Source organism: Epinephelus lanceolatus, chromosome 21 (genome assembly GCF_041903045.1).
Source record: "Epinephelus lanceolatus isolate andai-2023 chromosome 21, ASM4190304v1, whole genome shotgun sequence".
Lineage (NCBI taxonomy): Eukaryota > Metazoa > Chordata > Actinopteri > Perciformes > Serranidae > Epinephelus > Epinephelus lanceolatus.
In genome coordinates, this window is record NC_135754.1 from 4728953 (window position 1) to 4873131 (window position 144179).

At 40.0% G+C, this 144179-nt stretch overlaps 4 protein-coding genes across 6 annotated transcripts in view; 2 read left to right on the forward strand and 2 right to left on the reverse strand.

The window, feature by feature from the left end:
* The window catches only part of jmjd1cb (jumonji domain containing 1Cb), a 192800-nt gene extending 192285 nt beyond the window's left edge, over positions 1-515 (reverse strand). The window contains exon 1 of one of the 2 annotated variants that reach the window (XM_033611862.2): positions 124-515. In XM_033611862.2, the coding sequence (XP_033467753.2) occupies positions 124-279 (156 nt within the window). In that variant the 5' untranslated portion in view covers positions 280-515. The remainder of the gene's footprint in view (positions 1-123) is intronic. The other variant, XM_033611861.2, reaches the window with a different exon arrangement.
* A 9494-nt stretch (positions 516-10009) lies between these two features.
* reep3b (receptor accessory protein 3b) lies at positions 10010-74286 on the forward strand. Its single transcript, XM_033611477.2, has 8 exons — positions 10010-10355; positions 36493-36565; positions 47118-47194; positions 48938-49058; positions 49172-49285; positions 60754-60916; positions 69561-69694; positions 69865-74286. Exons 1-8 carry the CDS (start codon positions 10324-10326, stop codon positions 69934-69936), a joined length of 786 nt encoding a protein of 261 aa, XP_033467368.1. The 5' UTR covers positions 10010-10323; the 3' UTR covers positions 69937-74286.
* Positions 74287-78742: 4456 nt separating this feature from the next.
* On the reverse strand, positions 78743-96727 carry nrbf2b (nuclear receptor binding factor 2b). 2 transcript variants are annotated; one of them, XM_078163604.1, is made up of 4 exons: positions 96296-96455; positions 92663-92747; positions 91266-91306; positions 78743-89033 (listed from the first exon to the last, which is right to left on the reverse strand). In XM_078163604.1, exons 1-4 carry the CDS (start codon positions 96296-96298, stop codon positions 88320-88322), a joined length of 843 nt encoding a protein of 280 aa, XP_078019730.1. In that variant the 5' UTR covers positions 96299-96455; the 3' UTR covers positions 78743-88319. The 2 variants fall into 2 exon arrangements, with proteins under 2 accessions (XP_078019730.1, XP_033467221.1); XM_033611330.2 differs by lacking the exon at positions 96296-96455 and adding an exon at positions 96519-96727 and having other exon boundaries at positions 84744-89033.
* Positions 96728-97731: 1004 nt separating this feature from the next.
* On the forward strand, positions 97732-106056 carry LOC117247525 (NHL repeat-containing protein 3-like). Its single transcript, XM_033612107.2, has 3 exons — positions 97732-98273; positions 101027-101229; positions 101374-106056. The coding sequence occupies exons 1-3, from the start codon at positions 98015-98017 to the stop codon at positions 101968-101970; spliced, it is 1059 nt and encodes a 352-aa protein (XP_033467998.1). The 5' UTR covers positions 97732-98014; the 3' UTR covers positions 101971-106056.
* Positions 106057-144179: the final 38123 nt, after the last annotated feature.

The following is a 144179-nucleotide window of genomic DNA, read 5'->3' on the forward strand; positions in this document are numbered from 1 at the left end:
AATAATTTCCGCCTGGCAAGCCTACAACATTGCCTCGCTGGCTAGCCACCAACCACAGAGATTTTCCCATTTGCTTTGCATGTAACAGACCAAAGAGGAGGACAAAGTCAGCGTTTCCCTTACCGTCAGATCGGGATTGTCGCTGTCACGATGGTTAACGGCTCGTATGACCCCGGACCTCCAAGGCCACCGACCGATGTCGCCGATTTCAGGCGGCTCGTCCCCGCTGACACAGAGGAACCGCTTCCCGACCAGCTCCGGCCGAGCCTCGACTGCCATGGCTCTTTGCTGGTCAAAACCCCCCCTCGAAAAAACTTCCCAACAACGACGCCCTTACAGACCTGTCATTTACGACATTAAACCAGTTCTGAAGAGTCCAACGGTAGAAAGAAAATAAAAAAGGAAAAGTAGTTTGTTGCTAAACGCTGAAAAACTGACCCGGGGGATTTAAATGTGTAGCAGTCTCCACCCGCTCAAGCGTCAGTCTCTTTGCTCTCAGCATGAGAAAACAGTGGAACACTGAACCGCATCACCGCCGCCATCCATACTTGTGTTTCTCCGCTGGATCCCAAGGCATTCATGGCCGCAGCACGGTTGTGTCCCTCCGCTCAATTGAACCCCGTCGGTCCTATTTTCGCAAAACTACTTTGACTGCTCATACTAGTAGAACTGCCACGACTACTGTTAACAGCAAGTGTAAACAACTTGTGCTTCTATGGCCACTGTCATTAGTCTACTGCTACTGTTCGTTCTAGTGCTACAGCTGGTATTACTGCTGCTTTTATTAACAACAACAACAATAGCAGCAGTCATGCAGGCTGCAATCATAATCAAAGGCTAGGAAGAAATTTAAGACTTAAGTCATATTTATACATATATACATATATATGTATATACATACATATATATGACTTGTTGTTATTGTTGCTGTTGTTGTTTGTGTGTGTGTGTGTGTGTGTGTGTGTGTGTGTGTGTGTATTTAGATTATATGTAAATATAATTTAATACAACCCAAGTCCATTGGGGACAGTTCAAGTCTCTGTCCCCTACCAGATATGGAGCATGGACTGGAAGCTGGAGAGGTGCCAGCTCACCTCCTGCGCACTGCCCAGGTGCCCCTGAGCAAGGCACCGAACCCCCAACTGCTTGAGGTGCCTGTCCATGGGTGGCCCCTTTACTCAGACATCTCTCCATTTGATGCATGTTCAGGTCCTGTTTGTGCATGTGTGTATTTCGGGCCTATATGAATATATATGGCCTATATATGTATATGACAACAGAGTGAAAAAATTGAATTTCCCTTTGGGGACTTTGGGAATTAATAAAGTATATAGGATTAACATATATATATATATATATATATATATATATATATATATATACATACATATGTGTGTGTGTGTGTATGTCAGAAAAAGTGAATAACATTGATCATCTTGTTACAATGCAATGTTCTGCTAGGAAACCCTTGGTCCTACATCCATGTGCACTCCCCAGCGGCAGTTGCCACAGACAACAAAGTGTCATTAATAACAATGAACTGCAGCACATCCCGTATTGACCATAGCCCTACCTGTACCTGCAATTAGAACAGTAAAACAGAGAACATCCAAATATGAAAAATGTGTATCATGCATTCAATAATGGTCTGCAAAAATGTTGAGTTGCAATATTGGTAGCTAAAATTAGCAGACACATACATTAGTATGATCCCTTACAAATGACAGCAAATTTCTAAGACCAGAGCACAAGTGATGGAAAGTCATGTTTATCTTTTAATAGCCGGTAGAGATGACTCCTCAGTCCTGGTGCTTCCAGATTTGAGCACAGCTTTAGACAAGATTGATCACTCTTTTCCTGCACCACCCAGGTTGGTCTTAAGGGAACTACTCTACATCCGCTACATTAATTTCTCTTCAGTAGAACCTTCAACTGTTCTCTGTCTATTCCTCTCCTGCTCATTTTAATTGTGAGGTTCCTCAAAGGTTTAATCTTGGCCTACTGTTGTTTTCAGTAGACATGCTATTCTACTCAGCCTGCTAATTCAGAACCATGGCGTCTCCAACAACTGTAGTGCAGTAATACAGTTATATGCCTCTCCAATACAGTAACTTACGCAGTTAAGGTAATCTGTATGCCCCATATTAAATGTTGAATGTCACAAGACATTCTAAATTTAAAGGTCCAGTGTGAAGGATATAGGAAGATATATTGGCAGAAATGGAATATAATATAATAAGTATATTTTCTTTAGTGTATAACCACCTGTAAATAAGAATAGTTGTTCCTCTGTTACCTTACTGTTTATATCTACATGAAGCAGATTTTTGTCTACAAAGATTACCATATTGTACCATCATGTTTCTATAGAAGCCCAAAATGGACAAACCAAACACTGGCTCCGGATAGGGTCATTCACCTTTTCGCATCGGCCGCTGTGGTTATAAGCCCCTTTTTTTTTTATCATTTTAGAACCTGGCCCATTTGTTTTGGAGGTGAGGAGACCTTTGCAGATAATTCGGCTCCTGATAATCAACTTCAGAACGTCTGGATCTAAAGTTATCAGACAAAAAAGTGACAACACTAAACAGGCTCTGGTCAAGCAGCCCGTCTGCAATGTGCTAAACAGCATCAAAGAAACACTTTGCTATTATGGGTTAAATCATCTAGTCCATTTGTATTTGAGAGGAGGAGACCTCTGTGGAAAATTCTGCTGCCAGTAAAAACCTCCTGAACAATAAACTCGGAATTCCAATTGGGATAAGTTTCAGCTAGTTGCAATCTGCAATTCTCACCACTAGATGGCACCAAATCCCCCTAAATCTTACACACTGTTGATGAGAAATAAAATTTATTTATGAGAAATCTGAGGTCATATTGTTTGGTCTATCAAATTTGACTAGGATTGGTTCCCTGTCTAAAAATATTCAGCAGATCATCATAGTAATGTTTGATGCAGATCTCTGTTTTAAGTTTCAAGTGAACGGTGTTGTCGAGTCTTGCTTCTTTGCTCTTGAGAAAATCTCCAGAATCAGGTCATTCTTTTCTCCTACTGATTTACATATGGTCATACATGCATGTATGTTTTTTCCTGCCTGGACAACTGTAACGCACTTTATGCTAGTATCAGTCAGAGATCCCTTCACTAACTCCAACTGTTGCAGAATACTGCTGCCCGAACTTTAACAGGTACCAAGAAATATGAGCAGATGACTCCTGTGCTAGCCAACTTACACTGCCTGGTATGTTCTGTATAAATTTCAAAATTAAAATGCTTTGCTCCAAATTATATCAAGGATTTATTGACCCCCTTTCTTTTCCCTTAGATCTGTTGGTTATAAGGTAACTAGGCCTTTCAGACAGGCTACATTGTTACCATCTGTTAAATCCTTTCTTAAAACTTTCTTTTACAGGAAAGCATTTATGAATATTGTTGGGTTTTATTGTTTTATCATCCCACTCTTGCAATTTTATGCTTTATTTTATCCCCATGTGTTTTATGATCCCTGTGTTGTCTTTTTTTGTTTTTAGCTGATTTTTTTCATGTTAAGCACTTTGTAACCTTGTTGAAAGTGCTATATAAATAATAGTTTATTATTATATTATTATTCATCATTCCATTCATAATAATGCTATGCTAATAACCTATGCTTATAATATATGTATTTTTTTTACCTTTTAAATATCACTCAAGCAACATTTCATTCAGAATTTCAAATGCAGTTGACATTTTTGTCTCCTTCTTTCAGTGTGGACCTAACTTGTTTACTAGTTTGCATTGTCTTGCTCCTCTAGACAGAAAGAGAATTGGTGAAGGAGAGAATAAGGCAGAGGGAGAAGGAGAACAAGAGAGAGAAGGTTTGTGTGTGTGTTCTGTTCGCATGTGGCTCCACAGAGGATTGCACGCTCGTGTGCCTTTGCCTGTGTGTGCAGAGAGTAGGGATCTTAAGGACAGTATAGAGGTTTGTGTGTGAAGCATGGAGAAAGCAAACAGCCTGAGGCGACCTCAAGGATGGGATGCAGGAGGGGAAGGGAAAGAAAGAGAGAGATAGAATGATGGAGGAAGAGAAGCAGGGGAAGATGAGGACAGGAACAAAAAAGCGAAAGATGCTGAATAGACACAGTCACACTAGAGGCACAAGAGACAAAAGAGGAAAGCAGTAAGAAAAAGAAAAAAAAAGAGGTCTTTCCTCTTGAAGGTGTGTTACGACTGAACCCAACAGAGATTTTTGACCCATTTGGGTCCCATGTGCCAAGCATGTATGACAACTGCAATAGTCAGTGGGAAAATGCAAAAATGTGAATGGCCCTATCTAGACCCAAAGTTTGGTTTGTCCTCTCTGGGCTACTGTTGAAAAAACAAGGCGGACTCCAGGGAAGAGGACTTGCGTCATATGTAGATATCAACGTCTCATTCTATGGTAATAAAAACACAACAGTTTATAATTCTATTTTATTTAGGCATTTTTTTATCACAATAGGGAAGGTTGTACAAAAAAGGTACAAACTCAGCAGATGTGGAGCAGTTCCCCATAAAGGTCTAGTGTGTAGGATTTGGTGGCATCTAGCGGTGAGGTTGTGGATTGCAACCAACTGAAACCTCTCCCGTGTGCCAAGTGTGTAGAACTATGGTGGCTGACACAAAAAGCAAATGGCCCTATCTAGAGCCAGAGTTTGGCATGTCCATTCTGGGTTTCAGGTGATTATACACTAATGAAAACATAGTTATGAATATTACATTTTATTTCTGCACACTGTGTTTGCCTTGCAGAACATCTTGTTTTTCATTTTGGCACCAGTGTTAACAGATTAGAGCAGTCACACTGCCTGTGTGAGCAGCGTTGCTAATGCACGACTTGGCTGTTGCTCATCTACGGAACATGTACAGAATAGGAGTCTTGCCTATTTTTTCACATGATGCATGCAGTTTCAACGAAGATAAATGGTGAAAATGTCTAACGACAATCATATTGGCATCATATCACCTTTCAGTACAGTTTCAATGTCTATATCTGTCACAGACATGAAAAAATATAAATATTTATTTTTTACTTTTCCTGTTTCCATTTCAAAATAAAGGCCCCCTGACAATGTTTCTGTCAAAAGAATCCCTTCATTTGTTAAGAAAGGGCTTTTTATTGTAAAATATTTATAGGACGGTGTTGTTAACAATGTTGTGACTTGCACAGCTCCAGAAATGAGTGAAGTACTGGCTTTCATACAGTAGTTACAGCAGCAGGCATCTCTGCAGCAGCGCCGCAGCAGCAATGCTCTCTGTGTGAAATCCACTCAACATGCGAGCCGCAGCAGTCCAGCAAGGTAACAGATACGCAGTGCTCACACAGGCAGTGTGGCCCCAATATAACAGCAAATTGGCTCAAGGCAACACACAGACTGCAACCTTTATTAGCATTGTCATATTTATAAATAAAGAATCATTTTAAAGATGCTTTTACCACAAAATAAATAAATAAATCTACACACAAGTCTTTAATGTTATGGATATGTGTGTGCAAGAAGAGCTACTTGGGTTAGGTATATTCTTGCGGAAGGCTTTGAAGCAGCTGTTTAGCCTCCAGAGTGGATGAAGTGTTTGCTTAAGACATTGTGAAACCACCATTTAAATAACTGTGTTCAAGTAAGTTGATGGGACAAAAGGTCAAATAGAGGTTCTTGCCTGATTTTAATTGACATTCCCGCTATTCACAAGGTACCTAATCTGAATGTTACAGGACAGTGTGTGTGCAGGTATGCAGTGGGTTGGTGAAGGGTTTATGCAGGTATACCCATCTCTTTTTCTGGCTGTTTACAGTATACCCACCTATAAGCCAAAAAGCCATTGGAATATACAGCAGAATATGCCGACTTCCTCCTGGGTAACCTACCCATCTACCTAGAAATGCAGCCACCTCCTCACCTACCACTACACCACTGCAGGTATGTACTCTGTGTGGGGAAAAACTGGAAGGGAAACACTTAACAAAACACTACAATCCACTTACAAAGCAACGTCCTTATTGAGCAGCATAAAAAGGACATAAAATAAACAACTGGAGGAAGATGTAAGTTAGCAGATGCTATGTACTGTATATCTCTTATATATATAGCAATGGATATAATATTGTTGGAGGGGTTGTAAGTGTCAAATTTTCTATATAACTGAAAAGATGATGCACCGCAGGTTTGCATACTCAAGCATCAACAGTGTCATACATAACTTGTATGACACCTAATAACTTGTTTTTTACCCAAGACTGATTTTCAGCATATTTCTGCCCAATGTGATTTATTTTCAAATATATATCTTTTTGGATTTTGCAGCCGTTTGTGACATCAGACAGTACTGTGAGGTTAACAGAGGAGCCCCTGAGCACTTGGTGTGGAGGTGTTTTCTCTTCAGCTGTGATCCTGATGCTGATGCTGTCCCAGACAGGCAGTGTGACCAGAGAGGCTCCACTGGGAATCTCCCTCACACTGCTGCACACTGCAGCAGCCGCCTTCATGAATAACAAGTAGCTATGAAGCCAGCCCCCCTCCTCCACCATACACACATACTTGCACATATGTACACAAAACACGCAAAAATCTGCATGCAATCACAAACGTGCACATCTGCAAATACATAAAGGCGCAAGCTCATAACTGGACACACGCAGACTCACACATACATTTGTGTGCTCAGATATCAGTATCTACATACACAGATGGACATGCACACACAAAGAGACAGGCATGCTGAAGCTCACAGATGGGGATTGTGTCTGCCAAGTGCTATGTATGGAAAACTGTAATGAATATGATTACGACCTAAAGACTGGTGGGGCTCATGTAATGAGCAAGACAAAGGCGGTCCACCACATTTGTATTTCAGGTATCCAGTAGGTTGTCTTTTTCAGACACTTACCTTAAGTGCAAACATGAGAATAAATAAATAAAATCAGTTATTTCTCAACCTTGTTCCCTTGCAGTGTTTTGTTGTTGCTTCAGCACAGCTTCTCTAATGTAACAGTCTTAAAATATGACACATTTTGGCCTTAAAATTGTGTTTTGCTTGCAGAATAGAGGAATCTAGATAAATGCCAACAATACAGTGTGCATAAAAAAAACAAATATGCATCCCAGGTTAAGTACTGGTGTAAGTCTGTGTGACAAATACATCCTAAATAGTTAACAGTTAATATGCTTTAAAGGGACAGTTCACCCCAAAATGAAAAATACATAGTTTTCCTCTAACGAGTAGGACTGTTTATCAGTCTCGATTGTTTTGGTGTGACATGTCAAATGTTCAGGATATCTGCTGTAGAGATGTCTAAAAAAAAACTCAACAGCAATGTCTCTTTGCAGAAATCATTACCCGGTTACTCAAGATAATCCAAAAACCTTATTGTGGTGAGCTTATGTGAGCAGTTCTATGTAGGAACTATTTTCTTTCTCCTGAGGTACACCTACCAACCGTATCACCGCACTGAAGGCAACATGCATCTACTGCTCACTCACCTAGCACCACTGAGGTGGCTAACATTACAGCTCAGGAGGATGCCATTAATATTTACATCTTATGCTGTCACAAGCACGAGCCTCTGGTCCATGAGTAGGAACTTCCAGCTCTGTCAGAAGCCGTTTTTACACAGAGATGGTGCTATAGGGCCACAATAAAGTCCTTTCTTTATACCCTCTTTGCATTCTTACACAGAACCCAGCAATGACTGCTTCATTCCACTCAAGCGTGCAGTTATACACCCCATTCCACAATTGCGAAATTAAAGAGGCACGAGACATGTAACACTGTAGCTTCAGCCTCTAGTGTGACATGTAACATATGCGTTGGCTGCGCTTGCCTTTATAAACAATAACAATGTCGTAACATGGCAAAAACAATCATTTACTGTCTCTGTTATATGGCAGCTGACCTCGTTCTCTGCTCAGAGGGTTTTTTTCCCAAATTTGTGGACATTTTCAGCTGTTAGTCTTCTTTCTGTGTTAGCAGTTATGTGCTAACAGCTACTTTTAAATCTCCCATGGCAGCTTGCGTGCATAACACTTTGTCAGAGCATCACACCCATGCCACCAATCAGCCTGTCCCGCAGACCGCCTGAAAAAAGGATAAGTCGTCTTGGCTCTGTGAATATCTCCATTCCTGGCTCAGATGCAAGGTCACTCTGCTCCCAACCTCTGCTATTGTACCTTATATAAAGCATGGCAAGGAGGCATTATGGTGCTATATTCCTGCTCTGAACAGGCAGTGCAAAAGGGGCTGGAGAACACTGCACTGAGTTCAGACTGTTTATTTACACACAGCTATACTCACTAATATCTGAGCCTCCTACCTGCCTGTCAAACAGCATCAAACCATAAACCTTCTTAAGACAGCCTGGACTGAGTGGATTCCTGTGGGGAACAGATATAAAGATAGGATGGCGGCCGGTGGCTACTTGCTCTGCTGCCTTTCTGGCTCACAAGTGGAGCTAGCTCCTAACAGCCAACCGCTATTAAGAAACTCCATAAATCCATTGAACAGCTCCATCATCCACAGTCAGACACACATGGCTGATTATTTTCTGCTGAATGACAGCTAACAACTGCTCATTTGCTTATACTGCTGCAATGTGAGTGTTTTGCAGGCTAGCAAAACATCCTGGTACAGACTATTTACTGGAGTTTTCAGCCAGTCGGTGGTCCAATCTCATGCTGCTCAAACAGCATTAGAACATAATTGGAAGCATGGCTGTTCTCGGCTTTCATTTTCTAACACATTTCATAAAAGTTATCATTCTGCTCTCCTCTTGTCTCATTTTTAATGTCCGATAGTCCACCACCAACATTCCCATCCAGTCTCGTCTTGTCAGCGAAAATGACACATAGATTTCGTCATAGTTTTTATCATCAAGATCTATTTTTAGCTCATCAACGTGTCTTCATCTTGGAAAAAAGGTTGACAAATAATTTTCCTCATAGTTTTTGTTAACAAAATTAACACATTGTGTTAATTAAGACATTGCTATTGACCTTTTCAAATGTATTTTTTTTTTGAGTACTGCAAGGAAGTGCCATCTAATTCCATCTGCCTTAGAGAGAAGGCAGTTATCTCCAACACTTGGCAGCTCACACCAAAACAATCTAGATTGGTAAATGGCACTACAAGTGAGAGGAAAAATATGTATTTTGATTTGGGGTTGAACTGCCCCTTTTATATGCCATACCTTGCACAATGTACATTTGAAAAAACTTTGAGAATATTCATGAACCTGTGTTATTGTTCTAATTTCAATTTATTTAGTCTATTGATGAACAAAACTTTGTAGGATTCTTCATGATTCAAATGTGTTGGCCTATAACTTACAACTGTGATATGTTTTATTGTACCTCTTGTTCCTGAAATGATTCTATAACACAGCTTAATATAAAGGAGAAAATGTTTTTTTTCTTCTGCAAAGCAAGAAACACTGACTCTTTTTTGCTTCATTACATTTAATGATACATTTTTTGTAAACAGACACCTATAGATCAATGATAACTAATGTACAGTCATTGCCCTTCACGATATATTTTCCAACGAGAAAAGAGCGCTTGTTTCACACACTCGCTCTTCCTTTGGTCGATCCTAGAGGGCCTTATTGAAACTCTCTTTATATTGACGTTTCTAATATTGTGACCAGCAAGCTGTTGAGGCTGAGTCCACATACACTAAGTGCACTAAAACGTAAAATAAAGCCATCACACATCTCGACGCTGGGAAAATGCTCCCCAACAACAACGCTTGGAAAACCCATCGAACACCCTCATTGCTTCTCTCACCGGTTGGTTGGAATTCGCCACGAATCTCAGACTGACCAATCACAGCCCGGGTCGCTGAGTTTGAAATTCCACCGCTTCTGTCAAACGCAAAAGTCACATGGGCAAACGCGGCCAACCAATGAGAGTTGTTTTTTGTTGTAAACAGACTGAACTGACCAATAGCCTGTTCGGGAGGTTGTTCTTTTCCTGTTGACGTCAGGAGCTATCTGTAAGCACCGTTCTGGTGCCAGGAACTGGGGAGTAAAGTAGAGAGGAAAGGAGGAAACCTGGAGAGGATGAGAGATTGCTACTAAACATCAAGAATCATATTGGATAGATATTCTATCGCCTAGGTATGGCTGCAAAGACAGAGCAGTGAGAGTGGACGTTTTTCTGACATGTTGGTTGGCCGATGTACAGCGACATAACTAGCTGGTCCTGGATTCGCCTATCGAAGTTTTGGCTGAAGAAGTGTTACAGCGGTACGGCTAGCCTTTAACGTTATCACCGGGCTGTCTTCTACTTCTGACACAGCCCTACACAACAAACATGGTGTCCTGGATGATTTCGAGAACCGTTGTGTAAGTACCAAGACAACTGAAATACTCTAAGTGAACTAAAATGGTCATTTTTTCCTCTTGGAGAAAATTAGGGCTGCTGATTGGATCGAACTTTGTTAGCGTGCTTGGCTAACTTGTTACCGTCCTTGAGCTAACTTGTGACCTTACTCCTTTAATTTTCCAGATTAGTACGGAAACTTTGTCAACAATAAATGACATAATTTGGGTTAACAAGTAGTTACACACAACACACAGTATTTAGTCCTTGTACTACAAATGGCGGAATAGCTAACGTTAGCCTTGTGGCTGTTGATTTGCTATTGAGACAAAAGCTAATGCTAATCATGTTGTTTATGAATCATGGCCATGCACGCTGCTGGTGAGTCACCCGTAACAATATGTAACTTTTTAAGTATCGGTGAAGGTGGAACCTTTCGAGTTTAACTTGTTCATCCATTAAGGAGTGTCCGGTACAGCTGTCATCTTTAAGATATTATTAGCCGGCCCTGCCCAGTTTAACCTGGCGAACATAGCATAGTTATCACACAGAAGGACAGGCGAACTTAACCCCATTAAACAAATTTCTGTGGCTTTGCGTGGATTTGTTTGGCTACTGGAAAGCTAGTTATCTATTGTCATGCCATTTGGAACCTGTGTGGGAAAAGTAGAGACCAGAGGTTTGTATTTAATACACTGGAGATTAGTAGGGGGAATCATCAGAGCCCCCCGATACGATATTAGGGGCTGTTATTTACTTATCAGTAGAGTGGGTGGCTGCAGTGTACTACTTCTTCTTCCTCTTCTTACATTTTTAAAACTTATGATGTCTGAAAGTAAAACGTTAAAGACAAAATTCTGGAGTTGAAATAAGCCTTGGAATTTAACTCTTAACATTCATGCTGGTTAGTTTGTGGAAACGGTTTATTTTTGGCCAAAATTGAAATGAGACATGGAATAAAGTGATATACAGCAGATTAAACATAACTATTCTAAGCCCAGATCTGTTTATGCATTTTTTCTGACAGAAGCCTTCATCGCACATGATGGTCCAAGGGCTGTCGAAAATTTGAAAATCCAACAACAATTTCTGTTTTTACACTTTCTGGCCACAATAAATGGTGTAATTTTGGGCATGTACTCTTTAAAAAGCTGTGGTGAAATAAATACAAAATACAACCATTTAAATTTGTATGCCCATCCCGAACCTAAAATAAAAAACACAAGTTCCCTTCAGTGCTTAAAAAATATTTGACATGCCTCCCCCTTTTTGCACCACCCACCTCCCGTCTCATAAATAACAAACGGTCCCTTATCACAATTGTTAGTTTATGATGCAATATTATTGTGTTGTTATTATATTATATATGTTGTTGTTGAATTGTATTGTGCTAACATGTATCGTGATATATTGTGCTTTACTACCTTTACTGCAAATTCAGGAAAAACTTTGTCAGCATCTGTTTTTATCTATGATGAAGTTTTCAGTCTTTTCATCTAACTTCAATCACTTTTTACAGCAACATGTATTCAGTGAACTGAAAAAGCAATTTATTTTAGTATTCTGTTAGGCTACCAAAAAATAATTAGTATTTACAATATTAGTAATTTATTTAATTACAAAATCAATACTTGTCTACTATGTCTGTGTATAATATTTGTTATGCAAAATATCACAATACTGCGCTGTAGCGACCCCCCCACCCCCCCAACCCCCACTGCAGATGTGTTTGCTTTTAGGTAAAAGTGTCTTATTTTGACTGAACACCATGCTTTTCTCTCATTTCCTCTCTCTCTCATTCTTTCTCTGTCTTTCTCTGCCTGTACACATCCAGGAGCAGTAGTTGCATAACTTGGTATAATAGAGGAAAGGAATGTAGCGGAAAGGACAAAGGGAGTGGAGGAAAAATCCAAAAAGCCTCTCCTTTTTCTTCTAATACAGCTTTTAAACACAACCCGTCTGTTGTGGGATAATGAACACATTCTTCTGTAACAGACTGTTGTCACAGGTCATAATGCGATTCATCACTGTATAAGAATAGGAAGCAGATTTTAAGCTTTCATGCCTGTGTGACATGTCATAACATGTCCATAACCTTGTCTGCTCCCCTAGTTCTGTGTTGCATTTTGTATAACGCAGTGAAACAGCAGAATGTACCAGAGTCCATTAACTATTAACACTCCATTGCTGGTTTCCAATAAACAGTCCAGCATTTGGCCAGTAACATATGTTTGTTGATATGCCTCATTACTCTAGAGCATTATGTTTAAAGTGTAACAGGGACTATAAGGTGCAAGCTATAATTGGTAACTTTTATGAAAAAACAAAATGTCATGTTCATCCTCCTTCTTGTAGTGCTTCTAATGGAATTTGTTAGAAAGTTTGTGACCTGGCTGCCATGTTGAAAAGAGTTGAGCCAAAACAGAAGCACAGCCAGGGTCCGAAATTAACACTCAACAAGAGCCAAATGTGGGCAGATTTTCTGTCTGGCAAGAAAATATCTGAAAGCTATCTGCCACACTGGTGGGAAAATGTTTGTACCTGAATAGCCATGTAATATGCTGAATCTGTACTGCATTTTGGTGTCTTTTACGGGCGCACTGCTCTGCTGTGAGTGTTTGAGTTTGACACACAAACACACACAGATCTACAAATACAAACACAACAGACGTATTTTACGTGCATCTAAATGGCGCCAGGACGCTGAGTTTTGCCAGAGCCAGAGTTTTGCAGCACTGTGTACCCTATGAGACATCAGCTGATCACTTGTTGGGAAGATGGCAAAATCTTAATTGCCTCCTACGCTGTCAAAAGCAGTGCATTACAGCTCCACTCATTCCATTCTTACCTTTCACAATAAAAGCCCTAGACGTAAACACTACATCAGTGCTTACCTGAAGGAACTCAATCAAATAATGAAGCTGTGGTAATCAGTTGTTAGATAATAATTTTAGTTCAGATTTTGCTCCAGTGTCTTTGTTAATTTTGTAATAAACATAATACCTTATTTTCTCAATCAAATGTACTGAAACAATTGTATATATGATACAAAAAAATTGATTTTATTTTGGCCAGCAAAAAATGTGCTAAGCCAGTGGATTTTTTCATCTACCAGTCCCATTGGCTGGTGAGTCAAAAAGTCAACTTCAGATACTGTTTACAGCTAAACAGTACACTAACATATGTTTCTGAAAACATCTGAGGTGAGAAATAGACAATGCAGTAACAGAGTATTGATTCATATTTGATCAGGGCTGCCTAGATTGACAGTATGACAGCAGTCAATGAGCAGTTATGGACATACTGTAATTGGCAGCTATGCTAGAGACTCCTCGACTCTGATTGGTTGTTTTCGCACAGCTGTGGTAGATTTTAGCAAATGCCATTAGGAGGAAGAGCACATTTTTTCCAAACTGTCCGTCTCATGGACTACTTTGTGGATAAAGTGACTGTTTCAGAAAATATGACAAAAAGTAATTTTTTTTAATAAAAGTTACCAAATATAAAAAGCCAACATTCAGCCTTAACTTGAGGCTTTTTACACATCTGCGAAGAAAAGGGAATTCCCACACACTGTCCTGTTACCTTCAGTAAACTTAATTGGATAAACAATGTTTTGCTTGTCAGACCATCATCAAGTTTATTGCAAGTAACACCACAGTGTGCAGGAATTCCCTTTTCTTCGTCTATGGACACTTTCCTCCTATGCACTTCAAGTTTTTGAAGGTGTGCATGAGCCCCTATATTTTAGGCTTTTTAACATCCGCATTAAGCCTTCTATATGAGATTTTAGCAATCTTATAAGTTTAAAGCATGCTACACTGTGCGACATGGATCCATTAAACCTGGGTACGACTGGGTACGAGTTTGATGTATGCATACGGTACAATGACAGCACCTGCAGAATCACAGGCTACGACGTACAATGCAATAGCTTTACACAGTGTGTGCAAGGATGCTGCACAGGTTATAACTTCTCCAAATGTACGTCGTAGCCTGTCACTGTATGTCGTAGCCTGTGAAGCGCAAAATAGACTGTCACATTATTGGCCGTCGGCTGTGGCTCAGAGGTAGAGCGGTTCGTCCACCAATCAGTAGATCAGTGGTTCGATCCCCAGCTCCTCCAGTCTGCATGTTGAAGTATCTTTGAGCAAGATACTGAACCCCACATTGCTTGGTGCTTGGTGTGTGTGTGTGTGTGTGTGTGTGTGTGTGTGTGTGTGTGTATGAAAAAGGTGGCACCTTGTAGTGTGTTCATAGTGTAAAAAGCTCTTTGAGTGGTTGGATGACTAGAAAGGTGCTATGCAGGTCCATTTACCATTACCTAAAGTTTTGTGGGCACTTTGTACTGCGGTGTGTCTGTCTGTGTGTGTGTGTTTTCTAGCTGCTAGGTTGCTCACCTGGCAGCTGCAACTCTGCCACTATTTCCTTCTATGCTTCCTCCTTTTTTACGTGATCATAGTAAGAGCTGGAGGACACATGGCTTCTGCTGCCACAACCCTATGAGGTTTTCCTTTTTGCTGGAATCCCACACATTTTTTTACCGTGTTTTGCTTACATGGCAAGCTGCTATCCGTCTGTTTGGATTTCGAGCCAGTGCGTTACTTCATGCTGCATTTTTTATTGGTTGGTTTGTAGACGTACGTCATAACAGCAGTCACACAGTGAGATGGTCATCCCCAATTTTTGACACTGTCAGAATTTTATCCCAGGCTGTCTTTGATCGCACAGCCATCCTTGAACCTCTCACTGTGCAACATGGGACCACCGTTTGAGAACCACGACCAAAGATATCGCCACATTTCTTTCACGTTGGTCATCTTTTTTCTGGGACAGCCCAAAATCGCAGAGTATACCGAGCTTGAGATGAACAGTGCTGGTATTGTAGTCGTCTCTTTACATAGTTTTGCAGTTTTATGGGACCAAAATTAATTTGTATAAGTTGAGATACACTTAATGTCATCATATTTGTTGTCAAATCATTTGCAGTTATGACTGGTTGATGTTATGACACACAGACACCTGTAAAAAAGAGTTGTAACATACTGATGATGAGATTGTTCAGTGGTTTTGTTCATGCCCCTAACTGAACTTAAGTCAATCAAATAAAGAAATCTGAAGGGCAGCAATAGTATGCAGTGCTGAGTCTACTGTAAAAGCCTCTAGGCAAGCTAAAACTAATCTGGAAGTATTCTGACCTAGATTCTGTTCTCTGGACTTAGGTCTTGTATCTCTGATGGGTGTCCTTTGCCCATGTCAGGAGTGCTGATAATTTTCGTTAGTCTATTCTTGGGCAGTAGCTGCTGCTGCAGTGTAGGGGAAAAAGGGGGATGCTTTTAAGCCTGCACCTCGTACATTTTGCTGGAATTGTGCAACTATAAATTCTTCAGGATTAATCATTTAAAAATTGATCCTTCCTGTTTACGTTAACACATTTCTGCAGCTGACTAAAACAAACAATTTTTATTTCGTGAGTGAGAACCCAAACTTATTTTTGTGTCTTAATGTGTGCACTGTCTAAATATGAAAAGCAACCAGAAAACATGCTCAACAGACCCTTTCTACCTCTACACATCTCTTTCAAACAACCATTTAAATTGCCTGGTCATGCAACAGTTAAAAAATAGTCAGACGCTGAATTTCAACTCAGCACTCCATGACCAACTAATTTTAGGTCGGCTGCCTGCAAGGAATGGGTCCAGCAAATGTGTGTGTATATCTCCAAGTCTCTATTTCTCCAGCTCTGTCTCTTTGCAACCCAGTGGGCTGCTCTTTGTTACAGCCTTCCATTCAGAGTCGACATTTGAATGGGAGTTGAACAGCCATGAAAAACACTGATATTCTTCCCAACAACATGGACCTCTATGGTGATGATTAGTATCAGATAGCCCAGCAGCATCCGGCAACCCAATCGCCAGAAAAAATGTTGGCATTGTAAATGGCATTGTTCTGCAAACCATGGATGTGTTACATTTGCGCATTATTTTGTAGGGAATACTTTCAGATGTTATGTTTTAACAACACTGTGGCTAACGTGGTAAATGGACCTGCACTTCTATAGCGCCTTTTTAGTTTTCCAACCACTCAGAGTGCTTTAATATATATACACTACATGTCACATTCATCCATTCACGCCACTAGTGGCCGGGGCTACCATATAAGGTGCCACCTGCTACTAAGTTTGTAAGCACGCATACACCAGTAGAACAGCCACCAGGAACAATTTGGGGTTCAGTGCCTGGCCCAAGTATACCTTAACATGCAGACTGGAAACGCTGGGGATTGAACAGCCTCTGAGAAAAGCACTTAGTTATGGTTAGGAAAAGATCATGTTTTGGCTTAAAATACCTAGTTTTGGAGGCACAATCCTGGCTGGAAAAGCAGCAATGTCTCAGTAGAATGGAACAGCTTTTTGTGCCACTGTCCCAAAAGGGCACTCAGCGATGTCTCAGTAAAAATCAACTGCTTTTTGTGGCACTTTTCGCGCTTCATAAACAGCTACGGGTTGCTAAAAAACACTCAAGTTTGGGGGCTGAAAAGTTGCAGGAAAAACAGTGACAGGTCCCGGTTTTGCTGTTTGTTGGTCTTGAACAGTGGTCTGCAGCTTGGCAGGCATCTTGCCCAGGTCTCACGCCATCCTCCAACTCCCAATGACAAACTCAGCTAATATTGTACTTCACTTTAGAATTGTTGAAATGATACAAGACGTGCAAATGTAACACATTTGTGGTTTGCAGAAACATATAGTGCCAACATTTTCTTCTGTGACTGGGTGGTCATATTTTGAGAAATGTAGGAGCCCAATTAAAAAAAGCACAGGAAGTACACATGATTATGAGCTCCTCTACGATGTAGTGCAGTTTGTTGCAGGAGCCCTCTAACTCACGATGGTCACTCACTATAGTACTATTAGAACGGTGCATTTGTTGTCAGGCTGTGGTATTGGATTGCAGGTGTTTATGATACTTGAATAATCAATAATTGAAAAACACCTGTTGGCTCAAGAGTGGAAATGTTTTGACTTCCTGAACCACACAGGTTTCGTTGTCTACAGTTGAATGTTGTGTACAGTCTGCCAGCTGCATTCTGCTTGTAAGTCAGCACAGTGAAGGACAGGCCTTTCAGGATCAGTAGGATTCATGGTGTGCTTTCATTGCCTGTGGCACATGGAATTATTGCCATAGGCAATGCCTTATTTATATTCATCACTGTTGAGTAATATGCTAAGCCAAACAATATGCTTTTAGTGTGGGAAAAAAATGCTGCTTTTTTTTTTACAGGCCCCGAAAACACATTCTCAATCAGTTGCTCTCTGATTGATGGGCTCCTACATGAAAACACATTCTTCTGCCAAAGTCTTGGTTGGAGTTAGATTTGTGCGGTTGTTTGATTATGTTGTCAGCCGACTGGCGTTCAAATCTGACTGACAAAGCAGAGTTTTTAACTGAAGCTGAATTTTTGCTTGTTAAACTCTTTAATAAGTTATACCTGTTAAGTTTTTTTTACAACCTTTTCCTTTGTTTGTTGCTGATTTTGTCATGAATATTTAATACTTACTTAACCCTCTGTAAACTAATTTTACAGGAGCTTTAAGAAGTGTGTTCACGTCTTCATTTGATTTCTTTCAGCTATTGCATCTTAGAAGGTGTATAGATATGGGGAATCAAACGTGATTCAAGATTTTAAGAGTATGAAAATGTAAAATGTTAATATACAGTAATTCCAGTTAATTACAACACAAGTCTTAATTTTGTAGTTTTGGCTTGGTGTAATGCATTATGTCATTAAATTTGTCTAAGTCTGTCTGCCAGTGTAATGTTACTAATAGGCCCATATTTAATGTGAGCAGAACAGGGCATATCACAACAAAGCACAAATGGCCACAAGTACTTTGTAATGTTACTTATTAATTTGGGGAAAACACGCTCAGTATAATTTCATGTTTTTATCACAAATATGCATGTCAGTATTTGTTATGGATCATTCACCGACTGACATTGATATGACGTGTTTTAATTGTGCGACAGCAATTATGTAATTCATGGCACAGAGAAAATGACCTGAGTAGTGTCCATAAGTGTTTTTTCACATTGATTGCAGATGAGCTCACTATATAGTGAGGAGGGAGTAGTGAATGAGTGAATGATTTCAGGCACAGCCATAGTGTGCTAGTATGCGTATACTATGCTAGTGGCATCTGTCATGTGTCGTTGTATTTCTTTTAGTTACAAATTTTATTTTAAGACAGGCCATGATGATTTTCTTCTAAACCTAATCACAGTTTTTTGTTGCCTAAACCTAAGAAAGTAAACCTAAGAACAAAGTGATTTAGCTACATTCTATTTTGAAAAATACTGTATGCATTTGATAAGCAGAAACTGTACATTTCCTGTGTTTATTTTGAATAGATGCAATGCATGTAACAAGCATAAATTGACACACAGTCCTTGAATGTCCAAAACTGATGCAGGAGGATGCCTGGTGCATCATACATTGACATGAAAAGCCACTGACCATATGTGGGTATTTGACAAGGGAGTGAGAACGTGTTGGTTGTAATGCTTTCCAGCATGGGATGCTTGATAGACATGATGCTTTAACCTGTAGGCTGTCTGCTCCTGGATTTCAAATTGGACTAACATGGTGGTTCGTCATGAAAATATATGTCAAGAGTCTCATCTGATGTCTTCACATATCATTACTGCCAGTCATTCTCAGAAAGACTTTTTAAAAACCTGTTTTATATTTGCGATGTATGTCACTTGTGTGTCAGCTGATGGAGGCATACTGGTAGACAAACAGCTTTACCTGCAGTTGGCTTAGTTTTACAATTTCACTCCAGTTCCCTTTGTAGGCTCAACCGTTTTAACCACCTCTCCATCTAGAACCTCACCAAACTCTGCACTGTTTTCTCACCTTTTTTGCCCATTCCACACAAATGTCTCTGCATATCAACAGTGCAAACTGTTTGTCATTGTCCGTGTTTGTTTGGTACAAGAACAAGTTGCAGTTAACGTTCTCGCAGGATTTGCAGCATTGTCTGCCAACAGAACTTCAGTGGTTCAGTGTATTGTTTAGTGTATGTACTGAGTCTGAGGGTTGGGTCCCGTTCACATTTGAACTGGTACCAGTGCTGGCGATACCAGTACCAGCACCAGTATCTGGAATTCAGTACCACTTCCAAATAGTACCTTTAATCAGTACTTCATGCTCTCACGCTTGTTAAAAAAACAAAAAGTACCGAGTTTGTTACCCAACCCTTCTCAGTCATAAGATATTATATATATTCCTTCCTGAATGTCAATGGCTAAAAAATCATCATGTGTGGTTTATCTAGTCTTTGCAGGTTTCAGCTAGTCTTTATGTCTGTCTTAGTCTGTACTGCTTCAGCTTTGACCTACTCTAGTTACCAGTTTTTCTGTGCAATGGGGCATTCTCAGCAACATTCCAAGTTTGCTTATTCTTGATTTAACTTCCAAGTAAAGTGGTTTTAATAAACTGGTTAAACTGTTGGTCTCTTTGAGTGTATGTCTGTGTTTTCTGCTTCTGCTCAAGTTTGAACTTGCGTATGATGTGTTAAGTTAGCATTTTAATGTAGGAAGATTCAGAGAGCTGTGAGACCAGTCTAATGATATATGTCATTTATTTCCCCATGAGGAAATCCTCTGGGTATGTACAACCCTGGACTGTAACCAGTCTCATTTGCTGTAGCAGCAGTTCTCTCAACAATCCTCCCTCTGTGTTTTTAGGGGGAAAGTCATGTAATCAAATTCTTATTCCTGAAGCTCAAACCAGATGGTGGAAGCTCAAATCTTGGAGATCTCTGTTTTTTTCTCTCTCTCTCCTCTGTTCCTCCCCTCCCTTCTCCCTCTTGGTATGTCTCCTGTTTTTATTGCTCTTGTTCTCTCTTTCTTTCTTTCCCTTTGCTCTCTCTCTTATCGTCCTGTCCTCCCCCTCCCTCCATCTGGTTGTTGGTGGTGTATGGCGTCAGGAAACTAGGGAAATTGACCTGGAGCCCAGAGTCAAGGTCTATCTAAAAGCAACGGGGCTATTTTCTCAGCTGCATGCAGAGTGAGGGGGGAGAAGGTGTTGAAATGGGAAGAGGGAGAATGAGGAGGGGGAAAAGGGAAATAGAGAGATGGTAGTTTTGGTATGAAGAAGGGGCCCTGCTTTTCACTAAATTGTTTCAAGAACATTTCAGTGCATGTTCAACTTCTTTTGTGTGAGCTTGGTTGGACACACTTGATTCTAGTGTCTCTGCTGGTCCGTTAGTCCGTTAGTTACTTTCGACATCGTAAATGTACATTTAAGAGCTATATAGATATAAAGAAATGTCAGGTACAGTGATTGGAAGGCCAAGACAGTGAAAGGTGATACTTTTTTGGCACGAGATGAATCCGAGCAAGTAGGACCAGGAGATTTTTTTGCTTAATAAATTATAGAAACTGCTCTGCTATGGAGAGGTAATCAGGTGCATAGCTAGTACCATGTCAGATTAGTCGTTACTGATGTTCTAGTCGTACTCTGTGCCACCAGTGAAATTGAAACCATTGCTTACAGTCTGTGTCAGTAGTATGTCGTAAATTTGCAAATAAAAACTATGGGTCCGGCCACTCTGATGCCATTTGATGGAAAACTGTACCTCTTCTTCTTAAGGCAGATCTATAGTTCTGCGTAGACTCTACGCAGAGCCTTCGCCACAGCCTAGACATGTGAACTATGCTGTTGGGAGCATTTCTTCTTGTGTGGTGGTGTGTCTTTGTCTCTTTGCAGTTATACCTCCAAAATGATAGTTGGCGGTGGGGTTTCTGTGGAGTGCTCTAAAGTTGGATTAATTTAAAACGCATGTAAAACACAGATTAAACATGACTGATTTGCGACATTATCAAGCACAAGTACATAAATCATCTCCATTATAACACAGACACAGACAAAGCACTTGTCTTTTGCTGGACACATTTCCCCACAATACAACATGCTACTGTTATTAGTAGAGGTGGGCAATATGGCCCAAAAACAATATCACAATATTTCAGGGTATTTTTGGAATAATGGTATTCTTGAAGATATGACAAATACAGTATATTAGAAAAATATGTATTTTATTATTAATTTAAGAAAATAGAATTGCAAAAAAAAGTGATATAGTTTTACATGTTAACCTAACAGTTTGCCTTCATATATTCAGTAAAAACTGAACAAAAATGATCTCTCGTTTCTTTAGTTTGTAAACAACAACAACAACAGTAACTCAGAGATTCAGATCTTTATACAATATTAATAGTTCAACAAAATATAATTACCACAAATTACACCTTTAAATAGTTCCCAAATACAAAAAAAATTACCCTGGGATCTATATACAGTACAGGCCAAAAGTTTGGACACACCTTCTCATTCAATGCGTTTTCTTTATTTTCATGACTATTTACATTGTAGATTCTCACTGAAGGCATCAAAACTATGAATGAACACATGTGGAGTTATGTACTTAACAAAAAAAGGTGAAATAACTGAAAACATGTTTTATATTCTAGTTTCTTCAAAATAGCCACCCTTTGCTCTGATTACTGCTTTGCACACTCTTGGCATTCTCTCGATGAGCTTCAAGAGGTAGTCACCTGAAATGGTTTTCCAACAGTCTTGAAGGAGTTCCCAGAGGTGTTAAGCACTTGTTGGCCCCTTTGCCTTCACTCTGCGGTCCAGCTCACCCCAAACCATCTCGATTGGGTTCAGGTCCGGTGACTGTGGAGGCCAGGTCATCTGCTGCAGCACTCCATCACTCTCCTTCTTGGTCAAATAGCCCTTACACAGCCTGGAGGTGTGTTTGGGGTCATTGTCCTGTTGAAAAATAAATGATCGTCCAACTAAACGCAAACCGGATGGGATGGCATGTCGCTGCAGGATGCTGTGGTAGCCATGCTGGTTCAGTGTGCCTTCAATTTTGAATAAATCCCCAACAGTGTCACCAGCAAAACACCCCCACACTATCACACCTCCTCCTCCATGCTTCACAGTGGGAACCAGGCATGTGGAATCCATCCGTTCACCTTTTCTGCGTCTCACAAAGACACGGCGGTTGGAACCAAAGATCTCAAATTTGGACTCATCAGACCAAAGCACAGATTTCCACTGGTCTAAAGACCATTCCTTGTGTTTCTTGGCCCAAACAAATCTCTTCTGCTTGTTGCCTCTCCTTAGCAGTGGTTTCCTAGCAGCTATTTGACCATGAAGGCCTGATTGGCGCAGTCTCCTCTTAACAGTTGTTCTAGAGATGGGTCTGCTGCTAGAACTCTGTGTGGCATTCATCTGGTCTCTGATCTGAGCTGCTGTTAACTTGCCATTTCTGAGGCTGGTGACTCGGATGAACTTATCCTCAGAAGCAGAGGTGACTCTTGGTCTTCCTTTCCTGGGTCGGTCCTCATGTGTGCCAGTTTCGTTGTAGCGCTTGATGGTTTTTGCGACTCCACTTGGGGACACATTTAAAGTTTTTGCAATTTTCCGGACTGACTGACCTTCATTTCTTAAAGTAATGATGGCCACTCGTTTTTCTTTAGTTAGCTGATCGGTTCTTGCCATAATATGAATTTTAACAGTTGTCCAATAGGGATGTCGGCTGTGTATTAACCTGACTTCTGCACAACACAACTGATGGTCCCAACCCCATTGATAAAGCAAGAAATTCCACTAATTAACCCTGATAAGGCACACCTGTGAAGTGGAAACCATTTCAGGTGACTACCTCTTGAAGCTCATCAAGAGAATGCCAAGAGTGTGCAAAGCAGTAATCAGAGCAAAGGGTGGCTATTTTGAAGAAACTAGAATATAAAACATGTTTTCAGTTATTTCACCTTTTTTTGTTAAGTACATAACTCCATATGTGTTCATTCATAGTTTTGATGCCTTCAGTGAGAATCTACAATGTAAATAGTCATGAAAATAAAGAAAACGCATTGAATGAGAAGGTGTGTCCAAACTTTTGGCCTGTACTATATGTATATATAAATCAATAGGTGATTTCCTTCTCCTTCAGCAAAATCCTAAATTACTTAGTTGTTTTTTTTCCCACCTGGACCTTTATGCTCTGCCATTTCTCCTATAATCATAATGCTGTAACCTGTGATAGTCAGTTGCCTTCTGTTTCTACCATAACTGTTGCGCATTCACAGATTCAGTGTTGATTCGGCGCAGACGTGTAAATCCTGCTTTAAGGCCCAGACACACCAAACCGACACTAAAGAGCTAGTGCTGACGAGTACCAACTGTTGCCTCATGTTGTTTGTGTTGTTAGCCAGTTAGCATATAAACAACACAATTTAATGTTGAAAGAATAAGTGATATTTATTGTGTACTAGCAAACAGTAACACAGACACTTACAAACCGTTTCTTTTAAAGAGCTCCATGGCTTAAAAAAAAATCTTGCCTTATATAACAAGTTTGTTTCCATCTCACTCCCTTTTGACTTTAGTTGATTGTTTACTTTCCTCACTTCTGTTTCTCTTTTTGTGCCCTGAGCTGAACTGACAATCAGAGGGATTTCTGTCGCAACAGGCTTCGGCAGCAAAGACGTCGATTAAACGTGCTGAATGGTCGAAAAGCTGCAGACAATGGTCAACTGGTGTTAATGGTGTGGGGGACAAAACGCAAAAATTAGGGTGACAGACACTCACTGACAGCTGGACAGCGACCGACAGCCAACAGTTGGCCATGCGTGAGGGCCCTCATACTTCGGGTTTCTATCATTTATTTTATTTTACACTAACATCAGGGCTTAGAATTTTTCAATATAATCTGTCTTTTTGACCCATTTCGTCATGTATTAATGGATTAGATGAAATCCACTGAAGTTATGGAGAGCAAATAATTGTGTATTGAAATGAAATTGTTTATTGTCTATTGAAATGAGAGTAGCATATGAATTTCCAATGATTCCTACTGATGTCTACTCCCTCAACTCCCATCCACTCTTGAGGCGTGGTTTTCCTGTCCTTGATTGCCTTGCTGTCCCAGAGGAACCCCCCAGAACCCAGCCCCATTTTCCTGCATAACAAACTATCCTACAAACAGCACAGTGTTCAGTGTATGGAAGGCTACACTTGTGAGTGGACTGAAATGACAGCAGTAATTAGTAGATTTTCAACACATCGGGTGAAAGTGAAACTAAACGATGCTGCTTGGTCTGAAATGAATGTCTGTACTATATCCAACTTAAAACAAACTTCAGTGTGGTGAGGCAACTGCGGCTTGTTTGACAGCATTGTCTCGGATTGGACTGGAGAGTGGAACAAGAGATTGGAGCATGCACAGTCAGCACACTTGCTATGCCTACAGTTTGCTCAGTCACAAAAAAACAGCTGCACATGGACATCAGCATAGGGGTCTGTGTGAACCCTAATGGACATGGGTGGATGACAAGATTAAAGTCACACGAACCAAAGTGGACCCTTGCAGACATGTGGACATGACATGGAATCTGTGAATTGGCCTTTATGCTCATGTGTTACTTTCAGTAACTGTTCTGATGTGAGCTTGTTAATATTGTTAATGATAAGCTTGTGTATTACTGTCTATACTCCCTCCACACCATGGGGCTAGCCGAGTGTGCAGGAGTTCTATGACTAGACTTTCACTGCAGTTGGAGCAAATAAGGAGCAACTGAGACACAAATAAATACCTGCTGCTATCACAGCATCAGCAGTCGCCTGTCATCAACATGACTGAGATCTGCTTGCCAACCACATGACCTTCAAATTAAAGTGTTGGAGAGGAAAGACTTGTATGTAGTTGTACATCTCTGACAGACCCTCAGGCTTCTGTTCTGTGTGCTCGGCCATTGGGGGGTCTGGGTTGTTGTGTAACCAGTTTCTCCACTACAAACACACCCACATACCAGTGTATCAGAAGGGAAGAGATTCATTGAACTTGCTTTTATTTGGACCGATGGTTCAGCACCATTGTTCTCTACATTTATGCAGATAAAGCACAGTGAGTTGACACTGAGATGTAGACATGCAGAGAGAGCATGCAAGCTTTGGCAGCCTGGCTGTTACTATAGCAACAGCGGGAAAATAAACTGCTGTGGTTTTTGGCGGCTCGCCTGCTGCTGAAGGGACTCTGGTCAGTGTGTCTGTATAGAGGACTTTATAGCTGTCTGTGTCTGTAGGCTGCAGTTATTGTGAAATCCTCCATGTTTTTGTCATTTAATCGTTGAAGGATTCTATGCTTCTATAAAGTAACTCATTCATTCGTCCCTCTTGTGAAACCATGTCAGGGTTGTGGCAACCGGGCAAATCAATAAGTAGAGACAGGGTACCAATGCATCCCTACCAGGTGCTCACCATACCAACGCCCCTTCAGATTCTAAAATCACCATATGTTATGGAAGATGAAATTTAAATCATATGGTGGTGGGGCTAAAATGAAACTGCTATTCTTATGCTGCGATCAGACTACATGGTATTTTTGTCTTTGAAATGGTGACTGTGTTAGATTTCGTGATCACAGTCACAGAGTCGTGCTGTTACATGGTAAACTACATGTTGGACAACCATCAAGAGGCTTGTGCACTTCTATACTTTGTTTTTTGCAGGTGTTGGGTAACTCAACAAATTAATGTATAAAGTACCTCTACATGTCTTACTCCCAGTACTTTAATTTTGCATGGACTGGACAGCGTATGACCTCCAGTTGTCATCCTCAGGCTAAGATGGGGGTGTAAACAACCTTGTGTATATAGACAATCTTCATGACACAACACATCACTTAAATAATTACCAATAAACTATGTAAATGTCAAATCCACATTACATTACATATTGTAATTTTATGTAATGTGGATTTGACATTACATATTGTAATTTTATGTAATGTCAAATCCACATTACATAAAATTACAATATGCATACCCACACTAACACAAAAATGAAAAAAATATTTTAACATATTCTTACTTTTGATATAACAAAAATACTCAAATACTTTGTCACAAAAAAAGGCAATAAAATGCATGTTAGCTCATTGAAATTTGAAATTCTACAATTAGGAGATTGATTGATGGGTGAGAATCATTCTTCTGTAATTCTGTTTTCCATAAAATACGAACAAAAAAATAAATCAGCAGCAATTCCTTATGTAACACAAACAAGGATAAATATTGAATATGTATAAATGTTTGTAAATATTGAACATTATAGGGCTGAGGCCAATAATAAAACCAGACTACACATTTAGGCTACTTTCAGGTTCTGTTTGTATGTATACCTACAAAAAGTAATGCTCCCTAATTTGTATATAACCTACCATCACTAGCCAGTAATTCGTACTGGCTGACTGACTTGGGTGACAAAGGTAATTGCTAAGGTGCCACGGACAGACAAACAACAAATGCTAACGTCCATGATCATGATTTTTATAAATGAAAGTGAAGCTGGAACTAGGCTTGTGCCGGTTTGAAAATTTTCCAACCAGTTTGATTTAAAGCAAAATATTTAACAGAACCGATATATCGAATTATATACCCAATTTTACCACTGGTTGTTGCATTTGTGCTATTTTTCCCAATAAAAGCCCATTATAGGTGTAATGTGCTTCCAATCCACTAGGTGGCGATAATGCTGTATTAACTGCCAATACACACAAAGTTACACAAGAAGAAGAAGCAGAAGGACACTTCTCTCACAGCAGCAGCAGATAGCTGAGCGAAGCTGCGGAATCTGCGGTCTGCGAGCCTCTGAGACAAACTACACAAAACACTTGTAGGCTCCTCCACTTCATTTAAAAGCATACATAAACCTTATTAAGTTGTCATAATGCATGTTACAATGCAAGATAAGTTGAATATAGTCCCTTGACACGCCGCTGATGTGAAAAGCCCCCCCCCCAGTTTATGGTTGACGTGAATTAAACTGGGTGGAGCTCTTAAACTGGACCGAACCAGTTAAACCGGAAATCGGCACAAGCCTAGCTGGAACCACCATGAAGTTGGACTTTCAGTCAGTAAAAGGAGCGTGAGATGTGGTTAGCAGCATAAATGTTTGTGCAGAGTGGTGCTGCACGATTTGATAAAAATGTGTGATTGTGATTTGAGTGGACAATATCGGGATTGCGATTACAATATAACACATAAATGGTATCATTAGTCTTCTTGCTTGATTCAGTGTTTCCCCTACCATTAGGCCCGTTTCCACCGCAGGAACTTCGGGGTAATTTTACGGGGCCGGGGCCGTTGGTGCGTGTCTCCACCGCAGGAACCACCCCCGAAGGACAGAGTTCCGGAACTTTTACGGGGGCTAAACAAATCCCTGCCTCGGAGTAGGTACTCAGAACGGCCCGAAAGACTCCTGGCTTGGGCTTGGGGTTTACTGGGTGCTGATTGGATATACTCAAGGAGGGGTGTGACGTCAACAGAAAGCAACAAAATAGCCGGCATTTTTAAAACTCAGCAGATGAGGGTTAGCTCGTTCATATAGCTTCTGCCGCCATGTAAAAAAACTCACTAAATGGCCCGTGAAAAAAATATTTGTTCCAGCGGATATCTTAGTTACAACATGATTGAGCTAGCAAAGCAGTTTTGTGTTGATATGTGTGGTATTTATTCAGTTTTGGGAAATCACGATGTCTAGAAAGCATCAGTGGCTGCCGCTGACAGGGACAGCTAACAGCAGCAGCAAAGCTAACATCAGTATGTCATCTGTTAAAAGCCTCCCGTTGTCGGAAATGACATGAAACTACTCCAGTTAGCTCAATCATGTTGTAACTAAGACATCCCCTGGAAAAAATTTTTTTTTTTTCATGGGCCATTTAGTGAGTTATTACAGACACCGCTAAGGGCTAACAGCTAATGGCGTCCCTACGTTGCCCCAGTCAAAATGGTCGCGCAACGATTACGTCACACCAAGAGCCCGTAACTTTACAGGAACCTTCCTCGTACTCCGCTCTCTCAGTGGAGACACGGCGGTTGAGAGGGCCGAGCGAGAGGATGTTCCTGTAGTAGTTCCTGCCCCCCAAATAGTACCAGGAACTTCTTCAGTGGAAACGGGCCTATTAAAATTAGGGGTGCACTGACCTGACCTGACATAGTTATTGTTATGGACAGTGTGTAAATGACCATCAACAGACTGAGCACAGTCAAACACGCTGCTCACAAAGGAAGGCAGCACGGCACTGTACGCACAACGGAGCGAGCCTGTGTTGCGTTCAGGTGTTGTCACGTAAATAACAAATTCCAGCAAGCCATAGCACAACACAGCAGCATGTCAAGTGGGCCGAAACCGAGCAAAATTGCTCATTTTTTAATTTGTTATTATATAGTTTGTAATGGAGTCTGTGATTTCCCCGTGACACTTACCAATGTTTGCGTAACTGTGCTCGGATATTGTTTTATGAGGCTCTGGCAGCTTTCAGTTGTCTCATTGTCTTTAACATTACACGGCTTGGCTTTCTCTCGCATGCATGCCTCGTACTTTTCTCTGTGCTGTCTCAAGTGTTGATATAGATTGGTCGTGTTGTAGTGCTGGGCGATTCTTGCTAAAATGTGAATCTCGATTTTTCTCCACAAAGATTGAGATCTACGATTCTCACACGATTTTTTTTCCCACATTTTTTTTATTTTCTTTAAACTGTATTGAAAATTTTTTGAACATTAATAAAATTAAAACGAGGAACAAGAAGCCTTAGTCAACTGCTGAGGCTTAAAAAGGCACATACATCATACCTTAAAACTGAATCCTTGTAAATAAAAGAACAAAATCAACAAAAATAAATGGATAAATAACCATCTTTTTCTGTTATTATATGTGTGTGCAATTTGGTATAACATGCAATGTAAACAAGGTCAAGATCACTCAAAATGTAAACTTAAAAATAAAGTGCAGTACTCACTGAATCAAGTGATTAACTAAAATATTGCAGTACTGATTTTTCTGAATATAAATACAGAACATAAACTTAGAGCTTGACTCCATAAAAAAAAACAAAAACAAAAAAAACTTAGCCCAAGCCTAGCCAACACTATCCATCTACTGCACTTTCAAGTTCTTGGCTAAGAACACTAACATGTCAACGTTTTGAGGCTTCAGGGAGCTACGATGGCAAGTAACAATGTTCCCCCCTGTACTAAAAACCCTTTCTGATGGGCTACTGGTCGCAGTTATGCACAGGTATTTCCTGGCCAGCATGGACAGACGTGGGTATTGTCCCTTGTGTGTGTTCCACCACTCCAAGGGGTCTTCTCTACGTCCAGAGGTTTGTGGAGCAGGTAACCAGCAAGTTCAGTTTCGACCAGCTGCTCCTCAGGAACAGCTGCAGGAGCTTCCTCGTTCCCCTTTGCTGCTTTAAGAAGGCTGCCCAAGGTAACCTTTCTCTTCCTCCCACCAGGGGGGCACATGGTGACACTGGAGGAAGCTGTGGTGGGAGTGGGTCTCTCCTTGAAAAGGGAAAATATAATTTAGTAAAAAAGTTGATCTATAGTCTGCATTTGATAAGCTAAGTAATATATTCTCAGTAGTTAATTACATTAGCAGTTAAATAGATCAGTTGTTAAATACTGAGCATGATAAACTAAATCAATTTTCCTTATTGTTTACACTTTATAATATATAGTTAGTTACCATAGAAACGTTCATCATCTCATTCTTCAGTCTGGCTTTAATGGTGGCTTTGGTGTCCTCGTCGATTACATAGTCCAGTTTGTACCTTGGGTCCAGACTCGTAGCTATGTCGAGCAGCTCCTGTGTCTTTGGATCATGGTACTTCTCCTGAAGGTACTGCAGGATGGATGTTTTGATGTCGCGTGCGAGTGCAGAGTCGTCTTCCTCCACTTTCAACCGTTTTTCAAGGAGGTCGAGGACAGGCTTTACAGACGAGACACTAACATACTGCTCTCCTGATAGTGCATCTGTAAATTCGGCCAGTGGTGTCAGTGTCTTGTCGATCACCTCAAGAACCATGATGTCTTGCCATGACAGAATGTGAGCGCTGATGTTCCGGTTCCGGTCAGTGTTCCGGCGGAGAACACGTGTAATGGCCTCTTGCTGTTCCAGGATCCTCTTGACCATGGCCAGACGGGATCCCCATCTTGTCTGGCACTCTGTTTTTAGCTTGTGGTCAGGTAGCTGGAGGTCTTTTTGTGCTTGTGCAAGCTCTCGCTTCCGCTTCCAGCTGTGGCTGAAGCAGCTAACCACCTTTTTGCAGACTCCCATAGCATGGGCAATTCGTGGATCTTTCATTGAATTCTCTAGAGGTAGAGAGAGGAGGGAAAAATGAACATTAAAAGAAATGAAAGTAGCGTGGCAACTTGGCACCTCATTTTTAAGACCTAATACTAAAATATTAGACTTTTAAGACTTTTTAAGACCGCACGGGAACCCTGTCATTATTCATTTCAGCCTGACTGAAATAGATAAAATATATGTCACACACACACACACACACACACACACACACACACAGACACGCACACACACGTTGAGTGATACAATTTTGATAAATAATACAATTCAACACTCACTTAAATGCACAGAGGATTTTACTGTGGGATAGAGTTATTGTACTCAACTTACCTATAGCCAGATGTAATCTGTGTCCGAAACACTGGAGCCTTGTCCAATTGTTAATGGAGCATGCTTTTATGATGTTTGATCCACTGTCTGTAGTGATGCACACCATCCTTTCCTGATCCAAGTTCCAGGAGTTGAGACTTTCCATTAATCCCACTGCAAGTTCGTCACCTGTGTGGTCTTCAGGGAAGAATGCCGTCTGTAAGCACCGACTTTTCATGGTGAAATCACTGCTGATGAAATTAACCGTCAGGCTCATGTATGGTTCCATGGTTCGACTTGACCAGAGATCTGTTGTCGCAGCAAAGTGAGTGACGTCTTGCAGTTCTGTCTCGACTGTGGCTCTGGTCTCGGAGTACAAAGCAGGCAGTGCAGTGCGTGAAAAGTAGTTGCGAGACGGCATCTCGTATCGTTTATCCAGCGTCTTCACCAAGTGCTTGAACCTGTCATTTTGAACGGTGTTTATCGATGCCATATCTTTAGCCAAAAAAAAGGTTACAGCCTCCGTTATTTCTTTGTGCCTTCGTGAGCTGTCTAGATATGGCGTTGCGTTATATAACGTTTGAGTTATAGATGTTTGTGTGGTCGGGTGACCTGGCTTTTTCTTTTTTGGATTGTCTTTCGTTGCTTGTTCGTATTGTATTTTGTGGTGCCGCTCCAAGTGATTGAGCAGGTTTATGGTGTTACCTGACTTGGTTTTGACAATGCCATGACATTGCATACAGATGGCTTGTTTTTGCAGGTCATCGTCGGGAGCAAAACCGAAAAAGTTCCACATGCTGGAAGAATGCGGTCCTTTTTTCGGCACGAGAACTTCGCTGGCACTCCGCTGGCTTGGCCACATTCGTCGTGGCCGTCGTCTTCACTGCCTTCAATGTTCAGTTGGTCGCTCATTTCTCTCTTTGGTCCATCGCCAACTGCGCTGACGCACTTGACTGCGCCAAGTGCTCGCTGCTGTTGCTGCTAATAAAGCTAATGTGCTAATCAAGTGCAGTAAATGAGTGTCAGGTGTCGGGTTGCCATAGCAACGGGGACCTTGCTGCATGAGGAGACGGACAGAACACAATCTGAATACTTTGTTAAATCAATAGCTTATTTTTGCCTTACAGAAGAAGCATTCACAACCAAAATAAAATGCAGTTCGATGTTATCAGGAATGAGATCGCACGAGCGTCTGAATCTAGATCGAGGGTCTATTTTCGATTAATCGCCCAGCACTATCGTGTTGGCGCGGGGACGTGGCGACTTTAACTTTTAAACTTTTACACAGCACGTCTTTCTGTTCAACGTCGCCATACCTGAATCCAAAGTATCGCCATGTAATAGACGTTGCGTTTTTTTCGCCACCAACTCAGCCTGTTCACGATCATGCTCATGCTCTTCTTCAGCGTCTGTGTTGGTCACTTCTGCACGCCGGGTGTTCACCTGACCATACGTGATGCACACAGCAGAATAGCTTGTGGGTGTAATGTCAACAAACACCACAAACTACAGGAGAGGTAGTCACGTTCACAGACACACACGTTAACATTTATTTACATTCAATCGCAAATCGCAGCCTTTAATGCAGTTATGTAATCACACAGCCTGACATCGCGATTGCGATTAGATTAATGGTGCAGCACTAGTGCAGAGGTGTGATTAATTTGGTATAATGCCCCTTGAGTAGGGGTGGGAATCTTTGGGCCCCTCACGATTCAATTACGATTACGATTCAGGGGCTACGATTCGATTATAAAACGATTATTGATGCATCTTTAATTTATGTATATTGATGCACTTTTTCACAACACACGTGTGGGAGAGATTCACTGAATAGATTGAAAAGACGGTCTGAAAAATAGCAGATGGAAGATTTGTCAGCGCCCCAAAAAAGTGCGTAAAGCAGATTTATAAATGCACTGTTGTTTTGTGAACACCTTTATACCTTGTTAATCTTGAAACCTGGGAAATGCTCTTGAGATGCACCAATTAGTATGAGCAGTGATGGCTGAGGATGCAGTCACTCTATATTCCAGTTGAACAGATCCAGCATACATCCGAGGCAGATCTGACGAGAACACACTGTGCTGCAGACATGGCAAGCTCAGTGTGTGGGGGGAGGAGAGAGGAGGAGAAGAATGTTAGAAAGAAAGAAACGGGATGTAGGGAAGGAGTGTCTTGCTTTAAATTGATCTGGTCATTTTTCTTGCTCCCTCTGAGAGAGAGAGAGAGAGAGAGAGAGCAACACACACACACACACACACACACACACACACACACACACACACACACACTGACAGAGTTCTGTCAGGGAGAATATATATTGTGCAGCTTAGAGCAGAGAGGTTGGACAAACTGCCCTTGTTACTCTGTGTGTCTGTGAATGAGGGTGTGGATATTCTTTCTTTTGTTGGTGCTTTCACAATGTGTGTGTGTGTGTGTGTGTCTGTGTCGGGATAGAAAGAGCTCTGTTAATTCTAACAGATGCTGTCCAGTAGCCACAAAGATCTATAGTTTTACTCACGGTGGTTGATCCTTTATTCATAACAATGGTGTTTATCTCACCTTTGAAATCAAGACAATTATAACAACAGAAATACCTCTGCAAACAGTAGCCCTTTTTAGATAGGAAAGCCCAATCAGTCTTTTCAGTATTGGCAGTAGGGATGTCCCGATCCAGCTTTTTCACTTCCAATCCGATACTGATATTACAGCCTTGAGTTTTGGCCGATACCGATCCGATCCAAGCGCATATTATACATATTCACTTATTTTGTTGTCAGTCATGTTAGAAAAGGTTTGATCAAGCAAAGAACAACTTCTTAATCAGGTTAGTTAGAATGATCCACAACAGTTGGTATGAGAAACTGACCTGTTTATTGTTAACAGGATTAAATAAACAAACTTTAAACTTGAACATTAACATTAAATAAAAAATATATCTGGTTTGCTTTGGCTGCTTTGGCCCCTTAATAAATAGAAAATAAATCAACACAAGAAATCTTTAAAATGTCTAATATTGAAATTAAAATAGCAGCAAGACTCCACACACTTGTGCTTTGGCCCACTAATAAATAAAAAATAGATTAACACCACAAGACATTGTTGGCATTTAACAAACAATGCAGCCTTTCCTTTTCAGTTATTTTAGTAGTGTCAGTGTCAGCCTGTTTAAACAAGCAATAGTCCATCCATGGCTCCAATTTCACTAATTGTGCCCAAAACAATGCCATCAGTGCTCTTTACTTAAACAGTAAGAGTGTAAACCAAATAAAAATATCACTCTAGTATCAAATAGTCAGTTAACTAAATTGACCGCTACTCTTCCTACCCTCCGTGCGTGTCTGCCGTCTGCATGCTGGCCTGGTGGATTGATAGTAAGAGCTGGAGCGGATCACTGGAATGGACTGCTTGAATCGCGGAGCGCTGGGCTGACCGGAAAACCTGGATCAGACTCCGTGAAAAACTGGATCAGACTTCTTAGATGGGCATTTTTCCATGCAGTCCGATCCAATGCCGATGTTTTTTGCCAATATCAACGGCCGATACCGATCCGAATATCGGATCGGGACATCCTTAATTGGCAGTATCGGGGAGTGCGGCAAAATGCTGCCTACCTACATATGTTTATATAGAATACGCCTATTTCGGGGCAATGGGGGGCATGACCAAGTAACAAAACGTGTAGCTCAACGTGTGATGTAAACAGTGACGTGGGAGGGAAGCCGTGGTTAGTCAGTCCTTCGGTGATTCTCTCGTAAGATGGCCCATTCTTCACAGTCCCTGTCATGTGACGGTTAATAGCCTCTTCATTTGCGAGGACGAGGAGGGCGCACAATTCCTTGTCTCCCCAGTTGCTCATCTTTACAGTGTCTGTCAGGTTTGCATTTCCCTCTTACTACTAGCTGCTCGCTAATTCCTGCTATCAGCTGTTTCCTGTTTATCCACCGCCAGTGGCTCGCACGTGCGGCGTCATCAACAGCTCCTCCCACAAGTCATCAACAGCCCCTCCCGTGGCGGAAGGCCGCCTTGGTCTGTTTAAACTGAAAGGGTTCCGCCAATATGACTACCCTACAAGGCGGAAAATTGGTCACCTCGGATCAACTCGCCAATCCGGCTCTGTGTGTCTAAACGCTCACAGCTTGCTGGCAAAACGGCCCAACATTCTCTGAAAATCTGTCAGTGTAAAAAGGGCTTTTGCCAGCTGAGCAGCTAACTCCCACTGACTGAGCCAGCCACTAATTTGAATGAGGAATAAAATGATTTAAGCGTGTGGCTCTTATAGACTCACAAAAATGTTATCGAGCCGAATGGATCAAATCCTGATAGTGAAACTAGTCATTTTGTGGGGGTTGTGACGATTGAATAAAATGTACCAAAAATTATGCTCTCTCGTTATGTAAGTCTATGGGAAAAGTCTCTTTGGGCCCAGTGACATCGCTTGACTGACCTGGAAGTTGTAGTTACATGGTTTGGCCAATTTGTCAAATTGGTTTCAAACCGCTGCACCTCCTGGGGGCCTGGACATTACCCAGGGAGAAGAACTCTCCTGTTTTGCTGTTGCTTCCTTTTAGGATTTTGATAAATTTTTATGGGTATTGGTGCCACCATCTGGATTAGAGTGTGATTTGTGATTTGCATCCAGTGCAAGATTCCTGATCTGGATTATTTGTCTCTGCTGTAAATGAAAGTATAGAAAATATCATCTAGATTTAATCATGAAATGGATTGTTTTGACATAAGCAGTTTGAGTCTTACTGCACAGCTCTTTGTAAGTTACCTAATGCATGGACAAACAACAGCACCACCTACACAAACTACAAGACCTTAAGCAGTGCAGTGCAGTGCAAAAACACCACATCATTAAGACACTCGAATTCAAACAATGGATTTGTTATTTGTACACAGCAGATACTGTGTATCTAAGTGAGAAAGAACAAAAGAAGAGTGCAGGGCTTTTAGGTAGTGTTGAAACCTGCACTGGAGCAGACATGGAACCAAACCCCACATTACCCCTAACCACTGCTGCTGCACAAGATTGCAGGGGAAACATTGAGTCATTGTCTTGTGTTCCAGTGGTTTTCAGACTCTGGGTCAGAACCCAACACCCAATCATAGCAGGATATAAATAAGTCCCCAGATTGTTCTGCAGGAACACATGAGGGCTTTTAACTGGAAAAATACTATTTTGTATGTAAGCCTCAGCACACTCTGGATTATGCTGTTCTGCCATGTAGGTTTGAGTGTAAAATCCCCTTCGCAAGTGTGGTGGGACTGTTGTGACTGTAGATGCCAGACAGTAAAGTTGAAAACAAACGCTTGGCTATCAACTGTACTTTAATGTAAATGGAGCAGTTGTATAAATCAGTGTTTCTCTTGCCATGTGAATACCCACTGACACAAATTCAACTTTAAGTGGAAACACAGAGATAGTGACATATAGGCCTGTATTCATTTGGCCTGTGTATGGCTGTTTGCATTAGTGTTTCCAAACATTTTTGTGTTTGTGTTTCCAGGTTTGCAAGTTTGAAAGAAATATTAGTAATGAGTAATCAGGGTTAATGAACGTGTGATTGCAATGAAGATGACAAGCTTCATGTTCTGTGTTCTCTGTCCCTGCAGGCTGTTCTTTGGGACTCTGTATCCTGCATACTACTCTTACAAAGCTGTCAAGACCAAAAATGTTAAGGAATATGTAAGTACATGAGTATCACTCACTCTGCATGTATGGAAAACTGCTCACTGCAGAATGCACGCATGCATGCACGCACGCACGCGCACACACACACACACACACACACACACACACACACACACACACACGTTACCAGCTATTCTGATTTTTTTTTACTACCCTACATATAAAAACAAAACAAAAACACAGAGTTGTTGCATTCACCATATTCATTAGTAAAATACATAATGTTGTACATTTTTTTACATTTTTTTAAAGATATTTTTTGGGGCATTTTTGCCTTTAATGCACAGGACAGGTAAGTATTAAAGGGGGAGAGAGAGAGGGGATGACATGCAGCAAAGGGCCATGAGCTGGATTCGAACCCAGGCCCCTGCGGCAACAGCCTTGTACATGGGGCGCCTGCTCTACCACTAAGCCACCGACGCCCCATAATGTTGTAAATTTATGTAGAATTTTACTGGTGTCAATAAATCTATATATTCTGAACTATTTTTCTCAAAGGTCCAGTGTGTAGGAGTTAGGGGGAAGATATTTGCAGAAGTCAAATCTAATATTCATAACTATATTTTCATTAGTGTATAATCACCTGAAACTAAGAATCGTGTTTTCATTATCTCAGAATGAGCAGCTCATATTTACATGCGGAGTAGTTCCTTGTCATGGATGTACAAAGAGACCTGTAAACAGCATATGCGATGGCACCCTGTTCACTGCTATGAAAGATGTTCAGTGGCACATGAAGCCAAAAAAAGCTCTGTTTCTGCAGTATGAAATTACGTGGATGATCTGCACTGCTTCTGCAACTGCAAACTGCACTGGTGTCAGTATCAGTAATATCCCTAAAAATGGCTAAAATTATTTATTGGAATTGATAGGTAATATCATTCACATGACTGTGAAAATATGTAGATGTAAGCACATTTATCTAAAAAACACAACTGTATAAGCATGTTTATTTCACAGAGCACACATATATTATAACTGCATAGAATGCATCATTAGCTTTAAACAGAAATCCACTGGTCTCGTTATGCAAGGAAGACACTGTGACTAAATGTGACCATCGCTGTGAACACAGCTTCAGCTTAAAAATAATCCGATTCAATTTGTTGTGCCATATTTTGTGGCATGCCATATGAAACCTCCAGTACAGACTTTATTTTCTGTTTAGAAAACCTGGTCTAGAGCCCCTCTACATTATCTTTTAAAGGTGTAAATTCAAAACAGTGTTGAGTGGCTCCAGTCGTTATTGTTAGGGGTGCAATGGTCCAGGTAGCCCATGGTACGGTCCGTACCTCAGTTTTTGGGCCACGGTTTCAGTTCGGTTTCGGTACATGTTTTGTGCGTAAAGAGAGCAGTTTTTTTCCCCCAAATTATCTCTTTATTTTGCTTGACTTTGCACTTGGCATGCTGCTGTGTTGCGCTACAGCCTATTCAAGTACTGGAATTTGTTATTTACGTGACAAGGCCTGAACGCAACACAGGCTCCGCTCCATAGACTGTGTGTTAAGTGCCGTGCTGTGGGTCCTGGCCGGGCTCAGTTGTAATTGTCGGTCAGGAAAATGCGGCCCGGGTCACGCTCTTGTGTGCTCACCTGTGTGTGTGTGTGTGTGTGTGTGTGTGTGTGTGTGTGTGTGTGTGTGTGTGTGTGTGTGTGTGTGTGTTGCTAGTTGCAGCAGTCAGTGTGTACAAACAGAAGCTGTTCTTCAACAGCGCGCGCGCATCTGGGCTAGTCTAAATAGGATGGTCTAAATAAGATAAATAACATGAGGCTATTTAGTTTGTTTAATAAAAGGACAAGGTATGAGGCAGGGCGCCCCCCTAATATAATGGTAGGGGAAACACTAGACATGTTTCAAGCAACGTCTGCAGACAGTGACATTTCTGTTATCTGTTTTCACTCCCTCGTCGTTTTATTCAACAGCGAACCAAAATGATCCCACACCGGAAATTTGTATGAAGCCGGTGCTTCTTCAAACTTCTGTCTCTCAACTCCTCTGCTTGTGCTTGCCATGGCTCTCTATGTTTTTTTTTCTGCTTCTTTTCTGTGTGAGGTGAGTGTCACTTTCCCCGGCTCCAGTTACAACAGTGTGAGGGGGTGAGTGGGCGGAGCCACAACAGTAATGTTCAGTACTTTCCACGACACATTTGCTGGTACTAGTTTTTCTTGTCCCCATTTTACTTCAAGTATATATAGTAGTGATTCCCTGAATATGAGGAGTTGTTTAGATTCAGAATAATTGGGGTTTCTAGTTAAAGAGTTACAGGAAACTAGTCTAATCCACATCTTCTCCCCAGTCTACTTAAGAAACTCTGATTCCAAGAAATCTCTTTGTAGGATTTACATTAGAATGCTGTGCATATCAATATTTTGAGGGGAAAATATTACCTTAGAGTTACTGCTTATAGTTCTGCAAATGATAAATCCCAGGTGATCTGTAAATACCATTTTAAATGGGGAAAAAAATCAAGAGGAACTATAATGCTTATTTTTAGGTTCACACCTCTGTCATAATTGGTTTTTAGTAAAACATGCTCTAATGTTCAAAAAAATGCCCAATCTGAGGTGTCCAGTAGCTCAGTGGGAAGAGTGGGTGTCCTATGGCAGTGTCCCATGGCAGCACTGTCCTTGCTGCAATGGCCGCGGGTTCGATTCCCTTTGCTGCATGTCATTCCCTCTCTCCCTCAGTAAAATCATCCAATCACAACCAAAAAATTACATTTCCCTTACATTAGCATGTAGCTACAATTAGCGGTGGTCTTGTGGCTGGGGAATGACTATTATGGAGAATACCAGCTTTTTTTCTGTGAAATGATTTGAAATTAGGGAGAAATTTACAACATTAGCAACCAAAGCATTACGTTTCCCTGATGTTAGCATGTAGCTTCATGTAGCAGTGTACTTGCAGCTGAAGAATGACTGTAACGGAGTATGGTGGCATTTTTTATTGTGAAAAAAATCACCACAACATCTAAACACAACTGGATATGCTTAATCAGGAATATGATCTAACATCAGCAATGAATTTATAACATCTGCAACCAAGTTTACATGTTTCCCTGACGTTAGCATGAAGCTACATGTAGTATAGTAGGCTACGTAATGCTAACACTTGCAGTAGTGTGCCTGAAGCAGATGAGTATATAATGAAATCTGGAACATGGTGACATCATACTGTAGCCAGAGTAGAGAGAACATTGGGACCAGAGAATTCAGAACGGTCTGAAACCTGAGGTTTTTGTTCACAGGGATTACCTCTGCATATGTTTATGTCATTACTTGAAACTTGGGCCAATTTTGATATGGACATCCTTTACTGTAACACTATTAATCAGCCCCCGTTAATATAATATGTGCTCATGTCAATATTTGATATAAAGTTTTATGTTGATGATATTCACTTTGTCAAAGAAAAAGATAAATGCCAGTCTAAATATAAATCAGATGAGAATTGGGATTTGGGATCAGATCAGTTTTTGGTGTATATAAAACAATCTGTCTCAAAACTGAGCAGCAGGGGGACAGACTTCATTCTTGTGTCTTCTCCATATACATTTATTGGAATTACCTTAGTGTTGAATTCCCAGCTGGAAGCCCTCTGTTTGAATGTCACTCATTTTGATTCAATATGTCAGAGTTGTTCTCTGTCAAAGTGTCACCTGATGGCAGGATCCAGCTGTCAGTGTTTGTAGTCTTTGGTTGTTCCATCCAGAATCATTGGAACAGCCAAATATGAGTTGTGTCTTTACACTCATTTCCATTTTAACTCAGATTTGGATGGAACCTATACATGCATGTAGGTTTAAGGGCTTGGGGGTGTTTTCTTGGTGGAGTTGGCTGATGCAAGTAATGTCAGTGAGAGTGAAATCCCAGTCCGCTGAGTTAGTAACACATTCACACACAGCTTTAACACAGCAGCTCACAGATTCAGAAGCAGTAAGCTGTGATCCTGCCTTTAGCTTCCTTTACTTCGTCTTCCTCACTGTCTGCATCTGTTGCTTTATCTCTGCTCTTACTGAGCAGAGATAAAGCATTTAAGGTAGAGGTCAATGACCTAACAATTTCTCTTAACAACTCTCAATGCAAGTAAAGAATGGATGGAAATGGAGATCAGTAGATCCCTCAAAAAGTAACCGGGATATCCAGTTTGAATGCTTCTAGATTGCTGAAACACTACATGGCCATTTTTACTCTGTTGATTGTGCAACTGTTATAAGCATTAAAACTAGGGATGCACCAATATGGACATTATGTCCCGATACAGATGTTTAAAATAACAACTCGTCCAATGGCTGATAGTTGATACCAATGTTTTTAATATTGTTGTTTATTTTGTTTTTATTGTTATTTATTCCCGGCTTTGTGCCAGGGAAACAAAGAAATCTATACTATGAAAAAATAACTAAAGCTCTACTAATGACATGAACTAAATGGCCTTGAGTGACACAACGCTGCTGCCTTGAGCTTCAGCTTCAGATGCTACTCATGGAATGAAAATTAAAAAGCAACCTTTTCTTATCTTTAATACATGGCTATGTTTAAATTGACAAAGAAAATAGCTTTACAAACACTAGGTATGGAAACATGTTAAATCAAACTATCATAACATTATTTTTTTTCTCCCACTTGTCCGGTGTTAATCAAACATATCAGATTGAAACATAATTGTGGGTAGCTTGCATACATGGAGGGAGAGATGGAACACAGAGAGAAGATGAAGAAACATACGTGATCAACAAAAGGTATTGTGCTAGCTAGGTGTTGTTTACAAAAATAATGATACCACCAATGGCAGTACCATTTTAAAGTGATACCGATACCAGTAGAGTACTTCATTTGAGACCTTTTTTTCTACTTCATTTGATACCCATCATGTGAATGGAAGCATTCAGTTGCGTAAAATACCACCAAACATCACAGGTATGTGGTGTATTGCCATACTTTCAAATGTTTTGGCCAATCACAGGTCACAGTAAATCTAATAACACTTGCAGTGATTGCGTGGAAGCACGACCATATAAATAGTAATTTCTCTCTCGATCCTAGATACAAAAGGGATCAGGATCCAGGTATCATTTGACTGAAGAAGTTTAAATACTACTTACTTGCTGTGGCACTGGGTTATATAGGTCCATACCTTAAAGGTATAAAGTACTGATACCAAGCCCTATTCATAGCTTTGGTGGAGTCTTTAATGGCATATACCCCCATTTTGCCAATAGAATTGGCCCATCAGATTCATTGAAGTATCCTTCATTTTTTGTGCAGTTACGTTGTCAGTCGCAGAGTCCTTTAAAGCTTATAAACACAATAGGAAGATGACAGGAAGAGAAAATCTTCAGAGGAATGAGTTCCTCCCACTCTGCATGTATGGTTTGACTTCTAACTTGAACCACCCTTTTTCCCTGGATGGAAGCAAGACCTCAGCTGCACACTTTACACTTGGTGCCCCCTTTAGAAAATATCAATAGGAGTACTGAATCAGTGAATGAAGGCTGGATCTCACTAGAGGATGAGCTACGAGCACCATGCTGTTTGTTAATAGGCCTCAGGCCTTTTATGATCATCAAACCAAAACAAATTCATGAGATTGAATCTCTCAGTGTCTTTCATGAATTGAATTTTTCATTCAGCACACCCTCAAGCACATATGTGAAGGATTTCATGGATCTATCGATGAAACAGAGTTCATTACTTGAAGATAGCAGCTCTTTCACAGCTGAAACAGTCCTGTGGCTGCTTTTATGTGACTTGAGCTACAGCACACCCTGCCAGAAGTTACTCCAGTTCATGACAAAGTTGGCTCTAAACGTTCATTCCAAAGGCCCAGCCCTCTTTTTCATGTTTGTATTACTTAGTGTGTATTTTTGTGTTTACGTACAGTACACGCGGTTGCATGGTGACAGACATGTCTCCCAGTCACTGTCTTGTTAAAAACTCTCACATCTACTAATAGTAAAACCAGTATTTAAAACAATCTCATCTTACTCCTTTCATAGATTCACTCCATTCTTCCTTTACTCCACCTCATTAACTGTGCTGGGCACCATTCAGTTAGAAATAACATTGTGTCCACTAACTCTCACTACATCTCTGCTACCTATCTACTGTTGACAAAGGGCTGGTAAATGTTTAATGAGGGCAGTTACAGCTGAGGTAGGCAGGGTATTTTTTGGTCATTAGGCAAAGATTCCATAATAATGATTCAGCCAAGCATTTCAGAGATGGAGAGACAGTGTTGCTTATAGTTTAGCCTTCTAAGTGTATCCAAAGACCCATGGCTGTGGCTAATTTAAGTTCATGTTTATGTAGCTAACATTAGCTAGACCCTTGAATCATAGACACTGACAGCCAATCAAGTTCTCCAACAAAACAGGATGGTAATTTAAATAGGATTGCCACTATATAACGGCATTGAGATCACAATCACAAACAGGATGATTGAATAAATGACTAGTACTACTTGTATAGGCTACTGTATGAAGTGCATGCATATGCCTGTGGTCATCTGGTGGGAGGCGCTTAGGACAGAGAGGGAAGAGCTTTTGTATTTTCCCAGAAAACTGCCTGCCCCAGCTTTTAAGGATAAGTTTGGTATTTTTCAACCGCGACGCTATTTTCCTTATTATCTTTTTGTGTCTTTGTGACATTTGTCCAGTAATAAACAAGAGCATCGAAGCCTTCAGCAGTGAAATGGGCTGCAATGTAACCACTTGAGTGTTCGCACTGTCAGTTTATGTCCACTAAAAGTACTTGTTTTTGCTACTGACAGGCTCAAATTGTTGTTGCAAGTGTCTGATAACAATATGAAAAGGATCCCTACAGAGATATACTTTTTTTGTTGAAGAGTAGGGACCTTATTGTTGAACCAGAAACAGCTCCAAATTCATTATCACCAAACCCACCAGACTCCATTCCAATTAACAATAATTTTAGCATGTATAGAGCCAGCATATTTCACATCTAACTGGGGGATTTAAGGGTTTATTTCAACCAAACCAGAGTTGGTCATAGTTGGAATAGTGAAAAGATGAACCAAGATGGTGTTTGTGAGATTTTTTTAAGTTTGTATTGACTTTGAATTAAGTGTTTTACAATGATAAAATGGCTGTTTATTTAAATAGAGTCTGGTTGGTTTGGTGATGGTAATTTTAGGGCTGTCTCTGGTTAAACCAAAAGGTCTATCTCTGTAGAGATCCTTTCCATAATGTTGTCAGATGCTTAGATTAACAATCTGAGCCTGTCAGTGACACAAAAAAGCACTTTAAGTGGGCAAACTATGACATGCCCTGAGTGATTACATTACAGTCTTATTCAGCACTGCAGCCCTCTTGCTCAGTACTGGACAAATTTCATGAATTGTTGCTCCCATTATTCACTTAGACAGAAAAACATGGGAAAATAGTGTCTAGGTTGTAAAATACTGAAGTTACCCTTTAAAGTCTTAAACCCCTAGGCTACACTGTTTGACTCCACTCTGTGTTAAAAATGTAGAGCAGTCTGGATCCCAGTCTGACTGGAGCGGACTTGTCTGATGGCCTGTGTTGCTGCTTAAACCACAGAAACCAGCAAGAACTGAACAGATATGGTATATTTAGCGCCGACGAGGGCAGCAGGCGCTCACCAATGGCCTAACTTTGACCGACTGCTGACTGATGGCTTGCTGTGTCAGGGCCTTTAGGTAGACAGTTAGGGCAAACAGTTGTACTGTGGGTATAATGTGGAAGAGATGACTGGTAATCTAATAGCCTACATGTTTGTGATCCATACAGACACATGGATTTCCTTGTTATGTAAGATGTTGTACAACTGCACTCTTCCTACTCCCATTTATTTTGCATCAATTAGGGAACTTTTCTGATCATGTGAAACAAGTAGTTGAAAAATTGCCCAACCAAATAAGCACTTTGAATATGTCAACTTGGGTTTTCGGATTTTGTGATATTTTGTAGACCAAATGTTCAGTTGATTAAACGAGGAAAATATTCTGCCGAATAATCGATAATGAAAATAAATGCAACACTTTTTGCATTCAAATTGACTCTGGTTACAATACGTTTTTATCAAACTTCAAGAACAGTAAATGAAAGAACCAAAACTAACAATATTTACTCATGAATTAACGTTATTTAGCTGAATGAAACTTGTTGGCTGGTGGGGTGTAGCACGTACGCCCCCTGTTGGTCAGCCTTCACTGCAGCCTAGCTTTGTCTTCATCCTCTGTCTACCAAGTTCAGCACTACCAGTGGGCCCAGTGGCTGTAAAGAGCTGATGTCAGGTGTTTTTTTTTTTTTTTTTCCTTTCTCTTTTAATGGAAGGCAGTTATTCACAGACGGGGCCAGTAAATGTCTGCTATTGCCTCAGGAAGGCAAAATGGCTGCTGTATATTTCACTGAGGTCACGTCTTAATGTCCTCCCTACTGATGAGATGAAGGAGGGAGGGAAAGGGAGAGAGAAAAAACACTGTGAGAGACAGAGCGGGAGAAAAGGGTATGAAGTGGGAGATGAAAGAGAGAGGTAGAAGAGAGACAGAAGCAGTGGAGGCAGAAGTGGATTGAAACATATAAATTAGACGTCCTCTCCATCTCACTGGCTCTGTTTCACTCTCTCCTTTACATTTATCATTCCTCGAGCCTCTCTCTCCCTCTGTGTGTGTGTGTGTGTGTGAGAAGGGAGTTCACTATGAGTTCACCAATTAACCAGTCCAGCAGTAATTCGAGTCAGACTGCAGGCGTGTGTGTGTGTGTGTGTGTGTGTGTGTTTCTGAGAGATTGTGCATGAGACAGGTGAATGTGTGTGTCTGTGTCTCCCTCTCTTGTTCTCCCTCTCTCAAACACAGACTTAACTCCCTCACTCATCCACCCACACACACACACACACACACACACACACTGACATTTCATTAGCTAGTGTCAGTGTGTGTTCAGTCATGCGGCAGCGGCCGAGTCTGGCTAATACCACAGCCTGCCATGTGACTGTCTGCCCGCTTGCCACCATCTACCGCTGGCTTTGATTTGGAAATCCAACCAGAAGAGCCTGGAAAGCCCTTAAAGAGGGATGGAGGGAGCAGGCGAGAGCAGGGAGGACAGCAGAAAGTATAAAAGCAATCCTAAACTTCTGTTTCACTACAACTGACCTGAGAGGGAAAGAGGTGTGGGATAGATGAATATATAAACCTCAAAATTTGTAATGCTCACTAAAGATTTTGTTTCCAGTACTCTGCTTATTGGCTTTTTGTTCATTTTGAATAAAGGGAACAAACATTTACAACACTCCAGAATGTTGTGATTGCAACAATATTCAGCCAATCCCTGTGAATTCTGTGCGATCAATCACAGCAACTAAAACACCAATTTGACTATCAGTGTATTGATTTGCTCAGTCCCTCTCTCTCTCTCGCTCTCTCTCTATATATATATATATTTATATATATATATCACTTTAAGTATAGTACCTTTGGAAGCAAAAGTAACCTTTTAGACACAACCTAGATCCTAGGTTTTAGGGTTTCCACTGAAAATAGTACTCTTAAGTGTTGGCGGGGTTGTTGTCACTCACTGCTCCGTCCATCACTCGCTGTATTTCCTCATTATTGGTGACACAGAGGGAAGTCTGCACCTCATTTATTGTCCACAGAACGAGGCTGCACGCTGACATTTTTAGACTTAAAAAGTCCCTGACAGTTGGCCAAGTGAATTAACTTATCCGCTATTGACCAGTCATTAGACTGCAGTGTTTCTAGCTCCAACTTTTAGTGCCAGATCTGAGTGCTAGGTACCCCTAGCCTAGCCACTAGTCTAATTTATGTCTAGTTAAACACATTTGTTTTATCTGTGAACCTTGCAAGTTAAAATGGAGCCGAATTACTCACGTGTTTAATATTATTGCTGTAAAACCATGTTTTATGTGTTTTAGGTGTGTTTCGAATCACAGAAACTCAACACAGTGGCATAGAAAATGTCACTGCCAACCTGTGTTTTGGAAGTGTAACTACAGAGTGACATGGACACACCACTGCCCAAGTATATATGCTCACGACGATGTAGGCCACTTGCATAGGCCACGGCAAAGGCACTGTGTGTAGCCTAAACACAATTATAAATCGGCGTTAAAGGTGTAACCCGAAGGTGCTTTGTTCATTTTTAATGGGGGGGATGGATTCTTTCAACTCAGAGAGGGTCGCTGAGGACACCCCAGCTTTGCATTGTGCATAAGAATATGAATTTTTAATGTTGAAAAATAGAGCATGCGCTTCCAGTTTAAAAGACCAGTGGGCGCTGTCATTCATCTTCGCAGCACCGTATAAACCCAAAGGCCTTATTCTCAAAATCATTGCTTGGTTACAGTCATTTTTATTAAATATTTGGATCACAAAAACAATACTGATATCACCAGAAAACTAGAATCCTCCTCTTCTCGTAATATTATAGTCTAATGTAAATACATGAACTCTTACAGCCCTTCTGCCCATTATTTAAGTTTCATGTAAGCTTTTCTGAAGTATGAGTCTATTGTTAAGTGTTCTTTCTGTTTTGTGCATCTGTGTAGGTGCGATGGATGATGTACTGGATCGTGTTTGCCCTCTATACTGTGGTGGAGACCATCACTGACCTCACACTGGCATGGTGAGTAACACACCTACAGTTAACACCTACACACGACAATCTATTATTTAATCATTATCTAAACCTTATTGTCTCAACTGTCCTCTAATGTACACTTTGTTTTGGTGATGAGAAAGTGGCAATTACCTTGCTGATATATAATGTTGATATATGTAATTTCAGTGTTAACTAATGTAATTAGAAAGGTCTTGTAGTCACGAGAATGATAGGTAGAAGAGTGTTTGGGGGCACAGATAGGAACTTAACAACCTGTAACCTTGGGCTTTTGTATCTTTAAGAACTCTGAGTCTTTGGTGTGAGGTTTTTTGATGTGTATCCAATGCATTTTACAAACCTTGACATACCATATTACGTTAATAAAAATGCTACAAAAGGTCCTCACTGACAGACAACAGTGGTAAAAGTATCACTGACAGTATTGGGCTTTTTTGCTTTTTATGAGAACATGCATGCTGACCTTGACTGATATATTGGTCCGGGATATTATCTGCCAATATTGGCCGTTTACCAAGTTATCTGTAGTGGCATCTTTAACTTACAATATATGCTGATCAACAATTTAATTGTCAACTGCGTGAAATTCATATGGGAACAAAAGCTCTGTATCATTGTGACGGGTCTGGGGGGGGGGCTTCCGTGAGACCGCTCCTGTCAGTAAGCATGTGGACACAGACATGTGCATCTTCGGCACGTGGGCACGGGCCTCGTCAGTTTCAAGCGGCACCGTGCAGCAGCGAGAGCTCCGCTTCGCTCCGTTAAGTTTAACACCGACAATTAACAACTTTCTCCTTCTCTCTTTTGATGTGTGTGCATGAATGATCATGGTGAGAAGCCACCCATGTTTACAGATTGTATAAGCATATTTGTAAGAATTGAGTGTAAAGCTATTTTTCCTTTTGTTTATTTCAGAACCACACACACACACACACACGCTACACTTGTGAACCTCCTGCATTGAAAATTAAAGTATCCTCTCGAACCTGATTCTCTGGCCGGAATCATTTACTCCATAGTTATCCTACCCACACTAGTGTGTCCCTGAGGTCTCCTTCCTCACATTGCTCAAGCCGTGAGCTACACTTGTGCGTGTGTGCGCTGCTGATATTACACGATGTCAATCATGTGGCGCGGTGGGAATTTGACCAGCGTTTTAAATCGGCATATTTTAGACTGACCGGCCAGTCACAGGTCGTGGCCGATCACGTGAAAACCGGCCCGATTCCGAGCACTGACAATTAATCGGTGCAAGTCTACTTTTTATTCTGTTTATATCCCCTAAAATGTCTGACCTTGAATATAATGACTTGTATTTATGCAACATTTGTCACTAGAGCTAGCTCACCTAGCACCACTGAGCTAGCTAACGTTACAGCTCAATCAAGGAGGATGCCATTAATATCACCAACACAAGCCTCTCATCGATGAGTAGATGCACACATCCTCCTGCACAGTGATACAGGTAGCAGTTGTATTTCCATTGAAAGAAAATAGTTCCTACATGAAACTGTTCACAACAAGGTCTGTGGATTATCTGAGCTGAGGGTCACCTAGTTCCATTGTATTGGAGAAAAGACACACATCTCTATGGATGCTACCTCAAACTCTCTGCAACTTACACCAGAATCATCTAGACTGAAGAGAGAAAACATGTATTATTGATTTTGGAGTGAACTGTCCCTTTAAGTTTATATCAGCCTTTTAATAATATTGGGATACCCCCATTGAATTTGTGTGTGTGTCCAGGTTTCCTCTGTACTACGAGCTGAAGATAGCATTTGTGATCTGGCTGCTGTCCCCCTACACCAGAGGAGCAAGTCTCATTTACAGGAAGTGTCTGCACCCTCTGCTGTCTTCTAGAGAGAGGGTAAGATCACTCATCCATCCATCTGTGTATCTGTTGTTGAGAATATTATCGTCACACTGCTTTGCACTTGATTAAAATGTCTACTGGAAATGTTATTGACTGTCTCCCTTTAGGAAATAGATGAATACATTGTGCAGGCCAAAGAGAGGAGCTATGAGACTATGGTCAACTTTGGCAAGCAGGGACTGAGCATTGCAGCCACCGCCGCTGTCACTGCAGCTGTCAAGGCAAGTGTCTGTGGCTGATACTCTATATTCTATTTGATATTCGTTTAAAGGTTCTTCTTTTTTTTATTACTGTCTTTCAATTAAGATGCTTTTCTGTATTTACCAAAACATCACAATAGCATGACTGAGACAGTTTGTACATGATAATCCATTTTTGTGTTGTTGTTTTTTTTTTTATAAAATGAAGGCTCAATCCCAATACATTTTCTTCATAACAAGCATGACAAAAAATATCACTAGTAGTATGCTGATGTCTCTGTAGTTAACTGCTTAGCTAGCCAACGATAAATTGTTAGTAAATTGTTACTTATTTGTTCATGACAGTCCCACATTTTCACATAGTTGGTCCTCTAGCATCAGTGTAGACTGGCAGGGTAGGAGCACAGTCTAATGTTAGCCTACAGAAGACCACTGGTGGCCTGGTAGTGAAGCAGTGTTCTGTTTTATTTGATGACTTGTTTGATTGATTGATAACATGAAACTCTAAGTTGTGAAGGAATTGGATGCGTCGATTGTTTTTGATATCATCAGATAAATGGATGGATGATGGATACGTTATTGCCATAGTTGCATCTGTTGACATAAAAGCCATCGATAACCATAGTTGGGTTACTGAACGGGCCTATGGGTTACAGGCCCAGGTGCCCAAAGTGTCAGGGGGCCCCCAGGCTTTCACATGCAAAATGTTGCTCCAATTAACATGTATCAATCAGAAAGAGACTCAAAATGACTGTAAAGAAACATAAGATAACTACAAAGACACACAAACAAAAAGACTCACAAATACTATGAAAAGAGGCAAAGACCACAAGGAGACACAGAACAACAACAAAGAGATGCAAAACAACTGCAAAATGACACAGAGACTCACAACTACTATGAAAAGATGCAAAACAACCACAAAGAGACACAGAATAACTACAAGATGCAAACAGCTGCAAAGAGATTCACAATGACCACAGAGGTATTAAGCAACAACAAAGAGACTCAAAAGGACCACAAATAGGGGCAAAAACACTGCAAAAACATAACAAACTAAAAACTACAAACAGACACAAAACCCCAGAGAGATGCATAATGACTACAAAAAGATGCAAAACAACAACACAAAGAAGCTAAACAACTACAAAGTCTGTGTCTTACCCCTGTGCGGTATACCGGTTCATACGGAAACTGGTTTTTATTTTCGTTGTAATATGAATTTTTCATATACCGGTGAATAGCCCAAACAACGTCCGGAACATGCGTGGCGAGAAAGTGTTTCAGCAGGGACCCATTTCACTGCTGTACACCACAGGCGTGCTAGAGCCGGCTAGAGTGATAGTATAGAGAAAAGTTTAGAGGCGAGAATGGCTGCCGGAGAAAGTTCTGAAAGCGAAGCAACTGTATACGTTGCTGAAGAAGAACACGATGACTCAGAAGAACTCATACCAAAAAGAGCAGTGTTTCCCCTATATGCGTATATATATGCCACCGCTGCTAATTTTTATTTATTTATTTTTCATCTTAGCTCTTTAAAAACTACAGATATATTATTTGGTGCTATGGACGCTTCATATCCAGGGCTATAGAACAGGTCTTTTTATTAAACAAAATAAATAGCCTTATGTTATTTGTCTTATTCACATGACGGCATGTCACTTCTGTCTCTCGCGTGTTAACAGTTCTCCTCTGCTCTCTGTATCGCGCATGGCGGAGTTTCACCCCGATGCGCGCACACACACACACACACACACACACACAGACACACAGACATGTGTGCACACACACACAGGTGAGCACACTAAAGCACGGCTCGGGCTGCATTTTCCTGATTGAAGCCAACCCGAGTCTGAGACAGTTATAACTCAGCACGGCACTAATGGAGCAGAGCCTGTGTTGCGTTCAGGCGTTGTCACGTAAATAACAAATTCCAGCACTTGAATAGGCCATAGCACAACACAGCAGCCTGTCAAGTGGGCCGAACCCAAGCAAAATACCATCAAATACCGTGACACCGATATGATTTTTAAAAAACTCGTGATATGAAAATTTTGTCACACTGCCCAGCCCTACCCAGAAGCCCATTTTCTCATTATCTGCCCATGTCACTGACAACTGATGAAATATCTGGGTCTTGAAGGGTCCTTCAAAGGAGGAGATTTCAAACTCTACTCCTTGTAACTCTGTTTCAAGCAGCAAAAAGGCACTCAAAAACGAGGGGTAGGGATACAAATGAGATATGAAAATGGGCTTAAGACAACATTTCCAATAAATCCCATGGCCTCCTCATATTTACTGAGAAGGTTTAACATGTTGAAAATCTTTTTTTTTTTTTTTTTTTTTTTTTTTTTTGTTAATTCTCTTTCCTATTTGACTCTGTAAGAAACTGTTGGCGTTTTAGCTCCCTATGCTTAGATGTAACAGTGTTCTCTGCCTGTTATATGCAGTAAAGCAGTCCAACAGCAGTTTTGACAAATTCAACCTGTTCATACAGAATGTACTCACTTGGCTTTCTAAACCACACGTCAGAGAACACAGACAGAAATGGTGCCATTGGTGTGTAAAAGAATGCGGGAGAGTTACATTACATGCCACAGCCGATCCTGAATAAAATCTGAACACAAAGATGAGATAGTATCTGAACCATTGTGCTCATGCAAATGTATCCACTGTGAGTGAGTCTCTAAAGGACCTTGTTGTCCCGCAGCTACCGCTCTCTGCAGAGTCAGTGTAAATGAAGTGTGTTCAAGCTGGTTTCATCAGCATTGCGTGAATGCCCAAGCGTGTCAGATAATCCCTATTGATCTCCTGTCTTCACTGCACTTAGGTAACCCCAGGCAGTGGGAATCTACTATTAAACACAAAGTCAAGTTACTAGGTCACGTTCACAGCAGAGGCTATCCAGCACAGATTTAGCTTGATGCATGATTCATTGAGGAAAGTCTGAAGAAAGACAATCAAATATAAACACATTTCTCTTTCAATTTTTTAAGAAAAACAAGTAAAAGCAAATAATGTTCTTTTTGAGTTGGATCAGTTCCAGGCTTTCAGTACTTTCACCTTTCTGGTTTTTGTGTCTCAGTACAATGCCACATTGTCATACCTGGGATGATAAAATATCAAAATGAAATGAATTTCAACTTAAAGTAAAAATAAATAAATGAATTAATTAAAACAAGTGAAAAAAACGAAGAAAAGTAGGATTATTTTTTATCAACGCAATGATAAATGATGAAGTAAATAAGAGAGATAAGATTGTAAAGGCAAGAGCGTGCAATATTTGATATGTTTACATGCACACTAATATCCTGGTTTTGAGGTAGGGATGCAAACAATTAATCGATTAATTGTCGATAAGAAATTACTCGATTAAAATAAATTAATTGCAATTAATTGCGTTTTTTACCCCGTAATTCGCCGCCAGTCCACTTGAGGGTGCTCTTGATGCCAGACGTACTTGACGCACACGTGAGAACACACGAGAAGCAGGGCTCTGACGAGCACAACATAAACACGAAGTGGCATGATGAAGCGGACAAGACGGAGTGCAGTGTGGAGTCATTTTAAGTTGGTTAATGACGACAAAGACGCCAAATGCACAATATGTGGTAGTATTTTAAACTACAACAACGCCACAATTTCGTTTTAATGATTATAACAGTGAAAAAAGGCAGACCCTGCTGTACAGGAACCAGTGAAGGGAAGCAGGGAAACTTTGTTGATATTCAACCAGCTGTGTGTCTGTGCTGGGAGCGGCACGGGGTTGACGCTAAACACTGTTCATCTGCACACACTGTGTTACCTTGATTTCGTTGCTGTGTCAGTCTGATATCCTGAATATATCCTTCAAATGCACGTTGTAGAAATTTGAGAGTATTTCTCCAGGGAGTGCAGTTAGCGACAGTGGGAGCGCCATGCCAGTCTAGCTCCAAAACCGAAAGTTTGTCGGACTTAGCAACAGTAACTAAGGGGGGCGGGCCTTAGCGAAGGGTGAATTCAATGTTATCATTAGGCTGCCGTTGCCATGGATACAGAGTACAGACACATTTCTTTTTGTGAATTTTGAATCAATAAAACGTGCTTTAATCATTATTTTGTGTCACATCACTGAATGTTTTAGTAGTAAGCTGTGTTCTAAGTGGAATAATGTATAGTGAGCTTGTGACAGTTGAAAAATAACTCCCTTCAGGGAGTTGGGAGTTATTTTTCAACAGTCACTGGCTCAGTATACATTATCCCTTACTTAATGTTTCCCATGTCACAGATGAGAGAATGCTCAATTTATTTTCATGTTAAGTAGCCTGCATAATATTTTGATATTTACTGTTCAGAATATCTTTGATATGCTACCAAAATGCTATTGCCTGCCCTCAAGTGTATCCCAAATATATCCCAAAATAAATCTTTGATTAAGGAATATGATTTGCATGTTTTCTGTATATCATAAGGAAGATATAGCTTTTCATGTAGACAGAGCCTATTGATTCAGACGGAAATTCAGCTTCTCAGGAAAATTGCCGCTCATCAATTAATCGATCATCGATCGCTGAGATGAAACAACTATCGATTAATGAATTAATCGATAATTTGCATCCCTATTTTGCGGCTTGTCAAAGTTTTGAGTATATGTGCAATATGATGTTAACATGGAACAGTAGGTGACCAGTACAATGCTGCTTTAAACTAGGTGGATATGGTTTCTGGTCCATAACCTCTCTGCATCTTTAAACCAATCACAGTCGTCATGAGCATTGTTAAGCCAAGTATGCAGTGAAGGTGCCCTTGCAAAATAGTGTTGGGAGGGAACTTGTTTTGGTGGAGAGATCAGCCCTGAAATTAAATTGGCTCAATCTGCACAAAACGAAACCTCACATAAAACATTGAGGGACGTTTTAGTGTGTAGGTTGCTAGCTCAGTGGTTGTTGTTGTTTCACGCACAGCACTCAAAAAATGTGTACATCTGGCTATTCAAGACTAACTGCATGTAGTGAAGGGGAAGTGTGTTACTTAGGCAAGGGTGGTATCACGGTATTATGGTATACCAGGGTATTCGGAAATCACAACGGTATGATTTTTAGTTCTGTCAAAAATACAGATGCTCCTCTTTCCATTAAATTCATACAGAGAGGCTGTAGTGAGGGTGTTTTGTATGTATTGTACATCATGCGCCAGCAGCGCCACTAGAGATCAACCTATAAAAGGCAGCTGAGCTGACAAATGTGGTGATTGGGTGCAAGTGGTGGGGATAACGTAACAGGACTGTAAACAGCAGGCCCGCTACAGATAGAGACTCAGGGGAAACAGCATTTCTCACATCTAACTTTGTGTATTAAGGGTTTATTTCAACCAAACCAAGAGATGTGATTGTTGGAACAGTGGACTTACTAACTAGATAACTAACAAGACTAACCAAGATGGTTTTAGCAAGTTTTATTTTGTTTCTGTCAAGTTTGAATGAAGTTTGTTTTGGCACGAGTTAACAAAGCAATTAAGCCAGTCTTACTTTGGTAAAAGAAACTTGAATTCACTCCACTGTTACTCTTCAATTCAATTATCTTGTGTTGGACTTAAATTTAGCCAGAGTGTTGTGTGAGTGCCTCCTAATAAAAACAAGAAAAGAAAAGAAATGAATGACTCGATGTTTGCATAAATTGAAACAAAGATGTGGATCAGAATCAATGCCAAGGGTGTGATGAAGTGAACTAAGAAACTGTTGGCTGTACCTTTTAACTTTACTGTAGTGTATGTGTCCTTTTAGAGACACCAGTGTGGGACTTGTAAAAGCCCTCCTGTCTCTGCTAACATTAAACATCACATTAATCACTGCTTCAAAGCTGTGCCTCTCTCTCACTCTCCAACATTCCAGTCTCAAGCTCTCCCTCTGTTTCTCTCTCTCTGCCATGCTTTGCGTGTGTCTCTTTTTATTTGTCTCCTCTCTCCCCCTTTATTTCTTATATTCCCTTTATTTCTATTGCCTCCCCTTGTCTTTATTGTTTCTCTCTTCCTTTCCTCTCCCTCTGTGATTTATCACCACAGTTTTAGGTCACATTGCTATTTCAAATCCTTTAAAAGCTTTTCGTGTTTTGAGCTGGAATTTGATTAACCTTGGCTTGTACAAAACAACCAGCTGCATCGCACATAAAATCCATCTGTGTGAACCTGCCTGACAGAGAGCACTCTGAAAGATCTCAGCAGAGGATGGAGCCATGGTTTGGTTTACAAATGCAACTCAGCTTTTAGACCATCGGTACTCAGCCTTTTTAGCTTGTGATTTTATTGAGCGAGAAACTCCTGAGACCCACCCATTTCCTCCTGCTATATGCACCAACCTTTATTATGCATGCAGCATACATGCATATTGATGTGCATGTAGCCTGAGGCTGATTTAAATTGCATCTGTAAAGCCTCTACAGGTGTGAAGAAGCTGAACATTTCTTTTCTTACTGCTTCTTTCAGTTGTTACTGTTGCTTCTCTGCTCCCTGGTCTGGAGTGATTACTGTGCCAAGATTCACTTTTGGTCATGCCCACTTGACACACCTGCAGCCAGTGCACCGTACCTTAATCAGAGTCTTTAGGTTCAAATTGTAGACTGTATACAAAGATGGACAACACATCTCCAGCAAGCAACAACCTCTGTGAAACATGAAGCCAAAATGGAAGTGCCAAAAACGGCAGTTCCTCTAATGGCCACATGAGGCTGGCTCCAAGAGCGAAACAGTCCCCACTGACCCCCATGTTAAAATGCCCAACTTTACAGCAGAAATAAACATGTTTGCAGCCTGGTACAAAAAACAGTTATGGCTTCTATAGTAAACATCAACATTTGTGATAATTGTACAGAGGATGAATTTTAATAAAACTTACGTGTTGACATTTTAGTAAGGCTTCAAGTTACGCATTAAGCACTGTCCACGTTGACAGACTGTCAGCCAAAATGCCAAACTCAAGGCTTCAAAACGGCAGTGTGCACATACCAGGAATAAACATGAACACTTAGTTATTATGTAAAAATATAAGTTAATACATACAACATACCTTAAAGTACAAAACATTATATACTAATGATATTTGACTAAATACATAAATTATGTTGTGAGTTCAGCATAATTGGATATTTCCGGTTCATTCCAACCAACCATGTGGAATTTCTCCCTGTATGCAGACGTAAATAAAACAAATACATTCATTCATAAAGCGTATTTTTTTTGTGCTGCTAAAACTTCTGCTTTATATAGTTATTGCTCTTGATTGGATCAAGCTATAGATGTTTCCTAGAAACCATCTTGCTTAGATAAGACATTTCTGAAGTTTAAATGATGCAGCCTGATTTTGTAAAACATCAATTTGAAACTAGCCAGTATTTACTCAGAACGTTTATGTTCAAATTGTGTAATGAATTAAGGAAAAACTGACGCAACCCAGTTCTGATCTTTGTTTAGAATAAATAAAAGGTTATCAAAAGGTGTGCTTCTGGTGCTACACAGCTTGGACGATAGAAGATTTTTAACCTAATGCTCAAAATGGTGTGAATTGTTTATAATGGGGGCCTGTGGGAAAACTGCTAGGCTTCTGCTCTTGAGTATCTAACACTGATTTTAGAAAGACTGAAAGCTGAGTGTTTTCCATTCTCTTTATTGTTATTTGGTCAGGATGATGTTATATGGAGCTGCCCCAGCTTGCCTACTAGCTAACCCTCTTGTGACTTTGTTTCTCTTTCTCTCTCTGTACTGACATCCTTCTTTCGTCAGGGCTTGTGTGCTTCAGCAGGCTACTCTGGGAGGTAAAACCCGTCAGTGTAAGCAGCATGGACAGAACATTCCCTTTCCATTTCATACCAGCATTATTCTGCCATGACACCGTGTTCCCCACCCTTTGATTTTCAGACTTTTCTGTTCTTTTACCAGACCTGCTAGCTGAACATGAGTCCTGGTGTTCATTTTCGTCTTGTTCTTAGTGTTGTAATAAAGAATCAACAATTGCAATTACATTTAACTAAATATTTACAGTTTACTATATCCCAGAATGTCTGAAGTTTTTTCATTAATCTTCCTGTGTTTAAATCATTCATTTCATTGTAACACCTGACACATTCTTCCTGTGTCCTCTTTTTCTTGCTTTATGTTTGATCAAAAATCATTTTGTTTTTTACTCCCTTGTTGCTGGTCCTCACTGTGTGAACTGTGTCTATGATGATACATTTCATCATTGTAGAATCTCGTTACTTGCCATCAGTGTCCCTAATGCTTATGGCATTTTCTGTGCTTCAGTGTTCAAATAAGTATAAGTATATGTATCAGTGTATACTATTACTATTTCTATATTATGTACATTTTTTACATATGTATATTAGACAAAATATAATACTGGGTACACTCCAGTCATACAGTATTATCACTAATTCAATAATGAATTGGTTGATCTGATGCAGATGATAAATTTAACATCTTAAACTTTAGGTATCCTGTAAAAAATCTGTACATATTGATATTTGGTGTCATTTGGCAACCATGTCCTTGCGTTTAGAGCTCTGGACAGACCTCTGTGTCCTCCGCAAGTCTCTGAGTGATGACAGAGCAGCGTTAACGTATTTTTAAAAAAAAGAAGACATTTTTATGTCTGACACACTTGACACACAGCCAGGAGACAAAATTACAGTTGCTGTTGTCATTACCAATCCTTCTGCTTAACCACAATAATTGTGCCAAACACTTGTTGCATTTTGTATCACGCTGTAGTCAGTTGTTAAAGGAATACTTCATCCGCAAAATGAGTATTTGTAAGTCAGTTAGTCATGCCGTGTTACCTTGAATTTGTGAAGAAAACGTTTTTTCTTGCATGCCTCCACTAAAACAGTCAACATACTGATATCTTGATTGATTGGGAACCATGCTTAACCTCAGCAAAACTATATCAAAACATTGTTTTATGAACTCTCAAACAACTTGGGCTGTATAATCCAAGTCTTCTTTATCCAATTGGATAGATCAGTACTTCCCAAACATGCATTTTCACTATAAACCTTAGCACTGGAGTCTGGCCTTGAAGAGATCATTGATAACTTTCACTTTCCATTCAGTTTTAAATAGAAAAGGTTTTAGTGAAAATGCATGTCAGCATTCAACTCAATAAATGAGACTTGGATTATACTGCAGTTGTGTGAGAATTTGTAAACGAATGGTTTGACATAGTTTTGCAGCTGTTAAACGTGGTTCCCAGTCAATCAATAAATCAATATGTTCACCATGTTCCGTGGGTGTGGCAGTGGGTCAGAAAGTTCACTTTTTAAAAATACTAAATTCTCCGCCTGCTAAGGCTAAGTTTTGAGTGAGGTTTATTAATTTACCTCATCAAGTTTATGACCACTGGTTAAGTCATTTGTAAACTAAATGTGCAGATATCGATCTAATCATCCCCCCACTGCGGTGCATGACTCAGACTGTTGGCTTTGGTGTATCTTTGGCCAAAGTCTGCTTAGCTTCAGCCAAACTAGCAAATATGTCAAACTAGTTGTTGGGTAGAATCAGTGGAGATGATAAACAGTAATCATTATGTGCTTATGTAATGAAGGCCAAATGCTTATGCTCATGACATCTGACCCCAGCATTTGTTGCTTGAAAAACCAGAATTTACAAGAAAATAAAAAGAAAATGCTTTAAAAGTAAAGTCAGAGATTTACAATAATGAAATATTATGAGAATAAAGTCAACAAATCAATTAAAGTAATTTTTACATGAAGTGGGAATATTGGGAGATTTATTTTCATATTCCATGACGAACAGTTAAGAGCAGTCTGTCAGTTTATGAGTCCTGAGACTAGGGATGGGCGATATGGAATATATCAAATATTCCAATATTTTTGATGAAATACAGCAATATTGATACTGCAACAATATTGTAGGGTTGAACATTGGTGCTTTCACAAAATATTTATACAATTAGATTTTTGATAAATAATCATCAGTATTGTGTATATCAGGGCTGCATCTAATGGTTATTGTCATCATGGATTAATCTGCCTATTATTTTCAAAATTAATCAATTACTCTTTAGCTGCAAAAAAATGTCAAAAATCGATAATGTTGGAAAGTCACAGTTTTCCAGAACCTAAAGTGACGTCTTCAAATTGCTTCTTCTGTCAAACCAACAGTCAATAACCTTAAAAATCTTCATTAACTATCAAATGACAAAGAAAAGTAGCAAAAGCTTGTGTTTGAAAAGGTGGAACCAGAAAATCTTTTACATTTTTGCTTAGAAAATTACTAAAACGATAATGTATTATCAAAATAGTTGGCAGTTAATTCTCTTTTGATTGATTAATCAATTAATTGACTATTGTTGCAGCTCTAGTGACTAATGACTAACTGGGTAAATAAAACACCGAGAACAGTCTTGTAAGTTTGGAAATTACATCACTTTACTGTAATGCAGCCTTTATAACCAGTAAAAGACAACACATACAGTATTGCAGTATCCAAGATCTAACATGATATCTAGTCTGATATCACAATATTGATGTAATATTGATAGATTGGCCATTCCAACCTGAGACCTGAAGTTATAGATTTTAACATTATTGCACCTGGTGATGAGAGATTTAAGGACAGTGAAGTGACATGAAACCATTTACATGAGAGCCCCTAACTGGATGTGTTTTTCCTGCGCAGTGGGGACTTGATTAACTCCAACTGTTGAGCCAAAACACAAGTTCAAAGAAAAAAGATTAAAGCTGAGTGGACTTCAGGATTCTCTTGAAACACAATGAAAAGCAGCCGAAGTTAAGTGTTACAATAGCTGTGCATTGAGTGAAAATGAATGCTCTGCTGGTATCTTGCTAACCAAGCTCTCTATGACTTTATTAGAGTCATTTCGCTTACTTAAGTGAGAGGTGACAGACCTGCAGACATAGAACACAGCTGAATACAAGTCATAGGAAAGTGCAAATCCCATAGTGATAGTGCAGTTTGGACTGTCAGTGGCCCTGGTGCTACATTCCTGTTCCCTAGTCCAGCTCTCACTTGTCTAGCTGGTCAGCTGGTGTAAAGCTGCCACTATTAAACTTGTCAAGCTGCATCCGAATGATAGGTGTCAGGGTTAGTGAGGCAACATGCATCTGTTTGTAGCAGCAGAGTCAGTTCTTAAGTTGTGTGATAGTAGCCAATAAAATAGAAGATGTCTATGCTCATTTACAACAAAACAAACTCACTGACAATCACATACTTGTCTACCACACAAATTGAGATTTTTTTCTGACTCTAAGAAAATTCCCACCTCACCTAAAACAGCCTGCAGCCCTCCAGATACTCAGTTGCAACCAGCAGATGTTTCACCATCTGTAAATGTTGAGGGGACTTGGTAGTTAGTTGTGTTCTGTTGACACTCATTAACTTCATCCGTGTGTTGGATTTTGTCCTGTTGATCACCGAAAGGTCTGAAGTGCTGTTTGCAGATGATGTAATATTGACTGGTGTGTGTGTTTGTGTCACAGGGTCAGGGTGCCATCACAGAGAAGCTGCGTAGCCTGAGTATGCACGACCTCACACAGATAAGCCAGCAGGATGACGGGGGGAACCAGCTTTACCAGTACAGCTCCCACTCAGCCAACCCCGCCATCAGGAGATCTCAGAGCACTGACGCTGGCGATGGAACTGGTACACACACACACACACACACACACACACACACACACACACACAAAATGCAGTGTTTTTTCCTAGTGTACAAGTATTTATGCAACAAACGTATGAAATATGGAGATGGAGTTTAGTTAGTTGTCATTCAGTTGTTGTTCAGTTGTTAAGACCTGTAGTCTTCATCTTGAGAGGTGTGTTACTGTTTGTGTTAAGGTGAGAAACAGGTATCGTGTATTAAGTTGGAAAATTTGATGTGTTAATTCTTGTGTTAAGCTGAAAAGTGTGTTACGGTAGAAAATTACATGTTTTCGATAGGGCTGTACCCAAATATTCCGATATTCGAATATTCGTTTCTATGGGTAGGTATTTGTTATGAAAATTTGGTATTCGATACTTGGTTTTTTTATTTACTTTTTTACTTTTACTTTTTTTTTTTTTTTTTTGGTGCTAAATGTAGTCTTTTTGTTGTTGGTAAATGCAGGTTATCAATAAAAATCAAAACTTTTAAATTGCATTGTTAAAAATGTGAAAATATAGTATAGCCTACCAACTGAGCTTGTGCGCACAGCAGGCTTGAGCGCATCCGTCTGAGGATGCACTGTGGATCAATGCCAAGTTTTACCACTTTATCACTATTCCCTCTAACTTGTAGCTATTTTTTTGTTATCTTTTGAATTTAATATGAATTATGGAACTGTTTTTGTCAACGTTTGTTTCCCCCGTTTTGTACAATAAATTATTGTTTAAAGTTTCAACTAGTTTCTTTTGGAGTGCGTGATACAAGTGTGTTTTGAAAACGACCGTGGACTGTCACCTGCTCAACGCATCAGTACCTTCGGATGCCATGACAGTAATAGCCAATAATGTCAAAATATCATTTACAGACGGATTTAACAGACGATCACTGCTGCCCGACCCACAAGTACATTTGCGGGTCCCGTGGGTAACAGGTCAACCCGTGCATCACTACTCGGCTCAGTCTATAAAGGCTGTACACAACAGTAAGGCTATAGACATTATATTCTATTCAGGCCGGCAGAACCAGCAGCACATCGGCTCTACAGTGCACGGCACTGCTGATTAACCATTTTATTGCAGCTCAGAGTGTCTGCCAGCAACCAATTACTTGCAGAGGCTTCCTACAACTTGTTTCAACGGTTTCGATTTAATCAGAAGACAAATTAAACAGGATGACTAGCCAATGTGAAAATCAAAAGAAAGCATAGAATAATGTACTGAAGGAGACTGTTGTGCCATCACATTTTTTTGTGGTTTGAGAGCAAAGATCCGGTCGCCGCTGTGCAAAACTCTGCAATACAATTAGGTCCGAAAAACCCCCGAAGAGGTGCTTCGCAAGGAGTCTTTGAAAGGAGCTGAGCCTGGCGTAAAACCGGAGAGAGCAGGCAGCATGGCTGCAGCACGGCCACAGCACCCCAACTACACCCCAAGTACATAGGGAAAAGTATCACGTCAAGCTAGGCCACTGTAAAAAAAGGCCTATTATACGCTGACTGATCACATTTGATGTCATGTTTAGGTTACGTGTGTATTGTTCGTCGTGCTTATTGTTAATGTGTAAGTGTATCATATATTTAAATGCCAGTGTTTATTATATGTTTAGAATATGATCATCAAGATAAAATTGCATCCTTATAAGTCTGCTAATGTTAGCTGGCTATGCTATTGTTGTTAGCAAACTAACATCATTTCAGCTAACGTTAACGTTAGCTTACTAAGAACATTAGCATATAGCTCGCTAATGTTAGCTAACAAAGGTTAGGATTTGCCTTACTGTTAGGTAACATTACGTTACCCGACAGATATATCCAAATATTACATAGCATTGTTTTACCTTGGTGTTATTGGTGAAGGGCAAGTGGCTAATTCAAATTAATGAATGCATGCTATCGCATTGTGATGAACGTCTCTGCTGGTCAACACAGTTTTAGACTTCCTTCTCTAAGATCAGGACCCATGGAGGTTTAAAGACACCTGCATACAGCATTGGAGGGAGGCCCTGGTTATTCCTATGAAAGTTGCTTGGTGGCGAGTGAAACCAAAGATGCTCAATTTCCACAGTCCAAAATCACCCAAATCGTCCGCAGTGTGGGGCCCATAAAGCAAGCGTACTAGAGATTTACACCTCCCAAACACGGCTGAGAGCGGCCAGGTCTCTGACATCTGTAGGCTAGTCAGATGACTTCTGGTTTAGCCCTCTGCTAACTTGAATGGAGATAAAATGGTTTGATTGTGCGGTTCTTATTCAAATGTTATTGAACTGAATGGATAGAATCCCGATAGTGACATGAGCCATTTTGTGCCAAAAAATTTGTCCATTGATTTACAGATGTCTCTTTCCCAATGTAATTCTATTGGAAAAAGTCTTTTTGGCCCCCATGGCATTTTGTGACAGACTCGGACATTGTAATTCCACTTTTTTGCCATTATATAAAATTGTCTTCAAAGCGTGATGCTGATCCTGGGGGCTTGTTGAGACCAGAAAGGGTCCAACAGTGGGGGTGGGCCTGAGGCTGCAGCTGGATCCCACTCAAACAAATAGAGGCCAAATATAGAAGCTAGGACACACTTATCTCACTGACTTCATGACAAACTGTTTTTGCTTCATCCAAAGCATGATGGGAACTGTAGCAGTTGCTTATCCTAATTGAAATAAGAAAAACATACTGTACATATCTGGCTTTTTTTGTAAATTAGAATACTGTATATAATGTACTTAGTACATAGGAAAAAAGTTAACAGAGGAAAATGCCTCAAAAATGGGTGCACCTGTTGGGTGCACTCAGGAAAGATTGCTTTATCCATAATTGGGTTGTGAAAAATAGTGCAAATTTCCACATTTTTAGATGAAGCGCCCCCAGATTCAGAAGTGCCACTCTGAAATCACCTTGAATAACTGTCCTAACAGTAAGCACATAGATAGTGTAGTCAGTAACACAACTGCACCATCAATGTGCCAAATAGCCACGTCAGCTTCATATTTTGGTGTTACGTTTCTTTGTTTTGTCTTTGTTTGCTTCCTTCCTCCGTGTCTTCCTTGCTTGATGAGAACTGCAGGCTGGCTGGCATGTCAATGAAAGCTGTGTGTGTGTGTGTGTTTGTGTGTGTGTGTGTGTGTGTGTGTGTGTGTGTGTGTGAGAGAGAGAGAGAGAGAGTGTGTGAGATGACTTCCCAGCAGACAGAGGGGATGAGATGAGGTTGAGTGGGATGCTGCTGGAATGTCAAACACACACACTCTCTGTTCCTTCAGTCTATCTCTCTTCCTCTCTCTCTCTCTCTCTCTCTCACACACACACTCATGCACGCGCGCACACACACGCAGACACACAGGCAGTCAGTAAGGCGTGGAGAGGGAGAGAATAGGAGCGTAGGAGAGGACTGAGATGAATGTATAGGAGGAGAGTGGAGATGTAAGGGATGGATGGAGAAGGAGTGAATTGGAAGAAGAGGTGGATGGATGGAGGGAAGCGACGCTGGTAGACAACATTAGCATACTGAGAGAGGAAAGACTGTTATGTATTCAGCTCAGCCTGCCAGCACAGAGATGAAGAGAGGCAAAGGAAGAGATGTTTTTACCCTCCAACCGCTCTCTTTCATATGGTTCTCTCTGCTGTGGAGGGTTTTCATATGACATCATACACCCTCTAGTGGCCATATTAAAGATTCTCAGCTCTTCTGTTTTGTTTAACATATGACTCAAAGGTGATGTTCTCCCAAATACAAAAAATATACCCTGGTACATACATATATATATATATATATATATATATATATATATATATATATATATATATATATATATATACACACACACACATACATATACATATATATATATATATATATATATATATATATATACATATATATGACTAATACTGGATGAAGCAAAAACAGTTTGTCATGGAGTCAGTGAGCTAGGTGTGTCCTAGATATATATAATTAATTGTGTGTGTGTATATATACACACACACACACACACACACACATATATATATATATATATATATGGTAGCTTAATTTGTTAACAATAACGATAAATAATGTAAAATATTGACATGAAACACTGTCACAGATGATTTTGCTTTCCCTGGTCTGCACAAGTATTTCCATAGGCATATTTTGACTTAATTTGAGAGTACAGTAGAGAGATGATAGAAGAGGAGGGGAGAGAGGGGGGATAACATGCAACAAATGTCTCCAGAAAACAACAAATGATATCCTTACCAACAAAGGTCACCAAACTCAAAGTGATCACACTGCTTTATTTTGTTTGACTAACATGAAATAATCCAAAGCTATTGATTTTACAAAGATACAAATAAACCTTACACGCTAATAAATCTTTATTTAAGGGCAAAAAGACAAGGTTTGGATAAAAAGGGTGTAAAAACAAGATTTAGGAAAATATTTAAAATTTAGATCTGGTTATCTTGAAACAAACTGGATAGTAGCAAAGATATTCAGAAATGAGTTTAGTGATGGTAGATGGGCTGAGTTGTAAGATCATCAAGACATTCAGTACAGTAGAAGTGAATAGTCATATAGTACGACGTATCATCCACGTAAAAAATGCAAAATTGAAAGGCTGCTGCTACTTGATGAATGAACATAATTAATTAATTGACTTGTGTCAGTACAATAAAATCAGTGCAAAACAAATCTAACCATTTAGATCTTCTACAGCCCAGCTGTTTTCTGTTTGGACATCTAACACCATGCCCCTTTTTTGCACCCTTGCATTGTTCTAAAGATACAACTTTGACTAGAGATTATAGGTGAATTTGGACTGCAGTTTTTGGAGTGTGCTTTGAGAAGATGGATTGTGTTTTGAGAATGAAAGCAAGGCTCAATAGCGGCTTAAGATAATGTAAATATCTAGGACAAGAAAACACTAGGTGGTGCTTTTTTCTGAAGAAACATAGAAGGATTCCAAGATCCTGGTTGGACGAGCTGCTCCAGTTCTCTGCTGTTGGCTGAGCTAGGCGGAGGGTTGTTTTATAAAGCCCTCAGCTCATTACATGACAGGAAATTGGAGAGTTCTACACAGAATAGACTGCTGATAGCTGGAATGACAGGAATGACTTGGATTTGTTCTTCACAGTCCAGACAGAGAATTTAGATTCCACCCTGGAACATTACTGTAACATGTTATTCCTTTGCAAATGACTTATTAATGTAAGTGTAACGTTAGGATCAGGGGATTTTAGCACTGCTCAGACAGCACAGTTAGTTTACAGTACATTTCATTTCTTGTTGGTGTCTTGTGTGGTCAAGCTGTGTTCTGTGAGCTGCAGAGAGTTACCTCAGTATAGTGGAAGCCAAGCAGGCTGGGCAGTTTCAACTGTAGGGTCCAAAACTCCGGTAGCAGGACTGAACTCTTTCAACAATACCAACCTTTTTACCATTTCTGCCTGTTTGTGATAGAGGCTGATTACCATCCAAACAACACATCCAGAATTCAGATGGTATTTTTGATCTGGTGTTGGAATGTGAAATCTCATGTGAAACTGGCCTCCGTCTCATCCCACCCTGTTTCCTCTGGGAGGGAAAAGGTTGTTTCCAACTCTGGAGAGTGGGAGGTTTTCTCTTATAGACTCCAGATGTGACAACAACAGCAGCAGCAGGGGCTAGAACCAGAACAAATGGAAAACACATTGCTGTTCAAATACTAATAACTCAGCCTTGAAAAAAAATGGTTGAAGGCAGTGTTTGGACGATAGAACACGACCAGGTGATGATACTTAAAGTGACATATTTAACATAACATAAGGTCAGTTCTCTTGAAGACGATGTATTTCATATTTGATAATGGACTTTATTTACATCATTTACATTTGTGTTAGGGTTAGTAGGTGGTTTGTTTTATGTGACATAAAAAGTGATAACATGTTGTACTTCAGTTTATCATGCATTAAAGGGATATCGGCCAATTTTCAGCCAGCTGCCTCTAGGGCTACCATGGACACAAAGAGTCTCTCTCTCTCTCTCTCTCTCTCTCTCTCTCTCTCTCCCTCCTTCCCTCCCTCCCTCTCAGTTCAGTTCAGTTCAAGCTGCTTTACTGGCATGACTGCATTCGAAACAATGTTGCCAAAGCATATTAACACAATACAACACAAATATAACAAGCATAAACAATACCAATACATTAATAATAATTGCAATTTTAAAAAACAAAACATGGAGAGCATGAGTGGCTATGGCAGGGTGAAAGTCATAAAGAAATGAATTTATACAACAGATTAATTATCAATATATAAACAATTATCAATCATCATGTGTGATGTGAAGTTGATGGCAGGCTGTTACATATTTTGCTGCCAGTACACAACAGTCCTCCCTCTCTCCCAGTAGGACCGGAAGTTTCTTTAAGTTATTCCAGTGCAAGAACTTTGGGAATATCTTTATTATTTTTGCAAAATACTCTTCTCTAATGCATTTATATTTGTCACATTGAGTCAAGAAGTGCAGCTCAGTCTCTACTGTTCCCTGGTCACAGTGAGAACACAACCTCTCCTCTCTGGGCAGCCAGCTCTGTTTGCGTCGGCCGACTTCTACTGCCAGGTTGTGCTCACTTAGTCTGTACTTAGTCAATGTTTTCCTCATATTCCTTTCAGACACTGTGCTCAGGTAGGTTGCCACAGAGTACTGTCTGTTGAGGGCTTTATACGTTTCCATTTTGCTCTGGGATTTTATTAGTTCTGTCCAATATTCTCTCTCTTTCTTTTTCTTTTGTCATAATTTGGTTGGGTCTAATTTTCAGGGGGCATGTGTCCTGAAGCTGAGGTGGTTGTGATGTAGTGACCTGAGTGGTTGAAGGTTCAGTCAGACTCTGGACAAGCAGGTAAAGGGGACTCCTTTGTGGGGTCAGCTCTTGGCAGCATAGGGCTTTATAGGAAAATGAGAGTGGGTCACTTGTTTTAATGTGGTTCCAGAAATTTAGGGCTCGTTTTTTAATATTTAACAGTAGAGGATATTGGCCTAATTCAGCTCTGCATGCAGAGTTTGGAGTTCTTTTCTGCACCTGGAGGAGACTTCTCCCCTCTCTCCCTCTTTCTCTCTTTCTCAAACTGAGGTCAACGATAAAACTAGGAAGTGCTGATCAAAAATAAACCAAGACTCTGATACTTCTTGGCCTATTTGAGATTGTATGTTACCAGCCGGCCGGCATATTGTTTCCTGTGCTAAAACTGCCAAGTTTGCATCACGTCACCCACCAGGTGGAGCATTTATTGGATTGGTGTGGTGGCGCTGTTTATTATAGTAGTTGCAGGTTTTCTATCTCTTGAGCCAAGGTTAATGTATTGCCCTTTTCTCTGGCCATGTAGCACCAATTTCAAAAATACTTGCATCTTTCCACTGCATGCACAGCCCAGTTTTATGAAAAGACCATCTATCCACCAGTGAAATACTTCTTTAAACAACTTGTATTGAAACGAGGGCCATGCCATGCTAATTCTGGTCAACAGTCAACCATGTTCATTTTCATGATGGAACAGAAAAATGGGATAATTCTGTATTCATATGTAAATTGTAGCTGCTCCCAAAAGCCATTAATGGTAAGGGAGATTTATAAGATTTTCTTTACTCTGGTTTTGGTTTCACTGCAATTGATTGAGCCACATTGCAGATGTTTTGGCCACAGTGTTAGACTCATTGTGCTGCCTAAGTGTATTTTCCTTGCTGTAGTGTGAAACAGATAGCTGCTTGTGTATGACCTCTCTAGCTGTTATGTTTCTATGAGGAGACTCAAAGAGCCAGGCAGGAAGGCAGCAGTGTGTCTGCCGAGTGTCTGCTGACCTCTGCTGGATAAGCTGCCTCTCTCGTTAACAGTGTGACTTGCTTTAGCTCTTTACACCGCCACCTCAACACAAAGGCAACACAGGCCTGTGATCAGAACCTGTCATCACAAGTCATCTTCAGGGTTCATTCACTTTAACAGGAGTGAAGTGGACATTCAGCAAATATAGTTTGTCACTATTTAATTTATCTTTATTTCTTTTGTTTTTTAGGAAAATCCCACATACTGCATGTACACAGTATATGTGAGAAGATTATTTTCTTCAGCTTTATTTTCAGTCCAACCTCTCAGTTCTTTCTGACTCCCCTACCCTGTCTGTGGCTCTCAGCAGCAAGCACATTGGTTTCTACTGAAGACTTATCACACATTTATCATTTTATTTTTTGAAAGGCTCACTAAGTTCCTAAAATAGCTGGCAACTGTTGATTTTGATTTTTCAAAATGAATTACGGTGTGTGATTGTGAATCATTGTAGTAATGGAGGAACAATTCACTCAGTGCAACGGTTTGGTACATTGATGTGTTTTTATAGTTTTTTAAACAAAAATGGAATTTTATGGCACAGAGGAAGAAGATACATCGGGCTTTGGATGTACACACTACTTATTGAATACACCCTGAATTTCAGAATAGTTAAATATATTGCAAAGTGGTCTTGATGTTTTTTTTTTTTTCAGCCTGTGTGATTGTTAGACTTGGTGACCCTCACTTCAGTTATTAAAAGGACAGGCTCAGATTTGCAACCAAACATGGTGTCTAATATATTTTTGTTATCAGGACACAACTGCAAGTGTGTGTTTCAGTGATTCCTGATTTATGTACCTGTGTGTCTGTGTTTTTCAGACTACTATTATGACCAGGAGGAGAGGACTGATGAAGAGGCTGAGCCAACCTTCTCTGAAGACGAGGCTGTTACTCAGAAAGGACTGAGACGATCACAGAGTGTCAAGATCACACGATCCAGAGTCCGCAAAGATGTAAGTGTGAGGAAAACAGTGTTAGCAGAGGTCAAAGAGAGTAGGTGCTGAAGTGTTTGTACACACAGAGTACATACATTTTGAGATTATTTTGTATCACCACTAATAGCATAGAGACTCTGGGTGTATGGACACATTTCTAACTATTATTTCCATAATTTTATCTCCAGGCTCGTTATGGATCCCTGAAGATTAAAGGCAAGAAGAGACCAGCACTGAGCTCTGTTAACTATGGAATTTGAACAGAATACAGGAGACATACACTCACAAACACACACACACACACACACACACACACACACACAAACTCTCAGCAGCAGAGCAGTGTTCTGATTGGTGGATGGTATTCCAGCTCTTCTCAGTCTGACTTTTCACTCTGCTGAACTCTTTGATGTCTTTGATGATGAGCTTTCTTCTGACATATTTATTACTTCACTCATCCAAAACCAGTAACTGTTGGTGAACCTTCACTCTGAGGACTTCAATGTGTTTCTTTGGGTTGATGATTGCGTACATAATGTGTTTTTTTGCATGGACTTGTGTTTTTCATGTGTTGTTCATTAGAATAGTAGTTTTTAGGTGTGATGTTATATATGTGTAGTCTTTTAGATTTTAGATCCATCACTCAACTTGAGTCTTTTCATTTAATGTCATACAAGATTTGTGGTGCCACTTCCCAGTAAGGCATTCTTTAGAAAGAGTTCATAAACTGCAATTAATGGCTAACTTAATAATTTAACGCTTCATAGCACAGCTATAAGCCATTAATAAGAACAACTTTGGATTACTGGGGTGTGATTCCTTACACCTTGTGTTTATTCTCCTCCACCTCTTAATTTGTCTTTTTAGCACTTTAGTTTGTCAGGGAGGCTCACCCAACATCTGCACCAAAACAGGATTCATTTACAACTGTTGATTATTAGAAAGTGAGACCTTTAAGCCCTCATTAAAGCTGCATTAATTTACATTTTGGGCACTTTGGGCCAAAATGTAAATGAATAGCACAAGCTATTGTAAATGAATAGCACAAACTATAAAGCCAGAGTTATCGCCTTTTATTAAGTTGTTGTAGCACAATGTTGGCAAACAGTTGCTTATTTACGTATCCAGCAGACACAGAATGTAAGTCCAATATTCAGTCTCCTCATAGCTCACTTCACACATGGATCGATTGTTTATGTACACGACTATGCAACTAGAAATAACTCATTCTTCCTGTGGATTTTTGCCTCACATTAGTGAGAATCTCAACTACATCTTAATGCTGATAGGCATTAAGAACACAGTGGCACACGAATTTCTGCTGCAACTTGAAATATTGCGTGTGTTTGTGTCATTTGCGTTGCGTCATTTATGTCTCCTGGTTCAAATTTGCGGCAGTTCACGACTTTATATTGACTTAGCATGACATAGGTGTGAACAAACCATGACAAATGAAGAGCTGACTTTACACACAGCAACACAGCACACTTGTCTAGTTCAGTGCACTCAGGAATTTTGCCGCTGCAGCCTTACTTGGTCTAACAGTGACTTATGGTGGCTAATGTCAGCAAATTTGTGGGGCTAATGGTTTGAACCTCCACCAGCTCAGCAGTCCCCCTAAACTCTACAGAGCTTTTTTTGTGTGTGTGTGTCTTTTCGCTCATCATTCCCTCAACATAAATGTCTTGGTTCAGTGGAAAAACCTCTAAACCTCCAATACACTAGGTGCTCAGCACCAAACAGATGATGTTTCATCACAATAAGATATTATATTGATTCTTTTAGGGATGCACGATATTGGATTTTTTGCCAATATCCGATATGCCTATACATAACTTATTTGGCCAATAACTGATGACCAGTACTCGATAGCGATATCCACATATCCACTATTTCCACCATGTAATTTTAGTGATCATCAAGTGTCTTCTGTTTTGGAATCAACATTATATTATACATGCATGCTGTTATCATGATGGCCCACCAGCAGATGGAGACATGAAATAAACTGCTTTTCAATGTTTGTAATATTCAGTCATTGTGCAAAATAAGAAAAAGCATGTTGGCTGATTCTGATATGTCATTACAGGCAGATATCAGCCAATACCGATGACGTGCATCCTTAGATTCTTTGGACAACGCGATATGCTGATATCACAAAGTCTGCCGTGATACACATTCAATTTGGTGCATTTCAGGGGCCTGTGATCGATGTCAGTAAATATTCTCTGTCTTTTTCTTGGCTGCTTACCATTATCTGCCTGTTGCTAGGCTGCTAGCACTGTTAGAATATTTCGGAAGGAGGTGCGCTCGGATGGAAATGGTGACACAGTGTGTCATAGGAGTTTTAAAATAAAGGCATATCTTAAAGGTGACATTACATACTGATGTTTTCACTTTGCATCCATGATACTGGATTATTAATAATTTAATCGATTTATTAGTCCAGATCGATGTGTCTGTCTTTACACCTCTCCCAAATGGCAGACAGACTTTATGAATAACCGGTGTGGAAAGTGAATATTGGACTTTATCAGCTTTAATGATTTACCAACAGTTTTAACTGTAAACATGATACAAAGATAACAAGATATTTAGCAAGCTAGCAATCCAAAAGTTGTGTAGATTAATGGCTCATAAGTGACCCGTTAAACCTTAAATAATTTTATTTCCCATTTAGTAAGCTATTAGTTTCAGCTTAAAAACCCTTTACAAAGAGTACTTTCTTGAAACGTCACTTCTGCTGCCTTTCCGGTGTTTTATCAATGAGGAGCTTGTTCCTAGTTGATCCTTTGATACTAGTATTGGAGTCCATTAACTTCTGTGTGGCTCAATGTACTAATGAAGACTATTTGTTTTTACCCTGAGGGACACATGTAGACACATGCAACATTCCCTGTCACAGTGGTGACAGTATGAGAGCCCTGAATCGCAGCAGCTCTGACATGAACATTTGAACTTAAGGAGAGAGTGGCGGTGAATGAATCGGATGTGGAACTGAGCCTGTCTGAGTGAAACTCACCTGAACACCAGCAGATGAACACTATCTCTTATCCTTGTCAGAGAGGGGAGACTGAACACCAGTGAAGAGACAGAAAGGGAAGAGAGAACCAAATGAAACAAAATGATCCTTTCAGGTTTCTCTGTTAAACTGTCAGCCTTTACAAAGGCCCTCAACTCCCCACTCACTATTAATGATGATATGTAATTTTTCTGCTTTACGTATACTCGTATTTTTATATGGCTGTGTCCTGATCACACCTCTGGTTGTAAATTTCTCGCTGTATTTCTTAGTATCAGTGAAGATTAGCTTTTTAAATGTTTATTTGAGTGTTTTGTATTGTAACCACCTGTTTTTGCACATATGCCTCCTCCCCAACCCTTTTTATCAATGCTGTTGTTGCTTGTCATCTCATTTTATAATGTACATTGCTGTAGGAGGATGCAGCACACAGTGAGCTTAACCATTCTGGGTGATGGATGCTAATACTAACGGCCTCTCGTGACATTTTAAAGTTTGGCTTGTTTTTGTCTGGTACCACAGTCGATGGTCCAATGCTGAAAAGCTGTAGCTGAAGTTCCCTCCACAGTTGCTGTTATAGAGAGTTGAGATCAGTGATATAACAGCCTGTTTATGCGCTTCTGATTCAGCAGTGACCATTCAGGCCATGCTGGCATGGTAAGAATGGTTTTCCACAGCAGAGAACAGCAAGACATCGCCTTGATGACGTGTTGGAGGTGTGTTGGTTCACACAAACTACAGCACCAGCCTGTTATCTGCAGAGCTTTAAACAGCTCATTTACTGTTTACTCTTTACACTATTCTTTCCTGCAATATTTCACTCTGCACATTGCCTCCATTTTGACCGCACTCACCATCACTGTCATCAAAACATCAACTGAGGGAATAGTTAAAAGTTAGAAGAAAATTACCTGAAAATTAGCAAGAAAAGAAAGATTAAAAAAAACAAACAAAAGTGAACAACAAAAAAGGGGCTAAAAATTGAAAAATACATACGTATATGTATTTCATAACATAAGTTTGAATATATAATTAGTATGATCATAAATTTAGTTTTTCTGGACATTTATTCATTCATGTTCCAAAACCGCCCTGCCTGTTTTTCTGGACATTTTCCCTACTTTTTAAAAATTATTTTCTGTCTTTCTCTACTTTTAATAATTGATTTTTAGTTCAGTTTTCATTTCAGGTTCTACTAATTTCTTGCTCATTGTCATTTTTCCCCATGTTTTTGAGAGAAAAATCTAACTCATTTGCTCAGGTTTCAAAGCTTTAAATGCTTATGAAAGGCGTCTAAATGCAGCACAAGAAAACTGATGTTGATCCAGGTTTCAAAGGGTTAACAGAGCTGTGTGTTTGTCTGTGTTGGAGTATATCAGTAACAAGCCAAACTTTCTTGTGTCATGAGTTCCATTTAATGCTCATAACTGAATAATGATACCAAAGCTTCATGTACTGACCCGGAGCTGTGTGACTGTGTTTTTTTTTTTTTTTTTTTTTTATCTGTGTGGGGAAAATGTCTGGTGTGTGTGGATTGTAAATGCAATACAATAAAGGCTGTCCAAATACAGTAAGGGCAACAAGTCAAGTGTGTCTGTAGCCTGATGCATTTTTATTCTCCATGCCTTTAACAAGTATGTAACTGCAGAAAGGTTGTATGTTTGAGTTTGTGTGGACTTTCTCAGCAGCACACAGAGGGTTCTGATTTACACACTGTTCAACTTACATTGAACATAGACATTGTGTTTATTCTTATGATTTCATAATGTCTTCATTTTAGATTTTTCACTTGAACCTATGAAAGTGTTCAAATGACATAACATATAACATACACAGAGGCGCCGCCAGGAACTTTGGGCCTCATGAAAAAAATCACATTGGGCCCCACCTGCACAGCTGTTGTCACCACATCTCTAGGACCTAACTGACCCATTAAAAGCTTTACATAACTCTAACTTTGAAGGCTTGCAACTGTCTTGACAGTACAATATTTACTGCTAGTGAGTTGTACATGCAGCAGTCTGTATACAGTATGCAATTCACTATTTGATGCAAGATTACAAGCCGCCATAAAAAATGTGCTAAAGGCCATCTTTTACAGTCTAAATGTAATTTTTATTGTAAAATCCCAAAATGGAAAATTCTCCTAACATTAATGAAAGACTTAAAAAAATAAACTTAAATATACATTACCTTTTCAATAAAAATTAATTAAGATCATCAACTCAAAATAATGAAAACAGCAGATTTTTGAACTTGGCTGCACATATATACAAACAAGAAAATAAAGCTGACATGGAAATTCAATCTAAATGAAAGCATCTAACTGGATTATTTTAATATTGTAACTTTAATACAGGCTGAGTTAGGCACTTAATGTTTACAATTGTCCAGCATCCAGACAGTTGTCAGCTGTTTTTGTTTCATAATAATCATTATGTGGAAAAATAATTTGTTTGAATTTCTGTTATTAAAAAGTATTTCCTTTTCTTTTTTGTAATGGTAAAAAAGAGCAAGAGAGAGAGAGAAATTGCCACAGACTCCCTGCAATGATGCTAACATGCATGTCATTCAACACAATGTTGCTCACCTTCATTGGGACGGGGAGAGGTAAAGTTATGGGGAGACAGGGCTGCTGCTTCTGACTCATCTGTTGTTGAGTCTGGTAAAAGGAGCAGGGACAACTGATTTAATATGAATATCTTGCTAAACATTTACCTGCACCGATTAAATGTAGGTTAAAAAGGAGTGAAGTGTAGGCTAACACTAGTCTGTAGCTAGCTTATTTCACTATGGACATTAAGCTAACAGGTTCATTTCTACCACTCACAGACTATAGGCTACCCACCTTTCTTAAAACTGGCTCGCATATTGACACCCTCTCTTTTGCCTCTCCTCTCTCTCCTTTCTCTCTTTCCTTTTTTGAAAACCGGATTTTCTTTTACTACTAGGTAGCATGATGATGACTGCTAATAAGCACCATCACTGTCAGTGCCCTAAGGCAGGACCAAACCATTTCATGCAGATACAGGGGGGTGGTCAGTCAATATGGATGTTTACTTTTTGGTCAATGGGGATATTTAACTTTTACTGCCAAAAACAAGTGAAAAAAAGAGATCATTAATTTTATTACTATATTTAAAAAAAATCTTATTGAGGATGGTTTAATAATTTTGTATTAATTTTTTTGAGGCCCCTGTCAGGGGCCCTTGGAATTGTCCTAAAGAGGCAGCATACTTTCACACCTGACTGGGTGACTTAGGGGTTTAGTGCAGTCAAACCAGAGTCTTTCATTGCTGGAAAAGCGGGAAACAAACCAAGATGTTTTTTGTAAGTTTTTTGGTTTGTTTGTTTGTCATTGAATGAAGTAGGTTTTAGGCTGACAAAATTACTCTATTTAAATGGAGTCTGAGTTGGGGCAATTGTGATTTCAGGCCTGTTTCTGGTTAAACAAAAAGGATCTTACTCTTTAACAAAAAGATCTATCTCTGTGGGGATCCTTTTCATTATGTTGTCAGACAAATAGAAAACAATTTAAGCCTGTCAGTAGCAAAAACAAACACTATTAGTAGACATACACCCACAGTGTGAACATGCCCCGAGTGGTTACATTGCAGCCTGTTTTGCTGTTGCTGTCTGCAGAGCTCTCACTCAAATTGATGTCTCAATTAGTCACTTAGACAAAGAAACATGGGAAAAGTAAAAAAATCCAGAAGTTGCCCTTTAAGCTAAGGACGTGTTACATAATATTTACTAATTATTATTACTAGTTATGTCTGTTTTGTAAGCTAAATGACAGTTATATAAGTATGGTAGAAATGTGTGGCTGTTGGCTATAAACTACAAACATAGATAACAACAGTTATTCAAATGGGGAGTGTATGAAGGTGTAATAAGGCAGTCTGGTTAAATTTAGAAAAACTATTTTTTTTTTTTTTAACTATTTTCTACGTCACCCCGCGTATTGTTCTGATTGGTCGTAATGTTATCCAATTGCGTGCAGTTATATTTTCAAATGCATGCTTGGTGCCACCCCTCGAGTTGGGCCATTTTCATTACTCATGGCCAGACCCTAAATCTTTCTAGATTTGGGTCTGGTCACAGAGTGGTTCACTATGCTAACCATAGGGGAAGACTCCTAATGTTGTTTTAACGTCCCACTGTCCCTGTCTGCCATAACAGGCACAGCAAAGAAAAAGAGCAGAATAGAGTTTGATTTTGCCAAGCATAAGATGAGAAGATCTATACCTCTCTCATGTTTGTGTGTTAAGTACAGAGCTAAAGCCAGGAGGTGATTAATGTAATTTATCATAAAGACTGGAAGCAGGAGGAAAACAGTCAGCCTGGCTCCAACACCTACCAACACCTTTAAGATCCACTAATTAATACACGTCTTATTTGTTTAATCCATACACAAAAGGTTTCGGTTGAGACTTACATGTTGTTTCCCCCTATTCCCCCCAGAATGTGCCTTGAAATTCTGGGTGATGCCTTATGTGGGATTTTCTAGCAAAGGATTTTGCCTTTATGGAGAACAAAACTGCAGCTGGGTTGACAGTCAGCACCTCCAAGTCTGAGACTCTCGATTTACCAGTCATTCTATGTATGTTCCAACCCAGTCAGGTGTGGGTCATGGCTGGAATAGTTACCCTAAATTTGCAAAACTCTTGCAAGCCGCTTCAAAATATTGTCTTGTTGTTTTATCATGTGACAACGCTGTGGTTAAGGTCAACTTAGGTTTAAGCACAAAACGCATTGGTTAGGACTAGAAAAACACCATGGGTTCAAACGATCACTTGAAACATGAAACTAACCTCGTGGGAGTTTTTGTGAATCTGGGTTTCCCATCTAGGACCTTGGTTATGAGGTTCTGTTTTGTTTTACTTTATTAATTCCCCTGAGGGGAAATTCAATGTTTTCACTCTTGCTTGTCAATTACACACACGTCCGAAAGACACATCTCATGCACAAACAGGACCTATACATGCACAAAGTGGAGAGATGTCAGAGTGAGGGGACTCTGGAACTGGAACCTTGGCAGTGCCCAGCTGCACCTCTCCAGCCACCAGTCCACGCTCCATATTTTGGTCCGGACGGGGACTCGAACAGGCAACCCTCCGGTTCCCAACCCAAGTCCCTATGGACTGAGCCACTACCGCCCTTTAAGTAGTGTATAACTGAAGGAATGACATAGTAGGTACAAGAAACTGACATGAGTTTCTTTTGCAGGGTGTCTGGGCTCACCTTTAGGGACAGGCTAAGGAGTTTAGACATCCAGAGGGAGCTCAGAAAAGAACCACTTCTCCTTTGTGTTAAAAGAAACCAGTTGAGTTACTTCAGGCATTTTATAAGGATGCCTCCATTTAGAGATTTTCCAAGTATAGTCAACTGGAAGGAGACCCCCTTGGCAGCCCTGGTACACACTGGGATAGATAATCTGGCCTGGAACACCTTGAGAACACTGAGGAAAAGCTGAAGGATGTGGTCTGACAGAAGGACGTCCTGGATACCTTGTTTACCCTAGTGCTACGACCCTGTCCCAGACAAGTGTCAGGAGACTGATTAATGAATCAACAGATTACCATGAACATGCTAATGAGTCGCAATTGCTCATTAAAATGTTCAATTTCAACCCCTTTGCTCGACTTTTTCTGTCATTACTGAAAGCAAACATCGCCATATTCTTCACCTCATTAAATCACTCAGCAGTGGACTCCCTCTGCCAAACTAACCATGGATCCCCGAGGGTGACTGCAGCAGCTTAATTAGTCCCTGCAAATCAATCAGGACAGTTTCAAAAGACGTTGGAAGCTGTAAGATGTTACATTCAATGGGAAAAAACATGGACAAACATGGATGTTGTATAGAATTGTTTCTGGCTGTGGACAACAAGTAACACCTGAACATCAATGCAAAACTGAGACCAGGCATATATCTCAGCTTCTTCCTTTATAAGGCAAAACATGACCACATTAATAAGCTAGTTATCTGCTGACTGACTACAATAAGCAATGTAAAGCATTTCATGTAAAACAAAGCAAATACATTAAATACATTTAATGAGTATTTTCATTCAAATTAACAAAATAAAATGCAAAAAACCCCAACATTCTGCTCCCTTCACAGACTGGTTGGAAGATGGGAGCAAAACAAAAAAAAGGAGAAGAAGGGAAAGGAAAGACAGTACGAGGCCAGATGTCAGTACTGACAGTGAGAGTCTAAAAGGACTGGCCAGATAAAGGGCCAACAATTCTGCTAATATGAAATATGGGATCTAGTTTGGGTAATTAAAGAACTACACTATGGTAGTTTGGGGAAACTTCTGCAACGATGTCTAAGAAATCTGGATCTGATGCATCAGACTTGAGTTTGTATGGATGTGTTTTATTATCCAGGGAAGTTTTATTTCACTATTTCGAAGAGCTTCCCATGGTCTTATCTGTGACTCTGAATATTAAACCTCAATACTTCTTTGGCCTCTTTGGCAGCAACCGATACCAACAGATACAGTACCAGCATAAAATATTTACTGAGCTGAAACATAGGTAACTGTTGGTTACAGTAGGACTGGACCTGAACTGGCCTTCAAACCGTCTATCAGTCAATCTCTAATGGACTCTCACACTCATACAACACATGCTCAATAAAACATGAAGAACACAACTTTCACAAATTGTTTTCTGTCTTTCAGATGGTAGAACAAATCATATCAGTCTTCAAATCACATAGTTTCACATATCATAACAACACACACATCGCTAAAGTCATTAAACAAGTCTTAAAATAGTCTGAAGACAGAGAGAGAACAGGAGCAGGTGTAAGGAAGGTTAATGTCAGAGCCATCCACTGCAGTCATCTGAGCTCACAGCCTCTCCGTCTCATGTGCATGAGTCCATATCAACTGGGGCCACAGACTTAATGTTTGAAAAAGATCTGGAAGTGTGGAGTTGGAGAGGAGTTCAGCCATGGATGTATTGAGAAACCGATACAGTGTTGGAGGCGGGGCCCCGTTCCCATGAAAGCTGCTCAGTGGTGCATTAAGCCAAAATTGCTCCATTTTCACATTATCAAATTACCAGGATGGCGCCTCTGCTTCTGGATCATTGGGCCCATAGAGCGGGAGCAATAGATACGTACGGCCGCGGAGCGGGGCCAAGTAGGCAATGTTCCCTGAACGACTGTCTGACTTCCGGTTTAGTGCTCTGCTAACTTGAACGAGGATAAATAATTTAATCTTGCAGCTCTTTGAGACTTTCCAATGGTTTAAATCCTGAGCTGAGCTGCTCAACTCTGCTGCAGGTTAGCAGCTTGAAGCTACATGGGCTGCTACTAGCATAACACACCCAAGTCTGTGCCCAATGGGAAATGTAGGAATAAGGTTTGGATAAGGAAAAAGAATACCTGGGATAAAATAGACAATATCTCCAATTCTGCTGCATCAATTTTGATCCTTCTTTCAAACTGCAGTGCAGTGCTGAATCTGTACTGTACTCTAGCACTCTTTCAAGCATGTAATTCCTCTCCTGTTACCATTATACTGGTACACACAGAAGTAGTTAATTTCCTTAGTGATGTGTTTCCACGCACTGTTGTTTTCTGGTGGCTTGTTAAAATGATATATTCAATAGGACAATTGGCTTCACACATTTCTTTGGCAGTACCTCTGTTTCCCAAGGGAATTCAAACTTCAACTGGTTGTCAGAAAACACATTAGAAGTCATTTGTTGAACCATTATCAACTCATCGGGGTCATGCTGCTAGATTTTTTGAGTACTGAAACATGCTTGACAAGGCTGCTATTTGGAGGTTCCATTCACAATTACTGACACCTCTGGCATTTTAGTCAGTATATGTGAACCAGGGATAACAGCTTATTGTGGATGTTTCTGTTTGTACTATTTCTCTCTGCAATGTTTAAAACTGATCCACTGAGCAAATAGTGCTATTTTTTGGGGGGTAACAACCATTTATTAAGTAACAGCACTGCTAATAAATCACCTCTAATCTCCTAGCCAAATACATTGTATTTCCTGTAGTTGTTTTACAATAAACCCCTCACTTTTAAAGGGACCTATTATGCTTTTACTTATTTTCTGTCATATGTGTGTATATAAATACATATGTATATATATATATATATATATATCTATATATCTATCTATCTATATATATATATATATATATACATATACATATATATATATACTGTTACAATGTTGGATGTTCATCATTAAACCTGGCTATGTATGTAGGGTACATATGTATGTAAAGGTATGTAAAAATAATCTCTGTGAGCAAAAACATCAGGCTTCAAATGCTTCTGAATACTTTTTTAAGTTTTTTTTCTCATTTTAAATCAAGCAGACATCAGATTGTGATGGATTTCTTTATGTGGTCATCTGCTCCAGGCACGCCACTGCAAGTGTTTACACGCTATTGTTAGAGAAAAATGTGATCTTTGTTGCCAGTGTTGTTAATTTCTCCCCAATTTCAGACCATATCACTGCTGGAACATGTCCTGTTGTGTTTAGAAGCTTTTAGTGGTGATTTTTCTTTTCACAGGAGAAAGTGCTGCTGTACTCTGTCACTCTGAATGACTGGTTACAGTCATTCCCAGGCTATGAGTACACTGCTACATGTAGCTACATGCTAATGTCTGGGAAATGTGTAATCTTGGTTGCTGATTTGTCCCCTATGTCATATCATATTCCAGCTGGAACATGTCTGGTTGTGTTAAGAAGCCTTTAATGGCAGTTTTTCAAAGGATGACATTCTGCTGCATTCTCTTACAGTCATTCCTGGGTTACAAGTACAATGCTACATGTCATGACATGGTAATGTCAGGTAAACATGTAATCTTGGTTGCCAGTGTTGGTAATTTCTTCCTGATTATGCATCATATTCTTGCTGAAACATGTCCTGTTATGTTCAGAAGCTTTTATTGGTGATTTTTTTTTCTCAGGAGAAAGTGCTGCTGTACCCTGCTGTACAGTCATCCCCCTGCTGCAAGTACAATGCTACATGTAGCTACATGCTAATATCAGTGAAACAAATAACCTTTTTTGCTGATTCGTCCCCTATTTCAGATCATATTCCTGCTGGAACATGTTCGATTGTGTTTACAAGTTTTAATGGTGATGTTTCACCTGAGAAAAGTGTGGCTGTACTCTCTTACAGTCATTTCCCGGTTGATAGTACACTGCTATGTGGAGCTACATGCTAACATTAGGGAAACATGTAATTTTGGTTGCTGATTTGTCCCATACTTTAGATCATATTCCTGCTGGAGCATGTTCAGTTGTGTTTAGAAGCCTTTATTGGTGATTTTTTTTCTGGGACAAAGTGTGGTTGTACTCTTTTACAGTCATTCCCTGTCTGCAAGGACACTGCAAGGACACGTGCTAATATCAGCAAAACGTGATCTTTGTTGCCAATGTTTGATTTTCTTCCTGATTTCAGATCACAATCCTGCTGGAACATGTGCGGTTGTGTTTAGAGGCCTTTAATAATGATTTTTAGCAGAGGGTGCCAAAGATCTGGAAACACTGACCAATCAGAGATGACTGGGCTTTTTTGGGAGAGACAGGTTCTAAAAACTGTCTCAGACAGAAGGTGAATACAGTTGTTCCAGCACAGACAATATGAGGTAAATGCAGTGTGTGTTTTTTTTAGCATTGAAGCATGGAAACATGTTCTGGAAGAATCCCAAAATACAAGCATGAACCTTAAAATAAGTATAATAGGTCCCTTTTCATGTGAAGCAGCATCAGTAGGAAAATGTATTGCTTTCATCAGTAGAGGCTTTACACAGCTCTGATGCAGCAGTGGAGTAATCAGTAAACCATGAAACGAAAAGCTGTTGTATGTAGGAGCAGAGCTTTCTCTAGAGTCACCAATATAGCCACAAGCTGAGTTAATCAGTGTAGAGCAGGACAAAGGTTCGACTGAGGGGGAGACCATCACAGGTTTTCCCTGGTCAAGCAGAACCACACGCCCAAAGTAGTAATCATTATGCCCTGCTGTGAGGCCACATAGGAAACACATGGTCATGGATGGCACAGCGTGGTTACAGCAGACTACAGTGGGCATGTGGTAAAACAGCATTAGATACCTATATTGTCAAATAAGTATGTAGCATATACAGATGTGGGCTTTTGTTAGGAGCCAGCAGCAAGAGCTGAGATGACTTAAGAGCTGTAGTTTACAGTCAGTGTTCATCTGTCTGGTGGATAGTTTGATTAACCATCCTGTCAGTCGTTAAGTCAAAAGATCTGTCCATCTGAAGATTCCAAAGACGTGACTGCCACCACAGTACAAGACATTGTCCAAGGCACCGGTTGGGTTTGTTGAGAAGGTATAGAGGATGTTGGGTTATTGAAGCTGCTTCGGCTACTTTGATTATTCCTAGCCGGCCAGCCGGCAGTTTGAAGCATTCTTTTTGTACTCTGGCCATCAATTATAAGTGAGAAGTGACTCCCTTTAGCTGTACGAAGAGTGTCTGTCTTTATGGTAATGCTGCATTCACGCCCTATGAGAATGACAATCAAAACAACCAACAATTATTCACATTTAAATTCAACAGTCCATAAATGTAGATTTCTGTAGCTCCTTATGTACCTTTTCACATTTAACACTTTTGACTAAGTATGTAAAATGTTCCTATCATGCCAAAGATAAAACAAACATGCAGTAAGACATTGTGTTCTGCTATAGCTTTCAAGAGCTGTGATCTGAAATGATGAGACTTTATCATTAAAACACACTTATTGCCTCTTTTTAAAAAAGAAAACATTTTCTGGAGTTGCCTATATGTCAGCATTAGGGTCAATCCTAATGCTAACTCTTATCAAGAAGTGTGTATTTTAGTATTTAACAGCTGAAAGCTAAGGCAAACACTATTCGAGTATTTCATTGTTAAAAATGTGGATCTATTATGTTTTGCATAGGTCGTGAACGCAGCATAAAGTCCTATTTGAAGCCAGTTCTGTATGGAGCTAGAGCAGTGACACTAAATTTTGGCATTGGAAAAAAATGGCATTGTCCCCTCCTGACAGACCCCTCCCCTCTACGCCAAAAAGGTACCTGTTGAGATTTAAAACCAGTGACACTGAAAAATGGCAGTGTTAAAAAAAATACCTGATACCAAGACTGTCATAAAGAAACATCAGAATGCAAAAATATCAAAATAATGTATAAAATTATTTTTAATGCCTGTGTTTTGTTTGTCAGTGGAATTTTTTTTTTCAGTGCCAATATAACTTTTTCCAGCGTACAGGTTTCAAAGCCAATGTTTCATTTTTAAATTTAAGTTCTGAATGCCATTTTTACAGCCCAAAACATACCATCACTGCATTCAATTATTGTTCCAGTAAGGAAATATACAGTTCCAAAAGTGAGTCAATGAGTTTGTACAAATGCCTCACAGTGTGCGATAGTGTGTGCATGCAAACGACATATTCAGACTGCAAGCAACAAAGTCAACAAGTTGCTTCAAGTCCTTCTCTTTTCTCTGTGCTAACAAACAAAGTAGCATTTAAGAGACAGATATTTCTCTTAGGAGCTGGTAGAAACAGGGCTAAAAGTGAATGGACAAGGCTGGAACTACTCCAAATGAATATCTGCTGGATGTGTAAAAAAGTCACCTCTTAGCTAACATGCTAGCCATAAAACATTTGTAATATGATAATGTATCTGTGTTGTGTCTATCAACTTAATTGGGGTTCTTTAGCCCTTAGATATGGATTAATGCAGCTTTCAAAGAACCACACCATTGTTTCTGCATGTTTTAGCACTTCAAAGGTTTTAATGTGACACACTGCAAGTACTTTCAAATGTCTTAAATGTTTAACAGCAAACACTTTAAATGTTTTAAAGTGTTGAAGGACCTATTATTGTTGTCTTTTATTTATTCTTATTTATATATACTTTGAAGGGCTGAGAGAGCCAGGGCAGATGCACTTCATTGCATTTGATTACATTGTACTTTTTAATGTGTATGAAACTAAACCTAACTTGGCTTATTTTTTTGTTTGTTTTAGATTTCTGACTGTGTGTCTTGGCTTCCAGGCAGCAATTTCTTTACATTAATTACCATATGGTATGAAAATGAACTATGCACAAAATGCTTGATATGTCACCACTGCATGGTAATGCAGTTAAAATTACTATTCCTCTACCATGCTATGGCTGCCAGTCGTGTCACTGCGCAGAAGGAAGTGTGCATCTACTCATGGATGCGGGGCTTGTGCTCGACAGCATGACGTGTAAATATTAACGGCATCCTCCTCAGCTGAGCTGTAATGTTGGCTAACTCAGTGGTTCTAGGTGAGCTAACAGTAGATGCATGCTTCCTTCTGCGGGTGTAGTTTGGCAGAAAGAAAATAGTTCCTACATAAAACTGCTCACAACAAGGTCTGTAGATTATCTTGGATAACCTGTTCTTCATTTCTAGAGAGAGACATTGCTGCTGAGTTTTTTAAATTCATTTTTTTGATGTTTTGAGCACCACAAGCTGAGTGCCATCTAGTTTTATTATATTGGAGAGAAGGCAGACATCTCTAAGGCCGAATGTCTCCAACACTCGGCAACTCGCACAATCTAGAGTGATAATTAACAATACAGTTAAGAGGAAAAATGTATTTTTGATTTGGGGTGAACTGTCCCTTTAAAACAGCTCTTTTTTTTTGTCGATCAACTTTCAGCTCTAAAAGCAAGTTTCAAGTCTCTACAGATGTGGACGTGTCTAACTGGAATATAAAAAACATTTAAAAGTCTATGAAACTGCAAAGTTGGAAACAGTGTGCATTTGATTTGTGGTATAAAGGCTAAAACATGGAAAACACTGGTATGCTCTTTTCATTAGCCAACATGATGAAACACACAAAGCTTTATACAGCAACTCATTAACTCAGTTGCTCGCAGTGTGAACACGCAGTGACTGGATGTATCAGCAAGGCTCTATCACCTGTGTGTGCCTCAGCCTTCTCGTTTAAATGTCATCAGTGTGTGTATGTGATGTATGTGTATATTGCTGTTGTTGCACAAAAACACCAATCTGCATGAAAATCAGAAACGTGCTTATTGTCTCATTGGCAGCCACGTCATGACAAAAACCTGCTCATAAAAAAATCACTACACACACACAGACAAATGATCATTGAAGCCTTTAATTCAAGTACGCTAAGAGAAAATAAAAAAGATAAAAATGCAGCCATGTAGTTTTTCCTCAACAACAGCAATATGCTTTTCTGTGATTCTCACGGCACATGATCCTGATGTGTATGTGTGTGTGTGTGGTAGGGTTAGACCAATAACTCTGACACTGTTAAAAGGCGATCAGAATAAGCATTTCCAGTGATGCCCTTAAAAGGAGCAGTTCATCCACACAGTTGATACCCAGTCAGTGTAACATCAGGTGAGTGTGTTGGTAGCTACATTCTCCAACTTCTCTGACTGAGGCTGCTGGGAACACAGAATAACCGCAAAATGTATTCCAAACAGCATGTGTAGCATAGATGTAAGACCGGAAGGGGGATCAGAAGTCTGTGATTACATTATCTAAAACAAAACACTATATTAAACAAAGAAGAATTTAAGACAAAAAAAGGAAAGTTCAGTTGTACTCATTCATAAGGTTTCAGGCAACAGTGTGCTTTAAGACGTCACACTGACAGTATTTTGTTCATCCCTCAACAGAATTTTCAGGTTCCAGAAGTTAAAAAAAGGTAGTATAAAATCACACCAAATTACAAATTATAACCAATGAACTCATAAAACAATGTAATATTGTTGTTTATTTAATGTTTACTGAATTAAATAGTCAACTTATTATCATAATACATTAATCAGTCATTGGCCTACATGTGCTTGTCTTCCTCCACTGTTTTTACCACTCAGATCTCACACTTACACACACACACACGCACGCACACGCACGCACACACACACACACGCACACACACTTTATGCTTAATACAATATTCCCAGCCACTTTTAAAGGGATGTTGGCTACTGTGCTGAGATTTGCAGACAGAAAAAATACGACTTATCAATATATAATATAAATAAAAAAGCCCTCTAATTTAGCTTCAGATCACTGAAATGATGCTGCCTAGGGCTCCGGTCACACACAAAGTGTTTTACAGGTTGCCTTTTTTGTATAAATTGAATGCCACTAGTAGAAAAAACCCTGCTGTACCGCTTTATTGTTGCCAGGCAACCACCCCATCACCTCCTTACCATAACCTTCCTGTGTAATCAATTTGCCGTTTATTTTTATTATTATTTTTATTTATTTCACAGGAATTAGTATCAAGTTCCCAAAATGGACAGGCAGAGGGTACTTGCTCTTGCTCTGGTTGAGGGTGAGAGGCTGTCAGCAAATAGTTTGTTAGGCACAGGTAAACAGAGGTCTGTGTGGGTACATGAGACCCTAAAAAAGACGGTGGATCACGGGGAGTACAACTAGTTGGTCCAGGAGTTACACCTTGATGATGGCCATTTCCAGGCATGTCTTAGGATGACTTGGGGGTGGGTTGACAACCTGCTGTCTATCGTCAGGCCTAGCATAACAAAAATGAATACTAACTACAGGGAGTTTGGTGATCCTGCAGAATGACTGAGCACCACCACTTGGTCAAGGAGTTTCGCCTCCATGATGGCTATTTCAGTACTGCACCTTTATATGCTTCCACGCCTGCTGTTTCCTATTGAGATGGTGGTAACTGGTTTGTAAAGTCGTATAGCTCTCGGTATCCAGCAACCACTACCACCAGTTTCTCCTCCACTGTTAACCAACTGTAAACTTGTTGTCATGACCACCACAGAAGGCCCGCCTCTCCAGTCATCCTACTGGACAATGCAGATTGTAATGGGGCGCTTTTTCGCTCTAAGTTGAAGTTGAAATTTTTTCAACTCCAGGAGGTCAGAGCGCTCAGGCAAAAACACCAGGCGCCTAGAGCGCAGAAACACGAGCCGTGTAGCAACGCAAAATACAGCTAGCAAAAAGCTTCGTTCTCATTAAAAACAATTACATAAAGCCACCTCCAGCTGCTAAAATGATTTCGGTGTGATCGGGGCCTAAAACCAGTCTCAAACTACATGAGTTTTAAAATCCTAACCGATTTTGAAATCAGGGTGCATCGCACACAAACTCCTGTAGTCTGAGCCCAGGTTAAGTTGTTCAGAGTTATTTAATGGCTATATCTAGACACAATAAAATATGTTGTGTCTCATCAAACAAAACAGAACAGAAATAACAACTTAACATCCATCTTCTCATACTTCAGTATGACACACAATCTCACCAATGTTCCAATTGACATTGTGGGTGAACTATTCCTTTATCTCTGACTTTGATTGCATTGTATTAGTGGTAAGGGTATCACTTCATCTGCCTGATTATCATTTATCATCTGTTGAGTGTAGAGAGTTTGTGGGGCTCCTGGAATTTCAATGATATCTCTGTCCACCTTTAACTTGAGCATAGGTCTGATCACACAGAGCCTGTGGGTTTAAGATGTCAAACATTTTGGCATCCAAAAGCCATATTGGTTGAACCCTTGTGCTTGTGTGTGCGTGTGTGTGTGTGCATGCACGCGCATGTGTGAGACATGTCTCTTATCACAGTTTATCCCTGTCCAGTAGCTCCTGTAGTTCATTCTGGATGTCCTCTGGCAACTCCAGAGGAGGCAGGTCATCCAGACACAGATCCTCCTGAGCTGGCATCTCCAGCGGCGGCAGCTGAGGGATTGCGATCTCCTTCCCCTTTCCTGTGCTTTTCCTCTCCTGCCCACCCCCTGTTCCCATTGCGCCACCTGCTTGTGGGAGCACCCAGAGCTCTGAACGTTCCACGAAGTCTGCCGCCTCAGCTGCCTCAGAGCGCAGCCGGGCATTTTCTGATTGTAGCCGTTCGTTCTCAGCCGTTAGCCGCTGGTTTTCATCCATCAGGTGGTCAACCAGGCGCCGCAGGTCATCAATGGTGGTCTGTTGTTCTTCCAGGCGAGTTTTGTCGTCTTTGGTGGTCTTAGATCCAGGGCACGGTGGCGTCAAAGGCTGGCAGCCTCCAGTCTGCCGAGTCTGAAGCTGGTAGAGCAAGGTGTCGTATTCTCTCTCCCTGGCTCCTATACCCTCTGCAGCTGAGAGGCCTGGTGAATCATGGGGCTGAAGCTGGCCTGTGGACTGGGTCTGGGTGAGGAGGGCTGTACCACTGGAGGGCTGCACCTGGCCAGGTCGGGCCTTTGTTGCCTCACGACGAGCCTCTCTTTTCCAGCGCTCCTGGATCAGTCGCTGCTGTTTGATATGACTGTCCCTCTGCAGCTCCATGGACAGGCGAGCCTGCAGACACAGAGTATCAACACCAGCTGCAGCACTCACAGTATTAACAGTTACACTAAATCAGACTGATACAGGGCAAAAACTGAGAGTTGGTATGCAGCCTTGTCTTTGAAGCATTAGTTAACATATATGAATGCCCCCCTGAAACCCACTTATGAATTGGAACCAGCTCTAAACTCTTTTTTAGGTTATCGGTACTTGAAGAAACCAGGGAAAGAGATTAGCCGAGTGGGAAATATGGTTTTGGTGTATCTTAAAGTCACACGTGTAGCCTCTGAAGTTTTAGGGGTTCAAAATACTAGAACAGTGTGAACACTAGGCGGAAACGTAGCAATATGAGTTTTAAAATGAAAACATATTAGCCTCAGTTTTTTGGCTTAGCTCCTCCCCCACACACACTGAATGGGCAGCTGAGCAGAGATGCAGGGGTGAGAAATGAAAGATAACCTTTTACTCAAGTTGATAATGACTACACTCCTTACTGTGAGCAATAAAACCTGTACAAGTAATAATCCAACAAGATGAGAGGACAGGTGAATATGTTCTGTCTTTGAAAATAAGGAAAATAAAGAGAAGATTCTCAGTCTAGTTGATATTTTTTTGTCAATATCATAGATAAGCAAATGTACATGGTAATAACCGTCAACTTTTATATCATGTATGCCACGAAACTGGTATATCACTGCATCCCTAGTTTGTGGTTAGCAAAAGCTGAAGAGACTTTAATGTTTTGTTGTCCGACAAACTTTGTCACCCCGTAAATACCGAGATATGAATTTTTGTCTGTATCCCCCAGCCCTAATCCAGGGCGATGTTACCTTCCATGTCGGCCATGTATTTTAAAATGTGGTTACTTACAGGCTGAGATGACATCCCTTATCAGCCCCTCCTCCCTCTACCTGCCTTACATGTCCAGCAGTAAATCCACACCAGCAGTAAGAGGGAGGATGACACAGGAAAGGATGAATGAGTGACGGTAACCGATGTCTGTGGCACATTCTTTTTAAACTTCAGTCTGTTTTAGTGTTTGGAATATCACTATCTTCTTTTGATTTCCTTGCAGGAAGGTATTGAGTTTATATTGTGACTCTGCTGTTGTAAACATTGCTGTTACTTCTTTAAAACAATAGTTTTCAATAACAATATAAATAATATCTAATCCTGTTTTGAATTTATTATTTTTTTGTCATAGAAATACACAGATAAGGGTATCAATGAAGTATCAAACCAATAAGGAGCATTGATAAGAGTAGTAGTATTGTTAAATGTACTTAAAGTATCAAAAGTAAAAGTACTTGCTGGGCACAATAGCAGTGTTGTATGATGTTAAATATTGTTACTCATATATTAATACATAAGCAAATGGCCTGACTGAAGGCCGTGTGAAACAATGCTTTAGTCTTAGTCAAGATAAAGTCTAGATAAATGGAGAACAGAAGAGTTAAGCCCAGTTCCAACCAAAGATTCATAACGAGACGAGTTGTTCTTCAGCGTTCTAAAAACCTGCTGGTTCACACCAATGCAACTAGGTTAGATGGTGTATTATCTCTATGCAACAACTCTCTGGACTTCCATTCTGTTTTCCAGCTTTTCAGGCTTATTTGTGACTAAATATAATTTGTATCTTCTTAAAATATGAATGAGGATAGTGATAGTGAGATACTGGCTACAGTTGCATTTGTAGTAGTGATGCAACGGCAAAAAACATAAACAAAATGTAATGTAATCATGATGAATGTGCCACAACAATATAAATAACTAGCGCCAATTAATTAGTCAGTGAGAATATGTATGTGTATGTGTGTGTGTGTGTGTGAGGGAGGCATTAGCACATACAGTGAGCAGCAGCAGCGACCCACCATCTGACACTGGCACACCATGAGGACGGAAACAGAGGGCTCATCGGGGACGGAGCACCTGCTGCAGCAAGCAAACACGCCGTCTGTGGTCACTTGGACTTGACCAGTGGACTTCACTACAAGCCAACTGGCTGTTTAGACAGGTGACGTGCTATACATTCTAAAACAAGCTGCCAGCGATTTGACCAACTGAGTTGCAGGTGACACGATCAGCTGGCTTGAGTCGGGCTCAGACCAGCCAGTTCACACTGCTACGACTTTTCTCTGCAACGTTCGAAAACACTTTCATCTCATCGAGAACCTTTGGTCTGAACTGGTCTTTACACCAGTTCATGGAACTGAACACACACAAAAACCTGGAATGTCGTCTTACCTGCTCACACTCTGTTGTCTTCATTGCATCTGTCAAAAGATCTGTGAGAGAGAGAGAGACAGAGACAGACAGTTGAGCAACATGGGTGGGGCCAAAAACTTGGCCTGCTCCTCCTTCTCCACAAAAAAATGTCCACACTATTATCAATGCAAACAGAGGCTATATTACAAAATTTACAGCTTCTCACAATAAATGCTGAAGCAATAAGGGTTGCAACAGTTTGGGATTTTCACTGCATTATAAGCATCTCAGATATCATAAATATCATGGTTTCATGGTATATGGTATCACACAATTATAATTATCAGTTAGAAAGCAGAATTTTGAACCTGATAAAAAAAAACTGCATGTAAATACAACATGTTACAGTGTATATTCATTCATTTCTTCTATATTTATTTCGGTGTTATGCCTGTGGCCCATCACACATAGGACTATAATACACCATCTTTTCTTACAGTCAACATATAACTAAAGTATGTTAGTTTACACGCTAGCAGCACTATAGCATGTTAAATTAACAACTAAATTATATCAATATCATCATCATCATCATCATCATCATCGGCAACAACATGAACATCATCTATGAGCATTTAAAATAATGTCCTGCGATTAATAACAATTAACATATACTGTAGGTGTGTCACAGTGCAGCCAGAGAGTTCCTGTCTGTACCGTTAACTCTCACACACACTCACTTATGTCAGTGGCTCATTTTATAATTGATGTTTAAACGTTCACGTTTTTTTCGTTAGGGATTACAGTTATAAATGAAACACATACTTTGTTGTGCATGGGGGGGTAGGGTTTTATGAGTATTGGGCATGACCAAAGTCACCCCATAATGTTGATATCAATTTACTTTGGAGATTAGTGATCTCAGCCTCGCTTCTCTCTGACATTTTCTCCATTGCATGTGTGTTTAGCACAAGTTTGAATCTCAAGGAGGAAGGGAGATGTGCTCACGCAGATGACATTCCCTGTCTGGTTGCATTTTTTTCTCAATACCTTAGAAAAGCTTTGATACATACACATAAATATATATATATATATATATATATATATATATATATATATATATATATATATATATATATATCACATCAGATCAACTGTGGAAGAACTGCAGTTTTTTGATGACTTCAATAAAGTCATCATATTTCTTATTTGGTTGCAAAGTTACAAGCCATACCAAGTCAAATGCATGCTTAGTTGGATAAAGGACTTTAAGCCTTTAATTTTTTTCACTCCAAAACAAAACACTAAAAACCTTGATATGAGTATATGTCATAGATAGGAAACACAAAAACTGTATGAAATGTAGTCCACCATATCATATGCTTATTCAAGGCCAGCTATCCTTAGAGTCACAGTGTCAGTGTCACTGGACTTACCTGCTGCTTTTCCATGGCAGGAAATGGCTTCTTCATACTTTCCAGCCACTAGCAAACGGTCTGCCTTCCTGCACTGCTGATGAGCCTGAAGAAACGCAGGCACGTGAAGGGAAGAGAGAAGGATGGGAGAAGAATTAGATAAGGTGGGTCAAAAACAGAGAAGACACAGTTAGGGGACAGAATTTAGAAGAGAAGATGAAGAGGCAGTGGGTGGGAAAGACAGACAATGAGATGAGATGTACAAGGAGGGAGCTGTTCTTACACAGTATATTCAATATCACAGAAATCAACGTAATCTTTCCTTGTTCATGGTTTAAACAGATGCAGCTTGAGCTGAAACGATTAGTCAATTAATACATTCAATCAAAAGATATCTAAATTTTGATATTCCATTTATAATGTCAGTCATTATTTCAGCAATACTGTCTTCATCATCCACTGAACAAAAATATGAACACTTGCTTTTGCTCTCATTTTTCAAGAGTTACAACAAAATATGTAATACTTTTTCAATGCACACAGAAGTCTTAGTTCTCTTGAATTTTGTTCACAGATATGTTAAAATCCATGGCAGTGACCAACATAATCCATAATCCATCCACATGACAAGTGTGGCATATCAAGACAGCGATTAAGCAGCATCATTACTACACAGGTGTGCCTTGGGATGGTCACAATAAAATAACACTCTAAAATGTGCAGTTTAATGACCCAACACAATGATACAGATGTTGCAAGTTTTGAGGGAGTGTGTCATTGGCATGCTGACTGCAGCAATGTCCACCAGAGCTGTTGCCTGTGAACTTAATGTTCATTTAACTACTGTAAGCTGTCTCCAGTGTTGTTATTGTTATTGTTAGTGCTGGTATTTGGCAGCACATCCAACCAGCCCTACAACTGCAGATCAAACATGTTACCACACTGCTTCTGTTACATCAAAATATTCTTGTTAGCCACAACTAGTTTGTAAGATTTGTGTAAAGTGTATTTTACAATATTGATCATGGGAATTCTTGATTGCTTTAAGATATTTTAAAGGACAGATTGTTCTATGGATATAAAGTTGACAAATTAAAGGAGCTGTCTGCAACATTCAGAGCATTAATATAGCAACAAACCCCTATTAGCTCTGTAAAGATATAGTGGAGTAATGGCGTCCCAAGCAGAGAAGGAAGTCACGCTACCTCTGTGCATGTTGTAATCCGAGTTTCTCTGTTGTTGTTGTGGTAGCCATGCTGGCCGCGCATGCATGTTGGTGCATTTGACTCCCTGTGTGTATATCCTACTGGCTAGGTCATTGCCTCCGCTCTGCACTGTGCTCATTAGGGCTGTCAACGAGTGGGCGTTGGCATCAGACGCGCATTTCTCCACGCTGGTCGACAAGCGGTTCTGCTCCCAGCTGTTGTCTCCGTCACCCGGCTTGACACATTCGCTCGCGGCTCGCGCAGAAAATAGACCAGACGCCGAAACGATCGCTGCAGGGCGCGAGCCAGTCACAGTCCGGTGCTTCGAGGCTATTTGCAGCGCTTCCGCGGGCGGTGTGGTCACGGGTCAGAGAGGGGGGGGGCGAGCGAGAGGTCTGCGGTCGTTTATAACGTAATGTTATAGATAATTGTTTTATGTGTTTTAATGTGTAGGTATGTAAATGTTTTCAAAGACGTTTATGTTGAAATAAAAATACCTACAGGTAGTTATGTTTCATATACAAGTATGTTTCCTTGTATTAGTTTGCCCTCTTGTGGACATAATGCGGAAAAAAAAATATTCGAATGGTTCGAACCTATGAGTTATTTTTAGAAGGACTATTCGAACGTCATTTTTGAGCAATTTTGACAGCCCTAGTGCTCATACCACCTATATCGGGATGATATTGTCACGGAAGCGTGGCACCCACCCTCAATCCCCACCTCATGATAACGCTACTAGCTCTGTCAGCACTGTTACTGTTGTCAGCACTGTTAATGGAGTTAGCATCGCTAGCCGCCAGCTCTGCCACCTCCATGTTGAGAAGCGTGTGCAAACAATCCTGCGCCAGCCTGCCTGGAATGTTGCATACAGCTCCTTTAAAGGAAAAACATGAGTAAATGAGAAGAGAAACACAACAAATGCTTATGCTTCCTTACTGGTGTACTGTATGACACAATTAAGCAATCAACATCCCAAAATGCCTAATGACATAAACAGGAATTCTGAGCGGGTCCAGTTGACCTTGATTTTGGTTCAAGATGGCAGGAAGAAAAGATCTAGATGACTTTGAAGGAGGATTCAAAGCACATCCAGAGGGCATGAGGTGATCTCAACCCAAATGAACAAGACTGTGAGGTTTTGGAGCGACATGTTAGACAGTGCTCTCTATTTTTAAAGGCAGTTAAAAACACATCTGTTAAGGCATGCATTCCAGCAATATTCTATCGTATTGTCTCTGTATTTCTCTGCATTTTATTTTTTGTAATTTGTTTCATGCATTTGCTATGATTTTGTTGTTTTTTGATATACTATATGCTGATATTTGATTGTATTTTTTGTATCTTTACCATGTGAAGTACTTTGTGAGTCCTCTCTGTGAGAAGTGCTGTATAAATAAAATCTACTTATTTTACTTTCTCTCCACCACACAGTTACAGCTTGTGTCTCTCAAGTATTAACAGTAGATTAAAGTCAGAGATCTAAATATTCCTCTGTCCATCAATCCATTACCTATACCCTGGCCCTTATTCTTTTGTAGGGGCTACATGGGATTGGAGCCTATACCAGTTAGTGTTTTGGATGTAGTTTTACAGTCATTTCCTCAAAGACTGCTGGCCATCTAGATAAAAAATATATATTTTTGGGAAGTCCTGCTGCCCTGCTAAAGATTTTTCCAAGCTGTGACTCAATTTCCAAAGTCTGTGGACAGAGAAGGCAAGTCTCCTTAATTGTTTTGAAATTCACAAAACTACATACACCTTTCACTTATACAGATATTGTCAGATACTGTATGTCCATAATTGACAGTTGCACAGGATATCACTGTGTTACACACATGATGTGTAGTATTTTTGTTGTAAAAATATAGAAATCTATAAATATTATTGCACAATAAGTAGTTCAAATACTGCACCATAGAAAATTGCACAGGAATGTTACACATTATAAGTATAAAGGATATGCACATGTATATGTTAAAATGTATTATTATGAATAAATATGTAAGAGTATCATAATGCAAATTAACTTCATGAAGTAACACCTACCTGATACACATTTCCTTACATTTGTCATCCGTCTCTCTCTCTCTCTCTATATATATATATATATATGTATGTATGTATGTATGTATGTATAGGTTGTTACTGACTCCTATAGGCTAATAATAATGCTGATTATAATGCTGTATGCTCCATCAAATCAGGTAACTTGTCTTTGGGGGAATACCACAGTCATTAACCTTAATGGAAACAGCGATACATTATAAAGATGAAATAACACTGCGGCAGCATTTACCCTGTGTAAATGTGTAATCAGCTGCAGGTTGCTGCCAAATGGCCTTACCAACAAGTGAACTAACGTTACTAATACATTCATCCCTCGCTGTTAACAGTAATTCTTTACATTATATGGTCATGACAGCATAATAAATCAGACAGTAGCTACCATGTTCCAACACCAGACGTCTTGCTCGTTCTGTCGAGGAGAAAACCAAAATGTATCACGTGTAGCATGTCCAAGCTACCGGACAACAACAGGAACAAGGCAAACACAGCGGTTAGCCGCTAACTTACTATGAGAGCTAACGTTAGCTGTTGTAGCTTACCTATGCAATCTCTTAGCTACAGTAACGTTAGCTTGTTATTGCAACACCAAGACCGACACTTACGAGATTGAGCGGGCTGTCCACGACTTCCATGGAATCGATTCCTCGACGGTTTACACTACATGAAAGGTGTCTCTGTCCCTCACGGACTGTCATTCGCACTGCGATAAAATAAAGTCTTGAAAAAATAATTACAAGAATATTAGCTACTGTCAGGGAAGCACAGCCAAAGCTGCGTCGACACGTCGTGACGTCACACCGTTCTGCAGTACGTGTTGGTTCAGATGTTTTGCTCGCAGTTCTGCTGCGTCAAGTTCCCGTGCATTGGGATGGTTTGCCTTGAAAATAAAAGCCTTGAAATAATAGCGTTGAAATTGTGGCCACGGTCTGAAATACGAACATTCACGCATTGGATTTCCCCGAACTTAACGACGTCTCTTTAAGGTTTAATTCCATACTTATACGTTGAGTCTTCTAACTGGCCCCATAACCCGACCAACGATAACGGTAGAGCATTAGCCAGCATTTATGTCTTGGCATTTTAGGGACTGTTCCTTACTTACGAGGGGGAGAGATGGTGCCAAACGAGGATGGCATGTGGAATATTTTTTAGACACTGGGGAGGAAATTGTGTTTTTTATTCTAGCCCAGGGAAGGGACATACAGCTCTGAAAAGTTGTATTTTGGATCTAATTTGAATACCATCTAAGTCCCCAAACCCACCAACTGGTTTTAAAGGCATGTTTTCTTTAAAAATCACGCAAATCACCACCGTGCCAAGTTAAAAATATTATTCTGACCAGCCGCTGCTTCCACTGGTTGGTACAGTTTATTTAAGAAAATTGCACCCATATTGTGCTGATGTGCACACACAACTTGTGTGATGATAATGCGATTTGTATGGAGGATTTGAACTTTACTTAAGAAATTAGCTGGGGGTTTTTTTGTGATAACTCTCATTCCATCCATGCTCTTTGCTCGTTGCATTAGCTCCAAGAACCCCATAAGGTGTATATATATATATATATATATATATATATATATATATATATATATATATATATATATATATAAAAATGCATTTTTCCCCAGCCACCCATGGAGGCTAAGGAAAAAAATTGTAGCTTCGGGGAGGGTCAAGCTTAAAAATAACAACAACAACAACAACAACAACAACAAAGCGAAGTCACACTACAGGCCATTCTCCTCTGACAAGTAAAGAACAGTCCCTTAGTCATGCTTTTATTGTGACACTTTGAACGGAAATGCTGCATTATTTACTTTCCTTTCGTTTGTTTTCGTTGAGGAATTGAGGAAGTGAATTTTACATCAAATGCGGACTTGAAATGATAGATCACCGGATTTCTAACTTTGTAGCATCGCGGCAAGTATCACATTAAAGCTGTGCATGTTTCGGAGCAGACTGCGTGCTTTATGGTAGATGACCTCAGTTAGCCTAGTGCTCTTTCAAGCGCTGTTAAAAACATTTAGTGCGATTTCGACCTAACGTCACTGGACCAGGAAATAAAACGCAACACAAGGCAGCAGATGAAGAACTGATGCTGATGAAAAAGAGAAACCATACGTGTTTGATAGTGTCCAGCATGGCTTTATTAGCCGTGCTCATGATGGTGCTGTACGGCACCATTGGCACCCAGCCTCCCGTCACCTCCAGCCTCAAACATGACTACCAGCTGCTGGGCAGACCTCTGTACAGACTGGACTTGGGCTGGCCCAAGAACCCAGAGGTGTTCACCGGGGACGTGTTTGCAGTGGCTGTTAACCAGTATTCTGCTGTGGTGTATGTGGCACAGAGAGGTAAATACATGCATTACCCCCTTACTCTATGCATTACCTTAGAGCGTTGATGATAATCATTACGTTATTTTTTAAAGCATATATTGAGGGGGGCACAGCCCCCCAATATTAAATTCATGTATAATTGCAGTGCTATGATAGGCAACCACGCACTGCTGTCCAGTTTTATTTTAAAATATTTTCTGTTGTGCAGTCTGGGGATTCAGGAATTTAGGAGCTCCTGTGCTGAGGGCAAGAGGGCATGAGGTTAGGTTATCAACATTCCCCCTCTAATGTCTGTTCCACAGGAATATGCTAGTGGCATCAATGTTCATATTTACCAATGTGGCGAAGTGCTGGAGTAGGATGGAATTAAAGCCGGAACTAAAGTCTGTAAACAGGATAAGGCTGGAGATAAGAGGATTCCAGGTGTTGCAGGGTGTGGTTGGGTGCTGCGTTGACTGTATCCTCATCAGACAGGTAGGTTTGGTTGGCATATTTAAATGGATCCTGGTCTTTAGACCCTCGAATTAGATAAAGAAAAACTCCTTAAAAAAACTTTAAAGGGATAGTTTGAATCTTCTGAAGTGGGGTCGTATGAGATCCTTGTCAGTAGTCAGTGTATTACCTACAATAGATGTCAGTCGGCATGCCCCCAGTTTGGAGAAGCAGCAGAACACCCCAAACTTACCATTTTTAACTGCAGACTCGATGCCTCATTATAGGGGTAGGCAACTGGAGGTTCCCTCATTAGCCTCTCTAGCGGCTTCCTGTGGCTGTGGCAAAAAAATAGATGAAATAATTAATGGTTATTTTATTTTAACTTTCATTTGTAATTGTTTGAAGGCCTGAAGTGATTCTTACATTCTCTGATTGTGAAAATTTGTAGCCTATGCCAGAGGTGTGGACTTGAGCAACATGACATAGACTCAAGTCAGACTGGAGTCACAAATCTGATGAGTCGATGCGACTCAACAAAATCAAAAAGAATTGCAACTCAACTTTGATGTAGGAGCAGAATATGCATGAATTTTTTCTTTTTTTGTATGGTGGGTATGTTGTGTTGAGTATCAGGTCTCACAGGGTAATTAGCAGTCATTAATATATATGGTAGGAACCTTTCTCTGTGTGGTCAGGTGATCCACCCGGAAGGAAAAACTGTTTTGACCACTGAAGCAGCTCGTTGCTGCAGGAGATACATGTGTGTTTGTTTTTGAGTATTTTTGGAAACATTTTCTAGTGTAATGGACACTGACAAGTTTGTGATGGAAAATAAATGGACGAGTGTTTAACTGGTAGGTTTGACTCAGACTTTCATTCATCAGACATGGCAATGATCAGTGCATCAATTAAGTCATCCCAGGTGCAGCATCTCAGTGGCTTAAAGCGTTGGCTTATCCTCTACATTTAACACAAATGACTTGTGACTTCACTTGGTCAAAAGCCCTTTGACTTAAAAATAAGCAATACTTTTCTCCAAGCTAATTTGGTAACAGAAAGTTATAGACAAGCTATAGATAATACAACATGGCAGGACAGAAATATATAAAATTCATTCTGTTGTGGTACTGGTTAATAGTGCAGCATGCTATGAAAATGCAGTGTCAGCATTACTTTTGTTATGAGTTATTTCAGTCGCACTTTGTAGTATATTGTTACACTGTTGTTTTCTTAGAATTTCCCCTTAAAGTTGACAGTAGGTCCTTGTAAAGATAAAAGTTATTCACAGAGCATCTTAAACCTCCTAAGGTGAAAAACTGTTAGAGGAGTAGAGAGGAGATATTTTAAGAGGCTTAAGAGTTTCTTAAGTGGAGGAGAAAATGGCAGTAACATAAAGAGGTCAGAGAAATATTCTCCCAAGGCTGGATGACAGTGAGCAAATAAAATGCCACAGATTACATTGTGCAGGGATAATATTTGTGGTCCATCTCATTAGGGATACGCACACATTTCCCACCAAGATTTTGAGAGTAAAGGTTGCCAGCCTGTTTCATTCAAAAATTAGAATTCCATAAAGGAATCACAAATTTATTTTCATGAATGGCTTGTAGTTGATCTATAAAGCGTTTGTAAATTGTACATAAAAAACGTATACAATAAAGACAGATAAAGGATGCATCGTAAGACAGTTGTTCCAACATTGCTTTGGTGCATGTTTGGTAGGGTTGGATATCCTTTAAAAAATTACGATACCAGTGCCAATACCAGTACTCTTAAAGTTATACTGGTAATAATAGAGTAACTGGCTCAGTACCTTTATCCTGCTTTATTCGATAGCCATCATGTGAATGGAGGCATTCAGTAGTGTAATACCAAGAGGCCACAAGCATGTAGTTTAGCCATACTTTCAAACATACTGGCGGCATCTTAGTATGTTGAACTGACAACTTCGTCAAATATGTCTGACTGGGGAAGCTTGGATACTACTTGGTACTGTGTTATTTCAGTCAGTACCTTGAAGGTATCGAGTGCCAATACCCAGCCCTAATGTTTGGTTTGTTTGAGCTTTAATGTTGACTTATATTATAAAAATAAAGTCGGCCTGAATTTGAAGCAGAGATTTGCCCACTATAAAGTATTAAATGGTTGTCAAACAGTTGCCTCTTGGTACTGTATCTTTACAACCCTTAATTTACTGAATAGTATTATTACTTATATCTTATTTGTTTGATTCCCCTTACAGTACTTTCCTTTGAACAAGTGAAAATCTAATCAGTATAAAATGTGCACCCTGTTAACATGTCACATGGTGTTTGCCTCTGCTTTGCTGTTAGGCAACAATGTGCCCAAGGTGCTGGTGTTCACCACAGATGGAGATTTCCTCATGTCCTGGAATACAACCACGCTGGAGATGCCTCATGGCATGTTTTTGGCAGATGCTGCTTCGTCAAACCCTACAGTGTGGATCACAGATGTGGGGAGCGGCCCATACGGCCACTGCATCAAACAGTACTCATCATCTGGGAAGCTCCTGCAGGTGACTGTTTTATCCAGGATTTGTTTTGGTACACTTGTTTTAGGTTTCACTAGGGTGTTTTCCATCAGACTATTTAGTGTGAACTGTAGAATTGGAAAAGCCAAATGTTGCAAATAAAAATGAATATTTTCTTTTATTTGTCAGGTGCTTGGTACGCCAGGGAAGGCAGGTACTGGGTTGAACCCTCTGCAGTTTGACCAGCCGGCTGAGATCTTTGTCCATGACTCAGGAGAGATGTACATCGTGGATGGTGATGGCGGGATGAATAACCGCCTCATTAAGCTGTCCAAAGATCAGGAGGTAGTGTGGATGCATGGAGAAAAAGGACAACGCCCGGCTCAGTTCTACATCCCCCACAGCGTGACCGTAGACAGCGCCCAGAGGGTCTGGGTGGCCGACAGGGGGAATAAGAGGATCCAAGTTTTTAACTCCATCACCGGAGACTGGTTGGGGACATGGGGGAGCTGCTTCACAGAGGATGCACCCTACTCAGTTCGCTTGACCCCGGACAAGAAGTACTTTGTTGTTGTCCAGCTTAACACCCACCAGATCTCAATGCTGGATGCCCCACCGGTGGGTTTGATTGGCCAGTGCAGAGTGGTCAGTGTGATCCAGCTGGCTGATGAAGTGAAGCCCCACCTGGTGGACCTGGACCTGAAGACAGGGGCCCTATATGTGGCAGAGATTGCAGCTCAGCAGGCCCAGAAGTTCACCCCCTTCAGTCTGGGTGGAAGCATCTAGTAGTGCCACAATTGGAAATGGAGTGATCGATCAGACACAAACTGCGTCAGTCATAAGCATTACCAGTTATCTAAAACTGGACTGAAAATGTCCACATCTGTTATTGTAATTTGCAGTCATGTGATCAGGAAAAAGAATCACAAAATGATTCTTTGATGAAGCCTAATAAAATAATAAATAATAAAAATAAAAAGATTTAGATGTCTAAGGTATCACCTGACAACCCTGTCTCATAGAAATTACCTTTTTATTATAATACAGGTTTGCAACAGTATTCATGTTTCAAAAGAAACATAATGCTGTATAAACACCTTTTTTTTAAATCAACAAAATAAGAAAAGGTGTTTGTTTCTGCAAAGTTGCAAAATGTTCATACTGAACACAGTTTCAAAACATCCACAAAATGTGACGTGTGTCTTTTATTTTCTTACAATATCCGCTCATAGCAAAGATGGCCTGATTAGTGTTCTATGCTTTTGTTTAGGCAACACACAGCACTTAGTCAAAGGTTAGAGGAATCTTGTTTTGTTACGTGTTTTCTTTTTGATTAATCGACCAAAACTTCAAAAAGTGTTGTAGAAACCCAATCTTAACCTTATGTGGGACGCAACAAACCTTAATCTCTGGTGTCAAAGTCCTGCATTACAAAAAAGCAGCACCTCAGGGACTTGAACAAAGTAACAACAAAGTTGACAGTTGATGGCAAAGTATGCACTGTACATCTGTATAAAGAGAAAATAAGAGAAATAAATTATAAGACCTGAGAGTGAATCAACAGATTCTTAAAGGGATAGTTCAAATTTTTTGAACTGGCGTTGTACGGGATATTTATCCATAGTCAGTTTATCACATACAGCAGGAGTCAGTCGGCACAGCCCAGTTTGGAGATGCAGGCTGGAGTCCAGCACGAAAGCTAAGCTAAAATAGGCTATGTTTTGTTGCTGGCCCCTCCACAGCAGTACATCGCCTCGCTTCCGTGTCAAATTCCAGCCTGCTTCTCCAAACAGGAGGTGTGTCGAATGACATCTACTGTAGGTAATACACTGACTATAAATATGTACCTGATACAACCCCACTTCAAAAGGTCTGAATTATCCCTTTAATATTAAAGGACCGGAATCAGGACCAACATAATCAGTGCATCCCTACTTTCAATTGAGCCATTTGACATGTGAATGAGAAATGCAGAAACAATCCCATCAAACAGAGGCTTATGTGCTTATGTGCCAGGTTGTCCTGTTCACTAATGCATTCACAGTATTTGGCAAAAAAATGTAGTATATAAATGTCATTTTTTTGAGACAGGGTTTCCTCTGACGAAGCATGTGCTGGTTTAAAAAGTTATTAATATTCAGTGTTCAATACTACAATGGAATTCAAAGTGGAAAATATTTGGTAACACTGGACTTATAAAACAATGTAAGGACTGGGCGTGGGTCAATTAAATAATTCGTTAAAGTACTTGTGTAAAGTGTGAAACAAAGCCAATTCTACTATTACAGTATATTATGCACTTAATGAAAACCAGGTTTCTTTACAGTAGATAAAGGTAATTTTGTTGGTTATTTATTATCAAAGCACTGTTATCAATGATTGCTATTCTAAGGTGAACATATGGCTAATGCATTTATTATTGTTTTTTGCTGTGTGTGAAGTGAAGTGCCATCTGTATTTTTCATGACTTTGCAGCAGTTTCCTTTCCTCACTGCAGACACTTGAAACTCTCTTGTGCTTTTTGCCGGTTCAGCCTTTTGCCAGTATATGGCTGTTTCTAAAGACATTTGTATGATTACACATGTAAACATGTGTAAAAGGCCAGAGCTGAACTGCCTAGCGGGCTGTTTGACCTGAGATGTCTATAATTATCAAAGCAGCACTTAATAATGCAGTGAATAAATACAGTGTCTGATGTTTAATTCTTTCTGAAAAATGATTTGCTATTGTAGGTCTATAGTTAATCTTGATGTATCATATTACTGTCTTGCAGTGTATTTGCTGTACTACAGAATCACCTGTATTTTGATATTATCATTGTTAGGAAAGCATTGTGATTGCTTAATTGCTTTTTCAGTGTTGCCACTATCAGTCACTGTGCAGGCTGTGTGGGAAAATGAATTATTTGTGATTTCCCTGGAGATTTAGTGAAGTAGGAAGTGATACTTGTGGCCACTTGCTGCTGTCGGTTCAAAAGTCCTTCAGACAGTGACAGAAAACAAGGTACTTCCACACTGTATAGAGCTGTGGGATTGTTGCACTTATGCTCATTGCATCCTCTATTTAGTACAAGCCTCTGTCCAATAACTGAGCTAAATGTGAATCATACAACTTTTGTTTTCAAGCCCTGGCTTGCTGGTAATGATGGAGTCCAGGAATCCAGTTTTACGCATCAAGTTTAGTTTACTCACCTTTAGGAGTGCTACTGAACAGTTGTCTTTAGGGAGGCACGTTTATATCGGCACGTCATTGGTACTGGAAAGTATTGGCTTCAAAATGAATGATCAGAATCGGCCAACAGGCTTTTCCTTTTTTTGCAAAATGACTGAATATTACATATATTAAAAAGCATTCTATTTCATGTCTCCATCTGCTGGTGGGCCATCAGGGTGCATGTAGGATATGACTTAAATTCCACTACAGAAGAGACTTGATGATCACTAAAATTAGGAAGGGAAAAAAGTGGATATATCGATATCGGTATTGGTCATCAGCCAAATAAGTTCTTATATATCAGTATATCGGATATTGGCAAAAAATCCAATATTGTGCATCCCTAGTTGTCTTACGTCTTGCACAGCTCTGCAGGAGCTTTGTCAAGTCTAAGAAAATAGATCTCAGTTTGGGCTTGGAGATGACAAATCTTAAATAAGTAGCCTGCGTTAGTGACGGTGTGGATTATGAAAAGATGTGGGCATTTGCAAGGCAGGCTTGGTCTGCAGAAGATGCTATTGCATTATGGGAAATGTAGAATTTAGCCTTTTTGAAATTTTGACTAGAGTCAGGACATCTCTCCAGCTGTATGGAAGTGCAATACTCAATCTAATCACCAGTAAAAATGAAATGTTAGCATTGTACATTTCTGCAAACCATGGATATGTTACATTTGTTCATTATTATGTAGCAGGTACATTGGTTATAGTTAGGAAAATATTATGTTTTGGCTTAGAATACCTTGTTTTGGGGGCATAATCCTGGGCAACAATGTCTCTGTAAAAAACAACGTTTTTTTGTACAGCTACCCCCAGCTGCAATAGGTCACTAAAAAAACTCACTTTTGGTGTCTATAAAGATGCTGGAAACAGCAATGACTTGACTTCACAGCCAGTTTTGTTGTTTGTAGGTCTCATCTTCAATGGTCTGCAGCTTGGCAGGCACCTCATCTAGTTGACACACCATCCACCATCCCCTCCATCTCCTGATGACAAAGTCAGCTCATACTTCAGAAACATTGATAGATACATATGAAACATGCAAATGTAACGTAAACATGGTTTGCAGAAACTTACAATGCCAATAATTTCTTCTGGAGACTGGGCTGCAATACAGCATTACTGGAGCCTTGAAAATATTTTTTTTTAAATCAACAGCAGCAATGTGAAATGTGCCAATGCTGCTCTTTTGTCCTGATATACTTTGAGACAGTGTTCTATGTTGAAGGTTATTGTATGTAAAACAGGCAAAGTGACCAGTGAGTTTCAGTGAAGGACGTATAGTTTATTTGGTTTTATTTTTATCATTTTCCATGTGTACAATAAACTGGGATGCATGCATTTATTGATGTATAGAGCTCTGCATAATAATAGTATAGTGTTGGAAAATGCATTTTAAGCTTAATCCCAATAAAAACAACATGGTGAGTTGGCCTGTATATGCAGTAGGTACTTGCACATATGGGTTTACAGAGTGTTGAGTATGTGTGTCTTTTGTTGTCCATATTTGTATAATTTGTCTAAAAAGTGAAAATTGTTGTACATGAAGTTTTATTTTTCATTTGAAGTCACTTTTGAAATGTTATTTTGTCTTCTTTTAAATTCTTGCTGGCAGAGAACCCAAGAGTGAATGATACTTCAAATAAAAACATTAATCATAGCGGCGTGTTTCATTTTTACTGTGAAGATCTACTGTCAGTATCCAGTACTATAATGGATAATGATAAAGGCCTGATATGTAACAGTAATAGCAGAAAAATAACATTTTATCTTTAAAGGCCCAAACTATGTTTTTACTGCCCTCAGCTCTTTTAGTAATTTTATATTTTGGTTTTTAAATTTAGCCCATGGCATCAATTCTTAGTTAAAAGTGTGTTGGTTGCCTGACAGCTGCGCTTAAGTCGAGCCCCTGCCCCTCTCTCTTCAACTTCCCATGTGGCAGCCGCATGCAAATTGTGCGCCCTGCAGAGTGTTATCACATTTCTCTCATCTGCCGTCATGGACAGCTAGGTAACAATAGTGTTTGCATTAAGCCTTATCATTGTTTGTCACTGTTGTGAAATTAAACCACTATTAAAACATCTTGAAAGAGCTAGACTAATTAAAGAAGCAATAACCCACCATTAACAACAAGTAAGCTAGTCTGGCATAAAATCATACAGTCTCCCTCCAGCTCTCTGCCAGGTTTGGGTTCACCAACTTCCCAGTGTGAGCAGAGACAGATGTCAAGTTGCTTTCTAACTTCCACGCATCTTTTTAAACCAAAATTCAACCTGAAATGAAGTTTATGTCTCCCATGTTGTGTGTCTCATAATTAATTTAAATAAAAATGACATGCAGTTTGGGGCTGCGCTATGTATAGAGTGCAGAGGAGAACAGGAGAACTACAGAGCTGCATGTTGCTGTTCTCTGGGTTTCTTAAACAATATTTAAAGATTATTTAGGAAAACAATCATAATTTGTGTGTGACTGTTTCAAAAAGAAGAGATGAGAAGAAGAGGAGAGGAGAGGAGAGGAGAACCCACTTGGCTTGATTGTAACTGTACATAGGCCTACTTTGTAGTTTGGAGGATGGATTAATTGGTTTATTATTTTATTAATTCAGAGAACAGTGTTTTTCAGTTTTGTGGAAAGATTTGTTGATTGTGATGGTTATTTACTTTAGACTACTAAAGTTTGCACATTGTTTTCATTGTTGTTGCCTGTTATAAATAAATGAAAATAAATAATTGTAGAAAGTGAATGTGTAGCAGCTGCTAGGTGTATATAGTATAGATATTTAGACATCTCATAAGTAAGTAAGACAGATATTTATCTTGTTCATTACTGTGCACAAATGTATTGTATGTACAGCTGTGCAATACATTTTGTTGATTCAACAAGTTTTTCTCTCAATCTTCCTCTCATAACCACTGTAAGAAATCATGTCACCTTGTTTACACTAAGAAAAAATCTACTTGCTTTGGAATAAATTCCACAAAGTCTTCATTTAAAAGTAAACTAAAGTGCCATGGGGCATGATTCATATCAGATCTTTCAAAATGTATGTTCATAATAATTATTGCATTGTATTAGCTTGATCTATATGAGTTAAAGTGTGGTGCACATTTGAAAAAAGTATTCCTTGAGTTGGAGATGGTTTTTAAGAGTCCTTTTATTTTAGTGGATAAAATGAACAAACTAGATCAGCTCTATCTTACCACTAGATGGAGCTCAGTTCAAACAGTTCCCTGCTCATATCTGACTGCTTCCATGAAGAGATAAATGAGAATTCTGGACAATTTCCGTGATATATTTTTTCCTGAATTTTTGTTGACTGCAGCAGGATCTCAGTTGCACATATTAAAAATATTCAGTTTCATTTACTCATACTGTAAACTTTAAATACACAAGTAAATGTATTCAATATAAAACAATACACAGGTATTATCACACTCTAAAGAGACTCAGTAGAATGGACCTGCTTAAAGACAATCTATGTTGGAAATTCAGAAAAGGACATGGCACATATATGCATGTGTTATGAGAATGTCCTAGTGTCCCTCCCTTGTGGAGGAACATTCTGGATTATATTGGTAAATAGTTAGAATGTGAACTGCCCAGTTTGCTTAGGCTATGTCTCCTTCTTGACAACACTGTAGTGCAGAATTTAAATAGATTTGTATTTAGAATATTGAAAACTAGTCTTAAAACCTGTGCTTGGATGATTCTAAGGTGTTGAAGGAGCCTCAAACTCCTGCACTGAATATGTGGAAAGGTCAAATGATGGAAACTTCTGCATGTAAAAAGATGTTGGGAAGATTACATTGGAAAAACATATATGGTTAATGAACAATGGGAGAGTTTCAGCAATATATGTCTAGAGGGAACAATGTGATCATGTAAAGACACTAATAATGTGGTATGGTATACCTGTAAGTGACACGTTGCACTACTGATTGACTCACCACTGCAACTGAATAGCTACCTTTACTGTATTAGTGTCTGTCAATATTTGCTAGACTTCCTGGCTGTTTGTTTTTGATTGTCATTTTACTTTGTCAATGATTTTCCTGTTAAAAATGTAAAAAAAAATTTAATTACAAAATTACATAAGCACATAAACATGTACAGATGAGCACATGCTAGCTTCCAAATAATTTCAGGAAATGTATTCTTTGCAACAGCACAAATCAGTTCAAATGTTCTTATATAATTATTCATCACTAGCAGTGCTACAAATCTAAGTATTTGCAATTCTTACATGTAAAAAAGGTGTAAACTTAAAAGGTGTTGCTAGCTTACAGTTTAAGTATAGATGAAAAGGATTTACAATGACTTCAATTACTAATACCATCCTAAAAAAAAAAATGTTGTTTTTTTTGTTTATGTGTCTCATAAACTTTAAATAAATAGCAGGACATGACCTCCACTAATTAATTTATTGCTATTTCTAATTTTGTTTTTTTTTATACTTTAAGTGTTGTGGTGTATTTATTGCATTTAATAGAAGGAAACACCTTTGTGATTCTTCATTTATTTGTGTAAGGTTCTAAAAATAACTCCATGAAAATTCCAACCATGCCTTTTATTCTTGTGTTATCTGTAATCTTAATTCACATTTATTCTTTGCGTACATTTTGAGGTTAACTACAAGAACACCGGCCCAGCCTACATTCACACAGAGCAGAGTTTCCAGCTCCCCTGCGCTGCTCTTCTCTCACTGCTGTCTGAGAGGAACTCTGTAGGCGTCCACACAAACAACAGACAAATGTGAATTGAGTCATGGCTCATTGAATAAAAGATAGAAGTGTAGAGGGGCAGAGGGGAGGGGGGCTTGGGGGGGAAGAAAGAGGGGATCTATAGCAAGAAGCTGCCCGAGCAGCAAAAGGCTGTGAGTGAGAGGGAACGGGGTCAGATGAAGAGGGAGATGAAGGGGGGCAGATGAATGTAGTACAACACAAAGCTTAATAACACAGTGGTGTCATTGTCACAGGACTGTAGTGGCCTCTCAGCACAGGAACACCATTGAAATAAGAGAGCAGCAGTGGAGAGAGCATGGGGAGATGTGACAGCTCAGCAGAGCTGTGGACACACTTATCCATAACATGATCATAAAATACCTCCAGGAAGTCCCACAGTCAGGATTCTATCTCTGGTGAAGGAAGCATGGGGTGGGAAATAAGGAATCCAGGTTAATCTTATGGTCAGGCTTTCTCTGAATTCATTTTTGTCTTTCTTAAGCATGCTCAAACTGTCCTCACCACACATGCATGACATCCTTTTTATTTTAGCATGAACTCAAATGTAAGTCTGATGTATTGTTTTGTCAGTTTAACAGAAGTTTGAGCTGCCAGGAACCAAAATAGAAAAATGACACAAACACCTTTTTAATGCTGTTTCACTATTTATACTACAAACAAATACAGTACAGCAGAAAAATGTAAGAAATAAAACTTAAATATGGTCTAACTTTATGTTAAGTGATTTTATCCCAACTTGCTTTTGGGCTTCTTCTTTTTTTTTTTTTTTTTTTGTTTTGGTGAAATATGCCTGTGAATCACTGATGATATTATTGATTAATGGTTTCTGAAGTCTCTTTCATAAATGTTTCATGTTCATCAGACATAGTGACACAGTGTGGAAGTCAACACTTTCACCTGCTTTTCTCAGCTGGTCTCTCCATGAGATTAAAAAAATATATATATAATAATAAATAATAAAAAATACAGTTATGATACTCTAGATAAAACATTCTCAGTATATTCACTAATAAATTAAACACTTTTGTGTCTGGGAAACTGTGGAGGTAAGCCACACAGCAGGTGTAATGCACTAAATTTAAACTAACCAGTGGTGTAGTGGTAGTTGATGAGGTGGGTGTACACTTGATAGATGGGTAGGTAACCAAGAAGGAAGTGGGTATACTCTCCCATATATTCCAATGGCTTTTTGGTTAATAGGCCTGAAAAAGTGGTGGGTATACCCCATATACCTGCATATACCCTCTGCAACACACCTGGAATTAACCCTTAAAACAGTTAAATCACACAATAACACAGACAAACCAACCGATCGTGGCAGTGATAGACCAGCAGATCCTGTGTTCAACGAGGTAAAATCACTGTTTCTGTCAGTGGAGTCTGACTTTGAAGAGAGCATAGATAAGTTTCACTTTCTGTTCAGTTCCCTGTCAGAAAGGGCTGTCCGTTTGGGAAGTACTGAGCATACAACTGGATAAATGAGACTTGGATTATACTGCACCAGTTTGAGTGTGTGTTTGAGTTTGTAAACAGATGCTTTGATATAGTTTTTCTGTTATCAAATGTGGACCCCTATGACATTAATTCATCAATATTTTTTTTCTGTATTTGGATTCTGCCTGCACTGGAGGCATGCCCCAAAAACAAAGTCTTTGATGCAAATGTGACATAACATGAGGAGAGTAAATGATATATGAATAGTCATCTGTGGGGTGAAGTATTCCTTTAAGATGTTTGGTGTTATCCTTGCCTGATAATTTACTTTTGTCTGAAGATACTACATTATTGTGTCATGTTGGAGTAGTAAGTATTAGTGTATAGGCCTGACAAGTCCTTCATCTTTGATTTGTGTGCTGATACTGTCATTGATTATAATGCTCTGCTCAACAGGGGGCGCCACTTGACAAACTGTTACTCTTAGGCCTCTGCACACCACTGCTCCAGTCTTTCACATATACAAAAAGATGACATATGTATTTACCTGTGGAATTGGTTATGTTTACGTGATATATTGTGCTGTTTGATATCCATTTCATGTTGTTTTTCCTTTATTGTTAAGCTCTGTGAGTGTTTATAATACTGTATAAAGATTTATATAGGGATGGGTGTTACCAATTAAAAGCAGTGGTGCAAGACATATTCCGTTTATTTCCTTAAGTAAAATTAGCAGTAGGAAAATACCCCTCTTCTGAGTAACAACACTGCATTCAAAATATTACTTTATCGAAACAACAGAAGTGATGGCAACAACATGCATTTTAAGAATCAAAATAAAAGTACTCATTATGCAGGATGGTCACTGTTAAAGTTATATTATTAGATTGCAGATCATGATTATTGATGGATTGATACTGTATAAGCCATGTTTTAATGTTGCATTTATTTAACAGTTTTATTACCAGTGGCTTAATTTGGGTTTAAAAGACACTATGATGTTTTACTATTGTCATTCATTATCTGTTTATATAGCAGCCTCCAGTTATGGTGATAGTTGTAACACATACATTAATAAACACTTGGATCTGCTTAAAACTGGTGTAGACTAAACTAGTGTAGATAAAGCTGTTGAAATTTAGGGGAAACCAGGTGAAACCACTGGTCAATTTTAAGATTTTGGGCTATTTTGCTTCCATAACCTGTCATTTTTCAGACTAGTGGAAGGAAAACATCCAAAATACATACAGTACAGGCCAAAAGTTTGGACACACCTTCTCATTCAATGCGTTTTCTTTATTTTCATGACTATTTACATTGTAGATTCTCACTGAAGGCATCAAAACTATGAATGAACACATGTGGAGTTATGTACTTAACAAAAAAAGGTGAAATAACTGAAAACATGTTTTATATTCTAGTTTCTTCAAAATAGCCACCCTTTGCTCTGATTACTGCTTTGCACACTCTTGGCATTCTCTCCATGAGCTTCAAGAGGTAGTCACCTGAAATGGTTTTCCAACAGTCTTGAAGGAGTTCCCAGAGGTGTTTAGCACTTGTTGGCCCCTTTGCCTTCACTCTGCGGTCCAGCTCACCCCAAACCATCTGGATTGGGTTCAGGTCCGGTGACTGTGGAGGCCAGGTCATCTGCCGCAGCACTCCATCACTCTCCTTCTTGGTCAAATAGCCCTTACACAGCCTGGAGGTGTGTTTGGGGTCATTGTCCTGTTGAAAAATAAATGATCGTCCAACTAAACGCAAACCGGATGGGATGGCATGTCGCTGCGGGATGCTGTGGTAGCCATGCTGGTTCAGTGTGCCTTCAATTTTGAATAAATCCCCAACAGTGTCACCAGCAAAACACCCCCACACCATCACACCTCCTCCTCCATGCTTCACAGTGGGAACCAGGCATGTGGAATCCATCCGTTCACCTTTTCTGCGTCTCACAAAGACACGGCGGTTGGAACCAAAGATCTCAAATTTGGACTCATCAGACCAAAGCACAGATTTCCACTGGTCTAATGTCCATTCCTTGTGTTTCTTGGCCCAAACAAATCTTTTCTGCTTGTTGCCTCTCCTTAGCAGTGGTTTCCTAGCAGCTATTTGACCATGAAGGCCTGATTGGCGCAGTCTCCTCTTAACAGTTGTTCTAGAGGTGGGTCTGCTGCTAGAACTCTGTGTGGCATTCATCTGGTCTCTGATCTGAGCTGCTGTTAACTTGCGATTTCTGAGGCTGGTGACTCGGATGAACTTATCCTCAGAAGCAGAGGTGACTCTTGGTCTTCCTTTCCTGGGTCGGTCCTCATGTGTGCCAGTTTCGTTGTAGCGCTTGATGGTTTTTGCGACTCCACTTGGGGACACATTTAAAGTTTTTGCAATTTTCCGGACAGACTGACCTTCATTTCTTAAAGTAATGATGGCCACTCGTTTTTCTTTAGTTAGCTGATTGGTTCTTGCCATAATATGAATTTTAACAGTTGTCCAATAGGGCTATCGGCTGTGTATTAACCTGACTTCTGCACAACACAACTGATGGTCCCAACCCCACTGATAAAGCAAGAAATTCCACTAATTAACCCTGATAAGGCACACCTGTGAAGTGGAAACCATTTCAGGTGACTACCTCTTGAAGCTCATGGAGAGAATGCCAAGAGTGTGCAAAGCAGTAATCAGAGCAAAGGGTGGCTATTTTGAAGAAACTAGAATATAAAACATGTTTTCAGTTATTTCACCTTTTTTTGTTAAGTACATACCTCCACATGTGTTCATTCATAGTTTTGATGCCTTCAGTGAGAATCTACAATGTAAATAGTCATGAAAATAAAGAAAACTCATTGAATGAGAAGGTGTGTCCAAACTTTTGGCCTGTACTGTATTTAGATGTATTTCGGATGGATTCAGATTTCTGCTCTGGAAATGTATGCAGCAGGCACATATTTGATTAGGTAATGCCTCATTTGCATATTTGAACATAAAATTGTCTATTTGTAAAATATATTTATTTTTGGTCCACAAATGTATGGAATTTTACAATACACATTTCTATTTGTATTTCTATTTCTAGGCCATTTTCTCAAAATGAGTTTGTTTTTTTTCTCAGACTCTGAGACAGAAATCTCCACTTCAGTACCAGTGGATATAACATTGTAAATAGCATTGAAACTCTGGCAGAGAAGGTCAGGCAAAATGTATGTATATGAATCAGGTTTGTCATTATTCTTTGGTTCACTATGCTGAATGTGTTTCAATAACCACAACATTTTTGAAGTAAATGGACACATATGGATGAGATGTGGCTATGTATATGTGATTTATTGTCAATACTTTGCAAAGAAACTAAATAGAAATTTGATCACAAAAAAAAAAAAAAAGCGAAACATTCATTACCATTTACATACACCGAACTTTCCTGTTTTATTCCTACCTATAATCTGGAGCTTTCTACAGAGGGATTGATCAATCTATCATTCATAGCTTGATTTATAGAACATTGTATTATTAAAAACATGGCAAAAATAGATTTTTGTAAATAGCTGTTTACAGTATTTTCTGATTTATGGAGTGATAAAAAGAGATATCCAAAATTCCCTCTGTAAAAACTTGTTAAAAACAAAGTTTTATGGCAATATCTGTTAGTTAAAAGCTTTACCCTATTCACCTGGGGTATCTCCCCTTTCTATACTCCCCATAAATGCTAAATAGGGAGAGTTTAAGTAGTACCAAATGATCATGTGTTTCATATGGAAACCTGAAACGAAATTAGTAGCTATTGCTGCTGAAGCCATGAGCTTTCTGAGCTCTCCTACAGCATTCAGACTTGGGAAGAAAGAGCATCATCTCTTGCTGCTGCAGGTATTCATGCTCTTCTGCTCACTGTGCAGCTGTCAGGGATGTGCACGTCCATACTGTCATTCCCGTTGACTTCAATATAATACCAAGGAATGTGAGTGTAGGAGTGGGCCTATTCTGCACACCAGGATGGTCCCACCGACACACACTTTCTGCATCCCTGTCCACCTCACACTTTCTCTATCACACACTTGCCTTCCTTTATTCCCTCGCACAGTCTTTGTTCTCCTCTGCTCTTCTTGTTGTCCTCTTCCTCTATGGTTTCTGCCTTGCTGGCTGTTTTGCCGACAGACTCCAGCTGGATGTCATGGCTGGGATAGAGGTGGGATCCTGTGTGTGTAGGCTGGCCTTTAGAGTCCCTCTGTATGGGGAAAGCCCACACAACACTCCCACACACCTTCCCCACACACCAAGGAGGGATTCCACTCTCCACAAAAGACACTTCCTTGTCAAATGTATTCATTTGTTAAATACATCATATTAAGGTTCCACTAGTAGTCTTTCTTTCTAAGGAGGATGAAGGTTCAGAAAAGCTGTAACTCTTAGCCTGCCACTGGCATCAGCTGACATCATACCAGATAAGGTTGATGATATTCTATATTTTTTCTCAAAAAACATCAATAATTTTCATCTTTTCCATCCTATCTGGATTACAAAATAAAACAAAATCCAAAACAACTTGCAGTACATATAATTCACTGAACATCCAAAAATGAAAAATCTTATAGGAATTGGTTTTGGTTAGAATTGTGGGACTTTATTTCTTGAATCAGCTGTGGTTCTCAACAAATATGGAAATCTTTAAAGATGGTCCATGAATATGTGTTTTAATTTTTTTTTTTAAATGTTTAGCAATTACCTTAAACATCCAGGGACTGTGGTTTTTACCAAATGTTACACAAACAGGTAGAAAGAGTGGAATTGTTGGGGACTATTTTCAGTGGTGGATTAATCCACATTTGGTGCTCTAGTGAGTAGTTACAGGTGCAATGGAGCAATGGAGCTCTATGGCATAGAGGAAGAAGATATATCAAGCTAGACATATATCTTTTAATCTTTTAGTTTTAAAATTTCAGTACAATAAAAAACAATTATATATATTTTAACCCTCTTTTTGTAAAGAGAAAATAAAAAGGTGCTTTTCTGTTCTGCTCATGTTTGAGTGTGTCTCGCTAACTTTTAGAAAACAATCTGAAACACCAAGACTTTGAGCTACGCAGTATTGCTGTGGATGTGGGCTCAGTAACATGGTAGTGAATTCCCAGCTGGTCGGCTCTCAGTGTTAATGTGAAAGGACATCTTTGTGAGCTAAAAGGTAATAACGAGTCAGCGCTCCTCTATGACATTATTAGAGATAAATGCTATTTGATAAAAATTCTCTCGACACCACAGCTTTACATTTGTTTTTCTCATGACCTCACTGACAGAGAGAGACCTCCAGCTCTGTACGTCCTCTGTGTTCCCCTTTGCTAGCCACTCACTGACTTCCTGCTGCAGCAGAAAACTACAGGCATGGACAATTATTGCTGATGTGTCGTCATCCCTGTCTTGTCCTGTCAGAGAGACAAAGACACCCTGAGATGGATGATATGATGCTGTGTCTGTGGGATGACACACTGACAGCATCTTTCTGTATTTAGAGATGTAGGGTGCCATGGGACAGCTCCTGACAAAATCACTGGCAGGATTTTAGTCAGTCTTACACTTCCACAAATGTTAATAGGGACAAAATTTGGGATAAACTGTGACCTAACAAACTATGAAAAAAAGTGCTATACTTAAAAGATATGCAGAGATATAGCGCACTATATATGTTTTAATATTAAATTATATGTTTTGTATTAAATAAAAAAAACAACCAAAAAAAATTTAGGACCAATGGACTAACCAACAAAGATTGATGAGCTGATTTACTGTATACGGCCTGGTGAATAGCAGTCCTGGGGGAAAGGAGAAAAGAAACAGTAGGGGGCTAACAGACTACACTGGTAACTGTAAGGACACACACACACACACACAAGCATATAAAGCACAAATATACTGCCTTATTCACCATTTTTGGGACCATTTTGCATTCCTCCTTTTGGTGTCTGATGTTTTTGGTTTTCTACAACCAAACCAAACAACCTACAGTACCTCAGACACATATTTACGAAGTGAAGAGTGCTGGAGAGATGCTGTGCAACTTGTTGTGAAAATTTTGATGGACCTGCATCAAAGCTCACTTTCATCTGCACCTTGCTTTGTGTGCATTCTCAAGGACAGAAATTGTTGTCTGACCTTGAAAGTTCCATAGTTTGGCAATTATTAATGACAATGATAAAGATAAAAAGCAGAAAAGGACTCGCACACAGAAAACAAATGTAGACTAAGAGTCTTAATGAAAGATCATTTTACTGGGGATCTTCACAAGCAGCAAACAAGCAGCAAACGTTTCAGTCCTCAAGGGACTATCGTCAGTGCATATGATGAGAGGTCCTAGTGGCATGGTCCTTATAGTGTAGTCTTCTCAATCAAGCTTGATTGGACACACCTGGAGCCTCTCACACAGGGCAGGTAATCAATTAGGGGTACCAGCACTGTGTCAAACATTACACCATTACAATATACATATATACAAACAGCCTTGGACAAGGAGCTCAAAGGTAAGTAAGTACATCAACAGATATACATCTATACTCTAGCTTGGGGACTATTCAGGTCAGACTAGTGCACACAGACAGACCTACAGAAAGCAAGACATTTCTAATTCTTCATTTAGCCCATTGGGTTGTAGGGTTTTTAAATAGTAAATGTATTTGCATTCACATTGTAGAAGCATTTGGTCCACATTGCCACCATGACATTTGGGAATTATCATGTCAATGCCACAGAATATAAGATCAGAGAGAATGATTTCCATCAGCAAAATGCCTGGCCACAGCTGATTTAGGATCAGCGCGGCGAATGGAGCTTTTGTGCTCATTGATTCTTAGTCTCAGTTGTGTCCTAGTTTTACCAATATATTGGATGCCACATTTGGTGCATACAAGAAGGTAGACAACATTTGTAGAGTTGCAAGTTATCAGTTTGTTTATTTTATATTCCTTTTTGGTAATGAAACTGGTAAATGTGTTAACCTTTTTGACATTGGAACAAGCAGCACAGTTGCGGCATGGGAAAAAGCCTGTGGCATTGTCCAGACGTCTCTGGTGGGGGGATTTTCTATGTGTGTCTGCATGCACTAGTGTGTCCCGAATGTTCTCGGCTCTGGAAAATGAGAAAAGGGGAAGAAAGTTAAATATCTGTTTTCCAACATCATCAACAGACAGAACATTCCAGTGTTTTTTCACTACGGTACAAATGTCACGCCCATGTGGTGAACAGGTGGTGTATGATAAAGATAGACAATGTGTTTCCTGTACAAAAATGGAGCCACAATACCGTTCTGCCATCTTGCACTGGTGATTAAATTTGAAGCCAGAGTCAGTGCAATATAATTTGAATTTTCAATATCCAACCAATTGTAATCACAGCCATAGATTGTGAGCACACACACACACACACACACACACACACACACACACACACACACACAGCTTTCAATAATGACGTCACACTTCCTTTTTGTAGCATTAAATAACCACTTCTAACCAAAAGTATCTGAATAACAAACACTTCATCATAGAACAGTATGAACTACCTAAAATGACAGAAACCATCTTTGGGAAAATTCATTTGACTTGCACTTCAATCTTTTTGGTTGGTCCATGTCCCACCCGCTAACATAGAGGGGGCGGGGTATATGATCTATACTGCCACCAGGGGGCAATCAAGATGATTTGGCTTCACTTTTGGGGTAGTCTCGCTCACCAGACCTTTCTCAAGAAAAGAAAGGTCTGGCTGGGCCGACTGTCACTTTAAGATTGGAGAAAAAAATGCCCCGGCTGCTTGTATTTCTTTCAACCAATCACAATCGTTCTGGGCGGTGCCACAGCAACGGTGCACTTGAAAAAATATTGCCGGGGGGAAACAGGTTTTGGTGTAACTCGCCCACAAAAATATCGCCTACAGGACACGAACCATGGCAGAAAAATGGCTACATTCCCGCAAGATCAAACACCGCAAAAGTTAGTAAAGGACGTGTTGAAAACAGTTGAAAACTGCTACACAACCGGAGGTGGTAGGGCGGGACTTCAGCGGGTGGCTCATTCCGCCCAATGAGAGGCTGATCTATGCAGCGAACTTCCGCCCACTCAGACTACCTTTGGGGGAACTGTCAAGGGGTGGCTGTGGCTCAGATGCAGAGCAGCTATCTGAAGATCAGCAGCTCGATCCCCCGCTTCTCCAGTGGCACCCTTGAGCAAGATAGTAAAACCCAAATTGCTCCTAATGATGCTTGCATCAGTGTGTGAGTGAGTTAAGAACTGAGTAGCATGTGGCACCTTGTATGGTAGCCACAGCTACCAGTGTATGAATGTGTGTGTGCATTTCACTCTCTTCTCATTAGCTATTAAAAAACACATCAGCATCGAGAAAATATGCTATGTGGACACAAGCCCTTACAGATCAACCAACATCTCCAGAGACACACTGGATGTTTAACAAAGGAAGTGGGTGCATTGAAAGTGAACCTTTTCACCCCACCCTCTTCCAGTGCAAATTTTGACCTGATGATGAAAGTTGACACAAGGCCCTAAGATCACCATAACATAATATTCACTCTCTGGAGATCATGAATAACCTACCTTAACAGGAGATGTGGGGATATCTTGCTGTGGGCCAAAGTGTAGGTCAGCAGGATGGATGGACACATTGCCTCTCAGAGGCTAGAGAGAGCAGCAGGGGGTAACAGGACATGTGGAGTTGCAAGCTGGGAGGAGGCATGGTGGAGTAGTACTGACTGTCACCTGGGAGATGGATGGATCTCTGAGTTCTACCAGCACTCCCATACACACTACTGAAATTGCACTTGTATCAATTTAGGGTGTATAGTGTATATGTGCATGCATATTCATAGTATGTCTGTCTGTATATGCATGTATATATGTGTATTACATTTTTATATCCTCATGTTAGTATTTATATATAGTAATTGCAGGGCCTTTTGTATCATATAGCATTATATGATGATGATCACTGTATCATATAGCATTATATGATGATGTGATGATGATGATAAAACAGATATGTGTGTATTACAAAAATGTTATGTAATATTTTTCCAACATTTTCAGAAATCAAAATAGTGTTGTGTTACACATATTAAATATTGATAAACATATTCATGCGCGTATTGCTACTTGTTCAAATCTTGTACTCTGCTTGAGCCAGCCAACAAAAAGATGATGAATAAGTCCAGTTGAGGAGGTATAATGAGGGGGTGTGTGGTTCCCTGGCAGAAGCACTGCATCAGTTCCTGTCCGTGGTTGAACATTAACAGGCTTTCCATCACATGCTGCCACTGTGAATGGGAGTGAATGTAGCTCCTGCTCTCTACAGCATCCTGAGACCCTGCTGAGACAGACAGGAGACTGCCAGTGTCTCATCATCACAGAGCTGTTCAACAGGATCCTCTGGCTTTGTCTGTCTGGATGGGACAAGACAAGGATGACGACACGTCAGCCATAATGACCTTGTCTGTAGTTTTCTGCTGCAGCAGGAACTCGGTCAGCGGGCGGCAGAGAGGAAGGCAGAGGAAGTAGGAAGGTGGACGAGAGGCGTTACGCTGAGCTTTCAAGCACTTTTCATCAAGCAGTGTGTTGCCCACATGGTTTCCTGTGTTAGAGATTTGAACAAAATTACCAGGGTCATTCCAGTGTTTGTGTATCTTTACCCCATTTAATTCAGTCTATCTTACTATGTTTTTCAGTAAGCTTCGGATTTTATTTAAGTTCTTTTTTTTAGGGCCTGAGCACCGACCGCAGGTGGTCAGAGAGTCCCAGTGAAATTGAAGGAATTATAAATATATTTTTAATATTTTTATTACTCCATAAACAGAGCTAAGGGCCTGCACATCAAGTCCATATTTTTCACATGCAGTTTTTTAAAATACGCCAAAAATACATCACACACAAAAAGCTTCTATTTGTTGAGACATTTTGCAATATGAGACAAAATGGAAAGACACATTTGTTCCCCTGCTTCCCTCCACTGGAGTTACTTCCTGAGGCTGAACCTGTTCCATAAACTTTAATGACAAATGAAAGTTTCAGTGTGTGAAGATGATTGACACAAAAGGACTCACAAGCACTAACATGCATGTGTAGCTACCACAACAAAGAACGGAGAAGCTCTGATTACACAGAGGGAGTGTGACCTCATTCTCTGCTCAGGATATCATTACTCCACTATATCTTTACATAGCAAATAGTTCTGCTATATCAATGCTCACAACACATTCTCACTGTGACCAAATGTCGATATGTGACCGTGTCACATATCGACATTTGGTCGTGGACTCTCGATGTCGAGATGGTTGGGTTTAGGAAAAAAGAACAGGGTTTGGCATTGCAATCAAACAGGAAGTGAATGCTGGCTTCCTGGGGGAAAGTTGGTGGTTGTTAGACCCATCCACCACCTACTCCACCCAACCCAACTCGGACTCACTACCTTAACTTCTGTTGTTGTCCTGCAGCACTTCCCTCTGATGCTGCCGGGTGCCATTAAACAACAATGGCGACCAGCCACATATCATGCCGACATAAAATGATGACTTTGTTCATCGGTGTCTCACACTGGAAGTCACTGATGAAAGTCACTGACCAACTGGCACTTGGTCAGTAACTTTCATCAGTGTCAGTGTGGTCAGTGACTTTCATCAGTGTCAGTGTGGAAGTCACTGACCAAGTGCCAGTTTTAGATGATAGTGGAGTGAGACTGGGTAGCTCTGAATGTCATAAACAGCTCCTTTAAAGACCTAATCAGTTTGAACATTGTTTCTCTTTTATGTCTCATTTTCATACCATATAATAATATCTTAAAGCAAGCAAGAATGCTACTTGGTGTGGTACCAAATTAAGCAAAAATTGTCATTAAACAAAACCCTTAAAGAATTTACATAATATAAGAGTTCTGTTATAAAAGAAAAAAAGTGGAAAGCATCCTTTATTTAATGACAAGTCATTCTTCAAACACATGACCCTGGAGTAAAGCAGGTTCTAAACTGAGCCAGGCATTATTACAGTGTCAGTGAATATATATGTATATAAGTTGAGAACATTGAGACTTTCTGCATGTGCTTAGTTATAATATGCAGATAAATCAGGTTTTTATTAACAGATCTTGCTGTGTCACTGGCTTTGCCACTGCTGTTGAGTTCAGTCTTGAGTCTACAGATTGGTCAAACCCTGTAAAAACCATATCTGATTTAAACCCCTAAAACAACCTTTTGAAACGGCCCTCATCTTTTTGTTTTGCAGCTTTCTTAAAAATTAGGGTCTTTGCTGCTCTGTGATGAGAACGGTCTCCTGTCTCGTCACACACACACAGAGGTCGTCCATCTCTAGGTGTCTTTGTTCTCTGGACGAGACAAGACAGGAGCGACAACACATCAGCCATAATGGCCATGTCTGTAGTTTTAACTCAACAGAGGGAGGAAGTTGCAGAGAAAAAACTAAATGCGGAGGGAAAAGACACATAAAAGTCATATAAATTACTGGCAACAAAGTGATATAATAGGCCAATGTGTCAAGATACAGGGGTTACAATTCAATATATATTCCAATACTGTAAGCAAGGTGATATATTGCAATTCAAAAAATGTAATATTAGGAAAACTGTCATAATATAAAAAAACACATCACCAGATACAAAAAAGAAGTTTACTACTTTTGTGCAATATGAGCAAAGGAATTAACATTTGCTGATATCAGTAAAAAATAAAGTAAAAGTGCTTGCAGGATTCTTTAGGGCAAACAAAGTTCTGCCTGTTACATGCATTGTCTGTTCTAGATAAACGCGAAAGGCGAAGCACATGTATCTCTTTTGGCCACTGTATTCAAATATGGCGACGCAAGAAGGCAGCCTCCAGCAGACCGCGCCCTGCCTGTGTATATATAGAGAAATCAATCTAAGCCCACGAGAAAGCTTCCATTTGTATGTGAATTGCATTACACTTTAGTAGATACATATTTATGAAAGCAATAGTTGATATTTGCTAATAAATAACCACGTAAATTACACATTGTAACTTTAACCTTTTTGTGGTTTAAGATTGTGACTGAGCAGCACCCAGATGTGACTATATGACTGAATAAAGATCAGACCACAGTTAAAAAAAGCTGATCTAACTCAGGGTAAAATAAAGGTTACCAAAAACACTGCTGCTTAGCCCTGAGATATTGATTGCTGATAAGTTATGACCAGAGTGTATTGATCTAGCAGGACACATGCCCACAGCAGTAAGACGGTGAGACGCACCTCGGCCCTGACTATGAATATTTATGGAGAAAACAAAGCAATCACAAAGAATTAAATTATTTCCCCACAAACTGCTTATTTAAATAATTTTCTCATGCTTGTTTTTGTTTGTTTTAAAACATTTCTTAGTTGATGCAAGTTAGTAAGCATAAGAAACCCATAATTTCTGAAACGCATGACCAGTGTTTTGTAGCAATAAGTTATGGGGAGCAAGTATTGATCTAGCCTGTTTTGTGACCACAGAGCATTAAGAGAACATCACACTGACTATCCATCTGCATGAGACAATGGAAGATTCCCAACAAGCAAAGACTAACGAGTTACATTCAGAGACCTCATCTAAACATTGGGAATGGAGGCAGTCCATCCTGCTTTGCATGGGTATTCTGGGATGTTAATCATTGAAGAGAGCAGATATCTGCTGCAACAGACAACACTGTGTCTCTGTAAGAAAAAAAAAATTATGAAGAGTCATACAATGAACACATAAAACCTAATGTAAACCCAATTCCACGTGTGGAGTGATTGGATGAGGCAACAATATCAGTAGAAAGACTGAATACATTTTCTCAGCAGCCTCCAAATCATTATGAGGAGAAAATGTATTGTGACTCTAGCTTGATGTGTCAGGGAGACAAATAAGTGAATCAGAATCCAGTGGAATCACAGCCATTTATGATGATAGCTACATCCATAAAGATGTCACAGGACTGCTGGGAGATAAGAACAGCTTCATAAGACACAGTCAAAGATTCTGAAAAATAAAACAAGTCAAAATAACACGTTAATTTTGATTAATTAATCACAGAAAAAATAGCATGTGAAAAAAATTAATTGCGTTCTGTGGTGAATTTTGACCTACTGTGTCATTGAAGGCCACAGTGGCTTTGTCACATGATGGGGCAGACGAGACAGCGCTGTTTGGCCCTGTAAATGGAACATTTACATTTAAAAAATGCCCAGATGGAACTGTTGATAGAAGCACCTTTCGCTGCAGTTTCTGTAGTAAGGAATTATCGTTCCATCAAAGTACTCCAACTTGCAATATTACTTCAACGCAAAGCATTTAGCAGCGAACCCTGAAGTCCAAGCTAGCACAGCCTCTGATACTAGCACTATAGCAGCCAGCCTTGTCAAGCCACACTCAACCAGTCGTTCAGACGCAAACTGAGCAAGTCTACTTATGACCCACAAACTAACATCTTGCAAAACTGATTGCAATTGACTGCAGACCAGTTTCAATGGCAGAGGACTGGGGGACAATTGTGTCCAAAATCCAGGAGCTTTACTTACGAAACATCTGCCAAAATTCATTTGAAATTGTTTTTTAAAAATACTTTAACAGCAAAAACTGATGTATGCTATTAATTTATTAACCACAGAGCATGTAATTAATCAGATTAATCTTTTAGTCACCTGACGGCCCTATCCAGTAGATTTGCTCATGACATTATAAGTAGCTAATTGTTAAGGCATGTTAACATAAACTGAAAAGACAATGTTATGAAGGTCTGGATATTTCCCTTGTCAATTGTATACCACCTTGATATCATAGTGCTGTTTTTTCAAGGCCAATTTAAATGCTATATTTTCATGTCATTAAAATACTGCATGCACATACAGTAAGTGTGGAATGTCAAAGTTTAAGATCTAATTTATGTTTACAACAAAAGAACCTTACATTCCAGTTATTTTGCTTCCCAAAATTGGTTTAGATCATGTACTGTAAGTCTAGTTAGAGATCTGCTCTATAAATCACATCATCAATTATGGGAAAAAAAACAAATCTTTTAATATTTTTGGAATCATGATGAAGCACCCTGTCTGTGCATCAACCAGTTGGACTGCAGTTGGTTCTCTATACACATACATGTAAATTTATTTTTTGTTTGTTTTTTACATTGGGCTGGTCAAATCATTTTTTCATTTTAACATGTATGTACATGGAGAAGTAACATCACACTTCTTTCATAGGCAGACAGTCACACTGGCTAACAGTCAGACAGCAGCCTGTTACTCAAGATCAGAGCTATAGACTTTGAAATGCAACCAACTCTCTAGCTTTCCTTACATCCACTGGGTAAAAGTGCACTGCAAATGTTAGTTTGCATGCTAGATACCTAATTAGCTCGTCAGTTGTAGTAAATTGAATAGCTTTAGTTTGGTACGCTCAGATGATAAAGTTGTTCCTCAATATAACTACTAATAAAAATAACCCAATCAGCAGGAAAAAATTGGCATTGCCAGCCTACCTTTCTGCAAACCACAGACACATTTCAACAACTCTGCAGTTAACATGTTGTTAGGTTTAGGCACAAAAAACAATTTATGATTAGGTTGTGGGTAGGAAAAGATAATGTCTTGGCTTAAATACTAAGTTTGGGAATCAGCCTGTTTATATGCGCATCTAGAAGTACTGCATTGGAAAATTATGATGGAAACGCCAAAATTCGAATTAAAATCCCGATTTGCACAAACTAAAATACGCTCATTTTAGCCGGGTTTGGGTTGATTAAAACCAAACCTGACGTAACGCACCTCTCTCCATAGTGATATCCACACTCCGGGTCGGGAAGGCGGTAATGCATTTACAAGCTGGTTGCCAACCGCCAGAAAACGTAGAAGAAGAAGAATGCGAGACTTGTTTTGTTTCCGGTTCTGCGGAAAACTCGTGTGAGTTTGTAGTTTTCACCAAAGTCCGTACATTTAATGGAAACCTACAGGATTCGTATTTCTTTTAATGGGCATTTCCCAATGATTCAAATCACTTTTGGATGGAAACATAGCTAGTGATGTCTTGGTAAAAAGCAACAGCATATTGTGCCTAAAAGCCGCTTGAAACACATGAGGTGGTGCCTAGAAAGCTGTTAAAAAACACTATTACCAAAACCCACATTTGATGGCTAACAGGTCGCTGGAACAACCTGGTCTTACTCCAATGTCACACGTAGCATATGTTCCTTATGTTAGCATGTAACTTATACGAAACTAGCTAACGTTGGCCCAGTAGAGATTTGCTATAAAATATAAGTGACATTTTCTTTTGTATTTTCTAACATTACAATGTCCAGTGGTCAAAAACAAAACAAATGCGCTATGGGTGAAGTACATTGATGCTAGTAGCAAATCTCTACTGGGCTAACATTAGCTAGTTTCACATAGCTTACATGCTAACATAAGGAACATATGCTACGCAAGTTTGAAAACAAACTTACCGAGTGCTGTGGTAGCTCTATGGTGGATACTGTCGCTATCGCTGTTGCCAACAATGCACTGCTGAAATTCTGAATTGCAGCCCAAACGGCCCTCACAATGTTTTCAGATAAAATTGCCGCACCCTCCCTGTTAGCAGATGGGACACTAAAAACTCAAAGTACACGTCAAATAAAATTTTCCCAAACATGGTTTCTGTCATTTTAGTAGTTCTTATCACGCTGATGTATGTTCAAGTGTTCATTTTCTCCGATTAGTTTGGTTTTAATTTGTTATTTGATGCTATAAACACAGTCTGACCACTCAGGCTTTTATTTTGATACTTCCGCTGACCGGCAGTGTGCATTTGCATATTAGCTAAATATTTAGTTTCACCAAGCACATTTAGACTTAACATTAAACATTTATATTTAACATTTATATTTATATTTAACATTTAACTTTTAGATTTAGATATAACATTTAGATTTAGATTTAAGTTTAACATTTAATATTTGTAATATTTATTTATTTAACTGTGACATATATTAAACATATTTCAAATATTGCTGTAAATGTGGAAAAAAGTGACTTTAAAAAATCCACACCATTTTTTTTAAACGTTGTTTGAAACTAAATGTGGCAAAATGTTGGTTAATTTCAGTGTGAGCCACTTTACAACGGCACCCCATAGTTGCACCGATGTAGTGCATTTATTTTGAAAGAGACTGTACACAAACTGTACATTTCCTGTGAAAACAGAAGTGTATTTTGAAAACAGACAATGCATGTAACAGGGAGAAGTTGACATGGTGTCCCAGAACATCAGCAAACACACTCAGGGTACCTTGCATTTCTTGACATGGAAAGTCCAGGACCAAACGTCCATATGTGATGAGGTTGGAGTGAATGTGTTGGAAACACAGCTATGACTCCGTACACCACAACCACTTTTGTTGTTTGTTAATCTTGAACAGTGGTCAAGAGCTTGGCAGGTAACTCCCCCAGGAGTCACCCTGTCCTCTGTTCCCTCCTCCTCTGTATGACAAAGTCAGCCAATATACCACGTCACTTTAGATACATTGATATGATATAAACCATACAAATGTAACATATTCATAGTTTTCAGAAATGCACAATGTTAACATTTTCCTCTCATACCTTGTTTACATTGTTTCACTATGCTCCTGCCAAATCAGCTGTCCATCAAACCTGAACGCCAGCATGCTCATTTAGAGGCTTGAAGACTAAAGGAACATTTCTGGTCTATCCCTAAATACCCTGTTTGTGTCTGCAACTTGCCTATGTACCATTTGACACTTAACACTACCATTACATGTAAATCACAACCTGAGAAGTTACATTTGAGCGGCATTGTGAGTACAAACACTGAGGGCCTTCTATGTGCAGGATTTCTTAATTAATAGAGACTGTCCGAGCAGTGTACTACATATATTTATACAAATACACACAAACCCACATATAGTGGCTATACTTAAATTTAATAAACGTATTTTGCATTAAAAAATATTTGACTTGAACTTAAAATTTCTTTCTGAGATGAAAACTTGTCAGTGTGACCCAGCTGCTGGAGCTGAGGGTACCAAATGATTTGCGCATCACTGAGTTAAAAGTTTCTCCATTACTCCCTCAGTGAAATTATAGTCTAAATGTTTCTTTGGATGCAGATTAAAGAATATTATTTGTAGGAAAAAAGGGGATGGAGATTGAATAACTACAAAACTAATAAGGGAAATGGTTCCAGGAGTTTTTGTACATTCCTTTATTCTGAAGAGAGAGAGAGAGAGAGATTTTGCTATTTTTGGTGCCCATCAACCTCAGATCACATCATCTGCAGCATTCAATCTAACAGTAAATACATCAGCATCTGCTCCGAGGCCTCTCTACAGCAGACACACAACACACACAAAGACGATCAGCCGAGACAGAGGGATTCTTGATGATTTTCTAATAGGGTTTATTCCTCTTTCCTGTCATTAGTCAAACGATGACAAATCCATTTGATCTCCGCTGTGTGATGTTATATGAACTTCACTAGGGAAAGTCTCTCCTCTCCTGCCCAGATGAGCCTGAAACCTGAACCCTCACATTCCCTTTTTTGCTTAATTGAAGCATTGAGAGGCAAATTAAACAATAGCCCGGTGTAATTAAATCTCAGCAATACCCTGTTGTGGTAGTTTAAGCCTGTAATGATGTTTTTGCTGCGCTCCTCTCTCCTGTTCCTCACCAATTAAAACCTGCTAAAGAGCGTGAAGACAGCTGGATCGAGTTCTGCTTAATGCCGGTGTTGTGGTTTTCCTGCCATCCTCCAGTGGCACTGAAATCCAATAAATGGTATAATCGTGGTTTCTTAATGACAAGACGCAGGTGCAGGGTGATTTGTTTTTCTTGATTTGGCGTGCAGGATAAGATTTACACAAAACAAAAAAGTTGAAGTCGCTTAATTGCTACAGAAACAGCCAATGATGTGATACTAATGTGTGGAGGTTTCAAGACGCACCAGCTAATTCAAGAACAATAGTCAGTACTATATTGTCTACTGAGACACGTGGTGGCTACGGGCTTCTGTTTATGCATGACATGGACCTTTAGCAGTACCACATGCAAAAACAAAAAGCAAAACACCATAGTGTAGATTTATACATCGCATCATAAGCACAAGTTGTTAGTAAAAGAGTTCTGAACTTAGATCCCAGTATTTTTAGACCAAAGCCACTGCTCCATAATTTTAATTTGTTAGTATGGACACATGAGAGTATTTGAGGTCAGGTTAGGTTAGGGTAGCTCCATACAGTGTGTATGGGTAAGGCAGGTACCATTACACATTTTACAAAACTATAAGTGAACAACATTCTCCCACAACAGACTGGACTGACCTCCAGACATCTGAGAGACAAGAAGAAAAAGACTGACTCTCAGTGGCCAGAGGTAAACCACACTGACTAAACCAGACCTGATATATTTATCCTATCTCAGCATAAAGGCTAGAGACAGGAAACAGCTAGCCTAGATCTATCTGAAGTCAAAACAGCAAACAAATGCTCCATTTAACCCTTAGTATGATGTACATCCAACCATATCACAAGCGTAAATGTTGGCAAAGTACATTTCTGTAAACTACAGATATGATACATTTGTACATTACTATGTTATTTATTTATCTAAAAGGGACCATTTACAGTTAAAACATAAATGTTACCACTTGATGCACTGTACCAAATTATGGCTTAGAGCTAATTCGCATATGCAGTCCTTCGGCAGGTCAGAACAAAAAACATAATGAAGCAGATATGTTAAAATTTTATGTTTCTTTTTGTTTCAACAATGCTGTGGTTAACATGTGGTTAGGTGTATGCACAAAAACCAACCCAGTCTCACTCCAAAGTCATGAAAACAGGTGCTTGGTCAGTGACTTCCAGTGTCAGACACCAACGAAAAAAATACCTCCTTTCACATCATCATGTAGCTGTGTTGTAAGTTGAAAGTCTGAACTCAGATCAGTTTCCTCTGACAGAGATGGAAGTCAAGTTTTAATCACCAAATCTGTGAGAGGACACGAGTTTAAACCTCCAGACTACCATGTTGCAGATTATGAAAGGATTCAGGCTTTATAATTACGATATTTCTCTGCCTCTTAACAGTGAGATGGATAAGTCAGAGTTTACAATGAACCGGGGTACAAATCCTAGTTGTCTCAGATTAGTTACTTTTGGTGTCAACATTTTTGAGACCATAAATAGAGAGATGTTAAGCTTTTCAAATGATGATCAGTACTGTAAGTATGTCCTCATAAACCACCCCTTAGACATTTCTCATGCACTCAAAAACTGCTGGAGAAATGACAGATTGTAAGTGTGTAGAAATTATTTGTAGTCTAAAAACTGTCTGATACATTAATTAGCCTAACCGGACTATTGTAAAGATATAAAAAGTATATAGAAGAAATAATGACTAAAAGTTCACTAAAATGTCATTAATTTTTGACTAAAACGTTTAGAATTTTCATCAACTAAAACAATGAAGGATAAAAATGACTCAAATGTGACTAAAACTAATAAGCATTTTTATCTGAAGACTGAGACTAAATCTAAAATAGCTGCCAAAGTTAGGACTGAGGTTAGGTTTAGGAAAAGACACATGGTGAGTTTACTGCTGGGGGAAAGTCCTGTGTTTGTTGCCCCATCCACCACCAAACCGACCTCCTTCACTCTTTGCACTACTTCTTTCTTTACTCCTGTCAGCACATTGGTCATGTGATCTCAGTTTTCCAGATTACATGGGTTCTATTCCAATTACTGACTCATGATTACCATGGTTATATACATATAACTGGCTCACGATTATGTAAGTTATGTATAAATGTAAGTGCATTACTTTTAGTTGGTATATGTACGAACAGTGCATGAGAACAGGATGCCTGCGCGCAGTCATAAAAATACATTATTTGCCCTGAGTCCAGCCTGACATAAAGCATCCCTGAAACTTTAGAATGTGCAACATATTTTAAAATGAAGTTCAGTGGGTATAGTATGTTTATATCTCTTCTCTTCTCTTCTCTTCTCTTCTCTTCTCTTCTCTTCTCTTCTCTTCTCTTCTGACTGGGCTGGTTGTTTAACTAGTGTCTGTACAACTGAGTGGCATTCAATTATAAGCGCTATTATCAGCCTGGAGGTTAGGGCCGCGTCTAATTCACTCCTACTCTGTTGTCACAACATTAAGACCCCCCAACCCACCCGCTCCTCCTCCGTTATCTAAACTACACACATTGGCATCTGATAATAATGCCTGATTATGATGTCTACACCTCTCCCCTCCATCCTCCCCCCGACAACTCATCCCCAGCTAAATGAAAGCAGGGAGTGGATGAGCTTCTCCTATGCTGCTTTAACAGCATTAAAGCGTTGGGGCAGGTACAGTTTCCTATCAATTTTATCCAGGAGGAAACACAAGACACACCAGCATCATTAGTGAGCAGACATAATGTAATCACTCATGAACAGTGTGTGTGTGTGTGTGCTAGGCAGGGGGTTGGTAGGTCTATATTACATTCAGCAGCAGCAGCAGCGGTTATTAAAAGTGAACTTTTTTGACTTTTTGTGTGTGATTCTGTATGTCTCTGTGCGTATGTGTGCACACGTGGCTGTGTGTGATTTGCATGTTAACACCAGCAGTGCTAATTGAAGGTAAACTTTGGCCATCGAGAGGATTGGAGGTCAGAGGTCACACATTTATCACAGTTAGATGTCAGATACACGGAGTGGGTGGGATGCAGTGGGTGCATTTATATATGTCTTTGCATGTATGTGTGTGTGTGTGTGTGTGATCGCTACAGGATGATATGAGTTATCTTTGTCAAACTGTCACAAAAGATAGGAGTGTAGGAGGAGAGGACGGAAGCAGAGCAGAGAAGAGGAGAGGGAAGGAGAGAAGGCAAGAAGAGAGAAGTGGAGAGGGAGAGGCAAAAGGAGGACATAAAGAGGAGAGAAGAGAGATGAATGGAAAATAGAAAGAGGAAGAGAGAGGTAAATGCAAAAGTAGGGGAGAAAATGAAGAGATGGCAAGAGATAAGGGAAGAGCAAGAGCAGGAGAGAAGAGGAGCAATGACAGGAGGAGAAAAGGTAGGAAAGATGTGAAAAAAGGGGTAGAGAATGGGGAAGAGAGGAAAACAGATAAAAGGTGGCACGAGGAAGGAAGGAGGAGAATGGGAGGAAATGAGAAGAAAAGCAAGGGGAAACAGTAGGAGAAAAGTGAAAAAAAGGAGATGGAAATGGGGAGGAGAGAAGAAGAGATACAAGTTGGCCAGAGAGGACAGAAGGGAAGGAAAATTAAAAAAAGCAAGAGGAGATTAGAAATGGACAGCTGTGGAGAGGAGAAGTAATAACAGAAAGGAAGAAAACGGAGGAGCATAGAGGAGAGGAGAGATGAAATTAGGAGAAAAAGTAGGAGAGAAGTGGACTAAAGAGGAAGGAAATAGGGAGGAGAGGAGAAGAGATAAAAGGTGGCAATGAGAAAGAAATGAAGGAACAGGAGTAAAGGAAAAGACAAAAAAGCAAGAGGAGATGAGAAATACAGAGATGTGGAAAGGAGAAGTAAGAACACAAAGGAAGAGAGGTGGAAGGTGAGGAGAGACAACAGCAAGAGAAAAAATATGAGAAGTGGAAAAAAGGGGAAGCAAATGGGAAGGAGAGGAGAAGAGGTAAAAGGCATCAAGGTAAAGGAAATAAAAGGGGACAAGAGGAACGGAAAAGACAAAAAAGGAAGAGGAGATGAGGAATGGAGAGAGGTGGAGAGAAAAACTAAACACAGAGCATAGAGGAGAGCAAGGGTTGAGGTGAGAAGAGAGGGAGATGACAGGAAGAAGAAAAAGAAAGCGGCACATTGTAAGAGAGCAGAAGGGAAGGTGAAGAGGAAAGGAAAGGAGAGAGGACATAAAAAGAAGGAAAAAAGGAGTGACAGATTAAAGCAGAGGTAGAGCGGTGAGCAGGAAAGACAAGGAAAGAAGGAGGGAAGAGTAGAAGAGGAGAAGAGATAAAATGTGGCAAGAAAATGGAGGAAGTGATACAAGGAAAGGAGAGAAGGAAAAGGTGGTGAGGTGATGAAAAATGGAGAGAAGTGGAGAGGAGGGCAAAAAAGGAGGAGAGAGGAGAAATGATGACACCAGAGAGGAGAAAAGGAGGGGTGGAGAGGAAAGGAAAAGAGAGGGGAAGCGGGAGGAGAAGTGGAGAGCCTCTTTATGTGTGACGCATTTGGTGATAATACATAAAACCAATGCACCATTATACTCCACAATACTCCACATTCTGTGTGTGTGTGTGTGCTGAAGAGGGCTGTTTGCAGTCCGCGTGTTCATGCAGCAATTTTGTACTTTGGCTTTTTTGTCCCTGTGGTTGTGCGTCACTGATAACCTCTATTAACCCATCATTGTTTATTTGCATTAAATAGAATATCAAGACAGGTTTTCACTGCTCTGTGGTCAGTATGGGGATAATGTACACACGTGGGGTTAACAGAGTTATTGATCCATACAACTGTCTCAGTTATTAGACATTCACATTGGTGGTTTAATATAGTCTAATGCAGACCACACTCACGTTCTAAGATACCTCCAGCTGATAGGGAGGGAGGAAATTGACGAAAACCGGCGCTTGGTTAATGACCTCTGGTGTTAGACACCGATGGAAAAGCCATCCTTTCACATCGGCATGATATGTGGTCAGTCACTGTTATTGTTTAACAGCATCCAGCGGCATCAGGGGGGAAAACAGCAGGATAACAACAAAAGTTAAGGTGGTGAAAGTCTGAGTGGGGTGGACAGGAGGGGTGGTGGATGGGTCCAACAACCACTGACTTTTACCAGGGAGGATGGTGTTCACTTCCTGTGTGATTGTAAAGCCAAATCCTGTTGTTTTTTCCCTAAACCCAACCACATGCATGTTTTAGCAAAACGTAACATTGTTGAAGGAAGAAAATGTTAGGTTTTCAGTGTTGTACTGATGTAGTGTGTTTATTCTGAAAGACACTTACTATGTTTCCATCCAAAAGTGATTCGAATCATTGGGAAATGCGAATTAAAAGAAATACGAATCCTGTGTGTTTCCATTAAATCAAAGACGGTAGTAATCCAGTATCTTTATTAAATGTACAGACTTTGGTGAAAACTACGAACTCACGCGAGTTTTCCGCAGTACCCGGAAACAAAACAAGTCTCGCATTCTTCTTGTTCTACATTTTCTGGCGGTTGGCAACCAGCTTGTAAATGCATTACTGCCTTCCTGACCCGGAGTGTGGATATCACTATGGAGAGAGGTGCGCTACGTCAGACTTAATGACAGAGGGATGTCGTATGCTGTAAAGCACTGTGAGGCAAATTGTGATTTGTGATATTGGGCTTTATAAATAAAATTGATTGATTGACTGATTGATTGATTGATTGACTGATTGACTTAATTCAAACATAACTGTTTCCATCCCCTGTTTTGAGAATCAACATTTTTTTGAATAAACCAAAACCCGGCTAAAGTGAGTGTATTTTAGTTTGTGCAAATCAGGGGATCTTAATACAAATTTTGGCGTTTCCATCATAATTTTCCGATACGATACTTCTAGATGCGCATCTAAACAGGCTGATGGAAACATGGCTATTGTATGCAAACTGTACATTTCCTGTGAAAACAGAAGTTTATTTTGAAAACAGACAATGTATGTAACAGGTAGAAGTTGACACGGCATCCCAAAACATCAACAACCAACACACCCAGGGTACCTTGCACGTCATATGTCATTGTGGAAAGTCCATGACCAAAAGTTGCTGTGTGACAAGGTCAGAGTGAGAATGTGTTGGTTTTTACATGATAAATAAATGTAGATAGAAGTACAAGGAGATAGAAAATACATGTGGAAATACAATTAATTATTTATTTGATTAATTATATTCGCAGGGATCCCACCCTCATTGGGTACAGATGAGGGGCTCACTTTTGAAAATGATGCCCCCCGCCTGTATTTCTTAATGGCTGGCCTGAGTACAATGAATGCTACTGTCTTCTTCTGGAACTTCTCACAATGATAGTCTTCACTTGAGCACCTTACTGCTGATGTGTGCAGTAGTGTGTATATTGTTGTGCTAAGTTATGGACAGGCCTTTATAAATTCCTTATAAATTGCTCAATCTGCACACCTTGAATATTCCATTTGACAACTTTGCCCATTACTTGAGTTTTTAAATGACATACACTTTTAGAAATGCATGGATCTTCAAGTGTTTATATATATATACAGTACAGGCCAAAAGTTTGGACACACCTTCTCATTCAATGCATTTTCTTTATTTTCATGACTATTTACATTGTAGATTCTCACTGAAGGCATCAAAACTATGAATGAACATATGTGGAGTTATGTACTTAACAAAAAAAGGTGAAATAACTGAAAACATGTTTTATATTCTAGTTTCTTCAAAATAGCCACCCTTTGCTCTGATTACTGCTTTGCACACTCTTGGCATTCTCTCCATGAGCTTCAAGAGGTAGTCACCTGAAATGGTTTTCCAACAGTCTTGAAGGAGTTCCCAGAGGTGTTTAGCACTTGTTGGCCCCTTTGCCTTCACTCTGCGGTCCAGCTCACCCCAAACCATCTCGATTGGGTTCAGGTCCGGTGACTGTGGAGGCCAGGTCATCTGCCGCAGCACTCCATCACTCTCCTTCTTGGTCAAATAGCCCTTACACAGCCTGGAGGTGTGTTTGGGGTCATTGTCCTGTTGAAAAATAAATGATCGTCCAACTAAACGCAAACCGGATGGGATGGCATGTCGCTGCAGGATGCTGTAGTAGCCATGCTGGTTCAGTGTGCCTTCAATTTTGAATAAATCCCCAACAGTGTCACCAGCAAAACACCCCCACACCATCACACCTCCTCCTCCATGCTTCACAGTGGGAACCAGGCATGTGGAATCCATCCGTTCACCTTTTCTGCGTCTCACAAAGACACGGCGGTTGGAACCAAAGATCTCAAATTTGGACTCATCAGACCAAAGCACAGATTTCCATTGGTCTAATGTCCATTCCTTGTGTTTCTTGGCCCAAACAAATCTCTTCTGCTTGTTGCCTCTCCTTAGCAGTGGTTTCCTAGCAGCTATTTGACCATGAAGGCCTGATTGGCGCAGTCTCCTCTTAACAGTTGTTCTAGAGATGGGTCTGCTGCTAGAACTCTGTGTGGCATTCATCTGGTCTCTGATCTGAGCTGCTGTTAACTTGCGATTTCTGAGGCTGGTGACTCGAATGAACTTATCCTCAGAAGCAGAGGTGACTCTTGGTCTTCCTTTCCTGGGTCGGTCCTCATGTGTGCCAGTTTGGTTGTAGCGCTTGATGGTTTTTGCGACTCCACTTGGGGACACATTTAAAGTTTTTGCAATTTTCCGGACTGACTGACCTTCATTTCTTAAAGTAATGATGGCCACTCGTTTTTCTTTAGTTAGCTGATTGGTTCTTGCCATAATATGAATTTTAACAGTTGTCCAATAGGGCTGTCGGCTGTGTATTAACCTGACTTCTGCACAACACAACTGATGGTCCCAACCCCATTGATAAAGCAAGAAATTCCACTAATTAACCCTGATAAGGCACACCTGTGAAGTGGAAACCATTTCAGGTGACTACCTCTCGAAGCTCATGGAGAGAATGCCAAGAGTGTGCAAAGCAGTAATCAGAGCAAAGGGTGGCTATTTTGAAGAAACTAGAATATAAAACATGTTTTCAGTTATTTCACCTTTTTTTGTTAAGTACATACCTCCACATGTGTTCATTCATAGTTTTGATGCCTTCAGTGAGAATCTACAATGTAAATAGTCATGAAAATAAAGAAAACGCATTGATTGAGAAGGTGTGTCCAAACTTTTGGCCTGTACTGTATGTCAATTTCAGCTGGGTTATGTTAACTGCATATATCCTCATCCTCACTTGGAGAAAAAAAGGATCGCGTAGCGTTGAGCTACAGTAACACTAAATCCCCAAGCTTGCCTTGGAAGGACTAAATGCACAAACCCGCTATTTTTAAATATGCCATGGAGCGAGACTCTCACTGCAGCCTGTTTTTATTTTGTTCTGAAAATGCCGGTGTGCAACCCCGTTCTGTGGACGGTAAATGAGGTGCAGAATTCCATCTGTGTCACCATTAATGAGGAAATACAGCGAGTGCTGGATGGAGTAGTGAGTGACAACAACCCCATCCACATTTAAGGGTACTGTTTGCAGTGTAAACGCAAGGGTCTAGGTACCATGTCTGAAGGGTTACTTTTGCCTCCAAAGGTACCACACCGAAAGTGTTTGGTGGAAACAGGGGTTTAGTGGTCTGGTGAATCCAGGGTGCCTTTTGCCCAGTGTCAGCTTGGATCAGGTCCCCCTTCCATCCCATGACCCTGAATAGGATAAGTGATCACAGAAAAAGGATGAATGGATATCAACTGTTCTCATTCCCAAGGCATCAGAACTATTACCACTTTGTCAAGCCCCTCTGCATCATCATTTTGAGTCTTTCTGGTCTTTATGAGACACACCCAGTTTTCAACTAACTCTAGTGTAAACCCATCCATGGCAATACTTGATGCTCAGAGCAACTGGTGTAGTATAAATGGCAAGAAAGTCTTCATAAAGTGGGAGGCAGGGGTGCTGGATGGGCCAAATGAAATCAGACTTTAATCCAGGAGACTACAATTCATGTCTTGTGCAAAACCAAAAGTCAGTGTTGTTTTAACATAATTTACATAGGGTTGTTACTGATGTCAGTCATGTGACATATTTACGTCATGTCACATTATGTAACAAACGTACTTGTTTTACATACTTGTGGATATCTCAAGGCTCTGGATCTTGTAGGGCTGTCCTGGCTGACACACCTCTGCAACATTGCGTTGACATCGGGGGCAGTGCCTCTGGAGTAGCAGACCGGGGTGGTGGTCCCCATTTTCAAGAAAGGGGACCAGAGGGTGTGTTCCAACTACAGGGGGATCACACTCCTCAGCCTACCCGGTAAGGTCTACACCAGGGTGCTGGAGAAGAGGGTCTGGTTGATAGTTGAACCTCAGATTGAGGAGGAGCAATGTGGTTTTCGTCCCGGACGCAGAACCGTGGTCCAGCTCTTTACCCTCACCAGGGTGCTGGAGAGGGCATGGAGGTTCACTCAACCAGTCCACATGTGTTTTGTGGATTTGGAGAAGGCTTACGACTGTGTCCCCAGGGGCATCCTATGGGGGGGTGCTCCGGGAGTATAGGGTTGGTGGCCCCTTGCTAAGGGCCATCCAGTCCCTGTACTGAAGGAGCATGAGTCTGGTTTGCGTGGCCAGCAGTAAGTCGGACCTGTTCCCGGTGAGGGTTGGACTCCGCCAGGGCTGTCCTTTGTCACCGGTTCTGTTCATAACTTTCATGGACAGAATTTCTAGGTGCAGCCGAGTGGTGGAGGGTGTCAGGTTCGGTGATGGGAGGATCTCGTCCCTGCTTTTTGCGGATGATGTGGTCCTCCTAGCTCCATCGAACAGTGACCTCCAGCTCTTGCTGGGACAGTTCGCAGCCGAGTGTGAAGCGGCTGGGATGAGAATCAGCACCTCCAAGTCTGAGGCCATGGTCCTCAGCTGGAAAAGGGTGGATTGCCCACTCCAGGTTGGGGGGGAAGTCCTTCCTCAGGTGGAGGAGTTTAAGTATCTTGGGATCTTGTTCACGAGTGAGGGTAGGATGGAGCGGGAGATTGACAGGCAGATTGGGGTGGCGTCAGCAGTGATGCAGGCACTTAACTCGTCCGTTGTGGTGAAAAGGGAGCTTAGCCAAAAAGCACAGAGTACAAGCAGCCGAAATGAGTTTCCTCCGCAGGGTGGCTGGGCTCAGCCTTAGGGATAGGGTGAGGAGCTCAGACATCCGGGAGGGACTCGGAGTAGAGCCGCTGCTCCTCCACATCGAGAGGAGCCAGTTGAGGTGGTTCGGGCATCTGGTAAGGATGCCTTCCAGACGCCTCCCTTGGGAGGTGTTTTGAGCATGTCCAACTGGGAGGAGACCTCAGGGCTGCCCCAGGACATGCTGGATGGACTACATCACCCGGCTGGCCTGGGAACGCCTCGGGGTTCCCGCGGAAGAGCTGACGGAGGTGGCTGGGGAGAGGACAGTCTGGGCTTCTTTGCTGAGGCTGCTGCCCCCACTACCCGGACCCGGATAAGCGGAGGACGACGAAACGAGATGAGATGAGACATACTTGTTTTAAACTAAAGCATGATGGGTTTTTTTCAACAGAACCAAGTAGTTTTGTTGCCTAAACCTAAGAGATGTTACGCGAGTGGTTACGTCAGTTGGAGGCTTCCACATGGGGGAGACAGACAGCACACTCAACCAATCATTGTATTTGGTCCAAATGCAATGATTGGTCGGAGTTTTCTTAGAACCATATGAGAATGGTACAATTATGAATTTTTATTTCTGGTGGAATTCACTTACATTTTAGTGTGCCATCAGCTTATTAATAGCATTTTAACCTAAACAAAGAAAAGCGTAAAATTTCCAGAAAGGTAAGTGTCGCTTTAAGTAAAGTAGGTAAAGCTTCCAGGTGTGTGTGTGAGTAACTGCCCAAATGTGATCAGAGCGTTCCTGCAAAGGAGAGGCCTCCTTTCAGTGTATACAGTCAGGTCCATAATTATTTGGACAATGATACAGTTGTCGTCATTTTGGCTCTGTACACCACCACAATGGGTTTTAAATGAAACAATGAATACCTGCTTAAAGTGCAGACTCTCAGCTTTCATTTAAGGCTTTTTTCAAAAATGTAGTATGAACCGTGTAGGAATTACAACCATTTCTTCACACAGTCCCCCGACTTTAAGGGCTCATAAGTATTTGGACAAACTAACATAATCATCAATTAAACAGTCAGTTTTAATACTTGGTTGCAAATCCTTTACAGTCAATGACTACCTGAAGTGTTGGACCCATAGACATCATCAGATGCTGGGTTTCTTCCCTGGTGATGCTCTGCCAGCCCTTTACTGCAGCCGTCTACACTTCCTGCTTGTGTTTTGGGTGTTTTGCCCTCAGTTTTGGCTTCAGCAAGAGAAACGCATGCTCAGTTGGATTCAGGTCAGATGATATGACTTGGCCGTTGCAGAACATTCCACTTCTTTGTCTTAAAAATGTCTTTGGTTGCTTTTGCAATATGCTTCAGGTCAATGTCCATCTGCACTGTGAAGCATCGTCCAATGAGTTTTGAAGCATTTGGTTGAATCTGAGCAGATAATGGTGCCCCAAACACTTCAGCTTTCATCCTGCTGCTCTTGTAAGCAAGACAAGACTTCACTAGAATAAATACAGAGGGTTTATCACAAGATGCAAAACATTGGTTAGCCTTAAAAATGGAAGGCCAGATTAGAGTTTGTCAAAAACCATCTAAAAAGCCTGTACAGTTGTGGAACAGCATACTATGGACAGATAAAACAAAGATCAACTACCAGAATGATGGGAAGACAAGAGAAGGAAGAAGGGAAGGAACTGCTCATGATCCAAAGCACACCACCTCATCAGTGAAGCATGGTGGAGGTACTGTTATGTCATGGCCATGTATGGCTGCCAGTGGAACTGGTTCTCTTGTATTTATTGATGATGTGACTGCTGAGAAGAGCAGCAGGATGAAAGCTGAAGTGTTTGGGGCACCATTATCTGCTCAGATTCAACCAAATGCTTCAAAACTCATTGGACGATGCTTCACAGTGCAGTTGGACAATGACCTGAAGCATGCTGCAAAAGCAACCAAAGACATTTTTAAGGCAAAGAAGTGGAATGCTCTGCAATGGCCAAGTCATATCATCTGACCTGAATCCAACTGAGCATGTGTTTCTCTTGCTGAAGCCAAAACTGAGGGCAAAACACCCAAAACACAAGCAGGAAGTGCAGACAGCTACAGTAAAGGGCTGGCAGAGCATCACCAGGGAAGAAGCCCAGCATCTGATGATGCCTATGTGTCCAACACTTGAGGCAGTCATTGACTGTAAAGGATTTGCAACCAAGTATTAAAACTGACTGTTTAATTGATGATTATGTTAGTTTGTCCAAATACTTATGAGCCCTTAAAGTCGGGGGACTGTGTGAAGAAATGGTTGTAATTCCTACACGGTTCATACTACATTTTTGAAAAGAGCCTTAAATGAAAGCTGAGAGTCTGCACTTTAAGCAGGTATTCATTGTTTCATTTAAAACCCATTGTGGTGGTGTACAGAGCCAAAATGACGACAACTGTATCATTGTCCAAATAATTATGGACCTGACTGTATATAAAGGTGTTTAAAAAAAGTTTATTTTTGTATGTATAAATACTCTACTAAGAGAGCAATAAATAGCTGATAATAATTAATTAAAGCAACTCTTACCTTTCTTGCATTTCACACAACAAAATTTAAACATCCACAACTTCCGCCTCTCTCCAAAATCCCACCCCACTCCTCCTGCAACTCCACCTCCCTCCAAAGACCTACTACCCCTCCTCCATTACATTCTCATTACGTCTATGATAGACGTAGGCGTTGGAAAGGTAATGTTAGATACACGGAAGAGGAGAGCGAGTGTAACATGCCAAGAGAGGAGTAGAGGTGAAGAGAAGTAAACTGTTACTAGCAAACTAAACATTACGTGACCTGTCCTGCACAGTCAAATGCAACCCCGGAGTTTTGAAACTTATCTGGGGTCAGTGATGATTGATGAGTTATATTATATAACATAAACGCTAATGTTAGATAGTACCTGTAACTGGCAACAAACAAGGAAGATAACTCAGAGGCTCAGGCTACATTAGGCTACAGTAGGCTAACCGTTAGCAACTGGATGCTGTGTTGTCATATATAACGTTATAGCCTATGTTACATTTGAGGCAAACTAATTATGAGTATGTATCTCTGGTGGATTTCACTTACATTTTAGTGTGCCATCAGCTTATTAATAGCATTTTAACCTAAACAAAGAAAAGTGTAAAATTTCCAGAAAGGAAAGTGTCGCTTAAAATGACAAAGAAATGCAACAGTATTTTTCATAGCTCCTTTCAACCACAAGGCAATTCAAAGTGCTGTACATAAGTCAAAAAAGGTATTAAGACAAGACATAAAAGATATAGAAGAAACACAAGGTAATACATAAAGACTGTAGATAGACAAAGGTCTTGTTTCCTTGCCTGGTAACAGCAGAGACAGTGACAAAAGCAGAAGCATTCTGATGTCAAGACAGAATCAATATAGGTAAAATGATGGGTTACAAGGAACACTAGTTGCTTTAAATGTTGCCCATGTGTCAAGGCTTTACTGATGGAGGATCAATGCAGATCTGTTTTTTTCCCAAACGTGGCTTGTCCAGCCTTTAAAATTCGTGTGGTTTTCCCTGGTGCAGGTCTGTCAGTGAGGAGGCAGCTTTGTTTCAACCTGTGTGCTGTCCAATATGACTGCTGTCTCAATGTGCTTTTAGACAGCAAGTGGCAACATCTGTGCCGTGGCTCCCTGCTACCTCCAACCCTGCAGCCTGTGCACCCCAGGCTGCTGCTATACACCTACTGTAATCCCATCATGCACCTTAACAGAATGGGCTGTATTTTAAAATCTGGGAAATGTTTAGCAGCTAACTAGTGTCAGAGACCTATATATTGTTTTCATGATTCCAGATGGGATAATCAGAATTTGAAACTGGTGTTGCACTCTCTCTTCATTGATCTGTCTTGTGATGTTTTTGTCTCTTTACAGAATATTTAGCTTGCATGTGTTTTATAAAATACTAACGAGGACATAAGGGGTGCTCATAGCTCAAGCTACATCTGGGGAGGTCTGCCTCTGTGGTGGTATCTTGCATAAGTACACACAAAGTGTTACAGTGGGAGGTGGATGCAGGGGCGTGGTGATGAGAGGAATACCTCAACTAAGTTCCTGGGGCACCAACATAGGAAGGGCCAAAGAGTCGTTTGGGGGCCAGAAAATGTTGAGCATTAAACACTTAATTTACTACTTTCGGGAGATTGTTTTTTTTAATGCATTTTTTATGTTCATTGACAGCTGAAGATAGACAGGAAAGGTGGAAGAGTGAAGGGGGATAAGGGCTGTGGGCTCAAACTGAACCCAGACTGCTGCCAAGGACTCATCCTATATGGGGCACACATTCTACCAGGTGAGCTAGAGGTTGCACTCACATACACACGTTAACTTATGTCACTTTTGGGGATATTACATAGACTTTAATTCATTTCCGTGAGACTAACCCCCTAACCCACAGCCCTAACCCTGACCTAACCCCAACCTTCACCTAACACTAACCACTGACCCAAAACAACATCAGTTTTTTACCCAGTGAGATCATAGCTTTTGTCCCCAATTGCGCAAGACACCCCCAAATAACTGGTCTTTAGTCTAAATGTAATTTGATGCCCTTAACATTAGGCACACACTCACACTCACACACTCACACACTCACACACACACACACACACACACACACACACACACACCCTGTGGTGTTGTTGCTTGTGGCTGACACAGCCTCTAAACAAAGGTTTATATTATTTTGTAATCTATTTGATTCCTCTTTCAGATTTTAATTCCTTAGTTTTATGTTTTTGATTCATACTTCTCCTTCTTCTTCTTTTTTTTTTTTTTTATTTAATTTGGCTTCTTATTGTAGAGATTTTGAAAGCTGCTTTTTTGACCTCTGTGTCAGGCTAAACAACTGCTTGTCTTAATTTGGGAATTAGGCCTCATTTGTCATTACAGTACCCACTTCACAAAACTACATTGCATTAAAAGTAAGTCCGGTAATGTTTATGAGGAGAGGAAAATCCCTAGCTCGGACCAGATGCTGCTGAACGGGTTAGCTGAATGTCAGACACACACTCATAACTAGAGCTAAAGAATACACAGTGGGGATTTCCTTTCCCACCCACCGCTCTGTGTGTGTGCACAGTTGTTTGTGTGGTTGCAGAGGTGCATGGTAAGCATCCACGCATTTCACTGTCTTGAAATTGACATTTAATTTGAAGTAGGCCTCCAGTACTGTGAGCGGGTGAATTCAATGTAAATTGTGGGTGGATAATAATTATGCATGTTTTAAAATCTATACTTAGGTTCACAAAATGCCCACCAATCTCTAACATATGCACCTCACATGACCTGCAAGCACTTTTACAGTTTGTAATTCAAGACATTTGGAATAAAGACATTCTGAATAAAACATGTTATTCAAAACATTTAACCTGGTCCATCTTAATTAAGACAAAATCCCCTCTAAAACACAAATTGTAACAGTTACCCGTAAGACTGTGGGTGGTACTGCTACAGCCAAACGAACAAACACATGAATGGTTGATACTTTTTCAGGAATTTGTTTTTACTCAAATCTGTATCCTCCTAATGACAATCACTTTCTTAAGTAAAACTTTTACTTTTAATCTCTAATTTTTGGCACAAACCAAAAAAGAAGTTAATACTGTCTGTTTGGGGTTTTAAATGGTGGACATTTACAAACAATTTTTGGTAACACTTTTTCATAAGCTGCACAAAATACTGAGGAACAAGTGAAGAACTACACTTGATAAATCCCAAATCAATCCCTGAAAAACTCTAACTCTGTATACTGTATATTAATTATTATCAATA

Excerpts from the sequence above, each read along its gene's own strand:
- reep3b (XM_033611477.2), top strand. The coding sequence starts at position 10,324 with ATGGTGTCCTGGATGATTTCGAGAACCGTTGT. Across the intron at positions 36,566-47,117 it reads CCAAAAATGTTAAGGAATAT|GTGCGATGGATGATGTACTG; the intron begins GTAAGTACATGA and ends GCATCTGTGTAG. Across the intron at positions 60,917-69,560 it reads TGACGCTGGCGATGGAACTG|ACTACTATTATGACCAGGAG; the intron begins GTACACACACAC and ends TGTGTTTTTCAG.
- LOC117247525 (XM_033612107.2), top strand. The coding sequence starts at position 98,015 with ATGCTGATGAAAAAGAGAAACCATACGTGTTTGATAGTGTCCAGCATG. Across the intron at positions 98,274-101,026 it reads GGTGTATGTGGCACAGAGAG|GCAACAATGTGCCCAAGGTG; the intron begins GTAAATACATGC and ends CTTTGCTGTTAG. Across the intron at positions 101,230-101,373 it reads CATCTGGGAAGCTCCTGCAG|GTGCTTGGTACGCCAGGGAA; the intron begins GTGACTGTTTTA and ends TTTATTTGTCAG.
- nrbf2b (XM_033611330.2), bottom strand. The coding sequence starts at position 96,611 with ATGACAGTCCGTGAGGGACAGAGACACCTTTCATGTAGTGTAAACCGT. Across the intron at positions 92,748-96,518 it reads TGGACAGCCCGCTCAATCTC|GCTCATCAGCAGTGCAGGAA; the intron begins GTAAGTGTCGGT and ends GCGTTTCTTCAG. Across the intron at positions 89,034-91,265 it reads AGACAACAGAGTGTGAGCAG|GCTCGCCTGTCCATGGAGCT; the intron begins GTAAGACGACAT and ends CTGTGTCTGCAG.